The sequence below is a fragment of the Humulus lupulus genome, chromosome X (assembly GCF_963169125.1).
Source record: "Humulus lupulus chromosome X, drHumLupu1.1, whole genome shotgun sequence".
Lineage (NCBI taxonomy): Eukaryota > Viridiplantae > Streptophyta > Magnoliopsida > Rosales > Cannabaceae > Humulus > Humulus lupulus.
In genome coordinates this window covers 254,443,469-254,587,647 of record NC_084802.1, presented here as the reverse complement: position 1 = coordinate 254,587,647, position 144,179 = coordinate 254,443,469, and positions in this window count along the sequence as shown.

The window sequence follows — 144,179 nt, the reverse complement described above, 5'->3', positions numbered from 1 at the left end:
GGGCTTCCTGTAGTTGACCATATTACAGGTCGCCCGATAGACATTCTCTCGCGAGTCTATTAAACTGGTATATTCCGTGAACTTGGGCTCATAATCCTTTCGGGGTTTCTTTGAATGGTCTCCCCGGTTGGAGTTTTTTCCGCTTCGTTTGCTCCGCGATTGGCTCAAACTTCGTTCCGGGGCTTCCGCTTGCGGCTGCGGCATGCTAGGAGCGATACTACATCCGGTTTGTACCGCTCCATACCCAGAGAAATGTGTTTGACCCGGCGTCTGAACAGACGCGGAAGTCCCATACACACTCGGAGTGAATCGGGCTCCTGGAAGCGTGAGGACTGGTGCGGGAGCTTGCGAAGCAAAGCTCGGCGCAGTCACGGAAGGGGTTGGAGCCGGGGGAACTCCAAAGGCTTGCTGGTAGGCATCCTCAAGGTTGATGATTCCCTGAGCTTTTGACATGAATTCGGACAGGGTTTCTGCCCGTCTCCTTTGCATTTCCCCCCATAGCAGGGAGCCGACAGTAAGGCCCGATTGAAGGGCGATCAGCTTCATGTCATCGCTGACCTTGGTTTTTGCAGCAGCTTCCATCATTCTCTGAATGAAAGCTTTGAGGTTCTCAGTGGGTTGCTGTTTGATGTTGGTTAAGGAACCAACCTCCATGTCGTGGTCGCGGGCAGCAATAAACTGCCTCCTAAACGCGGACTGTAGCTCCTTCCAACTGTGGATTGATCCGGGAGCTAATCTTTTCCACCAGTCCTCCGCAGACTTGGTAAGGGTGAGTGAGAAGCACATGCATTTGGCGTCCTCACTGACGCGCGCCACTTGCATCATTTTATTGTATTTAGCTAGGTGGGTACGCGGGTCTGTCCTCCCATCATATAATTCTATGTGAGGCATTTTGAAGATATCCGGGAGGGACGCTTCCGCGATCCTCCTAATACATGGTTCCGGGTCTTCCTCCTCAGAATCTGACAGGGCCCCACTTTGCTTCCGGACCAGCTTGGTCAAGGCAGCAATCTGTTCCTCGAGCCTCTTCGTATCACTTTCCGGGAGGTCACGTCCCCGGAGCTTGTCATTAATATGATTTCGGAGGTCATCTCCGCGAGGCCGGGCTTTTTCCCCTTTGGCCTTCTCATACTTGGCCTCCAACCTTCTTCTTAGGTCCACCGTGGACCAGCTATCTTCGGAGTGCGAGTTCGCAGCCCGACCGTCCTGATTGACGGAATCACTGGGGCGGTTGTTCCTTCCCCTAGGCCTGGGTGCCTTAGCACCGGGCCCTTTAGGCACAGAGTGCCCCCTTGGGGCTGAAGGGCGTCTGGGCTTAGGAGCGCCAGAGACCTTCTGCGCGCGGGGGGGGCAGTCGGCCTGGTGATTCACGCCTTTAGGAGGTGCAGGGGCGTCAGCGCGCACAGGCTCTCCCACTTTTTCTTTGCCCTTGTTAGGGGCGGCTTTGGATGGTCCAGCAGCGGCTGGATCCGGCATGGGGGCATCAGCACCACCTCGAACAGAGGTATCCTCGTCCGAGTCGCCTAGATCTCCGAACCTACTTTGGAGGCATTCCATCATGCGTTGCATTCTTTCGGAGACGCGCTCCTGCTCAGCAAGCTTGGCCTTAGTGGCCACCAGTTCTTCGGCTACTTGGACCAGTTCTGGGTCCTTCTCATAGTAGCAGCCGTCCTTGTAATAACCGTCTGTGACATACTCTTCTTCGTCTTCTAAGTATGTTGTATCTTCGGTACTGACCTGATCCTGGCGGGATGTCGGGTCTTCACCTTGGTAGTCTAAGGGTTCGCTTTGCACCACATCTTCCATCACGGTATCGGGGTTGACCGTAGCATTTTTGTCAACAGCGGATTTTCTCGTAGTCACCATCTCTTTAGCACGAAGTGAATACAAAAAACGTACACAGAAAAAGAGCTGACTAACAACTTCCTACCCCTCTCAATGAAAGCACCAAAATGTTTACCGAGTTTTTCGGAAACGAATAACTAACAGAATAATAAAAAGATAAGAACTGTAGAAATACTGAAATGTAACTAAACAAACAGTGTTTTTACGTGGTTCAGGCGTTAACAAGCCCTAGTCCACGAGTCGATGTTATTATACTTGGAAAAGATTACAGTAAGATGGCTGGTGCATAAGAACTTCACACGCTCACAATGTTTCTCTCGGGTTCTCTTGAAGAAGATGAAGCTAGAGAGATCTTAGTAGAGTTTTTGCTATATGATTTGTTTTTTCCTCCTCTTGTAAAATGAAGGGGTCTTTATAGCTAGGGTTTTGGATTAGGGTTTTTCTCTACGTACATGAGTTTTAATTACACCAGCCATAAATAGGGATACAATTACTGTAGTAGCATGGCTACAAGACTCTATGTGGGTATATTTACGTGAAAGTATGGGGAACACACAATGTCAGCCGTCTTTTCCAAGTTGTCAGCGTAACAGTAGGCGAAAAGGTACCCTTAGGCGTGCTGGGATGTGTGCGGCTTTGACCTGACGGGCGTGTCAGGCGGGATCCTGTGTCAGGCGGATATCATTCCAAATATGCCTCCTCCAGGACTCGACCATTTGGCTTTGTTCCGTGCGAGGCACGGAACTGCTTCCGCGGAGACCACTCGAAGAGCTTCTCCTGGAAGGAGCTTCCCCGATGGATACTCCTTCGGGAGCTCCGGGAGAGTTGACGAGTTTCCGTATGGTGTTTGCTTGGAAGAGTAATCCGGACACCAAGCGGGAGAGGTGAAGCCTTTCTGTATATCCGCGAGCTCTGGTCACCTATCGTGAAAGACATCGATAATTCTGTTTCCCCGAGGCCATCAATCTAAACGCTATCCGGAAATCTGGATAACAGTAGGATTTAAGTGGTAAATATTAGGAACACTTGAGGAATAAGTGGGAATTGGGAATAAATGACCATTACACCCCTAGATTAAGTTATATATTAGTTTTATTGTTGGATGGTAAAAAGGGAATTTCCTAAGCTAAGGATATATTCAGCTTGTCCTAAGATTAAAACAGAATGTTGTGGAATGACTGAAGAATGAAACTCACAGAAATACCCTCTCTTCCTCACTCTCACGATTTCCCCTTCTCTCTTTCTCATTTGGGGTACCTTGAAGCTAAGGGAAAAAGGGGCTGTGAACTTGGATGTTTGACTGTGTATTTGGGAGCTTAATTGAAAAGAAAGCTTAAGGAATTGAAGCTGATCAGTCAGGGAACTCAGCTGAGAATTGGACTATAATTTGAGGTAAAAACTTTGACCTTAGTCTCTGATTATTTCTGGGTTTTGTTGCTGAGTAGGATACGTTGAACTTGAGATTTAAGCATGGATTGAATGATGAATTTTGGCTGTAGGTTTGAGTAGGAAAATTCCAGGAGTTAGTACTGTGATTCTTGTGGCTGAATTAAGGTATTGCTTCTTGTTTTGTGGATGGGAATTATAGGATGAAAATATGTGTGATTAGGGGTCTAAGTTTGTAATTGGTTTAGTGTGGAGTTGGGGGGAAAAATTCTTGGTAATTGGTGAGTTTTTGGCTGGAAAAAGAAGGAGGAAAGCCCAGCTTTTTCCTGGGTTCGCAGGGCGCCGCGCAACCCAGCCTGGCGGTGCCGTAACACGTGTGGCCTCCTGGCCTTGGGAGCTCTCTAACTTGGGGCCGCGTCGCGACTTGCTTGGCCAAGTCGCGACCCGCCTCCCCTTTGGTGTGAGAGCTTGCTCTTTGACTTGGGGCAAGTTGCGACCCACCTGGAGGTCTTGAACTTTGAAGAGGTCTTAGTGTTGTTAAGGCTCGAGACAATTTCTACTATTTGGTTTAGTAGAAAATGAGGTATCGGAAGCTGGTTTTGCTACCTATGCATTTAATTTTTGATTGCAAGTTGATAGATACCGATAACTCATGTGATCGTGCTCAGACTCAGTTCACCTCCCCCGCTTTGAAACAAAGGTAAGAAAACTACACCTGGTTATGTGGTTATGTTGGGACTAAGAGTTCCCTATATGTATATGCAATGTCATATGATGGTATTATGCCATGTGGACATGAGAAAAACGCCCAAGAGTGTCGGAATTAATATTGGGGCACATGGACGCGGCTCGGCCATTGGTAGCTTAGGTTAATTATATAATCTCTGAGCTCGGCCTAAGCAAGCCGGAGTCAGTGGGATAAATAGAGGGTGCGGCCTAAGGGCGTCGACCCTGGATATGGAGTGATATGCTTACTGTTATTAATTTGATGATCATGGCATGTTTATTACCTGGATAATTTATTATTGGTTTGCAGATTGATATCACTGAATATGTGAACAATGTGGTCTGCTGAGTATCTAATTGATGATTTATGTATTATTTGACTATTGATTATTGTGTATGCTCTATTATATGGTTTTCTTGCTGGGCCTCGGTTCACTGGTGCTACGTGGTGAAGGTAAAGGCAAGGGTAAGCTTGACCAACCCTGATTTGGAGAGCTCTGGGGGCGGAATGTACATAGGCGGCTGCTCGGCTGCCATGGCAGAGGGATGATACAGGGACAGGAGACCCTAAAATGCCTATTTTTCCATTTGATTGGCTTATTGTTGTTTATAACCTTTGAGATTTTGTTGATTGTTCTTTAACCCTGTTTATGTTTGGGATCCTATGTAACAAACATTCATTTAAATGAAAATTTGTCTTTTGTGACCAAAATCTTTTAACCTAAGTTCAGTATTGGTTTAGGGACACATTTTCAACAAAGTGACTTGATTAGCAAGTCTTGCAGTTTTATTAATACATAGTGTAACGATCTTCGTTACCCAAGCCATTACATTGCTCACCAGCTCCCATCCTATTGTATGATTTTGATGGGTTGTTGTCCCTCCAAGTCTGAGCTTGGTTAGGTGGAACATTCCCATTGCCGCGTACGATAGATGGAACTCCGTCATGTCGAGTATAACTCATATCCTCGTTACAAGTTGGGTGCCTAGTTTGTGAATTAAAATAATCACAGAGGTCAGGTTGTGGATCGTACCGAGGACTTTGTGTTGAGCTAAGTTGATTCCTCAAATCGCTCTCAGACCTGCGTCCACACTGGCTCCCCGTCCACTAACTTCCATTTGAAAAGCTCACAACCCATGGCTGAGAACGAGGACCTGGATTCTCAGAACCTGCCTGTGGGGCGTAAGTATCTACCAATGCGGGAGGATTTCTCCTACTATTTCCATGAGTTGGAGCGTATCTTTGTGGACGCGATGGTATAGGATGTCTAATTGGTGATGGCAGATGTCTTATAGGTGAGGCTAGCCTCGTTCCATCAGAAGGAACAAAATTTTCTCGCCTTGGCTCTACCCCAATGTCACGAGTTCTTTCTGCCTGATGTTCCGCTCGCGGCACATGTGAATATTTTGGGGCGTTTAGTCTCCGTGAACATGTCCCAGCTCGCCCAAGCAGGTTGTTGTGAGCATTCTTGGGAATCTGTGCAGAGGGCACAAAACTGGGAGTCGCAGTTCTAATCGACCGACTAACATGCTAATAATGATTCCTATGATCACCAGTGGGCTGAGAACTTCGTTGGTTTCGCTCTAAAGGTACAGAGATCGGAGTGGTGGTCCTGACAGAAAGACTAGGTTTGGACTGGTTATTCCTGTGGGACTTATGAGACCCACTTTTCCTCTTTCTGACATTGATGTCAGTTGTAAGAAGGGTTAACCAAGCCAGGACCTCCTTGATTTCTTTGTTTGCCCTAGCGAGATGGCTCCTTAATTGGGCATTCTCCATCTCGACGGCATTTAAATTTCCTGGATTAGAATTTGGTGGGAGTGACGTCGAACTCCCAGCGTCATCTTGTCCCACTGGCTGTTTCCAAGGACGTTGTTGAACCTCTGGGCCCCTTTCAATGGGAACAGCGATATGATGGGCCTCCTGCCCACCAGGTTGCTCCATTTCATTGTCATGCATCAACCAAGTAAGCACCATGATGAATGTCGAACAAAACTTGTAAATCACTAATTTTCTCTTAACGAAAGTACCAAACTGTTGATGCATTTTTCCCCAACAACAGATTTAGAAATCTAAAAGGATATTAGTGCTGATTTGTAAACCGTAATGAAATAATAAAAAACCTTTTGTACACACACAATTTTACATGGTTCAATGGTTAAAATCCACCTAGTCCACGAGACAATGCAATTACTTTTCTCTCACAATTTCTACAGAGTTTCAGTAATACAAAAAGGTAGTTCCCTTCCCTGTCCATTATCCCTGATACTTATAGGGGAATTACCTAGACAGGTTTGGATAACCGCGTGAATAAATATGGTATACATTTAATAAAGATTATTCCCATTTACATTGGGATATGATTTGATAAAAAAATAGAATATACTCCTGCTATCCCAGATAATAAATGATAAATATGCAATACATATTGGACATTAATGAGCGTATAAAGAGCCTTCGAGTCTCTTGGGATCCTTCAGTATGTGTTCTGACAAGATTTCCACGAGTTGAATATCTTCATCGTGTTGGAGATCCAAGGTTATCCGAACCTTAGCTTGGCTTAACTTCAGTGCGCCTTTGGAAACCATAGGTCTCGAGCTGGATCATTATCCTAGAAGGCAGCTTGACAATAACCTAAATGTCGTACAGACAAGTCCCAACTCGAGCTGCTTGCATCATTATTAACTAGAGGTTCTACTTGGCTACTTTTTCACATATCCAACTTCCAACGGTAACCCTAGCTGATTGATTAAACTCGTGCTAATTTTTAGGGTACAATAGTAATTATGCGTGTGTTAAGATTGAAACCACGTTATTATGTGGGTATATTTGTGAAATTGGGCTCGAGGCTGTCCTAGTGAGCGGATTAGTGGAATAGTCACAACGGGATCAACTACCCGGCTCGGGGTGAGCCTAGGGGTATTTTGGGAACGTAGTGTGTATTTGAGTTTGATTAGGTAATGGAAGTTATTTAGCAGTTATTTGGGTATGCTGGGATTAGTTGGGGATTTATTGGACTACTCGAGGAATCAGCGGGAATGTGGCAAATGACAAGTTTTCCCTTGGAGGCATTAAAGGGCTAAGAGTTGGCCTAGGGGAATTTCAGTCATTTTTGTGCCAAGGGATAAACTTAGTTAGGCTATAGACTTCAGTAGAACCTTGAGGAAGCAAGGAAATAGAAGGAACTCAGCTCTCTCTCTTTCGTGTATCACTTTTTGTCTAAGGCTTGGGAGGTTTTAGGAATTTTTGAAGAAGAAGCTCCGAAATTTGAGGCTGGGAATTGTGGAATCAAAGCTAGGAGCAGGATTGGGGACAACTAATAATCAAAATTACTATTATGGTAAGGTTTAAGACTTTATTTCTCTGTGAAATTCTACTACAAAGTAAGTTATTGAGATGAGAATAGTTTCAACATGTTTTTCAGGTAATTTTAATGCTTATGTTGTGTGATTGGGAGTTATGGATGTAATTCTTGTTTAGATACTATTTTGGGTACACTCTGTTGGGTCTAGCTCGGGCAAAACACGGGGAAAATGTTGGAGTTTCTGTGTTCACAAGGTCGCGCTACTATGCTATTCTTGAGCGTTGTGAGCCGCATGAACTCAGAGGCCTAACGGGTTTTGCTGGATCGCCTTAGCTCTGCGTGCCTCTGAGTAGGGCGACTCAAATAGGGAATGTGGCCAATTAGAGTTTTTAGGATCGGTAACTCCAACTTAAGGGCTCGGGAAGGACTCTACTACCCGATTTAGTAGAATTCGAGGTCTCAGAGGCTAGTATTTTATTCCGAATCTTTTTTATTATTATGTTTGTTATCCCAAAAATCAGAAGTGAATGACATGGCAGGCACTAATTACATGTGGCTGGCACCTGGCAGAACCTGTGTTCGACTATCGACTAGGAAGATATTCGGTATCATGCGATCGGTCTCTTCATACGACCAGTCTGGTCATATGCACGTAATACGCGGAGGAAATCTTAGGCAATTATGATGGAATCCGAAATTATCTCCCATGATTTCCTCAGTATCCGATTATTTAGGAAATAATATCTATAGCAAATCAAGGAACATCTTCCCTGAGCTTATAAATAGAAGAAGAGGGCTCAGGGAAGAGGCCCTTTTTTTTTTCTTTTTCTAATTTCTAGACCACTGGAAATTCGAGTTATCAAATTAGTCACATTGTATTGTTCTTCAGAGGTTGGTGAAACTCATTGAACCCTAGTTCTTTGATCACTCCTTTGGATCTCACTTCAATAACAATCTAAGTGGACGTAGGTTATTACCAGATTCTGGGGCCGAACCACTATAAAATATTGTGCTCTTATTATTTTCGTCATCACGTTATTTTCAACACATTCATCCACGTCAAGCATATTTTGACTCCGTGTCAGTTGCCCAAAATCAAGGTCAACATTCTAGTGCTTTCATTGAGAGCTTGGTATATCACTGTTGAGAAAACCAATGACGAAAACTACAAGGAAAAGTGGACAGGCGGCCACCGCTGCACCATCAAACCCGCCTCCTCCTCCTCCTGCAAGTGTGGCTGAGAATGAGCCACATTTGGACTTTGAGGAGGAAGAAATGGATGACGCGACGCTAAAAAGGACTCTGGGGGCGTTGCACGAAGAGTTGGTCAACCTGAGAGCCAGTCAAGAAAGTGCTGCGGAAATCATGGCGCGGCAGCAGCAAGAGATTGAATGGCAGCGCGCGGAGTTAAGTGAGAGGCAGGCGGAGATGGACAGTCGCTAGAGCGAAGACATGGCAGCCCTCAAGGCAGCCTTACAATTGGCTAGGAATCAGGCTGCACCTGCCTCGCAGCCTGATCAGCATACAAATGGACCAACACCAAGGGGTCCTAATCCTAGCCCACCTATCCAACACTCGAGTCCGCAAAGGTCCGAACAGCCTCAGGTGCCCCATGACGATGTCCCACGGGACCCTGAGACACAGCCTCCATCCCAAGCTGGTTGCGTCAATCCCCCGCATCAGAGGCAGAATAGGACCGGGCATCAGCCTCGCAGTCCTAGACGCCATAGGGGCGACAAGTCGAACCTTCCGAACAGAGGATAGCATCCTCTTGGTAATAGGAGGAACTCAGAGTTAGGCCCTGCGGTCCGAGGCCCCCCACGGCATGATAATGCACGGGGACCTAACGAACAACGCAGGCCACCCTCTAACGCTCAGGACGTTTCAGCCCGGGAGGGAAATCGAGGGAACAGTCGATCCCGTCATAGGCAATCACGATTCAGAGATGGCAATGGTTATGATGAGGCCGATTCCGGCAAGGGAAATTTAGGTCAGAAGAATGACGAAAGAGGTGGAAACAGGAATCAACCACCTCAAGATGACCAACCCGGCAGACGGGACGCTGGGGGGAAATCCAGGCAAAATAACGTCTTTAACCAGCTCGGAGGTAGCGAGCAGCGGAGAAGAGAGGAGGGTTTGAGAGATGTGTTCAATGATCTCCGTGAGCGACATGGTGAGAACATCCTCCCAGCAACAGAGGTCACAGCGATTCCTGTCGCTGTACAGGCCCAGATAGATGCCCTCAACCAAGTGGTGCAACAGCTAGTAGGGGGAAGAACATCTTACATCGATCACGACAGGAGGAAAGGCACTCCTTTCGTCGAGAGGATAGCTATGGAAAAGACTCCTAGCAAGTTTAAAATGCCTACGCTTCCTAACTTTGATGGGTACGGTGACCCGGTATCTCACGTCAATAAGTTTGAGATACAAATGGACATTCAGAAAGTGTCTGAAGATGCTCGGTGCAAGATCTTCCCTGCAACACTTTCTGATGCCGCACAGGAGTGGTTTTTTAAGTTCCCTCCTGCGAGCATAGTTTCTTGGGAGATGTTCGTAAAGGAGTTTTACGGACAGTTCTACGCAGGTCGAGTGCATCCGACCGAGGCAAACCAGCTGGGGGAAATACGCCAGCAGGATGGAGAACCACTGAAGGACTACATCCAGCGCTCTATGCGAGCAGTAGCTGGAGCAAAAACAGTGGGGGACGAAGGAAAAATGAAGGCCATAACCGCAGGGGTTAGGCGTTGTACCCCTCTCTGGAAATGCCTCCGAATGGATGGGGTTAGGACTACCCAGGAATTCTTGGACCGAGCTGATCGTTACATCAAGCTCGAAGATGCCATTGCCGACGATGGAAAGCTGCCAGGCAAGGATAAGAAGGCTGCCGAGCCCGCCAATGGGTCTAAGCCTAACGGCAACAGCAAAGGCAACGGGAGTGGCAACGGCAATGGCAAGAATGGTGGAAAACGGCCACACAATGAGCCTTCCACCTCCGACAATAAACGAGCCAAGGGTAACCGTTATGAACCTCGGTTCACTAACTACACTGCCCTAGTTGAGTCTCGGGGAGAGGTTTATCAGGCCATGAATTCTAGTGTGCCTTATAAGAAGCCTGCCCCCATTGGAAAGGATATTTCGAAAAGAGACTACGGACATGACACCAACGAATGCAACCAGCTGAAGGATGAAATCGAGTTCCTTATTAGACAAGGACACTTGAGAAGATATGTATGGGCCTCGGGAAATTCCCAACGAGAAGCTCCAGGTGGCAACGAGCAAGCGCCCACACGCCAACGCGCGCCACCTTTGCAGCCTGCCCCCATGACTGGCACATTGTTAACCATTTGTGGAGGCCCGCACCTCGCGGGAAATAGCGGAAAGGCTAGGGAACGATACGCTCGAACTTTGCACCACGACCAGGACATCGAGATGATGACTGCGGAGGACCGCGCGCCAAAAAAGGCTCGATCAGAAAAGGGCGAGATAACCTTCTCTGATAGCGATGCCCAGCATGTCCGGTTCCCACATTCCGATCCGCTGGTCGTGGATATCCAAATGGCCAACATGATGGTGAAGAGAGTGCTGGTCGATACAGAAAGTTCGGTGAATATCCTGTATAAGTCTTCGCTGGAATGCATGAAGTTGTCCGTTAAGGACCTGGAGCCCTGCAACCAGACAATATACGACTTCTCTGGTGAGGGACTTGCCCCCATAGGATCAATCAGATTACCAGTAACGACAGGTACAACGCCTGCTACCAGGACATTACTCGCTACTTTTATAGTAGTTGATTGTCCCTCGGCGTACAATGCCATCATTGGGAGGCCCATACTGGTTGATCTATGGGCCGTCACCTCTATGTGGCACTTAGCCATGAAATTCCCGACAGACGCAGGGGTAGGACGCGTGTTGGGAAACCAGAGGGAGGCCAGAGAGTGCTACAACGCCTCAATCATGATGGTGAAAAAGGGAACATCAAAGAGCACTACCTCAGATAGGTTGCAGATGGCAAATCATACACAAGCCCAATCCAGTGATGAAGTCACCAAATAGGGTGTTGCCCTAAGTGAGGATAGAGATCTAGATCCTCGCTTTGGGGATTTTGAAGAGAGCGTTGGAACCATCGAGGACCTGGAAGAGGTCCAACTCGATGAAAAAGACCCGACCAGAGTCGTGAAGGTCGGGAAAAACCTATAACAAACCACAAAGCAGGCACTAGTGGAATTTTTGCGGAGGAACCAGGAAGCCTTTGTCTGGTCGCACAAACACATGGCTGGGATAGACCCTGCAGTTTTCAGCCATGTCTTGAACATAGATAACACTTTTCCACCCGTGCAGCAAAAAAGAAGGTTGCTTGATAAGGATCGATCGAGAGCCTTAAAAGAAGAAGTTGAAAGGTTAAAGGAGAATGGGTTCATTAGGGTGGCGTTTTATCCATCGTGGGTCTCCAATCCAGTACTGGTTCCCAAGCCTAATGGCAAATGGCGAATCTGTGTGGATTTTACAGACCTCAATAAAGCCTGCCCAAAGGACTGTTTCCCACTCCCAAGAATCGACCAGTTGGTTGATGCTACTGTACGACACGAGATCCTCTCCTTCATGGATGCATACTCGGGCTACAACCAAATTAGCATGCATTCCCCTGATGAGGATCACACCAGCTTTCGGACCGATACGGGCCTATACTGCTATAAAGTAATGCCCTTCGGAATAAAAAACGCAGGTGCGACTTACCAGCAGTTTGTTAACCACATGTTTAAAGAATTGATCGGAGTAAACATGGAGGTATACATGGACGACATGCTGGTAAAGTCTAAACAGGCAGAAGGACATGTGAAGGATTTACAAGAATGTTTTGATGTATTGAACAAGTTCCAAATGAAACTAAATCCTCTCAAATGCTCCTTCGGAGTTGGATCAGGGAAGTTTTTGGGGTTCATTGTAAATTCAAGAGGAATCGAGGCCAACCCCGACAAGATAAAAGCCCTGATCGACATGAAATCGCCAGAAAAGATCAAAGATGTACAAAGTTTAACTGGGAGGATTGCAGCCCTAAGTAGATTTATTTCGAAATCAACAGACAAATGCGTCCCTTTTTTCAATGTACTTAGGGGCAATAAGAGATTTGAATGGACAGGGGACTACGAGCAGGCTTTCCAGGCCTTGAAAGCCCATATGGGACAGCCTCCCATTTTATCAAAGCCAATTGAAGGAGAAACTTTGTTCATTTACTTGGCGATCACTGAAGTTGCTACTAGTGCAGTACTAGTACGCGAGGAAGAACGTGTACAAAAAGTAGTGTACTATGTAAGCAAGAGGCTGATCGGAGCAGAATTAAGGTATCCTCCCATCGAAAGGTTATCATACTGTTTAATCCTGGCCTCAAGGAAGCTACGTCCTTACTTTCAAGCCCATCCTATCACAGTATTAATCGACCAGCCCCTTCGGCAAGTCCTCCAAAAACCAGAGGCGGCTGGGCGCTTATTAAAATGGGCAGTCGAACTAGGGCAGTTTGACATTACATAGTCACCGCGAGCAGCACTGAAAGGGCAAGTCTTGGCTGATCTTATTGCATAGTTCACGGAACTCCCAGATAGCGAGCAGTGCGAAAGGCCTGGCGCGCCTGAACCTCAAGATGAAGTTCCTTCGTGGAAGTTATTCACGGACGGGTCGTCCAACGAATCCCACGCAGGAGCGGGAGTGATATTGATAACGCCGGAAGGGCATCGATTTCACTGTGCCATTAGGTTCGACTTCGCCGTGTCGAATAATGAAGCCAAGTACGAAGCACTCCTCGCTGGATTGAGAATGGCCAAAGACATGAGCATAAAGGCGCTTGATATTTACAGTGATTCACAGCTGGTAGTGAATCAAGTTCTTGGGGAATATCAGGCACAAGGCCTAAAAAGTGTGGCCTCATTGAATAAAGCAAAAGACCTGCTAGCCCAGTTCACGAAGTACCCTCCAGCAAATAACGCGGGATCAGAATTTGAATGCAGATGCCTTAGCCAAACTCGCGAGCGCAAAAGATGCTGACACTTTGAACATTGTGCCTGTAGAAAGATTGAGTGAGCTAAGCATACAAGCAATTGAAACCATTATGGAAATCCGAATGGAGGATACGTCGATGGCGCCTTACTTGGAGTATCTGACAAATGGTGTGCTACCAATAGATAGAAACAAAGCCAGAACTCTACAAAGGTAGGCTGCTAGGTACATACGGGTCGATGGTGTTATGTACAGGAGAGGATATTCCATGCCACTACTCAGATGCGTTACACCAGAAAAAGCTAAGGAACTAATGAAAGAGGTGCATGAAGGCTTCTGCGAAGATCACGCTGGGGGGCAGAGTTTGGCAAAAAAGATTCTAAGGCAAGGCTACTTCTGGCTGACTATGAACGAAGACTCAATGGAGTTTGTACAAAAATGCGATAAATGTCAAAGGTTCTCCAAAATTCCACGAGCAGCTCCGAACGAGTTGAAACAGATGCAGAGCCCGTGCCCTTTTGCAGTATGGCGGATAGATTTGATTGGATCCCTTTCCACGGGAAAAGGCGGAGTCAAGTACGCAGTTGTGGCAGTCGACTACTTCACCAAATGGGCCGAAGCTGAACCACTCGCTACCATAGCGACCAAGAAAGTTCTTGACTTTGTCATCAAGAAAATTGTTTGCCGGTATGGTTTGCCCCGAAGATTGTTTCAGACAACGGAACCCAATTTGACAGCGACTTATTCACCGACTTCTGCCAAAGGCATGGGATTATCAAAAGCTTTTCTTCAGTTGCGCATCCACAAGCAAACGGGCAAGTAGAGGCTGTGAATAAAACTCTTAAGGACACCCTGAAGAAGAGGCTTGAAGACGCTAAAGGAGCATGGCCAGAGCAGCTGCCTGAAGTCCTCTGGTCTTATAGAACTTCTCACCGAACGGCGACAGGTCATACCCCATTTTCCTTAGCCTACGGATATGAGGCCATGTTACTTGTCAAATTAGACCCCCCCCCCCCCCCTCACATCGACGCATAACATACGACCAGGGCCAGAACAACCAATTGATGATGGAGTCCCTAGACTCAATCAACAAAATACGAGAGAAAGCCCAACTCCGAGTGGCTGCATACTAGCAAAAGGTTGCCCGGTACTTTAACTCGAAAGTAAAAGAAAGAAAATTCAACGTTGGAGACTTGGTGCTACGACGAGTTTTCTTCAATACCCGCGACCCTACTGCTGGAGTACTTGTACCTAATTGGGAAGGACCTTACCAGATTGAAGAAGTCCTTCACCTGGGCATCTACAAACTTGCATGCCTAAACGGAGATCTCGTTCCACGCTATTGGAATGGAGAACACCTGCGCAAGTATTATCAATGAACAACCCTTTTTAAAGGACTGGCTTGTATTAAATTTTACTTTTTACAAGTTTCGGAAAAAGGGTTAGCCACGTTGTATGGCTAATCGTTTATAAGTGTAAGATCTTTTTTAAGATCACTCGTAAAGACATGATTAGTCCATTTTTAATACGAGATTATAAGGGACTGTGCGCAGCCAGTCATTCTTGCCAACCTTTGTACATTTATTTTTACAAGTATTTGTTCATTACGTGTGTTGTTTTGCTGTATTACAAGTGTTAAATTTTGCAACGAGCAGTAATGTTCGCACAGGTCGTAGTAAAGGCAAGTGACCAAGGACCTAAAGCTCCTCGATCACTTAGGGGGCATATAAGGTACATCGATAGCAAAGTGTACCAGGAGGTACGTAAACACATGAACAAAATAAGTGAAAGCATTCTTCGGTACTTAGAGCATTTTTCAAAATGTTTTGGAAAAAGCAAACCAAAGTACTATGCTAAGTTCGGTCATGCGAACATGTATTATAATAAAAGAAACATTATAATATCAAAAAGGCAAACGTTTACACCGCGAGCATTAGTGCTCGGATGTAAATAAGAAATTAAAAGAAAAAATACCTTTACACCACGAGCAGTACTACTCAGATGTAATTGTTCCAACATAAGCAAAAGAGCTGCCCTCGCAGCAATGAAAGAAAAAACAAAAATTGTCTTTACAAAAAGACCTGTGGGCCATAAAAGCTGGAAAAAATATATAAATATTAATGTTGCTGGGGGGCAGGAGGGTCTTCTGGATTAGGAGCACTCTGGTCAGCCGCAACATCTGTAGCAGGAGTTTGGGCCTTGGCTTTCTCTTCCGCATCCAACCAAGCAGCGCACTGCGCCATCAGCATCCTTTGCAGTCGCTCGGAGAGATAACTAATGTCGGCCTACCGATTGTGCTTCCAGAAGTCGTATAAGCAAAGGAAGGTGGCTTCCTTGTACTTCTTCAGAGTTTTAACTTTGTCTTCCTCGAGCTCGCGCACCCACTCCTCAAGCTTCTTTGCCTCATCCCTGCAGGCGGTCAGATCGAGTGTGAGCTACTTACACTCTTGGGTGTTGAGTATGGAATGATCCTTCCATTTGTGCCGCTCATCGATTGCTTTCTTCAGGGCCCCTTGACTTTCCTGAAGCTCCTGAGTGAGATTGGCTTGGTCCTCGCATAACTGCTCGTTCAGCTTGCATAGCTCCTTGTTCTCTTCGAGCAGCTTTTTCTTCTCATCCTCAAGTGCTTGCTTGGACTGAGCAAGCCTGGAGTCAAAGTTCTGCTCGCGAGAAACCAGCGCCCCAGTACGGCGCCAGCCAGCAGTTAGAGATAGCAGTCCCTGAAAACAAAAACAAAAAAATGAAAAAGTAAGGGATAGAAGTCAGAATAAATGATGAAGCAACAGAAATTGACTTACACTGGCTATTTCGTTCAACCCTCGGTTGATGATTTGGTCGGCTTCCATTGAGGCAGTTTCATTGATGGAGGCCTGGCTGCGTCTGTGCTTCGAGAGCTTGTAGATTCTCTCCCTGGCCGACCCAACCACGAGGCTGGACAGGGAGCCTTCGGACAAGTTGTCCAGAGTCTCTCTACCAGCGGCCCTAGAAGAGGGCTGTGGATTCCAGGCGCAGGCGATGACTGTTCGGTGGGAGGCAGAGGTGTCGTGTTCTCCTTAGAAGGGCCGGTGCCGGGAGTGTCCTCTGTTCGAGCCCTTTTGCTGCTTTCCCCTCGAGCCCTTTTGCTGTCCTTCGGGACAGAAGCAGGATCAGCGGTTTGGTAATGCTCGAAGAAGACATCAGAGTCTATACCTACGCAAAGGAAAACAATTCGAACAGTTAAATTAAAGGATTACGAGGATCAGAAATCAAAGTGAAAGGATTACAAGTAAAATACCCGAACTACACCTACTGGTCGTAACATTATCTACTGAACTACCTAGTCCCTGGAAGAAATCTGAGTTTAAAGAAGGGGCGCTTCTAAAGTTGCCGTCCCCATCAAATAGACGGGAAGGAATTGGCAGATTATTCAAAAATGAGAATGATATACCGTTTACTTCCGACGAGTCTTCAGATTGTTCAGTATGCTCAACAGCCTTTTGTTTCCCCTTGCCCTTGGGGACCGAAGGTTCTGCTGCTCAGAGGGGAACAAATGGTTCCCTGATTGTAACCCCAGTTGGCCTCCTCCTAGGAGGAGACGCCTGAGGGTGCTGCTCGGGTCCTTGCTCAGCTCCCACATCAGTGCGAGCACCACCCGCCGCGGGTTCGCTGGTTGCAGGTTGGGAGCCCTTAAGGCCAGCCAACCTAAGGTTAGCCTCATTGATCAAGTTCTTCACACTCTTAGCAGCATTAGACATACTGGCTAAGAGTGCTACCCTCGACTCCATTCCTGGAGTGAGGGTCGGGCACAACCATGGACCTGGAACACAGTGGAACAGTGAAATATTACGACAAGAAAGATTTAAAGGGCAAGAACTAGTTTAAGGCTCGTTATTTTCCTTACCTCCTCGGGTGAAGGCCAGGTTGTCCACGGCAATGTTAGGTGTAAGGAAGTACTCCATATGATACTTCCCCACGTTGGAGATGTGAGTGGTCTCAGACAGAGGTGCGTCCGTTCTCCTGGTGGCAAATGTGGAAAAATCCTGTACCATCTTGGTTGGGGTTGGACTTGAGATCAAACAGATAATTGACCTCGTGAGGAGAAGGAGCTGGCCATTTCTTGAGTTTATAAAGGATATAGAGCGCGGCCAGTATCCTATACCCGTTCAGGGTAATTTGAAAAGGGGCTACCCCAAAGTAGTTTACCACCCCTTGGAAAAATGTATGAAGAGGCAGGGTAGCACCCGCCTCGATGTGGTATCTTGACCAGGCACTATAAGCCCCCCCTGGCAGGTTGGCTGGCTGATCGATGGAAGGTCTGACTAGGGTTATCCCCGTCAGATTATACTTATTTAAATAGTTGCTGATCATGCGAATTTTCACCGTACTTGGGGGTAGCACATGCCACTCAACAGCTGGCTGGTCGGCATGACGAGGACGGGCACGCCTCTGGACTTCGGTTTCAGGAGGGAATTCACCTCGACCACTGGTTGAGGGAGCATCAGTAGGAGGCTGACTTGGAGAGTAAGGGTTACGTCTTTTTCTGGCCTTGGTTTTTATTCTAGCCATTTTCTGAGTAGGAGCCGGTGGAGGATTTGGGTTAGAACGTGAGAATGGAATTTCTGGAATCAACGTGGATGGATTCTCTTCGCCCTCGAGTAGTTGGGCCAAGAGTTCGTCTTTGATAGGTCTTTCTCCCACCCAAGGGTCTTGCATATGAACTGCAAACAGACAATGAAGGAGATAAGACACAATCCGCGAAGTAGTGGGAAAAGCTGGGATAACGTTGCTCGTGCCTAAATAACCAGCAGCATCCTAGTCATACACTAACTTCAACGTGGGTAGTTTAAAAGACGGATGAAAACAAAAGGGAAAGTAAACCGTTTTCTGAAAAGAGAACTTTTTCAACTCCTGAAGGGCGGAAAAAAATTTCGGTTTTTTCACCTGCCTTAAAGGTTGAATCTTTCGTCAACCTAACGCCCTAAATCAGAGATTCTATATATCAAGGTGTCGACCTAACCTACACAAGGCATAAAAATGCACTTCTACCTAGGAATGGATGGCTTATACCAAGAAATTTTTAAAACCCTATTCAAGAACGCAGATCACAGAGTACAAAAATGGCATGCATGGCGTAATAAAAAGCTTAAAGAACGAAGTTCTTACCTGAGCGAAAATGCGGATTCAGAGAAAGATAGAAACCTGAATCGGAAGACCTGCGGCAAGACGTTGAACGTTTTCGAAGCTCTGAACACTGGTGCAAGTTCTTGAAGATTTTGGCAAAGGTGATGGGTAAAAATTTCTTGAAAGAGACGAAAGACCTACTTATAAGGAGCGAAGGGACAGCCAAAAGGCAGTAATCATCACTTCCCACTTTCGAAATGCGGGGAAGTGGTTAAGCCGTCAGATTGCCTTTTTGGAAACCGAAAAGGCTTGATTAGACATAATTGTGTCACGGTTTTCGAAAATGCACGGAGACTCTGGCAGACGTGGGAAGGTGAACAGTTGTTCCCTTAAGTTTCTTTATTGCTGGTTGCACTAAACAAACTTGGGGGCAAATGTTATCCCAAAAATTAGAAGTGAATGACATGGCAGGCACTAATTACATGTGGCTGGCACCTGGCAGAACCTGTGTTCGACTATCGACCAGGAATATATTCGGTATCATGCGATCGGTCTCTTCATACGACCAGTCTGGTCGTATGCACGTAATACGCGGAGGAAATCTTAGGCAGTTATGATGGAATCCGAAATTATCTCCCATGATTTCCTGAGTATCCGATTATTTAGGAAATAATATCTGTAACAAATCAAGGTAAATCTTCCCTGAGCTTATAAATAGAAGAACAGGGCTCAGGGAAGAGGCCCTTGTTTTTTTCTTTTTCTGATTTCTAGACCACTGAAAATTCGAGTTATCAAATTAGTCACATTGTATTGTTCTTCAGAGGTTGGTGAAACTCATTGAACGCTATTTCTTTGATCACTCCTTTGGATCTCACATCAATAACAATCTAAGTGGACGTAGGTTATTACCAGATTCTGGGGCCGAACCACTATAAAATATCGTGTTCTTATTATTTTCGTCATCACGTTCTTTTCAACGCATTCATCCACGTCAAGCGTATTTTGACTCCGTGTCAGTTGTCCAAAATCAGGGTCAACAATGTTGTTACTAGGTTTCACTGCTAAGGCTTAGGATTAGGAATCGTGCTCGGGATCTCCGTCTATTGTCAACTCGGAGTCAAGGTAAGAATACATTTTGTGCCTTGTTGAGCGTGGAATGGCACGGTTATTTGTGCTTGTATTATGTTTAGGGTTATGTATAGATGGGTGCAACTACAATATTATTCATAGATGTGATTGATCGGCAAGGGCGGGATTCGGCAATAAGCATGCTAAATGCAAGCTGCCATGGCATGGCTGTCTAGGGTCCTGTATTCACTCGCTCGGTTAGGACCTTAAACCTAGTGGTTGGTAACGCACCTTGATCGGCTTAGGCCGCTGTTATGAGTTGACTGATGTGTTTATTTAGTTATGTGTTTACTAAAATGAATTATTATACGTTATGCTTGTGGAGTTTTCTTGCTGTGCCTTGGCTCACGGGTGCTCTATGGTGCTGGTAAGGGCAAGGGTAAGGCTGACCAAGCATGACTTGGAGGGCATGGAGCGGGGCATTCATGTTTGGCCTACAGGGCCGCCACGGAAGGGGTATTTTTAAGGAATGCTATGTAAATGTCAGATTTTGTTGGCTAGCTCGATTGTATAATACATTTTAAGTTGCAAATACATTTTAAACAATATTTTGGGATCCAAATGTAACACTTTCATGATTTTAATGAATTTCCAAACCTTTTATATTGAATTTTTATTAAATGAGTCCATACTTTAATTTAATCACAGTTTTGAGTCTAACACCTCGATTAGCGAGTCAAATGCACATTTTAAAAACCACATGGTAATTGTTATAGGATAGTAGGGCGTTACAACTTGGTATCAGAGCATGCCAAGGTTTATGGTTCTTGGAGATTGACCAAACATGTATGCTCGTTGCCAGAGACAATCTCGACTTATGGTTGATTGGTGTTCAGTGAAATATTTGTCTAATTTCTCTTCTGAATTGTTTATCTCCATGTTGATATATGTAGAGCATGATGAGTATATATAATGCTACGGCATGGCCCCTTTGATTGTTATATTATTATGTTGTGTGCATTGTGTTTTTTTCTTATTTGCGTTTAATTGGTTAAACTTGGGGGTGATTTCTTTGGATGTTGTTATCGTGCCTGATGTGCAGCGTCATTGATTGCAGGCATAATGAAGTTATGCCTTGGCGATCAAATCGGTTCCTCGACAATATGATCGAAGATAACAACCAGGTTCAGGACCCTCCACCTGCCCCACAGAACTGGCAAAAGATGTTTGCAAAAATGCTAGCTAGACTTCAGAATACTGAAGATGAACTTCGATAGCTAAGACAGCAGGCTTCCCCTCGGGATGTTGGATTACAAGCCCAGTGTCAGGCTAGCCTATGATGGAGAATAGATGGGAGCCTCTGTCCGAGAGGTTCAGAAAGCAGCACCCTCCCAACTTTGAGGGTGGTCCAGACCCACTGCGGGCAAAGTAGTGGATGGACATGATTTCATCTATATTAGATTTTATGTGGGTGGAATGAAACGAGAGGGTTGCTTGTGCTAGTTATATGTTGAGGGATGACGCCCGCATCTGCTGGGTAGTTGTGTCTCAAAGGAGAGATGTGACTAGTATGACTTGGGATGAGTTCAGGGATGTTTTCAATGAGAAGTACTACAGTATTGCAGTTCGTGCTGCAAAGGCCGATGAATTCACCAATTTAACTCAAAACATAGTGATTGTAATGGACTAAGCTCTGAAGTTCGATCGGTTGGCTAAGTTTGCATCGGATTTGGTGCATCCTGATATGACAATGAGAGATTGCTTTGTACAAAGGTTGAATGTATTGATAGCCCGGGATGTCAAGGACTACCACTTATGCTCAAGTAGTGGAAAAGGCCCTTACTGCGGAGGGTGTTGAAGGTCAGATATGGAAGGAAGGAACCGCAAGGCGTGATGCTCGGAGGGTGGTGCCTCCCTTCACTAGTTCTGGCCAAGGTATTGGCCCCAGTGAGCAAAATAGAAAGGTCCCAGATTATTTTGTTCCACCTTGTCCAAATAGGAGGGCACGGGGTGCCTTTGGTGGCCGTCAAGGCGAGCCAGAGAACTAGAGAAACTTTCCAGAGTCTAAACAATATATGCATCGCCATCTGGAAGAGTGCAGAGTCAAAGCTTGGTTCGTCTGTGGGAGTGTCAGCCAATTGAGGAAAGAATGTCCACAAGCCAAGAAAGAAAGCCAAAGAGGAGTGACAGCCTCACTCCTATTAGAGTGTAGACCTTCACCCAGACCAAAGCTGAGGCTAGTCCCTCGGTCGTAACAGGTTAGATTTCTAGTGCTTGTTCTTTGTTTACTACATTGATTGGCTTAGGATCTACTCATTCATTTGTATCTAGTAGAGTGATAGACCATCTGTTTAAACCTTGTGATGTGTATGCTAGGGGATTTAAAACTTTGTTGCCAACTAAGGATTTGGTAGTCTTAAGGAGGTGGGTTAGAGCGTTACCAGTGGAGATAGAAAGTAGGGAGTTGTTTGTGGATCTGATTGAACTAGTGATCGATGATTTTTATACGATCCTGGGATGGATTCGTTGGCAAAGCATGGGGTGACGATAGACTTCAAGGGAAGGTTGGTAACTTTTGAGCCAGAAGGAGAAGAACCCTTCTTGTATTGTGGAGACGGTGAGTGGCCCACTAGTACCTATGATCTCTACATTGAAAGCTAGAGACATGTTGCAAGAAGGTTGCATAGGATTTTGAGCAAACATAGTGGATACCTCTAGGTTCGTGTGTGAGTTTCCTGATGTGTTTCTAGCAAACGTGCTAGGATTGCCACCACACCGAGAGATCGAATTTTTCATAGAATTTGCATCAGAAGCAGAACAAGTATGGAGGACACCTTATAGAATGGCCCCAATAAAGTTAAATGAACTGAAGATTCAGTTGTAGAAATTACGGAATCTAGGATTCATTAGACCTAGCATATCACCGTGGGGTGCTCCTGTGTTGTTTGTGAAGAAGAAGGATGGGTCCTTAAGGATATGCATTGATTACTAAGAGCTAAATAACTTGACTATCAAGAATAAGTATTCACTGCCCAGGATTGATGAATTGTTTGATCAGTTACAAGGGAAGATAGTATTTTCTAAGATAGACCTTCGGTCTGACTACCATCAGCTCAGAATTAAGGAAGAAGATATACCAAAGACTGCGTTCTGTATAATATATGGACATTATGAATTCTTGGTCATGTCTTTTGGGTTAACCAATGCCTCAGGAGAGTTCATGGATTTGAGGAATAAGATATTTATGGACTATTTAGATAAGTTTATAATTGTGTTCATTGATGATATACTGGTGTAGTCCCAATCAGAAGCAGAACATGAGAAACAGCTTATTTTGGTACTACAATGGCTGAGGGAGCATAGGCTTTACGCTATGTTCAATAAATGTGAATTCTAGATACCCCAAGTAACATTTATCGGCCATATTGTGGGTAAGGTGGGGATTCTGGTGGTGTAACGCCCTACTACCTTAGAGCCATTACTAAGTGAGTTTAAGACGGAAATTTGTGCAACTAACTGACTCTCCGAGGTTTCTAAAACCAAAAGTGTGACTAAACCAAAATTTAAGGCTGTACTCTTTGAAAATGTTTAGTTTCATTGAAAACATTAAGTATCAAACATCCGGGATCCCAAAATAAGGTTTACAAAATATTTACAACTCAAAAATAGATTTACACTTGATCAACTATCAAAAGAATGGTAAATACAGCCATATACAAAAATGCCCCCAACCAAAGTAGTCGGGCAGGCCGAACATGTACGCGCCGCCCCCACGCTCTCCATACTCATGGCCGGTTGACAGACTCTTTGCTTTTACCTGCAACACGGAGCACCCGTGAGTCGAAGCCCAGCAAGAAAACCCAAATAGTACATAACATATGCAAATAATATAGCTGACATAATCCACTGATAAATAGGAAAACCATCAGACTAAACAAGCATGGCCATGCCGCCCCAGAGGCCTTACCAAAGCCTGGGGTCTCGGTCCTCACCGTAAGGATAACTCATGTATCCCTGGGGTCCCACCCTGGCTATAGCATCCCATGTGCTGAGTGTTACTTCCGGCCCCAAGGTCGTACCCGGCCTTCGCCGCTCTCGGCCTTAGCCGTTCATTTCATTATAATCGCACGTATAATACATTTTGAAATGACCATTCAAACATATAATAGTTCATCTAAGATTACACATTTGCACATAATACAATCTAGGGCCATGCCCTGCAATCACACTGTGGGCCCATGCCCTATTCTCGGTTGTTACGATTTTCTTACCTGTATCCTGAGCTTTCCGATGCACCAAGGTCACAAGCACGGTCCTCTAGCACGAGCCTCTCCGAAATCCTAGTCACAACACACATAAAACAATTTTAATACTAACCAAGCCCAAGACCACTTCCCGGGACCAATCCCGTACTCCCGGGACCTCTAAATCCATAAAACAAAACATCGGAACCATCCCTCGTGTCCCCGGGCAAAAGCCCTAAAAACTCAACTTTTTGGCTGCCAAAATGGCCTAGGGCTGCAGCACTCCCCTCAAGGGCCGCAACGCCCAGCGGCTAGGCCACCTCCTGAAGCATCCTCGCGCCGCGGCGCCGAAGAACAGGGCCGCGGCGCTCCTTCGCGAACCCAGATTTCTGGGTTTCCACTTGCGTTTTTCCCGAGCTACAACCTCCCCAAATCAACCCAAACAAATACCTAAACCCCAAGATCAAATCAAAACTTCATATGAACCATCTAACAACCTATAGACACTAGAATCCAGATCAAAACATCATCACACCCAAAATCCACCCCTTTGATTTCTAATTTCATCAACTCAAACCAAACTTTAAAATGCTTAACTTATGCTTTAGATTTCTCAAATCAAAAAAGAAACCCAACTTAAATGTGCATAAAAATCCTTACCTCAAGTGGAGAATCCACCCTATAAGCTTCCTTGATCTCCTCCTGAGCTCCCACTTCAGCCCCTTCTACACCTCTTCTTCTTTCTTCTTCTTGCCCTAGCCTTTCTTTCTTCTTCTTTTTCTTCTCTTCCAATTTTATCAAACCACCAAATGACCCAATGCCCAAAGCGTGTACCCCCATATCCCAGCTGAAAATTGTCTAATACTCTTGCCAAATGACCACTTTACCCCTTCCTAATAACCCTTCCTAACTAAACCTTCAAGGGCATTCTTGTCCTTAAACTTCTATTTCAATTCTACCATTTTCTACCTAAAATTTGTTACTCACAGCAGTTACAAACGGTTACACAGGTTACTCAATTGCCAATAACTATAACCCCTCATTCTCAACTCAACTTATAAGATTCCCAAAGTACCCCTAGGCCCCTCCCGAGCCGGGTACAAAATCCCGTTGTGACTTTTAGACTAAATAGCTCACTAGGACCGTCTCGCCGCGTGCATCACAATAAAAACTCCACACACACATGGTACAAATCACATAATACAATTATCACATTTATGCCCTCAACGGGCTAAAGTTACCAGTTTACCCCCAACATACAAACGGGGCCCACAAGCATAAATATACGACCTAATCATGCATTCTAATCACATAGTCAATCAAATTCATATAATATCATGTCAATTCATTTATTGCCCTCAAGGCACGCTAAACGAGGTCTTAAACCTTATTAGCAACTTGGGGTGTTACAGGTGGACCCAACCATGATAGAGGCAATGAGAGATTGGCCAAGACTGCGCAGTGTACCAGAGGTTAGAAGCCTCCTGGGATTAGTAGGTTACTATCTACGATTAATTGATGGATTCTCCAGAATAGCAACACCATTGACTGAGCTAACACACAAGAAGACAAAGTATGTCTTGACAGATAGATGTGAGAACAGTTTCAAGGAGTTGAAGCAGCGACTAATGACCGCTCCGGTATTGAGTCTTACATCTAATAAGGATAAGTTTTTGGTCTATTGTGATGCTACGAGGCATGGTTTTGGTTGTGTATTGATGCAAGCTGGAAAGGTGATAGCCTATGCATCTAGACAGCTGAAGGAGTATAAGCATAGTGTAACGACCCAAAATCGCTAATAAGGCTTAAGGGCCTTGATTAGTGTGCCAGGAGGGCATGTTGGGATTTATGTGTGATTTTATGAGTTAAATGCATGGTTATGATTTAAAGCGTGTTATGTGACTATTTGATTATTTGAGATGCATGACTATGTATATTAGTATGCATGTAGGCCCGGATTGTGTTAGAAGGGCATAATTGTAATTTTGGCCATGTTGGGCATAACTGTATTAATATGTGATGATTTTTGAGACCACAGTGGTATGTGGGTATATCCGTGATGTGTAACTTTCGGCACGAGGCGATCCTAGAGCTGGATAGCGGGGAAAAGTCACAACGGGGCATTATGTTTGACTTTGAGCGAGTCAAGGAGTATTTTTGATGTTGGGTTATGGAAATAAATAATTGGAGATATAGTTGAGGTTAGGATGTCTAGGCGGGAATACTGGGGGATTTTACCATTTTTTCCTCGGGGATATTTTGGTACCCCGAACCTTGAGGTAACCAGCTTAAGTTATAAAAACAAAACAAATAAACCATTTGGAGACTTAGAGAAACCGACCCAGCCTCCACCCTCTCCTCTTCTTCTTTCTTTCCTCTTTCTTTCATGAATCCACAGAAATCTTAGGAGAAATCAAGCTTGAATTTCTGAAAATTGATTGTGGGATTTGGAGGTTTAGCTCAAGAGTTAATCAAGAACAAATCAGGGTAAAGGTAAGCAATTAATTCTTTTTCTCAAGTTAAATTTCTGAGATTTTGTTGGGTTGTGAATGTTTATGGATTTTGATGTTCAAGGTGGAGTTTGAGGCTTGAAACTTTGAAGATAGGTCATGGGATCCTTTGGGAAATGATTCTACAACTGAGGTAAGGTTTAAATTAAAGTTTGATGGTTGAAATTGAGAATTTCCATGGTTGGTTTTGAGTTTTAGGTTTGAAATTTCAGAAATTTGGAATTGGGATCTTGTTGAGTGTTAGGTTGGATTTTTGGTGGAATTGTGTTGTTTAAACCATCCTAATGTTGTGATTATTAATTGGTTTTGATTTGGGAGCTTTGGGATGGCTTAAGGTGAGGTTTTAAGCTTGAAAATGGTGGGTTTTTCTGGGTTCGAAGGGTCGGGCCGCGGCATAGTTCTTGGAGGGCCGCGGCCCTTGAAGGCTAAGTTGTGCTGAGGATGGAGGGCGGGCCGCGGCATGGTCCTTGTAGGGCCGCGGCCCTTACCTGTTTCTGGGCGTTTTTGTGGCCCTGTTTGGGGGCCATGCCGCGGCATGGTTGGGCCATGCCGCGGCATGGTTGGGCCATGCCGCGGCGCTTAAGGAATTTTGGGATTTTGAGAATTTGGGCTTGGGAATTTAACCTAGGGTGCTCGGGGTTGAGTCTTTTACAATGTTTGGTGAATTTCAACGTTCCGAGTACTAGAACTTGGTTTAGAAACTCATTGGAGATTAATCTTATTGGTATCCATTATCTTGGTTGTGACTAGGTGTTAAGCTAGTGCTCGGGAAGTGGATCGTGCTCGGGGGCCGTCATTTTCTATTTAAAGCATTTGGAACTAAGGTAAGAAAACTATAACACCCGTAGGAGAGGGCGTGGGCCCATAGTGTGATTGCGGGGCACGGCCCTATATTGCATGTTGCATGATGAAATGATTGCCGGGCATGGCCCTCTATTGCATTACATGTTAGGGTGCAGATTTAAATGAATTGATATTTGTTTGAATGTGTTTGATTTATGCTATATATGATTATAGTGAATTGCACGGCTATGGCCGAGGGCGGCAAGGCCGAGAACGGCAGCGGGGCCGGAAGTAACACCTAGCACATGGGATGCTATGGTCAGGGCAGGGCCCGGGACCCACAGGATATGTGTGAGATCCTGCGGTGAAGACCGAGACCCCAGGCTTCGGTAAGGCTTCGGGGACGGCATGGCCGTGTTTGCTTAGTCTATGGTTGACTTGTTTATGTGTGGATTATCTGTTATGATAAATTGTATAATTTGCATATGTTATGTTCTGCATGAGTTTTCTTGCTGGGCTTCGGCTCACGGATGCTCCGTGTTGCAGGTAGGGCAAAGACTGAGTCAACCAACCATGAGTACGGAGAGCGTGAAGCGACGTGTACATGTTTGGCCTGCCCGACTGCTTTGGTTGGGGGTTTATTTGAAATTGGCTGTAATAATCTATGATTTTATAACTGATCAACTGTAAACTTACTTCAAGATGAAAATGGTTTTCAAACCTTATTTTTGGGATCCCAATTGTTTAAAACTAGAAGTTTTTATTGAGTCAACGCATTTTCAAGGATTACAGCCTTAACTTTTATTAGTCACACTTTTGCCTCAAAACCTCGGTTAGCGAGTTCATTGCACTGTTTTGTCTTAAAAATTCACTTAGTAACGGCTCTAAGGGAGTAGGGCGTTACACATAGGTATCCCACTCATGACATGGAACTTGTAGCGGTGATTTTTGCACAGAAGGTATGGAGGCACTATCTGTATGGGGAAAAGTGTGAAATATACACTGACCATAAAAGTTTGAAGTATTTCTTTACTCAAAAGGATTTGAATATGTGCCAAAGGAATTGGCTGGGGTTGGTAAAGGACTACGATTGTGAGATTTTCTATCATCCAGGAAAGGCCAATGTGGTAGCCAACGCATTGAGTTAGAGGGGTCTAGGGCAGCGTTTTAGTTTAAGACAGATATAAAAAAAAGCTAGCTGAAGAAATGACGAGAGGGGGAATTGAACTGGTAGTTGGTCAGCTATCTAACATTACTATTCAGTCCACATTCTGTGAGAGAATTGGAGGAGCGCAGAAGGAGGATCCTCAGTTGATGAAACACGGGGAGAATGTCTTAGCTGTATTGGCTAGAGACTTTTCTATTTCAGAGTGAGATCTGCTGAGATATACAAATCAGATTTGCATCTCGGTGGATGCTGTAATCAATCAAGAAATTTTGGATGAGTCTCATGCCACTCCTTATTCTCTACACCCGGGTACGACGAAGATGTACCAAGATCTAAAGGCTCTGTATTGGTGGCCAAGAATGAAGAAGAATGTGGTGAATTATGTGGCCAAGTGCTTAAACTGTTAGCAGGTGAAGGCTGAACATCAAAGGCCAACAAGGTTGCTGCAATCTTTAGGGATTCTAGAGTGAAAGTGGGAAGATATTACCATGGACTTTGTGGTTGGAATCCCAAGAACAGTGGGACAACATGATTCTATGTGGATGATTATGGATAGGTACACCAAATCAGCCAACTTTTTGCTTGTTAGAACGAATTTTACGATGGAGCAGTATGTTGAGTTGTATGTAAACAAGATCGTGCGTCTCCATGGGGCTCCAAAATCGATAGTGTCAAACAGGGAACCCACATTCACCTCTATGTTTTGGGGAAGCCTGCAGAAGGCTATGGGCACGCAGTTGAGGTTTAGTATAGCCTATCATCCTTAGACAGATGGACAATCTGAGAGGATGATTCAAATACTAGAAGACATGTTGCGGGCATGTGTGTTAGATTTTGGGGGATCTAGGAGTAAGTATCTCCCTTTGATTGAGTTTTCTTATAACAACAGTTATCAAACAACTATCGGAGTGGCTCCATATGAAATGTTGTATGGGAGGAAATGTAGATCGCCCATTCATTGGGATGATGGGTGAGAGAAAGTACTTAGGTCCCGAAGCAGTTCAAAGGACTAATGAGGCAACTGAGAAGATTAGAGCTCGTATGCTCGCCTCCCAGAGTCGACAGAAGAGTTACTCAAACTTTAAACGTAGAAGTGTAGAGTTTCAAGTAGGTAATTATGTGTTTCTCAGAGTTTCTTCTTTGATAGGATTGAAATGATTTGTAGTGAAAGGCAAATTAGGTATTCTGTTTGGTGGCCTCTTTGAGATTCTGGAACGAGTGAGAGAGGTGGTGTATAGATTAGATATGCACGTGTTAGGTGTATTAAATATGCATGTGGGCCCGTTTTGGTTAGCAAGGGGCATATTTATAATTTTTTCCTGTTAAGGGCATAAATGTAATTATGTGTGTGTTACGACTGATACCACATTATTATGTGGGTATATTTGTGATATTGGGCTCAAGGTAGCCCTAGTGAGTGGATTAGTGGAATAGTCACAACGAGGTCAAATACTTGGCATGGGGTGAGCCTAGGGTTATTTTGTGAAAGTAGTGTTTATTCAAGGTTGATCGGGTAACGGGTAGTTATTTAGTAGTTATTTGGATATGCCAGGATCAATTGGGGATTTATAGGACTACTCGAGGAAATAGGGGGAATGTGGCAAATGACAGGTTTGCCCTTGGAGGCATTAAAGGGCTAGGAGTTGACCTAGTGGTATTTTTATCGTTTTGGTGCCAAGGGATAAACTTAGTTAGGCTATAGACTTCCGTAGAACCTTGATGAATCAAGTAAACAGAAGGACCTCTGTAACGCCCTAATTCCTTAAAGCCGTTACCAAGTGTGTTTAAAATCGTGCTTTCAACTCTCTAATCGAGGTTTTACTTCGAACCGTGTAACTAAGCCATAATTAAAAGGAAAACATTAGAGAAAGTAGTTTTTCATAGCAAATCATAAAAGTTTACACCTGGGATCCCAAAACATAGTTTAGAAAATATTTACAACACAAAACTGATCTGAGTCGACTAAACGACAAAATCTAAGTTCATTTACAAGCATCTCCCAAAATCCCCTAGCTGTGGCAGCCAGGCTGGCCGGACAGGTACGCGCCACCCCACGCCAGCTGTACTCATGGTTGGTTGATCTTCTCTTTACCCTTACCTGCACCACAGAGCATCTGTGAGCCGAGGCCCAGCAAGAAAACCCATAACAGATAACATATGGAATACACAAGACAAGCATATAAACAGGCCACCAATGGCTAAACACATACGACCTAGCTGTCCCAGGTGCTTACCAAGCCCTGGATCCACGGACCACGCCGTAAGGATATCCTAGGTATCCTGATAGGGACTCGCCCTAGCAGCTCGCACCCCACGTGCTCAGCACTGCTCTCGGCCCTTTGCCGTTCTCGGCCTTGCACTCAATGTGCTTGATGCCGTTCCCGGCCTCACGCCGTTCTCGGTCTACACCGTTCCCGGCTCTCGCCGATCACACATATAATGTCTAACATGATATATCAACAAGTACAGAATTCAAGCATAAACAGTTAAAGAGCTACGCTCTGCAATTCTAGCATATAGGGCTCGGCCCTGCATATCATTTCCATTCAACACACTGGGCTCAGCCCTGCACACAAGCTCTATGGAAACAGGGGTTTTTCTTACCTGAGTTCCAAGCTTCCTGAGCACCGAGCCATAATCACAGTCCGCTAACGTGAGCCTCGCCGAAATCTTAGTCACAACACATAACAATATCCGACCATCAAATTCTAACCCAATAAATAACTCCGAGCCATAATCCCTAACCTCCGAGACCTTGAATTCTATCAATTCTGATGATAAAATCCATCCCGAGCCTCCCCCTTTGAGTTCCCAAGTCTAAATACCATTAAAACCCAATCAGACACTAAGGGCCACGGCCCCACCCACCAGAGCCGTGGCTAGCCTCAAAACAGAGGCTACCTCTTCACTGACCCCCACACGGGCCGCGGCGCGCCCAGCAGGCGCCGCGGCGCGCATGAATTTCTTGGCCTCCCATGGCCGCTCGCACACGCGGGCTGCGGTGCTATACAGCGAACCCAGATTTCTACACCAGTTTTCCATCCTTCCTTCAAGCCAATTCCCACCAAAACCAAGCTAACATTCCTAGATATCCAGCATAATTACTCCAGCACAGAAACAACATAAAAACCTCATTAAAATATGCTCCAAAACTTAGCTAAAACACCCAAAGATTAATCAAGCTTAGCTAACATGCAATCCCCTAAAACCAGCAGAAATTAAAGATTAAACCTTAGTGTTTAGAGCTTACCTTGCTGAGCTTAGTCCCAGAATTTTGATCCTCAATCCCAAAGCTTCAAGCTTCTAGAGTATCCCAGCTGAAATCCCTTCAATTCCTAAGCAATTTCTTTGAGTTTCTTCTTGAATTTTGTCTTAGAGGATGAGAGAGAGAGACCAAAAGCTATCTTCAGTTTCTAAAGGAAGTAAATATCGGTTTCCTCAAGTTTCTACACAATTCCCCCTTTTTTGTTTTATTTGACTTAAGTCTAAAGGGTTACCTCAAGGCTCGGGGTACCAAAACGTCCCCGAGGGAAAAATGGTAAATTTCTCAAATATTCCTGCCTAGACATTCTATCCTCAAATATATCTCCAAATAATTATTTCTATGTCCCGATTATCCCATAACTCATCTAATACCTGAATTACCCCTCGACTCGCCCCGAGTCCAAATCTCAACCCCGCTGTGACTCTCTAGCTAACCGACCCCCAGGACTGTCTCGGATCATGCTATACAAACATATCACACATATACAACATACATCTCATTTATCACATTTATGCCCCCAATATCCAGACGGAGCCCACATGCACATTTAACTCAATTAAACATGCCTCATAATCATATATACACATAAATTCACATATAAGCATATTAAACCACTTATTGCCCTCCAGGCACACTAATCAAGGCCCTAAGCCTGATTAGTAAATTTGGGTCGTTACAACTATCCCCTCCTTACAGAAATTTCGTCCTCGAAATTACTTGAACAACTCGGGGTACCGCTCCCTCATCTCTGACTCAAGTTCCCATGTCGCCTCCTCAACCTTGCTGTTTCTCCACATCACCTTCACTAAGGAGATGGTCTTGCTCCTCAAGACCTTATCTTTTCTTCATAAGATAAATCCTGATCAAGCTCCAAATTCTCAAAACTGAAGACATACGTTGAATCTGACATATACTTCCGGAGCATAGATATATGGAATACATCATGAACCCCCGATAAAGCTGGAGGCATCGCTAATCTGTAAGCTACCTCTCCAACTCGTTCCAGAATCTTGAAGGGGCCGACAAATCTAGGGCTCAACTTGCCCAGAACACCAAATCGTTTCACACCCCTCATGGGCGAAACCCTAAGGAACACATGATCACCCACCTGAAACTCCACGCTTCTACGTCTCAGGTCTGAATAACTTTTCTGTCGACTCTGGGAGGCGAGCATACGCGCTCTAATCTTCTCAACTGCCTCATTGGTCCTCTGAACCATCTCTGGACCCAAATATCTTCTCTCACCTGTCTCATCCCAATGAATAGGTGATCTACACTTCCTTCCATAAAGCATCTCATACGGAGCCACACCAATGGTCTCCTGATAACTGTTGTTGTATGAGAATTCGATTAAAGGAAGATACCTACTCCATGATCCCCCAAAGTCAAGCACACAGGCCCATCGCAGATCCTCCAATATCTGAATCGTCCTCTCAGACTGCCCATCCGTCTGAGGATGATAAGCGGTACTAAACCGTAACTGCGTGCCCATAGCATTCTGCAAACTCTCCCAGAACTTGGAAGTGAAGGTGGGGTCTCTGTCAGACACTATCGACCTCGGAGCCCCATGAAGTCGAACAATCTCCTTCACATACAACTCAGCGTACTGCTCCACATTATAAGTTGTCTTAACAGGCAAAAAGTGGGCGGACATGGTATACCTATCCACAATTAGCCACACAGAGTCATGCTGTCCCACAGTTCTCGGTAAACCAACCACAAAATCCATAGTAATATCTTCCCACTTCCATTCTGGGATCCCCAAAGGCTGCAGTAACCCCGCTGGCCTCTGGTGCTCAGCCTTAACTTGCTGACAAGTTAAGCACTTAGCCACATAATCCACCACATCCCTCTTTATGCCCAACCACAAATATAAAGCTTTCAAGTCCTGGTACATTTTTGTAATGACCCAAAATCGCTAATAATGCTTAAGGGCCTTGATTAGTGTGCCAGGAGGGCATGTTGGGATTTATGTGTGATTTTATGAGTTAAATGCATGGTTATGATTTAGAGCGTGTTATATGACTATTTGATTATTTGAGATGCATGGCTATGTATATTAGTATGCATGTAGGCCCGGATTGTGTTAGAAGGACATAACTGTAATTTTGGCCATTTTAGGCATAACTGTATTGATATGTGATGATTGTTGAGACCACAGTGGTATGTGGGTGTATCTGTGATCTGTGACTCGAGACGATCCTAGAATGAGCGGGTTAGCGGAAAAGTCAAAGCGGGAATTTATACCCGGCTTGGGTTAAGCCTGGGGAGTTTAAATGAGAATTTGGAAAATATATTGAGATTAATTTTGATGATGGGGAATATTATTTGGTGACTTTTCAGGTATTGGGAAGCAAGCGGGAAAATATTAGAGACACTTGAGGATTAGCGGGAATTGAGTAAAATGACTAAAATGGCCCTACTTGGACAAAAAGGGTTTAGAGTTAATAGGAAGGGCATTTTGGTCAATTGGCTTTTAGAGATTGATTTATGAGGCTTTATACACTTAGTGGGATTTATAGAGAAAGTGTGTTGGCTGTGGAGAGAAAGAAAGAAAAGAAAGAAAAAGGAAAGAAAGAAAAGAGAGAAAACAGAGGGGTTTTATCCAAAGGATCAGTTTGTGCATCCTTGCACCATTTCTCTCCATTTTTCTTGGGGAAAAGCTCAGTGGAGAGCAAGGATAGGCTGAGCATCAAGGATCTTAAAGCTAGGCTTGAATATTTGGCAAGGATTAGCAAGAACACATCAATGTTTGAGGTAAGTATTTTAGAGTTTTCAGTTTTAAGGGTTTGGCTGGTTTGAGCTGTGTTTTGACCTGAGATGATGGGAATTTTAGGGAATTTCTGGGCATGCTTGAGGTATAGCAAGCTATGGAGGTCTAGGAAATGAATCAAGGTCGAAATTGCATCAACGGTATGAATTCTAAGCCATTAACCTTGTTGTTTGACTGAATTTTTGGGTTTAGGGTTGATCATGGTGAATTTTGAGATTTGGGTTGAATGTGCTTGGGTTTTGAGTTCTTGGGATGCTTGGGATGAGTGTGAGGTGTTGATAAGTTTGTTTTTGGGTTTGGAAAAGGTTTGGACAAGTTTGGGGTTGAAATGGTTGAAGGAAAATCGCTGATGCGATTTTTGGGTTTGGTCTGGCTGCAACTAGCGCTACAGCGCTAGTCAGTGGGCGCTGTAGCGCTAGCCCCTGCTTCAGGGGGTGTGGTTCTGCTTGTAGCGCTACAGCGCCCTCTTTAGAGCATTGTAGCGCTGCACTGTTCACAGAAGGGGATTTTTGGGCTTTTGCTAAGGGATTTTGACCTAGGGTTCGGGGATCGATTCCACCACTTTGTTTGGGGGATCTAGGACTTCCCGGGGGCTCGGGAGTGGTCCCGAGGCTTGGTTTTGGACTTGAGATTTGGTAATGACTTTGACTTATGGATTTTTCCATAGGTGAGCGCTAGGGCTCGAGTAGGATCGTGCTCAAGGAGTCAGGTGATCAAGGCTATCGAATTGACAGGTAAGAAAACTATAGCAGCCGTAAGACAGGGCATGGGCCCATGATGTGATTGCAGGGCTCGGCCCTATATTGCATGCTGAGATGATTGCAGGGCACGACCCCATATTGCATTACATGTTAGGGTGCAGACTTGATTGAATTGATATATGTTCAAATGTTATTTGAGTTAGACTATCTGTGATTATAGTTGAATGATACGGCGAGGAGCCGAGAGCGGCAATGGAGCCGAGAAGGCAGTGGGGCCGGAAGTACCACATAGCACGTGGAGTGCTTGCAGTCAGGGTGGGACCCCATGGATACATGTGATATCCTTACGGTGAGGACCGAGACCCAAGGCTTTGGTAAGGCTTCTGGGGCGGCATGGCCGGGTTGCTTAAGTCAAATGGTTGACCTGTTTATATGTGGACTATCTGATATGATTAACTGTATAATTTTCATATGTTATGAACTGCTTGAGTTTTCTTGCTGGGCTTCGGCTCACGGGTGCTCTGTGTTTTAGGTAAGGGCATAGATTGGGTCAACCAGCCATGAGTACGGATAGCGTGAAGCGACGCGTACATGTTTGGTCTGCCCGACTGCTTTGGTTGGGTGTTTATATGAGAAATGGCTGTAATAATCTGTGATTTTAATAATTATCGACTGTAAACTTATTTTAAGTTGTAAATAGTTTTCAAACCTTATTTTGGGATCCCAAATGTTAAATACTTGAAGTTTTCAATAAAGTAAACATTTTCAAAAGATTACAGCCTCAACTTTTGCTTAGTCACACTTTTGTTTTAAAAACCTCGGTTAGTGAACGAATTGCACAAAGTTTTCTTTTAAAACTCACTTGGTAACGGCTCTAAGGTAGTAGGGCGTTACAATTTTCGTTGTACCCGGGTGCAAATAATAGGGAGTGGTATACGATTCATCCAAGATCTCTCGCTGGAGATCAGAATCCATCGGAACACAGATCCGACCATTATACCTCAGTAATCCCATCTCAGAAATGGAGAAGTCCTTTGTCACTCCGACTAAAGCACTCTGCCTATGACCTCGCAATAGAGAATCCTTCTCCTGTGCTTCCTTGATTCTCTCAAGGAGTGTAGACTGAAGAGTGATGTTGGCTAGCTGTCCAACCACCAACTCTATACCCGCTCTGGTCATCTCCTCAGCTAACTTATCAGATATCTGCCTCGAGCTAAACAACTGTCCTGGGCCCTTCTGACTCAATGCATCTGCCACAACATTAGCCTTCCAAGGATGGTAAAGGATATCACAATCATAATCCTTAACCAACTCCGGCCACCGACTCTGGCGCATATTCAAGTCCTTCTGGTTAAAGAAATACTTTAGGCTCTTATGGTCGGTGTATATCTCGCACTTCTCACCATAAAGATAATGCCTCCAAATCTTAAGTGAAAACGCCACTGCTGCCAACTCTAGGTCATGTGTAGGATACCTCTGCTCATACTCCTTTAACTGTCTCGATGCATAGGCTATCACCTTGCCATCTTGCATCAACACACACCCCAAACCCCGCCTGGATGCATCACAGTAGACCACAAACTTCTCATTCTTTGTCGGCAAGCTAAGTACTGGCGCAATAATCAATCGCCGCTTAAGTTCCCTAAAACTTTTCTCACATCTGTCCGTCCAGACATACCTGGTCTTCTTCTTTGTCAACTCTTTCAATGGCGTAGCTATTCTGGAGAACCCCTCAACAAATCGCCGATAGTACCCTGCCAAACCCAGAAAGCTTCTCACCTCAGGAACATTGCTCGGACTAGGCCAATCTCTGACCGCCTCAATCTTGCTTGGGTCAACCAGAATCCCCTCCTTACTGACGATGTGGCCCAGAAATGTAACTTGTGGCAACCAAAACTCACACTTACTGAACTTAGCATACAACTTATGCTCTCTCAACCGCTGTAGTACTAACTGCAGATGCTGCTCATGCTCCATCTCCGACTGCGAGTACACCAAGATCTCGTCAATGAATATGATCACAAACTTGTCCAGATAGTCCTTGAAAACCCTATTCATCATGTCCATAAAAGCTGTTGGGGCCTTGGTTAATCCAAAGGACATAACCATGAATTCATAATGTCCATACCTCGTTCGGAAAGCAGTCTTTGGTATGTCCTCCTCTTTAATCCTTAACTGATGGTATCCTGATCAGAGATTTATCTTGGAAAACACTTTTCTTCCCTATAGCTGATCAAACAAATCGTCAATCCTAGGCAATGGATACTTATTCTTAATGGTTAACTTGTTCAGCTCCCTGTAATCAATACACATCCTGAGGGATCCATCCTTCTTCTTAACAAACAACACTGGAGCACCCCATGGCGAGAAACTCGGTCTAATGAACCCCAAATCAAGTAACTCCTGCAACTGAATCTTCAACTCCTTTAACTCCGCTGGAGCCATTCTATAAGGTGTCCTAGATACTGGCTCAAATCCTGGTACCAACTCAATAACAAAGTCAATCTCCCTCTGAGGCGGCAACCCTGGCAAATTCGCTGGAAACAAATCCGGAAACTCACACACCAACCTTGTCTCACCCGATCCAACCGACACCACCTTAGAAGTATCCAAAACGCTTGCCAGGAATCCTATGCAACCTTCCTGCATCAGGTTTCTAGCCCTTAGAGCTGAAATCATTGGCACACGCAGTCCACTAACTGACCCCACAAACACAAAGTCATCAATCGTTGCCCCATACTTGGATAGCCAATCCACTCCCAAAATCATGTCAAACTCATCCATTTCTAACTCAAACAAATCAACAGACAACTCCCTACCATTTACCTCTACTGGCAATGCCCTAATCCACTTCCTAGAGACTACCAGTTCTCCTGTTGGCAGCATAGTCTGGAATCCCCTAGCATACACACCACTAGGTTTACAAAGCTGATCTATCACCCTAGCAGATACAAATGAATGGGTAGCCACTGAATCAAACAATGCAGTATACAAAGAACCAGCGCTAGAGATCTGACCTGTCACCACTGAGGGGCTAGCCTCCGCCTCAGTCTGTGTCAAAGTGAATACCCTGGCAGGAGGAAGACTGTCACTCTGCTTCTGCTCCTCCTTCTTAACTTGAGGGCAATCCCTCTTCAAATGACTGGCTCTCCCACAAACAAAGCAGGCCCTGATCCTGCACTCACCCTGGTGTCGACGCCTGCACCGTGGACACATAGGGAAGCTCCTCCAATTATCACTGCCACCCTGTCGGCCAGTGGTAGCACCTCGCACTCTCCTATCAGAACTAGGAGAAGTAAATGAATCTGAAACTCTTCTTTTCTGCTCACTGGGGCCACTGCCCCGACTGGACCCAACAAAAGGAGGCACCGTCCTCCTGGCATCGCGCCTAACATCGCTATCTTTCCATATCTGATCCTCAGCCCTCTCTGTAGTAAGGGCCTTATCCACCGCTTGGCCATAAGTGGTAGTTGCTGGATCCAAAGTAATATTCACATTGCGGGCAATCATAACATTCAACCCCCGCACAAACCTATCCCTCTTGGCCGCATCTATCGGCACTAGGTCTGGCGCAAACTTTGCCAATCTATCAAACTTTATATCATACTCTATTACTATCGATCGATTCTGAGTTAAGTTGATAAACTCATCAACCTTCACAGCTCGTACTGCCACACTGTAGTATTTCTCGTTAAAGACACCTTTAAACTCCTCCCATGTCATGACCGCAACATTCCTCCGCTGGCTCACCACATCCCACTAGATGCGAGCATCAGCCCTGAGCATATAGCTTGCACAAGCAACCCTTTCATGTCCTTCGACCCTCATAAAATCCAAGATCAAGGAAATAAGGTTCATCCACTGCTCCGCCAGCAATGGGTCCGAACCACCCTCAAAGGTAGGAGGTTGCTGCTTCCTAAACCTTTCATACAAAGGTTCCAACCTATTCTCCAAAGTAAACTGAACAGGCACTCCCACTGCAGCCTGCTGCATTGGCAACCCAGTAACCTAAGGCGGGGCCTGCTGCCTCATCTTTCGCAGCTCTTCCTCTGTTCTCTGTAGTCTGGCCTCCATTTCGGCCAATATCTGTTGCCAGTTCTATGGGGCAGGTGAAGGGTCCTGACCCTGATTGTCATCCTCGGCCCTACTGCTGTGGAGTCTAGCTGATTGACGAGGCATCTCAACAAATATTCCTGCAACCAACGACACCGCTCATTAGGCATGATAACAACATCCAAAACCACCTCCCAGGCACATCAATAATCCATACATAACAACTCATATAACATATAACACACAACAGGCCATGCCCTAACATCATGCATATGTTAACTAATTCATCACGCTCTATACAAAATAAACAGGCATACAGGGCATCTAAACACATATTCAAACATACCAACCAATCATACTAACCAACCTTGACTTAACCCTGTCACTGACTGCGTGTGTACATGTTCGGTCAATCTCCAGAACCAATAACCTTGGCTCACTCTGATACCAAGTTGTAACGCCCTACTTCCTTAGAGTCGTTACCAAGTGTGTTTAAAATCATACTTTCAACTCGCTAATCGAGGTTTTACTTCGAACTGTGAAACTAAGCCATAATTAAAAGGAAAACATTAGAGAAAGTAGTTTTTCATAGCAAATCATAAAATCCTATGATAAAATCTGGATGATAAAATCCATCCCGAGCATTCCCCTTTGAGTTATCAAGTCCAAAATACCATTAAAACCCAATCTGACACTAAGGGCCGCGACCCCACCCACCAGAGTCGCGGCTAGCCTCAAAACAAAGGCTAGCTCTTCACTGACCCCCACATGGGCCGCGGCGCGCATGAATTTCTCGGCCTCCCATGGCCGCGCGCGCACGCGGGCCGCAGCGCACCCCTCCTAGGGCCGCGGCGCTATACAGCGAACCCAAATTTCTACACCATTTTTCCATCCTTCCTTCAAGCCAATTCCCACCAAAACCAAGCTAACATTCCTAGATATCCAGCATAATTACTCCAGCACAGAAACAACTTCAAAACCTCATTAAAATATGCTCCAAAACTTAGCTAAAACACCCAAAGATTAATAAAGCTTAGCTAACATGCAATCCCCTAAAACCAGCAGAAATTGAAGACTAAACCTTAGTGTTTAGAGCTTACCTTGTTGAGCTTAGTCCCAGAATTTTGATCCTCAATCCCAAAGCTTCAAGCTTCTAGAGTATCCCAGATGAAATCCCTTCAATTCCTAAGCAATTCCTTTGAGTTTCTTCTTGAATTTTGTCTTAGAGGATGAGAGAGAGAGACCAAAAGCTATCTTCAGTTTCTAAAGGAAGTAAATATCGGTTTCCTCAAGTTTCTACACAATTCCCCCTTTTCTGTTTTATTTGACTTAAGTCTAAAGGGTTACCTCAAGGCTCGGGGTACCAAAACGTCCTTGAGGGCAAAATGGTAAATTTCCCAAATATTCCCGCCTAGACATTCTATCCTCAAATATATCTGAAAATATTTATTTTTATGTCCCGATAATCCCATAACTCATCTAATACCCGAATTACCCCTCGACTCACCCCGAGTCCAAATCTCAACCCCGCAGTGACTCTCTGGCTAACCGCTCCCTAGGACTATCTCAGATCGTGCTGTACAGACATATCACACATATACAACATACATCTCATTTATCACATTTATGCCCCCAATATCCAGACGGAGCCCACATGCACATTTAACTCAATTAAACATGCATCATAATCATATATACACATAAATTCAAATATAAGCATATTAAACCACTTATTGCCCTCCAGGCACACTAATCAAGGCCCTAAGCCTGATTAGCAAATTTGGGTCGTTACAACCTCGGCTCTCTTTCTTTCTCCCTCTCGTGTATCCCTCTCTCTCTATGGCTTGAGAGGTTTGGGGAATTTTTGAAGAAGAAGCTCTGAAATTTAAGGTTGGAAATTGGTGAATCAAAGCTAGGAGGAGGACTAGGGACAACTAAGGATCAAAATCACTATTGAGGTAAGGTTCAAGACGTGATTTCTCTATCCAAATTTTTCTGCTAAGTTAGGTTTAGACCTGAGATTAGTTTCAGCATATTTGTAGAGTTGGGATAGGATTATTGGTTAGCTTTTGGGGTAATTATAATGCTTATGTTGTGTGATTGGGAGTTCTAGATGTAGTTCTGGTTTAGGTGCTATTTTGGGTACATTTTGTTGGGTTTGGCTCGGGCAAAACGCATGGAAAATGCTGGCGTTTCTGGGTTCGCGGGGTCACGTCACAGCGCTGTTCTTGAGCTTCACAGCCCGCATGAACTCAGAGGCCTAAGGGGATTCGGTGAATTCCCTTAGCGTTGCATCGCTGGGCAAGGCGTGTCGTGGTGCATGTCTAGGGAAATGTCTAAGTTTGCTCTCTGGCTTGTAGAAGGTTGTGGCACCTCTCAGGAGAGTCATGAGTCAAATAGGGAATGTGCTGCTATTAGGGTTTTTAGGCTCGAGAACGTAAACTGAAGGGCTCGGGAAGGATTCTACTACCTGATTTAGTAGAATTCGAGAACCCGGAGGCTGGTATGTTATTCCAAAGCTTTTAATTTGTTTAGGTTGTGATGGTTATTCATTATTACACTGTGACTAGGTTTCACTGCTAAGGCACAGGATTGGAGACAGTGCTCGGGATCGCCTTGTACTGTAAACTCGAGACTCAAGGTAAGAAAATTGTTTGTGCCCATAGAGCACGGCATAGCCCGATTATTTGTGTGTGTATTATGCTTAGTGTTATGTATAAATTGTTGCAACTACTATGTTATGCATATGATGTGATTGATCGGCAAGGGCCTGAATCAGCAATAAGCATGTTGAATGCAGGCTACCATGGCATGGCCATCTAGGGTGTTGTATTAATCCGCTTGGTTAAGACCGTGAATCTGGTGCCTTGTAACACACCTTGATCGGCTTATGCCGCTGTTGTGAATTATCTATTGTGTTTGTTTAGTTATGCGTTTACTGAAATGAATTGTTATTTGTTATGTTTGTGGAGTTAGGCTCACAGATGCTCTATGGTGCAGGTAAGGGCAAGGGTAAGGCTTACCAAGCATGATTTGAAGGCCATGTAGTGGTGCGTACATGTTTGGCCTACTTGGTTGCAGGACTTTGGTTTTTTTGAGGACCGCTATGTAAATGTTTGATTTTGTCGCCTAGGTCAACTATATATTCTCTTTTGAGTTGTAAATATGTTTTAAACAATATTCTTGGATCCCAATGTAACATTTTTATGATCTTAATGAATGTCCAAACCTTTTATACTGAAATTTATTAAATGAGTCATTACTTTTATTTAATCACAGTTTTGTGTGTAACACCTTGATTAGCGAATCAAATGCACATTTTAAATACCACATGGTAACGACTCTAGGATAGTAGAGTGTTACAACTTCAGACCAGTCTTTCTGGTGTCCACAAACTTTACTGTATGTCCTCTAAGTCCTTTCATAAACTTCCACTTCTTGGCTCTTTCGGTACTTACTAAATTCGAAGCGTATCTAGCCAATTGATAAAATTTCCTCACATACTCCAATACACTGAGTGTAACGACCCCAAATTCACTATTAAGGCTTAAGGGCCTTGAGTAGTGTGCCTGGAGGGCGTAATGGGATTCTGTGTGTGACTTTAATGAGTTTAATGCATGATTATGGTTTAATGCACGTTATTTGACTATTTGATTATTTGAGATGCATGACTATGTGAACTAGTATGCATGTAGACCTGATTGAGCTTAATTGTAATCTGGCCATTTTGGGCATGTTTTGTGTTGATATCGGTGATCCATGACTCGAGACGATCCTAGAGTGAGCGGGTTAGCGGAAAGTCAAAGCGGGAATCTATACCCAGCTTGGGTTAAGCCTGGGGAGTTTTAATGAGAATTTGGAAATATATTGAGGTTAATCTTGATGATGAGGAATGTATATTTAATGATTAATCAGGTATTGGGTAGTGAGCGGGAATTATTAGGAACACTTGAGGAATTAGTGGGAATTTGGGTAATATGACTAAAATGCCCCTTTATGGGCATAAAGGTTTAGAATTATTAAGGGAGGGCATTTTGGTCTTTAGGCTTGGAAGAGATGAGTTAAGGAGGGCTTTATACTTAGTGGATTTAGTAGAGAAAAAGTTATAGGCTGAAAAGAAAGAAAGAAGGAAGAGAAAAGAAAAGAGGGAAAGCTGAAGGGTTTTGTCCAAAGAATCGGTTTGTGGCTCTCCCAACCATTTTCCTTCATTTTTCTTGGAGTCAAGCTCAGTGGAGAGCTAGGGTAGGCTGAGCATCAAGGATCCTAAGCTAGGCTTGAGGATTGGCAAGGGGTTAGCAAGATCACATCAAAAATTGAGGTAAGTTCTTGGGGATTTTCTGTTTTAGGGCTTGACTGGTTTGAACTGTGTTTTTGAGCTAAATGGATGGATTTTTTGGGGAAAACAAGTCAAGGTTGTGAAGGTGCAAGCCAAGGAGGTCTAGGGTTCAATTCAAGGTCGAAATTCCACCCACGGTATGATTTCTAAGACTTTATCCTTGATTGTTTGAGAGAATTTCTGGTTTTTGGGTTCATTGTGTTAGATTTTGAGTTTTGGGTTGCTTGAGCTTGGGATTGAGTTCATGGGATGCTTGGGATGAGTGTGAGGTGTGGTTATGTGTGTTTTTGGGTTTGGAAAAGGTTTGGGCAAGTTTGGAGTTGAAATGGGAGAAGAAAATCGCAAGATGCGATTTTGGGTTTGGTCTGGCTGCAACTAGCGCTACAGCGCTAGTCAGGGGGCGCTGAAGCGCTAGCCCCTGTTTCTGATGGGGTGGTTCTGCTTGTAGCGCTACAGCGCCCTCTTTTGAGCGCTGTAGCGCTGCGCTGTTCACAGAGGGGATTTTTGGGCTTTTGTGAAGGGATTTTGACCTAGGGTTCGGGGCTCAATTCCGCCACTTTGTTTTTGGGATCTAGGACTTCCCGGGGGCTCGGGATTAGTCCCGAGGCTAGGTTTGTGACTTGAGGTTGGTGATGACTTTGACTTGTGAATTTTGCTTAGGTAAGCGCTAGGGCTCGGGTAGGATCGTGCTCAAGGAGTCAGGTGATCAAGGCTACCGAATCTAAAGGTAAGAAAACCGTAACACCCGAGAATAGGGCATGGGCCCACTGTGTGATTGCAGGGCACGGCCCTAGATTGTATTGTGTGCAAATGTGTAATCTTAGATGAACTATTGTATGTTTGAATGGTTATTTCAGAATGTATTATATGTGTGATTATAATGGAATGAACGGCTAAGGCCGAGAGCGGCGAAGGCTGGGTACGGCAGTGGGGCCGGAAGTAATGCTCAGCACATGGGATGCTATAGCCAGGGTGGGACCCAAGGGATAAATGAGTTATCCTACGGTGAGGACCGAGACGCCAAGCTTTGGTAAGGCCTCTGGGGCGGCATGGCCGTGCTTGTTTAATCTGATGGTTTTCCTATTTATCAGTGATTATGCCAGCTATATTATTTGCATATGTTATGTTCTATTTGGGTTTTCTTGCTGGGCTTCGGCTCACGGGTGCTCCGTGTGGCAGGTAAAAGCAAGGAGTCAGTCAACCGGCCATGAGTATGGAGAGCGTGGGGGTGGCGCGTACATGTTCGGCCTGCCCGACTGCTTTGGTTGGGGGCATTTTGTATATGGCTGTATTAAACCATTCTTTTGATAGTTGATCAAGTGTAAATCTATTTTTGAGTTGTAAATATTTTGTAAACCTTATTTTGGGATCCCAGATGTTTTAAACTTAACGTTTTCAATGAAACTAAACATTTTCGAAGAGTACAGCCTTAAACTCTGGTTTATTCACACTTTTGGTTTTAGAAACCACTTAGAGTCAGTCAAAAGCACGATTTCTATTTTAAACTCACTAAGTAACGGCTCTAAGGTAGTAGGGCGTTACACTGAGGGATCCTTGCTTGAGATTAGAAAATTCACTTACTTTGTGTTCAATTACCGCTCTATTATAATACTTCGAATTGAACAAAGTTAAAAGTTTTGTCTACTACATCTCTGCCACCATGCAACTTTCCTTTACCGTGTCTCGCCACATTATAGTGTCTTGTCTAAGCATATTGTTGACGCGGTTTTTCGCCGATAGTGAATTATATGAATAACTAGGATGGATTAGTGCTTAATGATACACTGTAATAAGAAAATGATAATATTCAAGGATGTTGGAAGCCAACTACGAAGAGAAAAATGATCACTCCTTTTTATGTTGTTAAAATCCCCCTAGACCACGAGTCAATATTATTACTGTTTCTCTCTCTTACTATTTTTACAGAGTATTTGCATTACATAAAAAATGCAACCCCTTGCACTACCCATGATCCTAGTATTTATAAGAGAATGATCTCTGGGTAGCTATTGGGGTCATCCCGTGATCTCTTGATCCTTCAAATCATTTCTGCGACATTGATGATTAACATCTAAATTTTACACTAAGGTGCGGTCTAATCAATCAGATAAAAAAGGTAATGGGCCGCATGGCCTTAATCAGTTGCTTGATGTCTGATCACGCACATTTAAATTGTGTGTCTGGGAATTCGGGAATTAAACAGACACGTGATGTCTGTAATAGGCACGTTTATATTGCAAGGTTAACTTTACAAAGATCCTAGGGTATGTCAGACCTCTGATGTACCAAGAGCTTAATTTATAGCTAACTCGTGTCTTTTGGTGCCATGTTTATACAATGGTTGCAGGTGATAAGCTACTAAATGATTCATCAGCTCGAGCTATTTGATTAGGGGATTGTACAAAATTTCTCTGGATGAATGGTGAACAGATGGCGCATTGGTTATGGCTTTTTGTTAGTTCACTTTGCCTGAGCTGCCTCGACAAAGTACGTGCTAATATTCAGGGCGTACATTTTCCCCCCAAGCCCCTACTCATGATCTATGACGTCACTTTTTATCTTTCATGGTGGGGGCTTTTAAACTCCCTTTTAGATTATCCATCCCCTACCAACCATTTGAGAACTGGACGCATGGGATGCCATGATTGGCGCTTGCTCGGGCTTCGAGGATTGCATTAAATGACCTGGCCACCTTTTTGCCGCCGTCTCATCTTCCGAATCTTGACCCTCGTATCTCGTATTTGTTTGATCGGACAGTCCTCATTTCCTAATGTCTTTTACGTATAAATAGGGCTGGCCATTTTCAGAACTCATCACCTTTTATTTGAAATTTTTCTTCATTTCCTCTCATCCGAGTCTCAAAAACTCTTCTTATTTTGCTTAAAATCCTAGAAATCCCTATATTCTTGTCACAAAAACCCTTCGGAAGCCCAATCTTGAGGATTTCTCCAAGACTTCTACCTCTATGCTGCATGCAACCTTCGCTTGGAAAATATATTGTATGTTTCCTATTTTTCATGTGTTTCAATTTCCTTTTTCTTTGCCATGCAAATTTACACCCCATAGTCATAAATAGTAGGCTGTTTCTGAATAACTTTGGTGCATAGGTTTCGATTTTAGGTGTATTGAGTAGATCCTAAAACATGTATAGGATTGAGATATTTCTGGGTAAAATTCTGGGTAAATTTAGGAAAGTCCCACTCGGGTATGGAAGGCGAGAGGTTTTTAGGGTATAAAATCGGGTAGCTTAAGGGTCACGTTTCTTGGGCGGTTTTTCTTTAAAACCCTCTTCCCAAGGCAAGTAATGGCCTGACTCGCCTGACACGTGGATCCCTGAATATTATGGGTCTGTTGGAAAACCTAGGCGCGTGGCATCACGTGGGCTGATACTTGCGTCAGCTCGTGTATTAGGACACCTCGCCTTTGTTTTTTCTTTTGTTCAAAAGTTCTATGTCGCCCACTAAAAACTCCATCATTTTTATTCGATAAGCAATCTGATGGCACCAAAGAAAGTAGCATTTAAGAAGAACGCGACTGGCTCCTCATTTTAGCAGCTCCGCAAGGGGAAGGAGGTCGTCCCTGACTCCCCCCTTCTTGAGTTTGATCCCATGGTGGAGGTGGAGGTGGTGGTCGCGGTTGCTCCTGATGTCTTCTTCAAGGACGAGAGGATCATCTCCAAGATAATGACCCAAGGAAGGGTCAACAAAATCCTCATGTCCCACAACATTGAGGCTGGGAAAGGGCCTTAATCACTCGACCTCCCTACGAGGGGGAGCGGAGCTATTCACCACTCCAATACGACTTCGCGGCCTGGAGTGATGAACATTTGAAGGCGGGGCCATTCTCCCCCTTGACAAATATTTTGCGGACTTCCTCAATTATTTGAGGCTGGCGCCATTCCAGCTCCCCTGCAACTCGTACCGGCTACTGGCGGGGTCGAAATACCTGTTCCTGAAGCATGAGTGGGAGGTCCCCACTCCAGCAGACATCCTCTACTTCTTCTGCCACAAAGCCAGCCCAGACCAAAGGGGACGGGTTCTATTATTTGACCTGATTCCCTAACTCGCCTGCAGTCATCGAGCTACCCAGCCACCCCAACGACTTCAAAGATCAATTCTTCATGTCGAACGGGTTCCGCAACTCCGAACACCGATAATTCAACCATCCCCGTAAGTTTTCTTTTCTTAGATCGCATACAATTCCTTTCATACTTAGTCTTCCTGGTGCGTATATTGATTGGAATGTATTCGTGCAGCCATTTTTGCGAGGACAACCAGATCAGCGACCCTTTGGGGTCAGGACGAGACTTTGGCGGGGCTTCCGTCCAATGAAAAGGACTACCGCCAGCTCGTGTCTGATTACACGATGCTGGCATGCAAAGTGATTGTCGAATGTTAGACCTTGGCCTTGAGAAGGAAGCGGGCCGCTACTCCCATAATCTGCGAGCTCCCTCCCATTCCCGAAAGGAATGTTGAGGCTGGCGACGAGGAATCAGAGGAGGATGAGGTACCCCTCGTGCGAAAGAGGTGAGCTCATGAAGCCGCTGAGGATCCCATTGCTGAGCAAGCCACGTTAGGCGCAGCAGCTGGCCCCTCCGGCCAAGGTAACCCATATCCTTTTAGGGATTTAGATAGGGTTGTGGCTGACCTTAGGCTAGTTAGGTTCAACCCCAACCAGCTTGTACACAGTAACCCTGATAACCCAGATCGCAATATCACCTTGCTTTAGTGTGTGGACCACTTGGTTCTCCGGTATGATATGGGCCATCCTAAGAGGACCGTAGTGGTGGACAATACCTTGTCCTTTAGGTCGGCCTTCTTTGAAGAGTATGGAACCAACCTTAGGTCGTGGCCATCCCTTCTCCAAGGTGTTGTAGCCCCAGGACTTAGGCAATACGTAGAGGAGTCCAGCCCCGAGGTAGAGTCTGACCCAGAACCTCCCTTAATCAAAGAAGTGTTTGACTTAGACTCTCCTTCCCCCGTAGCAGCTCCGAGACCAGAGGTCGTGGAAATAGACTCCTCTAGCTCGGAGGGTAGGATTTTTTCATACTTTGTATGTACTTTCCTTGCAAATTGATGAGTATCCACGTATATCTAAAAAATTTTCCATTCTTTTTCAGTTGAGCAGATGGCACAACAAGGGGAACCCGACATCCGGTTGATGTTCCAGGAGGGGAGATCCAGTGGTGGCCCCCTGGTCAAGAAACTTTGACCCACGTCGAAGAAAACTCCTCCGGTCGCGGCTACTTCAAAATCCTCTGCCAAAGGGACAGGCACAGGCTTGGGAGCTGCGCTTGTTGCCCCTGCGGAGAAGAGGGGTTCGGCCACAGCCCTTCCATGCCTTCCCCCGCTTTTGCTCGGGACCAGGTAGAACCAACTGGTCCCCAAGCTCCAACGATCCCTTCCGCCTCCATCCGCATTCCTGTCAACCCCCAGGACTTGGAGCTAATCCCAGACACTTTTCGAGGGATGGTCTATGGGATGACGAACTACGCGGTGGATAATTTTTACAAGGCCAAGCCCATCAACCTGAGGGCGATCGAGGAGAGGAGCCCGGAGAACGTCATGGAGTCAGCCCTGGGCATGAACCTAACGGTAAGCAGTTTTTCTGACCTGAATTTTATTATTCTTCTTGGTATGCGCCTAACTGTTTCTTTGCTTTTTTGCAGGTGGTCTTGGCTCAACATCATAGCATATCTTGGGCAAGGGCTAGGAATATCAAACTTCAGGCCGAGCTAACTGCAGCCAAGCTGCTCTTGCCGCTTCTCAACAGAGCGAGCAGAGTGCCAAGGCTGCCTTGGTGGCAGCCCAGGCGAGTGAACAGGCGGTGAAGGCTGCCTTAACCACTGCTTAGGAAGTCGAGCAGGCGGTAAAGGCATTCTCGGTAGCCCTTCAAGCCGAGCTCAAGGGGGCCAAGGCCAAACAGCTGGAGGTCGAGGCAGCCCTTCTGGAAGAGAAAAAGGCATCGACATCCTCGATGGAGAGCATGATTTACCAATGTTGGGCCTTCAATCAGGACGACAACTTCTCCTTTATGGGCGATGCGTGGGGGCACTACCTCGAGAAGTTCAAGGTTCGGCTACAACAGGAGCTGCAGGCACTGACTGAGACCAGGGAGACTTCTGCTGCGGGCTAGCAGGAGACTGAGGAGGTGACGTCCTCAGAGTGACCTGGGGGGGCTTAGAAGTTTGCAGTTTTCTTTTTATTTGCTTTTATTTGTAAACGCTAAGCACAAGGTTATTTTCCTCCAGACAATTTGTACATTAACTTCAGTTATCCACGTTTTACTTGTTTTCCAATCTCTCATCCGTTATGATGTGCTAGGCAAAAGCTTAGTTCGCGTTAGCTTTATCGACACCACGTGTTTTTTAGAAAAAACCCTGGTTAATCAATTTAACCAACTTCTATGTTTTGGAACCTGGTCGCATCCAGGATATTTAATTTTTAAAAAAACTTAGTTCGCGTTAGTTTTATCGACACCTCGTGTATTTTAGAAAAAAAACCGAAGCAATTTAACCAACTTCTAAGTTTTGGAACCTGGTCGCATCCAGGATATTTAATTTTTAAAAACTTAGTTCGTGTTAGTTTTATCGACACCTCGTGTTTTTTCGAAAAAACACTAAATCTATTTACCAACTTCTACGTTTTGGAACCTGTTCGCGTCCAGGATATTTAATTTTTAATAACTTAGTTCACGTTAGTTTTATCAACACCTCGTGTTGTTTAGAAAAAATACTGAATCGATTTAACCAACTTCTAAGTTTTGGAACCTGGTCGTGTCCAGGATATTTAATTTTAAAACCTTAGTTTGCGTTAGTTTTATCGACACCGTGTGTTTTTTTAGGAAAAAAAACACTGCATAATCAATTTAACCAACTTCTAATTTTTGGAACCTGGTCGTGTTCAGGATATTTAATTTTAAAAACTTAGTTCGCGTTAGTTTTATCGACATCTTGTGTTTTATTAGGAAAAAAAACACTGGATAATCAATTTAACCAACTTCTAAGTTTTGGAACCTGGTCTTCGGATGATCTGCCCTCCAAGTAATCAGGAAGTGGACTTGCTGGGTTACTTTGAACTAACATACAAATGAATTTGTACAAAGACACAAATGAAACCATACACATCCTCATCTTTTTTTATAATTAATTGGCTTTTAAATGCAAACCTTACATAGACAAGAGGTTTGATTACTGATAATACTTTCTCAAATGTATAGCATTCCAGGTTCGTGGTACCATTTCTCCATTAAGTCGGGCCAATTTGAAAGTACCTTCCTATACGATTTCGATGATCTAATAGGGCCCTTCCCAAGCTCGGGCCTAAGGCACCATCTTTGGGGTCCTTGGCCGCTAGAAACACCCTTCGGAGTACCAAGTCTCCTAATCTAAAGACACGTTTCTTAACCTTTGAATTGAAGTAAAGAGTGATTTTCTGTTGATAATGCGCGAGCCATAGCTGTGAATTTTCTCACTTTTCATCAATTAAGTCGAGGGACACGCTGAGCAATTTGTCATTCTGTTCCTGGATGAAGGTCTGGATCCTGTGCGTGGCTATCTTTGTTTCGAAAGGAAGGACGCCCTTACTTCCGAACGTCAGGAAAAAAGGGGTGTGCCCCATCGAAGTTCAGTGTGAGGTCTGGTACGCCCATGGAACCTGCGGGAGCTGCTCGGGCCAAACTCCCTTGGCTTCGTCCAGCCTCTTCTTAAGGCTTTCCTTGACCATCTTGGTCACAGCTTCGACCTGCCCAGTAGCCTGAGGGTAGGCCACTGAGGAAAAACTCTTAATTATGCCGTGTCTTCCACAAAATTTGGTGAAGAGGTCGCTATCGAACTAGGATCCATTGTCTGACACGATCTTTTTTTGCAGTCCGAACCAGCAGACGATATTCCTAACCACAAAATCGAGGACTCTCTTTGACGTTATTGTTGCAAGGGGCTCTGCTTCTGCCCACTTTGTGAAATATTTAATGGCCACTACTGCATAGTGAACTCCTCCTTTTCCCGTGGGCAGGGCTCCAATTAAGTCAATTTCCTAGACCGTGAATGGCCATGGGGACGAGATCATCTTCAGCTCGACTGGTGGAGCTCGGGCGATCATGGCAAACCGTTGGCATTTGTCACATTTTCAGATGTAGGAAATTGAGTCCTTTGATAGAGTGGGCCAATAATATCCTTGCCACAATATCTTCAAGACCAGGTTTTGCCCCCCAGCGTGATCTCCACAAAAGCCTTCATGCACCTCCTGCAAAATAGTTTTAGCCTCCTCTAGTAGAACACATCGAAGAAGAGGCACAGAGAGGCCACGCTGGTACAACGTTCCGCCTATGACTGTATATCTCAGAGCTTGATAGAGTATCTTCCTTGCGTTATTTCGCTCGTCGGGTAACTTTCTTGTTGTAAGGTACTCGACTATGGGAGTCATCCAGGTTGGCCTGGCATCGATCATCTCGATCTCCCTTGTATCCTCTACCATGCTTGGTCTTTCCAAGAAATCCACTAGTATCAGGCTCAACGTCTCGGCTTCCCTGAAGGTGGAAAGTTTTGCTAGAGCGTCAGCATTGGCGTTCTGCTCACGTGGGATCTTCCCGATTAGGCTGTATTCAAATTCAGACAACTTCTTCTTCACCTTGGCCAGGTTGTTGGCCCTGGCTTTCAGTTCTTTGGCCATTCTAAGCCTAGCCAATAGAGCTTCGTACTCGGCCTCGTTGTTGGACGCCTCAAATCTGAACTGTAACGCGGAGTGGAAACGATGTCCCTCAGGGGATATCAAAATGATTCCAGCTCCAGACCCGTTCTCATTAGAAGAACCATCCACAAAGACTCTCTACAACGCCTGCACCAGTTCTTCCCCAGTTTCCTCTTGGAATCCAGTGCATTCAGCCATGAAATCAGCCAGGGCTTGGCTTTTGATTGCATTCCATGGTACGTACAGTATTTCGAATTAGCTGAGATCGATGGCCCATTTCAAAAGACATCCCGATGCCTCAGGTTTCTGTAGTACCTGCCTTAAAGGTTGATCGGTCATGATGTGGATTGAATAGGACTGGAAATACGGCCTAAGCTTTCTGGAGGCCGTGATAAGGAAGAAAGCCATTTTTTCCATCAACGGATATCGTGATTCATCTCTGAGAAGCCTTTTGCTAATGTAACAGATTGGCTTTTGAGCCCAGTCCTCTTCCCGGACCAGGACGACGCTATCCTCATCTTCCGTAACAACTAAGTAAAGAAAAAGAGGCTCTCCTGCCATTGGCTTAAACAACACTGGCGGCTCGGCTAAATGTGTTTTTAGGTCGAGGTGGGCCCGCTCACATTCTTCGCTTCATTCAAAGTTTTTATTCCCCTGGAGCAGGTTATAGAATGGCAAAGACTTGTTGGTAGACTTGGAAATGAACCGATTAAGGGCTGCCACCCTTCCTTTCAAACTCTGGACGTCTTTTCGCGACCGGGCCGATGGTATTTCGAGTAGTGATCTGATTTTGTCAGGGTTCACCTCTATCCCCCTAGTGTTGACTATGAAACCCAAAATATTTCCTGACGCCACCCCAAAGGTACATTTTTGGGGATTCAACCTCACACCATACTTCCTTAGGATCTCAAAACATTCCCTCAAATCAGGAACATGGTCATCGGCAGTTTTTGACTTGACCAACATGTCGTCAACATACACTTCCATGTTTTTCCCGATTTGATTAGCGAACATTTTGTTGACCAATCTCTGATATGTAGCTCCCGTGTTCGTCAGCCCGAGGGGCATGGCTTTGTGACAATACACGTTGGTTGGAGTCATAAAGCTAGTATGTTCCTTGTCCCCGGGATTCATAGCGATCTGGTTATAACCAGAGTACGCATCCATGAAGGACATAAATTCGTGCCCTGCTGTGGCGTCCATCAACTGGTTAGTTCTTGGTAAGGGGAAGCAATCCTTGGGACATGCTTTATTCATGTCAGAGAAGTCGATGCAAGTTCGCCATTTTCCGTTAGGTTTTGGGACCAGAACAAGATTGGCAACCTAGATCGGGTATTTTGCCTCACGGATAAAGTCGCATTTTAAAAGTCGAGCGACTTCCTCTTCCATGGCTGCAGCTCGGGTCGTGCCCAGACGACTCTATTTCTGCGACTTCGCAGGCATGATTTTTTCCAAGTTAAGGGTATGCATGATGATGCTCGGGCTGATCCCTACCATGTCTTCATGAGACCAGGCGAAAATGTCTAGATTTCCTTGCAGGAATTTCAGCAGCTTCGCCTTTATCTCATCACCAAAGTTTTTCCCGAGCCTAACCACCCTCGAAGGGTCTTTAGGATGGATGCTTACCTCTTCAAGCTCTTCAATAGCCTAGAGCTCAAACCTATCTTCACCAATTCTAGGGTCGATATCGTCACTCAGGGTGGTACCTATGCCATTGGCTGGCTGAGATTCCTTTATCCTAGGGTCAGTTCTCACTTCCTGGGGTTCCTTGCTTCCGCCCTGAATGGCCATCGTCTGCTGCCCGGGTTGTGATTTTCCCTTCATGGGAATGCTATAGCATTCCTTTGCAGCGAGCTGATTGCCTCGGACCGTACATATCCCCGTAGAGGAGGGGAATTTGACTGCGAGGTGGCAGTAGAAGTTATGGCTTCAAATGCCATCAACATAGGCCGACCCAAAATTGCATTGTACGCGGTGCGACACTCGATGACCACAAACTCGAGGAGCTTGGAGGCAATTTGGGGTCCCTCTCCCAAGGTTATTACCAACTCGATTGTTCCTATCGCAATCGACCCTTTGCCAGAAAACCCATACAACATGATGGAGGTGGCCTTCAGCTCGGTTACCGACAGCCCCATTTTTTCTAGCGTTGACCAAAACAACAAGTTCACTGAACTCCCATTATCAATTAGTATCCTGCTAACTCTCCGATTTGTGAGCTGGGCGGTTATGACTAGAGGATCATTATGCAGGAACTGGACATGAATAGCATCTTCTTTGGTAAAACTAATTGGCTGTCTCTCCAATCACTGCTCTTTAGGTATGTGCTGCTCTGGGACAAACTCGATTCCGTTGTGAGACCTCCATTCGTTGATGTATCTTTTCTAGGCACCTCTACTCAAGCCTGCCAGATGAGGGCTTCCATAAATGGTGGTTATCTCTCCTCTTATTATTGGAGGAGGGATGTCCTGACCCACCTGGGCTCCAGTCGGATTTGCTGGGATTTCCAGAGCTGATTGAGTGTTTGCCTGGTTGGTGGATTAGGAGTGACTCGATTCCGGGCATACTGAGCTAGGGGTCCGGCTCGGATGAGTGTCTCGATCTCATCCTTCAGATGCCTGCAATCATCGTTGTTGTGACCAATGTCGTTGTGGAATCGATAGAATTTGGAAGGGTCTCTCTTTTCCTTCTGATTCTTCAAGGGCTCTAGTTTTTTCCATGGAAGGCGGGTAGAATTCGCTAGGAAAATGCGCTCTCTAGTGTCTATGAGGTCGGTATAAACCGCGTAGACCAGTTTGAACTTCTCCATGGGCTTGTTCTTCTTTGGACCGTGCTGGCCACCCTCACCACTTCTCTTTCTCTTTCTTCCTCCCCCCTGGTTATTCTGGGGAATGGTTTGAGTCGTTGTTACGACGTCCGTTTTCGCTCCAGCGGGCTAGTCAGAGACTTGGCCGATTCCCGCGACTGATGCTCACACTTCTTCCAAGTTTATCCATCTCTGGGCATTGTTCAGGAATTCATCCACGGTGCTGACACCTTTCCTCTGGATTTCTTTCCATAGATCACCCCAACAAGGATTCCAGTTCTCATAGCCATGAGTCTATAACTTTCGTCTACGTCTCTACCTCAGGTCGCAACGTTGGAAAACCTGCTCAGATAAGCCTTTAAGGGTTCTCTGAGCTATCGCTTCACGTTTTCCAGGGAATCCGCCTTGACGCGAACTGCTTGAGAGGCTCGTAATGCCCTCTTGAAATCGGCAGAGAAACTCTTCCACGAGCTGATAGAATGTTTCTTATATTGCTTGAACCACTGCCTAGCTGGCCCGATCAAAGTCGAAGGGAATACTAGGCATCTCAACTCGGGTCCGATATTATGGCCCATCACCAGGGTGTTGAACATCCCCAAGTCATCCAACGGATCTCCGTCCCCATCGAATTTGGGTAAATGGGGTATCTTGAAACTTGGTGGGTACGCCATTAGTGCGATGTTGGGGGCAAAAAGCTCGAGCTCATCCCCCGAGTCATATTCATCTTTTCCCTTCTCTGATAGGATCCTCTTCATTAGTTCCTCCATCTGAGCTAACCTTTCGAGTGCTTGGTCTTTGATCCCTGGGTTGTTCTAGGGCTGTTCAATAGCTCTCGTCCCATTGTACGCGTTAGGTAGGTTATTGTCCCTCCAAGCTTGAGCTTCGTTTTGTGGGACATTCCTGTTGTCGCGTATTTCGGAAGGACCATCTTCTCGGTGAGCATGACTTTTGTTTCTGGTCGGCTCTCCCCTCTACGAGTTGAGGCGATCTCGAAGGTCGGTCTGCGGGGTGGCTCGAGGGCTTTGTGCCGAACTTAGATGATTTCTCAAGTCTCCACCAGATCTGCCACTTCGGTGGCTTTCGGTCCAATAGCTCCTATTGGAAAAGCTCGGCGCCGCTTGTCGAGGGTGAGGATCTGGGACATTTCCATGTGCTCGCGGTTGATGAGTAGGAGCGGCAGGAGGACTACAAGAAAAAATAGTATTCATAACACTTAAAAACTGCTAAACGGGAGTATTGATAACGCTTCTGAAAATGCTAACATAGCCCCTGTTGTTAAAAGTCCTGTCTTTTCTATAACAGTTTTCGAATGTTATGTTCGATGTTATCTTAAACTATTCAATAACACATTTTTAGTTGCTATTATATTCAAATTATAACATTTAGTTAGAGTATTTGGTTATAAATTTGAAATTTAATCTTATACTTTATGCATAACACTTTTTAACTGTTACATTTGATTATTTTGATAGCATTTTTAATTTGTTATATTATATAAATCATAACGATTAGTTACGCTTATAATATGTTTCGAAATCATAACATATTAAAAATCCAGTAATAAAATTTTGTTACTTTATTCAGGATAATATATTTTAAATTTTATTATAATAAGGATACTTATAAGGTTATTTTTTAATTAAAAGATTTTCATTATTTTATTTTGATAAAAAAATATCAAAATTAATCATAAAATGTAATTCTCAATAGATTGATAAACCATAAGTATTACATTAAACAATAACTAATTCAAACCATGAATGTGTCTACTTCATGAGATCTTAGTTCTAACTTAAGTTTGAAAACATAACATAATAAAATTTTATAATCTTGAACAATTTTTACTTCAAAAATGAAAAACAGAAACATTACAAGATACACAAATGTAAACCATGCATGAAACTTGCTCCATCCTTCAATTCATCATCCTTTGTGCACTTGCCTTTGTTGTGAGTCCATTTTCTTAGCTACAACAAAATTTAAATAATTAATGCTTCAACATAAAATTAATAGTAAACTAAAAGAGTACATAAAAAAAGTTAATTACCTAATTATGACTTTATCGGTCGGCCATGCAATGTTAGTTATGATATCTTGTATATTTGATAGAGTGAACCACAGGGAAACCAGTCGAAATATCTATAAGCACACTGGTTAGTTTCTTGAGGAATAACAATTACAACAATGACAATGTCATGTGTGATCCTTTCAACTAAAAATCATACAATTTCAGCAGTATATAACATACAAGATAGTAACAAGCAAAAGGTAACTGACTGACTTTGAGAGCCAGATATAAAAGACAATAACAAGCAAAAGGTTTCATTGATGGTAGAATTATACTGAAGTAAAACAGAAATCTTAACTCATCATTGTACATGTGCAGATTTTCATTGAAATGGCCACTTTTAGTTTTGCTCACTCTGTGAATTATCTCCCATGTAAAGCAAGGAAAAATTCCAGTTTCCAGCATGCCAAGCAGCCTCATATTGCAAAATAATTGATGACCAAAAAGACAGATGGTAAATACTACACTAGAGAGGTCAGCTGATAATGATATCACCCCTAAGAAAAAGAAAAATAAAAAGGGACAACCATGAATGCATGCTTATTTCATGAATTTATAACAAAAGGTTAATGACAGATGCAAGAAAGTTGAGCACAACAAACTTTCACTCCTCTTTCATAGATGTCCATCAGAATACAAGTGATAAGGTTTTAAATTTTCACATAACCTTGGCACATGGAACATACAAGGACAATGAAGGTAAAAGAAGTTAATTTTTTGGGAAGAGTGTGATAAATCACTAACAAATCAGTAAATCTTAAAACAACAATCTCTGAAAAAAAAAAAAGAAACCAATCTAGATGGTCAAAACTATTATAGCAAAGCTTGTTCAGTTGTATTACTTACCTTTAACTACAATTCAAAGCTAAGTATACATGTATTACTTACCTTGTTGGACAGAATGATCCCATATAAGCTGTCAGGTTCATTGATATGAGTGACTGCTGAGACAAGTATCTCAATATGTTGAGGTAACTGAAGCAAAAGACCAAATAATACACATTAGAGAAATGGTATCAAACCAAAGGTCAAAAGGCCACTAGAAGTACAAGAAGAAAATTTTAAGAAGAGTATGAAAGCATCGAAACTCACCACTGCGGACTTTGCAACTGCAAGATAATCAATAGAAATCCAAAACACCTGGGAACAAAAACTTGTCAGAAAATGAGAAATAAAGCAACAAAGTATCAAATATATTAATTTCAAAAGTAACAAATCAATTGTAGAAAAGCATTGTGCCAGATCCATATATATATAGTATTAAAAAAGAAAGATTCACTAATAATATTACTGAATGTGTTTTTATTAATTGTTGTACATAGTATTACTCACTATTGTAAATATGCCTTAGTTTTCTGATCTTGTACTAGTTACCTGTTGGTGTCTATAGCCCTTGTTCTATAAGAACCCATGTATACCTATATTTTCTGAGTAAAGACAACTAAAGTTTACAAGAAGTATGGTAAATGGTTAAAAATATAAAGAGAATAAAATCTACTACACGCTTCAAGTTAAGAAACTTCAAAATGAAATATATGCATTAGATAGTTACATATTAAAGATGGATGCATCGGAACAGAAAGAAAATAAGATAAAATGAATAGCACATTTGGTACAGATCAAAGATACATACATCACCATGAATATTGACTACACAAAAGTCAAGGGTTGGTTTGTTTGCTTTACTTCTCCCTAAGTTTTTCTCTCTGTTCTGTTTTATTCAAGTGACTGCAGCAATATTGTTTAGCTTTGTTGTGCAGAGAACTTATTGTCAAGAACACAAGCCTTTATCCAACACAAGATAAGAATTAAACAGAGAATCGAAAACAAAAACAGAACACCAAGATATATGTGGTTCGAACACAGTGACAAAGTATCTCTGGCCTACTCCACTGGCAGTCAATCTTATTACTTCTTCAATTTCTCTCTCTTACAACTTTCAAACTCTCTTTACAAGTTTCAGTCTGTATAAAATAGTAGAATGAATTTCTTAAGTCTCAAAACTTAAACAAGAGACTTATAATACAAAAAGAGATCATAACTGAAGAAAAAAAACTAAACTTAACAGAAAACGTTTAAGTCAACTAAGCTGACTGGAACCAATAACCAACAACAAGCTTATTACTTATTGTAATCTCTACACTAAAGATCAAATTACATGGATTATGATTTTGAACCTTTACATTCTGCTGGACTATATAGCCCTAAAAGCATCTATATTTATATGCTTATACATATACATAAATAGATTAAAAACAAGGTACGCAGTAACAATAGATTTTTTAAGTGTGGAAACAGTTGCTAACATACTCTGCATTGAAATAGAGTTCCGAACTAGTTTATCATGGAGTTATTTACTTATTTTTGGATTCCAAGTATTCATATCTAATTTTATTATTATTATTTACTTTATGCACATTTAGAACTTATTAATTCATATATATATATATATAAACTTACGAGCATATATTGCTGTAAGGTGTGGAATATGTCTTGGCCTTTTATCTTTACACTAAGGTTCTACACATATAAGTGTATTTATTTTAAACAACAAAACAAAAGTTATATATATTGTAATTGCTAAAGTTTTAGGGAATGACCACTATAAAATAAAGAATAAATTATGTAATTACTGAACTTATTATAGAAAGAAAATTTGATGTGAATGATAATTACTACAACAAATATAAGTTTTCATAATGCATGATTATGAGTTTTTTAAAGAGTATTATAATAAATAGGAATTTTCAGAAATTTGGCTGAAAATTAAGTCTTTTTAAAGCCCAGTATGCATGCTTTAGTATTATTATTCAACATTATTATAGTTTCAATACATGAAATGACAGAAAACAAAAAATAAACTAATGAAAAAAAAAAGAAAGAAGAAAAAAAAACCTGCAAGGATATCAATTGTTGAATATCAAAATCTAAGTCTCTCCTCCTGGCTAGATTTACAAGACTTGGGCAAGTTTATATCATTGCACGCTATGTATACTTAAACTAATTTAAACAGGAGAGAAAGTCTATGAAGGGAGTTAGGTAGACAAAAGAGTGGAGAGAGAGAAAATTCAAAACAGAGACAGATTATGCATAGAGAACAATTTAAACAATAAATATTTACAACAGGAGCAAAGATCAAGACTTCAAAGTCAATTTATACACTTTTTTGCATAACTCAATATGAAACAACCACTCCTTCATCGAAAATTAGACATATTAAATGACTTAAAAAGTTAAAGAAACAAACAAAAAAAATACTAACACTAATACATAACTATGGCTCAAAGCAAATGATTTACCCATATCAGATTATCAAATCAATTTCAAAAAACAAATAGCACCTTAGAAGCATCATGCAGGCTGTAACGCCCTACTACCTTAGAGTCGTTACTTAGTGAGTTTAAAACAGAAATCGTGCTTTTGACTGACTCTACGTGGTTTCTAAAACCAAAAGTGTGAATAAACCAGAATTTAAGGCTGTACTCTTTGAAAATGTTTAGTTTCATTGAAAACATTAAGTATCAAACATCTGGGATCCCAAAAATAAGGTTTACAAAATATTTACAACTCAAAAATAGATTTACACCAGGTTAACTATCAAAAGAATGAGTTAATACAGCCATATACAAAATGCCCCCAACCAAAGCAGTCGGGCAGGCCGAACATGTACGCGCCGCTCCCATGCTCTCCATACTCATGGCCGGTTGACTGACTCCTTGCTTTTACCTGCCACACAGAGCACCCGTGAGCCGAAGCCCAGCAAGAAAACCCATACAGTATATAACATATGCACTGAATATAACTGACATATAATCCATTGATAAATAGGAAAACCATCAGACTGATCAAGCACGGCCATGCCGCCCCAGAGGCCTTACCAAAGCCTAGGGTCTCGGTCCTCACCGTAAAGATAACTCATGTATCCATTGGGTCCCACCCTAGCTATAAGCACCCCATGTGCTGAGTGTTACTTCCGGCCCCAAGGCCGTACCCGGCCCTTGCCGCTCTCGGCCTTAGCCGTTCATTTCATTATAATCGCACGCATAATACATTTCGAAATAATCATTCAAACATATAATAATTCATCCAAGGTCATACATTTGCAAATAAAACAATCTAGGGCCATGCCCTGCAATAACACTGTGGGCCCATGCCCTGATCCCGAATGTTACGGTTTTCTTACCTTTAAATTTGATAGCCTTGATCACCTGACTCCTTGAGCACGATCCTACTCGAGCCCTAACGCTTACCTAAGCAAAATCCATAAGTCAAAGTCATTACCAAAACTCAAGTCCAAAAGCTAGCCTCGGGACCAATCCCGAGCCCCCGGGAAGTCCTAGATCCCCAAAACAAAGTGGTGGAATCGAGCCCCGAACCCTAGGACAAAATCCCTCAACAAAAACCCAAAAATCCCCTTATGTGAACAATGCAGCGCTCTAAAGAGGACGCTGTAGCGCTACAACCAGAACCACCCCCCCTGAAAACGGGGCTAGCGCTACAGCGCCCACTGACTAGCGCTGTAGCGCTAGTTGCAGACCAGCAAAACACAAAATCGCTTCTTGCGATTTCCTTCTACCATTTCAACCCCAAACTTTTCCAAATCTTTCCCAAGCCCAAAAACAAACTTATCAACACCTCACACTCATCCCAAGCATCCCAAGAACTCATACCCCAAGCTCAAGCAACCCAAAACACAAGATCTACCATAATGAACCCAAAAACCAGAAATTCACTCAAACAACAAAGATAAGGTCTTAGAAATCATACCGTGGATGGAAATTCGACCTTGAGTTGAACCCTAGACCTCGTTAGCTTGCTCCTTCACAACCTTGACCAGATTTCCCCAAAAATCCCATCTATTTAGCTCAAATACACAGCTCAAACCAGTCAAGCCCTAAAACTGAAATCTCCAAGAACTTACCTCAAATTTCTGATGTGATCTTGCTAATCCCTTGCCAATCCTCAAGTCTAGCTTAGGATCCTTGATGCTCAGCCTACCCTAGCTCTCCACTGAGCTTAACTCCAAGAAAAATGAAGTAAAATGGTTGGGAGAGCCACAAACCGATTCTTTGGAACAAAACCCTTCAGCTTTTCTCTCTTTTCCTTTCTCTTCCTTCTTTCCTTCTTTTTCAGCCTTACTCTTTTTCTACAAAATCCACTAAGTATAAAGCCCCCTTTAACTCATCTCTTACAAGCCTAATGACCAAAACGCCCTCCCTTAATAATTCTAAAGCTTTATGCCCATGTAGGGACATTTTAGTCATATTACCCAAATTCCCACTAATTCCTCAAGTGTTCCTAATAATTCCCGCTCGCTACCCAATACCTGATTAATCACCAAATATACATTCCTCATCATCAAGATTAACCTCAACATATTTTCCAAATTCTCAATTAAACTCCCCAGGCTTAACCCAAGCCGGGTATAGATTTCCGCTTTGAGTTTTCTGCTAACCCGCTCACTCTAGGATCGTCTCGAGTCACAGATCACAGATATTAACATAGTCATGCCCAAAATGGTCAAATTACAATTATGCTCTTTCTAAGATAATCAGGTCTACATGCATACTAATTCACATAGTCATGCATCTCAAAGAATCAAATAGTTATATAATGTGCATTAAATCATAATCATGCATTAAACTCATTAAAGTCACACACAAAGTCCCATTATGCCCTCCAGGCACACTAATCAAGGCCCTTAAGCCTTATTAGCGAATTTGGGTCGTTACAACTATCCCCTCCTCATGAAAATTTTGTCCCCGAAATTTACCTGAACAACTCGGGATACCGCTCCCGCATATCCGACTCCAGTTCCTATGTCGCCTCTTTAACCTTACTATTCCTCCACAATATCTTAACCAAGGCGATGGTCTTGCACCTCAAGACTTTGTCCTTTCTATCAAGGATTTGAACAGGCTTTTCTTCGAATGATAAATCCCGATCCAACTCCAAGTTCTCATAGCTCAACACATGAGTAGCATCCGATACATACTTCCGGAGCATGGATACATGAAACACGTCATGAACCCCTGATAGAGCTGGAGGCATTGCTAACCTGTAAGCCACCTCCTCGACTCGCTCTAGAAGCTCAAAGGGGCCAACAAACCTGGGACTCAGCTTGCCCCGAACGCCGAATCGTTTTACTCCTCTCAGGGGTGAAACCCTGAGGAATACATGATCACCAACCTGAAATTCCACGCTCCTGCGTCTCTGATCTGAATAACTCTTCTGGCGACTCTGGGAGGCGAGCATACGAGCTCTAATTTTCTCAAGTGCCTCATTGGTCCTCTGAACCATCTCAGGACCTAAATACCTCCTCTCACCTGCCTCATCCCAGTGAATCGGTGATCTGCAGTTTCTTCCATACAGCATCTCATACGGAGCCACTCCGATAGTCGCCTGATAACTATTATTGTACGAGAATTCAATTAGAGGGCGATACCTACTCCAAGATCCCCCAAAATCCAACACACATGCTCGTAACATGTCCTCCAGTATCTGTATTGTCCTCTCAGACTGTCCATCCGTCTGAGGATGATAAGCAGTACTAAACCGAAGCTGTGTGCCCATTGCCTTCTGTAGGCTCTTCCAAAACTTTGAAGTGAAAGTGGGGTCTCTGTCGGATACTATCGACCTCAGAGCCCCATGAAGTCGAACAATCTCCTTCACATACAGCTCTTCATACTACTCCACAGTATAAGTTGTCTTCACAGGTAAGAAGTGGACGGACTTAGTATACCTGTCCACAATCACCCACACCGAGTCATGCTGACCCACGGTCTTCGGCAATCCAACCACAAAGTCCATGGCAATATCTTCCCATTTCCACTCGGGAATTCCTAGAGGCTGTAATAGTCCTGCTGGCCTCTAATGTTCAGTCTTAATCTGCTGACAGGTTAAGCATCCAGCCACATAGTCCACCACGTCCCTCTTCATGCCTGACCACCAATACAAAACCTTCAAGTCATGGTACATCTTCGTAGAACCTGGGTGCAAAGAGTAGGGAGTGGTATGAGACTCATCCAGAATCTCTCGCCAAATGTCTGGATCAATCGGAACACAAATCCGTCCTTTGTACTTCAACAAACCCATCTCAGAAATAGAGAAGTCCTTAGTTGCTTCAGTTAGGACACTCTCTCTACGTTCAACTAACTGGGGGTCCCTTCCCTGTGCTTCCTTAATCCTCTCAAGGAGCGTTGACTGGAGAGTAATGTTGGCTAACCTACCAACCACTAACTCTATACCTACTCTGGCCATCTCTTCGGCTAGTCTGTCAGATATCTGCCTCGAACTATACAGTTGTCCTGGGCCCCTCCGGCTCAATGCATCAGCCACTACATTAGCCTTCCCAGGATGGTATAGGATATCACAATCGTAATCCTTTACTAGCTCTAGCCACCGTCTCTGACGCATATTCAAGTCCTTCTGGGTAAAGAAATACTTTAGACTTTTGTGATCAGTGTATATCTCGCATCTCTCTCCATACAGATAGTGTCTCCAAACCTTAAGTGCGAATACCACTGCAGCTAACTCCAGGTCATGCGTGGGATATCTCTGCTCGTACTACTTTAATTTCCTTGATGCATACGCTATCACTTTCCCAGCCTGCATCAGCACGCATCCCAGACCCTGTCTAGAAGCGTCACAGTAGACCACAAACTTCTCATCATCTGTTGGCAGGCTCAGCACTGGTGCATTAATCAACCGCCGCTTCAACTCCTTAAAGCTCTTCTCACATCGATCTGTCCACACATACTTGGTCTTCCTCCTTGTCAATTCTGTCCATGGGGTAGCAATTCTGGAGAACCCCTCTACAAACCGCCGGTAGTAACCCGCTAGTCCAAGGAAACTTCTAACTTCAGGAACATTGCTGGGTCTAGGCCAATCTCTTACTGCTTCTGTCTTGCTTGGGTCGACCAGTAACCCATCCTAACTAATAATATGGCCCAGAAATGAAACTTGTAGTAACCAGAACTCACATTTGCTAAACTTAGCATATAACTTATGCTCTCTTAACCGCTGCATCACCAGGCACAAATGATGCTCAGCTCTGTCTCTGACTGGGAGTACACTAGGATATCATCAATAAATACAATCACAAACTTATCCAGATAATCCTTGAAAATTCTGTTCATCAAATCCATAAATGTCGCTGGGGCATTGGTTAATCCAAAGGACATAACCAGAAATTCATAATGCCCATACCGTGTCCGAAAAGCAGTCTTTGGTACGTCCTCTTCTTTGATCCTCAACTGATAGTAGCCTGATCGGAGATCAATCTTCGAAAACACTGTACTCCCTTGAAGCTGATCAAATAAATCGTGGATCCTAGGCAATGGATACTTGTTCTTGATGGTCAACTTATTCAACTCCCTGTAGTCAATGCACATCCGGAGCGATCCATCCTTTTTCTTAACAAATAATACTGAAGCACCCCATGGCGAGAAACTCGGTCTGACAAACCCCAAATCCAGTAGTTCCTGCAACTGAATCTTCAATTCCTTTAATTCTGCCGGAGCCATTCTGTAGGGTGCCTTGGACACTGGCTCTGCTCCCGGAGCCAACTCTATGATGAACTCAATCTCCCGCTGTGGCGGCAATCCTGGCAGATCTGCTGGAAACAAGTCTGGAAACTCACAGACCACTCTGGTTTCATTCAGTCCCACTGCCACCACCTTGGAGGAATCGACAATACTCGCTAGGAATCCTATGCAACCCTCCTGCATCAGGTCTCTAGCCTTTAGTGCTGAGATCATAGGCACCCGCGGTCCATTCACCGTTCCCACAAACACAAAGGGTACCTCGCCATCTGGTTCAAAGGTCACCATTCGTCGCTTACAGTCAATTGTTGCTCCATACCGCGCTAACCAATCCATTCCTAGTATTATATCAAAATCGTCCATATCTAGTTCAACTAGGTCAACAAACAATTCTCTACCGTCTATTACTACTGGTAATGCTCTAACCCACTTCCTAGAGACTACCGGTTCCTCTGTTGGCAATAAAGTCTGAAAACCCCTAGCATACAAAATACTAGGTCTACAAAGCTAATCAATCTCCCTAGTAGATACAAATGAGTGAGTAGCACCCGAATCAATCAATGCAGTAAACAAGGAACCAGCGCTAAAAATCTGACCTGTCACGACTGAGGGACTGGCGTCTGCCTCAGTCTGAGTCAAAGTGAAAACCCTAGCAGGAGCGAGGCTGTCTCCCTGCCTTGGCTCCTCTTTCTTAGCCTGCGGGCAGTCTTTCTTCAAGTGGCTGGTGCTCCCACAAACAAAGCATGCCCTGGTCCGGCACTCGCCCTGATGCCATCGCCTGCATCGAGGACACATCGGAAAGTTCCTCCAGCTGTCATTTCCACCCTGACGGCCACCCATCAAACCGCGAACCCTCCTATCAGAACCATAAGGAGCAAATGAATCTGGTGCTCTTCTCTTCTGCTCACTGGGGTCGCTGCCCCGACTAGGCCCTGAAGAAGAAGGCACTGCCCTCCTGGTATCGCGCCTAACACCACTATCCTTCCAGATCTGATCCTCAGCCCTCTCCGCAGTAAGGGCCTTGTCCACCACTTGCGCATAGGTAGTCTCTGGAGCCAGTGTAATACTCACATCACGGGCGATCATTACATTCAATCCCCGTATAAACCTATCCCTCCTGGCCGCATCAGTCGGCACTAGCTCTGGCGCAAACTTCGCCAATCTGTCAAATACCAGGGCATACTCGGTGACGGATAACCTGCTCTGGGTCAGGTTAATAAACTCATCAGCTTTCGCAGGTCGAACTGCTACGCTGTAGTACTTCTCATTAAAAATGCTCTTGAATTCTTCCCAAGTCATAGCTGCAGTATCCCTTCGCTGCCTTACCACATCCCACCATATTCTTGCATCATTTCTAAGCATATAACTGGCACAATCAACCCTTTCCTTTCCTTCAACCCTCATGAAGTCCAAGATTACAGAAATCGTACTCATCCACTGCTCAGCTTGCAGTGGGTCTGCTCCGCCCTCAAAGGTAGGAGGTTGCTGTTTTCTGAATCTTTCATACAGAGGTTCCGACCTGTTCTCAGTCACAGGTTGAACCGAAGCAGGTGCTAGACTCGGCTGTAGTGGTAACCCAGTGGCTGGTGGAGGAGCTGGTTGCCTCAACTGACTAAGCTCTTCCTCTGTTCTCTTCAATCTAGCCTCCATTTCGGCTAAAATCTGTAGCCAGTTTTGAGGAGCAGGTGGAGGGTCCTGACCCTGGTTGTCATCCTCGGCCCGAATGCCGCGGAGTCTCGATGATTGGCGAGGCATTACAACTAAATGCCTGCAATCAGTGACACCGCTCATCAGGCATGATAACAAGGTCCAATTTCCACCTCTCAATCTCAACAACAACCAAAATCAATAATCCAACATAACATATAGATATCATACAGCACACAACGGGCCTTGCCCTGGCATCATGCATATGTTATTTCACTCATCAGGCTCATAACAACCTAAGTAGGCACATAAAGCATTAAACACATATTCAGATATATATTAATCGACCATACCAATCAACCCTGAGTCGAGCTTTTCAATGGCAGCGTGCGTACATGTTCGGTCAATCTCCAGAACAAATAAACCTTGGCTCGCTCTGATACCAAGTTGTAACCCACTACTACCTTAGAGCTGTTACTTAGTGAGTTTAAAATAGAAATCGTGCTTTTGACTGACTTTACGTGGTTTCTAAAACCAAAAGTGTGAATAAACAAGAATTTAAGGTTGTACTCTTTGAAAATGTTTAGTTTCATTGAAAACATTAAGTATCAAACATCTGGGATCCCAAAAATAAGGTTTACAAAATATTTACAACTCAAAAATAGATTTACACCAGGTTAACTATCAAAAGAATGAGTTAATACAGCCATATAAAAAATGCCCCCAACCAAAGTAGTCGAGCAGGCCGAACATGTACGCGGCGCTCCCACGCTCTCCATACTCATGGCCGGTTGACTGACTCCATGCTTTTACCTGCCACACAGAACACCCGTGAGTTAAGGCCCAGCAAGAAAACCCATACAGTATATAACATATGCACTGAATATAATTGACATATAATCCATTGATAAATAGGAAAACCATCAGACTGATCAAGCACGGCCATGCCGCCCCAGAGGCCTTACCAAAGCCAAGGGTCTCGGTCCTCACCGTAAAGATAACTCATGTATCCATTGGGTCCCACCCTAGCTATAAGCACCCCATGTGCTGAGTGTTACTTCCGGCCCCAAGGCCGTACTCGGCCCTTGCCGCTCTCGGCCTTAGCCGTTCATTTCATTATAATCGCACGCATAATACATTTCGAAATAATCATTCAAACATATAATAATTTATCCAAGGTCATACATTTGTAAATAAAACAATCTAGGGCCATGCCCTGCAATAACACTGTGGGCCCATGCCCTGATCCCGAATGTTACGGTTTTCTTACCATTAAATTCGATAGCCTTGATCACCTGACTCCTTGAGCACGATCCTACTCGAGCCCTAGCGCTTACCTAAGCAAAATCCATAAGTCAAACTCATTACCAAACCTCAAGTCCAAAACCTAGCCTCGGGACCAATCCCGAGCCCCTGGGAAGTCCTAGATCCCCAAAACAAAGTGGTGGAATCGAGCCCCGAACCCGAGGTCAAAATCCCTCAACAAAAACCGAAAAATCCCCTTCTGTGAACAGTGCAGCGCTACAGCACTCTAAAGAGGGCTCTGTAGCGCTACAAGCAGAACCACCCCCCTAGAAACAGGGGCTAGCGCTACAGCGCCCACTGACTAGCGCTGTAGCGCTAGTTGTAGAACAGCAAAACCCAAAATCGCTTCTTGCGATTTCCTTCTACCATTTCAACCCCAAACTTTTCCAAATCTTTCCCAAGCCCAAAAAAAAACTTATCAACACCTCACACTCACCCCAAGCATCCCAAGAAGTCATACCCCAAGCTCAAGCAACCCAAAACTCAAGATCTACCATAATGAACCCAAAAACCAAAAATTCACTCAAACAACAAAGATAAAGTCTTAGAAATCATACCGTGGATGGAAATTCAACCTTGAGTTGAACCCTAGACCTCCTTAGCTTGCTCCTTCACAACCTTGACCTGATTTCCCCAAAAATCCCATCTATTTAGCTCAAATACACAGCTCAAACCAGTCAAACCCTAAAACTGAAATCTCCAAGAACTTACCTCAAATTTCTGATGTGATCTTGCTAATCCCTTGCCAATCCTCAAGTCTAGCTTAGGATCCTTGATGCTCAGCCTACCCTAGCTCTCCACTGAGCTTAACTCCAAGAAAAATGAAGGAAAATGGTTGGGAGAGCCACAAACCAATTCTTTGGAACAAAACCCTTCAGCTTTTCTCTCTTTTCCTTTCTCTTCCTTCTTTCTTTCTTTTTCAGCCTTACTCTTTTTCTACAAAATCCACTAAGTATAAAGCCCCTTTTAACTCATCTCTTACAAGCCTAAGGACCAAAATGCCCTCCCTTAATAATTGTAAACCTTTATGCCCATATTACCCAAATTCCCACTAATTCCTCAAGTGTTCCTAATAATTCCCGCTCGCTACCCAATACCTGATTAATCACCAAATATACATTCCTCATCATCAAGATTAACCTCAACATATTTTCCAAATTCTCAATTAAACTCCCCAGGCTTAACCCAAGCCGGGTATAGATTTCCGCTTTGACTTTTCCATTAACCCGCTCACTCTAGGATCGTCTCGAGTCACAGATCACAGATATCAACAATGTCATGCCCAAAATGGCCAAATTACAATTATGCTCTTTCTAAGATAATCAGGTCTACTGCATACTAATTCACATAGTCATGCATCTCAAATAATCAAATAGTCATATAATGTGCATTAAATCATAATCATGCATTAAACTCATTAAAGTCACATACAAAATCCCATTATGCCCTCCAGGCACACTAATCAAGGCCCTTAAGCCTTATTAGCGAATTTGGGTCGTTACACAGGCTCTGGATCATAAGCTAACTCTGGAGGAATAAAAGGTTTCGTTTTCTTCCTGTGTAAGTGTAATAATTGCACGGGTGAAATTCAAAAATGAGAAGCATAAAAAATAAGAACCAAAAGTAGATGGCCTGCACTAAAACCCTGCCTATAAACATAGGAGGAACTCCCTCACCCCCTAAGATTCCCTAATTTAGTTACTTAAGTACTTGCAGATGAAGAAACTATATTTCAGACCAAACAAATTATTAGTACCAGTCTTGTAACATGCCAACAGGGCTTGTTCTTTACTGAGTTATTTGTTTAATTTCATTACAAGTAGCTACTTTAGAGAAATGGTTACTGCAGATTTTAACCTTACTATATAATCTTCAAGTCATTACAAATATCTCCCTTCATCAATGACATATTAGGTTTGCTTTATTAATTAATTAAATCATATACTTTTATTAACTAAGTAGCATGAGATCGTTATTAAGAGCTAGCTATAGATATATAGAACCAATAATAAAACCCTTATGCACTCAAACTAAGGAAAAATAATTAAACAAACAATTGGTATGCACAAAAACAAATTAAGAGGAACTCATCAAACAGATTCATCAATACTCAATCTATTTCGATAGTCAAAGTACAGTACGTTTATGTAAAAATGCAATGTATCATGATCGTTCAAAGCATATAAACATAAAATATCTCTTTATTAGAGAAAATGTTACTCAAGGGAAAATAAAGATTTGAGAAGGTTCCAACAGAAAAAAAAATCCATCAGATATGGGAACAAAGGTGTTACCTCTCAATAAGTTTAACTCTCACAACTTAGTTTCTTAGTAGTCATTGCCAATGAATCTTGTTCTTATGAGTTGCAGAAAAAGAACAAGTGATGAGAGAAATAATGGGTACCTATGTAAGCTACTAAGTTGAAATATCTACACTAGTAGCAATTTATTGTTTCAACAATTTACTAGTTGAAACAGTACATAAAAAAAATAAAATAGATAACAAACACACAAACTTTAGTGCTAAATCAACATGCCATTGTAAAGCTGGCAAAACAAACATTACTATACTTCTTCCTAGAAACTGAACGAAGAGAAAATCTTTGATAAAAAGCAAGAGGACACCTGAAGTGTGCACGCATCAACTCGTTGTTGCCAAGCATATTTAGAAAACACAGGAGAACCATACCTTCAACAATTCTAGATAAGCGAATTCATATACCAGCAAGTCCACAAATATACCAAACCATAAGATTTTTAAAACAAGTACTACTATAAATTTCAGCAATAAAATCTCACCTTATTACTCAAGTTTCACTTTTTTATTTTCTTGAAGGACTGTTATGTCAGAACCAGATCAAGACATGAGAAATCAAGATGAATAGTGTTTACCGAGTTTTTCGGAAACGAATATAAACAGAATAATAAAAAGATAAGAACTGTAGAAATGCTGAAATGTAACTAAACAAACAGTGTTTTTACGTGGTTCAGGCGTTAACAAGCCCTAGTCCACGAGTCGATGTTATTATACTTGGAAAAGGTTACAGTACAATGGCTGGTGCACAAGAACTTCACACACTCACAGTGTTTCTCTCGGGTTCTCTTGAAGAAGATGAAGCTAGAGAGATTTTAGTAGAGTTTTTGCTATGTGATTTTTTTGGTCCTCCCCCTTCTTGTAAAATGAAGGGGTCTTTATAGCTAGGGTTTCGGATTAGGGTTTTTCTCTACGTACCTGAGTCTTAATTACACCAGCCATAAATAGGGGATACAATTACTGTAGTAGCATGGCTACAAGACTCTATGTGGGTATATTTACGTGAAAGTATGGGGAACACACAAAGTCAGCCGTCTTTTCCAAGTTGTCAGCGGAACAGTAGGCGAAAAGGTACCCTTAGGCGTGCTGGGATGTGTGCGGCTTTGACCTGACGGGCGTGTCAAGCGGGATCCTGTGTCAGACGGATATCGTTCCAAATATGCCTTCTCCCGGACTCGACCGTCCGGTTTTGTTCTGTGCGAGGCACGGAACTGTTTCCGCGGAGACCACTCGAAGAGCCTCTCCTGGAAGGGGCCTCCCCGAGGGGTATCTTTCGGGAGTCCGGGAGAGTCAACGAGTTTCCGTGTTGTGCTTGCTTGGAAGAGTAATCCGGATACTAGGAGAGTCAAAGCCTTTCTGTCCATCCGCGAGCTCTGGTCACCTACCGTGAAAGACATCGATAATTCTGCTTCCCCGAGGACATCAATCTAAACGCTATCCGGAAATCTGGATAACATTTACCCCCCAAGGTCACGGAGCTTTGAGAGATCTGGGAGCTTGTACAGTCCTCCGGGTATTTCGGTCTCTTAGATTAGGCGAGGGGCCACCTTCTATGTTCCCGGAAGAGTTCCTTTTTTCCGCCTGAGTGTTAGCATGAAAAAGAAAGGGAATTTCTTCTGTTTGAACTCAAGTACTCAAATGCGGCAAGAACCACGTGTCATTCTGGGAATGGTTCTGCGACCAAGATGTGTGCGTGAGGCGACTGGTTGAGTATGCGTGCGTCAGTCATCTGAGTAATGATTTGACGGTTTTTAATGGTACTCCAGGCCCGAGGTGGTGTAATGATGGGAAATAAATACTTTATTCCCATCCGAGGAGTCATAAATAGGATTGTCGCCTCATCTCCAGCCGTTGGATCCGATGCACACAGAATGGGAAGATCGGGACCGTCCATTCGAGGAATTCGAAACGACTTCTTCCCTGCTATAAAAACGAGGGAAACGACCTTTCTTCCTCTTTACGCTTTCAAATTCTCTATCTTTCGTATTTTCAGATTTCTAAACCTTCGAACTCTCAGGCTTCCCAGCTTCCGTTCCTCCGAACTTGCCACTTCTTTTGGTAAGGATCTGGAAACTTTTTCTTTTGATTTGGCAGTGGGTTTATTCGCCGAAGTTCCTGGTTTGAATCGTCGTTCGTCTTTGCAGCTTTTACTTCTCGCGATCGTGCTGGGCAGTGATCCAGTTACTCCTTCAACCTCCAACTACCCGAATATCAGTAAGTATTTCCACTTTGCTCTTTCCTCCCAGACCTTAGGTTGTTGGTAGTTGTTAGAGTAGAGGTTTCTGCCATTATCGCTTATGTGCATGCGTGAATAGGGCTTTGGTAGGCATGTGATTGATGTGAGTCGATAAGTAGCCTTTTCTGCACGCTTTGGCGACTTGCGTTTGGAAAGTCGTCCCTTGTTTTGCTGTTTTAGGGCATAAGCATGAACGCCTTTAGGGTGTCTTTCTCTGGAAAAGCACTTCTTTTGGTGGGCTTAGGCTCGGAGTCTGAGTCTGGTTCCTTGCTGCCCTTCGGGTGGCATGGTGCCAATCCCTCGGTATGCTCGGTGGGAGCCTCTCCAAGCAGTTTTCGGGGAGGGTCTCCCCGACGCCTTTGATACCACTAGGGTATGACAAGGGTGCTGACTGCTTAGAGTGTTTTCTTCTTTCTTTCTTTTGTCCAGTGACGAACATCTCAAAGGAACAACTCCTTGCTGTGGGGGAGGCTGATTCTACCCAAGAGAAGGGCTCTCCTGTCGCTGGTGGAAAGGGGAAAGGAAAGGCGAAAGTGGTCGCGGCTAGCCCACCGACCTCCAATAGTTCTATCTGGGAGATGGACCAAAAGCCGAACCTTTTCAGGAATTATGGCATGCTGGAGCTGTATTCCTCTGAGGCAGGCCTGAAGAACATCCCAGGTCTGATGTGGCACCGTCTGTCGGTGCTGGGCGAGTCAGCTAGCCAGAGTCACGAGGGCTTTGGTGCCTGGAGCTGGGCACACATAGTGTGTGGGGCGCACTTGCCTCTATGGAGTTACTTTGCCAATTTCTGTGTGAAGGCGGGGATTGCCCCCTTCCAGTTGATTCCTCCCAGCTACAAGCTCCTAGCGGGGTGGTTCATCTTTTGCAAGTCCCGGAGACTGGAAGCTCCTACCCCGGAGGAGGTGCTGTACTTTTACGGGTTGAAGTCTCAGCCTATGAGGGGTCATTCAGACAAGGTGGGGTTTTACAGGCTAGAAAGGCACCCGGACGTGATGTGCCCCACTTGTCATACCGCGAGGGTTCCGGACCTCCGGGAATACTGGTTCCTGACGACTGGCTTCCCGCTGAAGAGGGTGCCAGCCCTATCTTTGGACTTCAAAATCCCTGGTAAGTGCTCCTTCCTCTTCTTTTCAACTTTGTTTCTTTGCGTTTGATTTGCCTTTTGGGAGGATCTCTAACGCTTGTATTTGATTTTTGCAGAAGTCGTTCCGCGAACACCTCGCTGCGCGGAGATGATAAGGAGGTCCAAGTTCTACGAAGGGCTTTCTGAGGAAGAGTTGAAAGTGGAGGGACTTGTGACCTCCGAATCGTTGAGGGAGTATGGGTTACTTGCCTCCTTCCAAAACATCGAGCCAGTGAGTGGCAGGGGGCAAACTCAGGTGTCAGCTGACATCCGGGAGCAGATTGCCCTGGAGCTGTCTAAGGTGATCACCCAAGCAGCTCGGGACGAAAATGCTTTATCTCCTAGTTGGGCGGAGAGGTTCCCCGACCCCCAGCCGGAGGAAGAGGAGATCGAGGCTCGCCACGCCGCGGCTTACCCTAACGAAGGGGCTCCGGGGGCTAGTACCTCCGAGAGAGGTAAGACTAGTTTTCGATTGATCCACACCCCCAGCCTGTCTGAGGTTTCCCGGACCTCTCAGATGGGGTTTGATCCCCGTTTCCTTAGGCTAGATCCGCGTAGGATACCCTTCGACAGGTATTGCGATAGGGTAGATGAGCTCCTCTGGTGTCTGAGTGACGGTAGTCTGCCAGAAGGTGTCATCATGGTTGACCCTTCTTCCCTCAGCATGTCATTCCCGGACTTCAAGGAGTACGGGAGTTTCCTGGAGAAGGAAGCGATGTTTTGTTTTGCTCGGGGAAGGCCATCCACGCTTCTCGTGCATGGTCGTCCCTTTCAAACTTTTCTTTTTCTCGTTTCTTGTTCCCTGCTGGCGCGCTTGCTTGTGCTTTTTTGTTGATTGCCGCTTCTTACTTATTTTCTTTCTCATTGCTTGTTGGTTCGTTAACCTTGCTTTGTACGTTTCTTGCAGAGTATCCAGAAGCCAAGATGTTGGGGAGAGTGACTTTGCTCATTAAGAAGGCTGCCACTAGCCAAGATCCGTCCACGGGGAAAGGACGGAAGACCAAGGCTGGTAGGGGAGGTAAAACTGCCTCCCCCAAGAAGACGAGTGGCGAGGCGCAAGTGTCTCCGAGTGCAGAGAAGTCTCCTGCTGACGGGCCTTCCGAGACCATGATGGTCTCGAGTAGCAGCAGTGACGGGGAAGGGCTTGTGTTCCCCGTGAAGACAACTGGGGTGAGCAAGCGTCCCGGAGAAGATGCTGAGGGTGCTAAGAAGAAACGCCTTAGACACTCTTCTCCTGGTCGAAGGCAACAACAACAGCAACGACAGCAAGCAAAACTACAACAACAGCAGCAACAAGAACAACAGAGACAATCACCAACGTCACAGCTGCAGCAACCACAACATCCAAACCAGCAGCAACAACAAGGGCAATTACTTCTGTTGCCGCAGCAGCAAAAGCAACAGACCGGGGCCTTAATACCCCGTTTGCCTCCTCCCCCAGCTCAAAGGGTGCCCACTCTTCCGGGGTCTCCTTCCTCTCAGACAACCAACCTTCCTCTGCCTGGCCTGAAGTTCCACTTCCCACGGAAGCCAACCAGTTTCCCCGCTGCCCTCCTGGAGGGTGTAAGACGGGCCGATAGTTTTTTGAAGAGGCGGTTAGAGGCGGAGAAGGCTGTTACTCAGGGAAGGGCAGATAACTTGTCTGCCGTGAAGAGAGCTGAGCTGGTCGAGGGGGTGAGATCTCTTCACCCGGCCGGAGCGGTTCTGGATGGTCCAGCCTTGGAGAAGAGGCTGGTGCCTAGGCTCGGACGTGCACTGGCGCCGTTCGGAGCTGAGATGATGGAGGACATGGCCCTGAGCTTATGCGAGCTCAATTCTGAGAAATGGGCCATCAGTAGCAGCAAGGATCCGCTGTTGCTGACACACGCTGTGAAGCAGCAACTGTCCGGGGTAAGCCGTCAGTTGTTATTTTTTGGGATCACCTGTCTTTTGGTCCGGCTTTAGCTCATTCTGTTGTCTTTCCTTGCAGGCCTCTATGATCGCGGAATGCTCGTTCCAGGAGGTTGGTGCAGCTCTGGTTCAGCTGGAGGAGAGCCAACTGGCTCGCCAGGCCTTGGAGGCGGAGAAACAGAAACTGACCCAACAGGCCTTGGGGGTTTCGGAGAAGATTGACTAGGCCCGGCGCACGGCTGAAGAAGAGGCGGAGAAGAAATATCTTGCCAAATATCAAGAGTACCGGGCCAAGGCAGAGAATGAGTTTAGACAGCGGTCGGATGGGATGGAGGCCGAAAACTCCAAGCTCCGGGAAGAGCTGTCCCAAGCCAAGGTGGAGAAGGATACCCTGGAAGCTCGCTTGCAATCAAAAAATGATCTCCTCCTTAAGCGGCAAGAGGAATATTCCACTCTTCAGAGTAAGCTGCACGAGGAGGAGCAACTCCATAAAAGGAGCAGGGATCTCGTGTCTATGCTGCAGTTGGGGCTCGCCAAGAAGGATAAAGAGATCGGGGCCTTGCAATTCACTGCCAGGGGGCATGTGACCGAGAAGCAATCCGTGCTTAACCAAAATAGGGAGCAGCGCAAGGAGATTGATTCCCTTAAGGGGGAGCGGGATGCCTCCAAGGCCGAAATGGAAAAATTGAGGGCTCAACTAACTGTCGCGGAGGCACAGCTGGCAACCTCCGAGGCGGAGCACTTGAAGGAGAAGGAGGATGCTGAGGTGATACTGAACAGGACGATTAATATATCGCATGTGGTCCTCATGCATCAACTCTGGAAAGTGAACCCGGAGGTATTAGGCTATCTGGGAGATGATGCCGAAGCCATGAGGGATCAGGGCCCAGAGGCGTACGTCCAAACTTACAACATTGACGAACGTGCTGGAGCCCCTGAGGTGGGAGATCCCGGCGAGGCGGGGACCTCTGAACCTTCTCATGACATAGTTCTGCCTTCCAATGAGCCGACTCCGCCAGCCTCAGTTGAAACCGATGCCCCCGAAGCTGCGGTCGTGGAAGCTGTAGTTACCCCCAATGCTTGAAGGGGTTTTATCTTTAATTATTTTTCATTTTGAGTTTTTCATTGCGGACCTTTTTTGCCATAATCATAGCATTCTCCTTTCTTTTCTGCCGAGTTCTTTATTTATCTTTGCGCTTAGGGTAGACATTTATACGGTAGAAACTATTGTAGGGGCGTATGGGGTTTTGGTTCCAACGGCCAAAACCTATGCACTTCCCACTTGAAGCTTTAACGGATGACGTCTTTTCCCACGTATTTTCTAGGTTACGAAGGTTTCCTGGTTCCAACGGCCAGGCTCCTTTCACCGTATTTTAGCTTTCATGAGGCAAATAGCCAATCCCGGGACTTGTAGTTATACTGTTCGCTGGGATTGCTAAGGTGAGTCGTTCCATTGCTTGGAACGGGAGTTCTTCTGGTGAGCGTCGCTAGACTTAAGGTTAGATCTTTGCGAAGCAAAACTAACTGTTGTTGGGAACCTCATGGTGGCTGTAACGATCCAAATTCGCTAATAAGGCTTAAGGGCCTTGATTAGCGTGCCAGGAGGGCACGATGGGAATTATGTGTGATTTTATGAGTTAAATGCATGGTTATGATTTAAAGCATGTTATTTGACTATTTATTTATCTTAGACGCATGTATATGTGTATTAGTATGCATGTAGGCCCTGATTGTGTTTGAAGGGCATAATTGTAATTTTAGCCCGCCGAGGGCATATTTGTGATAATTGTATTTCGTGATTTGTACCACGTGAGTGTGGTGTTATTTTGTGATGCACGTGCCGAGACGGTCCTAGAGAGCAATTTAACTTAAGAGTCACAACGGGATTTCTATACCCGGCTCGGGAGGAGCCTAGGGGTACCTCGGGAATTTTATGGTTAAGTTAAGATTTAGAGGGTAATGGTTATTGGAGATTTAGTAACCTGGGTAACCATTAGTTACTGCTGAGAGTAACAAGTTCTAGGTAGAAAATGGTAGAAATGAAATAGAAGTGAAAGGACTTAAGTGCCCTTGAGGTTTAGTTGGGAAAGGATAGGCAAGGAGGGGTAAAATAGTCATTTGGCTGGGAAATTGATTTATGGCAGCTGGGTTATAGGAGGTACACGGTTTGGGGCTTGGCATTGATTGGTTTTGATAAAAACCAAAGAGAAGAAAAACCAAAGAGAAGAAAAGTTAGGGCAATGAGAAGAAGAAGAAGAAGAAGAGAAGTGAAGGAGCTGAAATTTGGAGACTTAGGAGATGAATCCAGGGAGCTTGGGAAGGGATTCTCTACTTGAGGTAAGGAGTTTATACACATTTAAGACTTGATTATGTTATGGGTTAAGAGATTTGAGCATGGTTTAAGTTTGAACTTTGAGTTTTTTTAATTTTCTGAAATTTAAATCAAGGATGTGGATTTTGGGGATTTGATTATGTGTTTGATTGCTTTGATGATGTTTATGGGTTGTTAGATGGGTCATATGAAGTTTGGATTTGATTTTGGGGTTTGGGTATTGGTTTGGTATGAATTGGGAAGGTTTTAGCTCGGAGAAAACGCAGGAGAAAACCCAGAATTCTAGGTCTGCGAAGGCGTGCCGCGACACAGCTTTTTCGTGCCGCGGCGAGGAGCCCCTGTCTGATGGGTGCCGCGGCACAACTTTCTTGTGCCGCGGCACAAGGCCAATTTCAGGGCACCAAAATTTGCATTTTTGAGCTTTTGCTCCGGGGGTTCGGGGGATGTTTCCGGTGAATTGTTTTAGGGATTTGGGAGTCCCGAGAGTGCGGGATTGGTCCCGGGAAGTGGTTTTGGGTTGATTAGTATTGAGGGATGTTTCTTGTGTGTTGTGACTAGGTTGTTGGTGAGGCTCGTGCTTGAGGACCGTGCTCGCGGCTTTAGTGCATCAGGAGGCTCGGAATTCAGGTAAGAAAACTATAACACCCGTAGGATAGGGCGTGGGCCCATAGTATGATTGCGGGGCGCGGCCCTATATTGCATCACATGTTAGGGTGCAGACTTAAATGAATTAATATTTGATTGCATGTTGTTGTGTTATATTATATGTGTGATTATGATGAAATGAACGGCAAGGGCCGAGTACGGCGTAGGCCGGGGCGGCCGTGGACCGAGTACGGCGTAGGCCGGGGCGGCCGTGGGCCGAAAGTAACACCTAGCACATGGGATGCTATATTCAGGGTGGGACCCAAGGGATACATGAGTTATCCTCGCGGTGAGAACCGATACCCCAGGGCTTTGGTAAGGTCTCTAGGGCGGCATGGCCGTGTTTGTTTAGTCTAATGGTTGACTTGTTTGTTTGAGGATTATCTGTTATGATAAACTGTATACATTGCATATGTTATGTTCTGCATGAGTTTTCTTGCTGGGCTTCGGCTCACGGGTGCTCTGTGTTGCAGGTAGGGCAATGACTGAGTCAACCAACCATGAGTACGGAGAGCGTGAAGCGACGCGTACATGTTTGGCCTGCCTGACTGCTTTGGTTGGGGGTTTATTTGAAAATGGCTGTAATAATCTATGATTTTATGATTTATCGACTGTAAACTTATTTCAAGATATAAATAGTTTTCAAACCTCATTTTGGGATCCCAAATGTTTAATACTAGCAGTTTTAAATGAAACGACGCATTTTCTAAGATTACAGCCTTAAATTTTAATTAATCACACTTTCGTTTCAAAACCTCGGTTAGCGAGTTCATTGCACACTGTTTTGTCTTAAAAACTCACTTAGTAACGGCTCTAAGGTAGTAAGGCGTTACAACTTGGTATCAGAGCGAGCCAAGGTTTATTGGTTCTGGAGATCGACCGAACATGTACGCTCGCTGTCAGTGACAAGCTCGACTCAGGGTTGGTTGGTGTGATTGATTGATATGCTGAACATATGTTTGAATGCCCTGTTTGCCTGTTTACTTATATGGAGCATGATAGATGAAATAACATATGCATGAGATACTGATAGGGCCTGGCCCTTGACTATTGCATGTTGAGATTAATGCATGCTGAATGACATTATGATGTATATGGATGAATATTGGCATATTGGTTCGCGTTTTGTGTATATGCGATTAATTTGCTGGATGAAATTCATATGTTATATCTGTATATTGGCTTGTATGAAGCATGGTGAGTATGGATATACTTAGTGATGATTGAATCTGGTAGCTAAATGTATATCATTGTGGATTTGACCTAGTATATGCTTGTGTGTGCATTATACCTGTAGATGTTCGGATCTAGTTGTGGTTTGGTTCAGGGTATGAACCTCTGAGTTCAGGAGTTTGGTTAGTTTCGACAGATGAACTCGTGTTTGTTGTTCCTAGTAGGGTTTTGTGGACCTGATATTGTGTTGAAAGGGGATTCTAGATATAAGTTGGAGTTGAGATCTCCAGTTATCCCTGAAAGCAGCAGCAGTGAGTCACTAGTGTGTGAGTAGGCTGTGGAGTTTGTTAGTTGAGATGGGATAGAAGAACAGCGGATTTCTCTGGGGAAATAGCTGATTTATATGCTTTAACAGTAAAGGTGACCAGCGTTGGTTTACTGTGAGGTATGGACAGATAAAGGTATTATATGAGAGGTTTTAGGGGTGTCATCCTCGGGTTTTGAGGAGAGCTCGAGTTGGCAAGGGACTTATCAGTAGACGAGCAGAGTTAATTCCACCCTTGGTTAAGAGGATAAGAGATCCTGATTTGAGGGTTGTGTTAAATGTTGAGGCAGAGGGATGCCTGGAATTGGTACTCGGGCTGAGGTACTGGCTTAATGGGTTGGAAAGAACCTAGATGATGAATGGTTAGAAGAGATTTTAAAGACATGATTAGAACCATGGAGACTGGTGGGCTTATAAGTTCGGTTCGGACTGTTAGGGTAGCAACTGCGTAATTCAATGGGTTTGGTAAAGCGGGTAGTCCATTTCAGGAAGTTATACAGATGGATGTATCTGGAATTGGTGGCGACCCATTTAAGGACATGAGATCTGGAATAGTCTAAGGCATTTGGGCTGCTTTGAGGAAAGATTTTTTGTCTGCATGTGGATGGCGGAGAGGGCCATATTGTTTGAGGAACTGATGGTTGATGTATAGAGCATGAGTGCTAGAGCCGCAAGGGCGGTGCTTCTTTGGATGGAATCAGTAAGGTTAGATTCGTGATAATCGAGTTAAAGGAATCCCGGATAGTTCTATGGCTTCTGGTTTGCCAAAAAGGGGGGAAAAGTCTGATTGATAAGATGGTGCTTGTGTTGATAGAACGCAGCGAGGTCGGATTCTCAATTTTGCGGTAGAAGGACCCTAGACAGTGCTTGGGCACCTAATTTGAGTTTGGAAAGAAACATGAGTGAGAAGCTAGTTACCAAGATGGCGATAGGAACCAGGGAGGTTATTGGTATGCGTGAGGGAGAGGATGCCACCTGAGAGGAGGTCAGGCGAGGGCATGACGTCTGCATGGGATGACTCAGTGCGATAGAATGGAATTCCCGTGGTGAGGGAACGGAGAACTTGAATGCCTCGCTACATTCGTAGTTCGAGGCTGATTCCTCGAGGATGAGTATTTTACGGAATGGTTTATGCTTTGGACATATAACGAACTGGAAGGACTCGGTGTTGTGAATGCTCCGAGAAGGTGATGGACATAGAGAGGTTGCCTCAATGGTGCCATATGAGAGGCTAAGGACAGTAATGCTTATTGAGAAGGAATTAGAAGCTCTGGCAGATGGATTGTTGTGGATATCATCTGGAGTACGTGAAGGAGACAGAGCTGACCAGTGGGAAAGCTATATGGTTATGCACAGAAAGATTTAGGTAATACTTCAAGGTCAGACTACAGATAGGATTGGTTTAAGGAATGTTGTAAAAGACGGTTTTGGCCGATAGAAAGCCTATTGAAACAATCGAAGGAATTTGAGCCTGGTGTAGCCACTGTGTTATACTACGGGGGTTGTTAGCATCGTCGGGGTAGGACGAAAAGTACGATGTTGGATACAAGGTAGGACGATGTCTCCAAGAGTGGATCTATGACCTGTTAATTTCCAGTTGGAAACCAAGGAAAGAGACATTTCAGGAATTTTGTTTTGAACTGAGTAAAGTGCGAGGAGTTGGTAACAAAGATTCTAGATTTGGTTCAAGCTACGGCAGCACAGGTAAGTTCTTTAAGTAGAGGATACAAGAATGGTTCAGGCAAGTTCCCTTCAAGTTCACGAGCAGTACATGTGGATTACTCCCAGACGGAAATGGTGAGCAAGTGACTATGCGAAAGACGTTTGCACCCAGAAGGCAGAGTCTCAGGTAAGGTTCTACGGATTGTTAGTTTGAGCGTCGTCAGGAATACTCAGATTAGAGCTACAAGGAGAAAGGACAGGTACGATAAGATTTGATCTGAAGCCACGAAGAAGCTAATGAAGAACGTCTGAAGAATAGAAAGCATAACAAGACTGGTAAGCGCGTCATCCATTGCACAAGCACCTCCGGAGACAACTACATCAGAGATGAGGAGATCAGTAAAACTCGAGGTTAGACGGACTGAGTGGTGTCAAATCAGAAAGAAATTCAGAAGATAAGGTAAGGTTGTTTAGTATCGGGTAATGATGGAATTTTCGTGTGTTTTGGTTAAGTAAAGAGTGATTTCATAAAGGACATGATCTATAGTAGGGTTATGGAAATGTGGGAGTGCATCACGAGTTGGGCACGCCCAGGAATAAATTGACGCGAGAATGGATTGAACCTTGCGGGGGGCGACAGAATGGATCATGGTTGATACACTTGGAACGTTAAGTCGACTGTTGTGTATGGCATAAGATACTTGAGTGTTGGGTATTAGTAAGAAGGTTAGGGCTGAGACCCAGATGTGGTGAAAAGTAACAGACGGACGATCAGTGTTTGAAATCCTCGATTGAGCGAGGGGAGATATAATTGGAGGTGGAACTCCTGGCTGTGAGGCGTGTGTCAGTCGGGGAAGAGCGCCATAGATTGTAATGGGGTGGTCAAAGCAACGACTGAGAGCGGCATAATGTTAATAGGTAAGGGTTAGCTGGTGAAAGTCACTGAGCTATGGAATCCGAAGTGTTGACTTGAGTTGAAACAGGGAAGGACCCTGTCATGGTGGTACAGTGGGATACCAGGATCGAGTGAAGGATCCAGGTGGGATATGGTTTTGAATGAGGATTCTGAATGGACATCATCCCACCTCCTAGGGTACGTCGTACCGGGAGGGTTGAGCGGGTGACAGAACCTAGTGATTTCCTTTGGACCCTGAAGGGTTAGGTGATGTGGTGGTGCATCGTGGGGATAGACCACAATAGACCTTAAGTAAGGTGTTTGGACATGAAAAGTTTTAACTCGGTTGTTTGAGTTAATGTTGTTGGGGAAAGTGAGCTGGTTTCGCGATAGAACGTCGATGACATTGAATTGAGGCCCTATGATATTTTAAATTGTGGGAATGGATTTAAAGAACGAAAAGAACAGAGTGGGAACCTGGAATTATCAGTTGATTGCAAGTGGAATGGTTGTCTGAAAGTTTATCAAAGATCTTAAAGAATTAAGCGCTGAGTAGGCGAAGACTTGAGGTATTAAGGGAAGTGTAATCCCTGGGAAGTAAGTCGTGATGGCAGTTGCTGGTGTCTTGTTGATGTAGCGCGACATAGGGCTTGATAAGAGGTGAAGGATGGTGAATACTACAGTTTGGCTTTAGTTCAGAGAGAAAGACAAGTAGGTCGTTGAACTTCTTAAGGCAGGAGTGTCTGCCTATTTGGAAGAATAAAGAGCTGCGTCTCCGCGTTTAACAGACCAGGATCGGTGAGGCGTTGAAAGAAAGAAGGGGGAGTTCTGACCCTTGATTCAACATAAAATTTAGAAGTTGTACTAGGTGTTAGGCGAGTGGGGCCTACAAGCTGATCCCACCTAGTAGAGGTGATGACGTTTGAGTATCTATGGAATCAGGAATAAGACAATGAGTTGGTCATTGTAATCTAGGCAGACCCTGGGCTTCTGAAGGGTTGCGGTGTTAATGAGGGGCTATCGAGAGTATGGCTATTAGACGAGATCTTGCGAGCCAAGATTGTTCTCCTGAAAGAGCGTTAGTGGGAACTAAAGTAAGGCAATGGACCTTGGAGATTATGGTCAGATTGCGGGTTGCTGACTGATGTGTTTGAGTAAATTTCGAGGACGAAATTTTTATGAGGAGGGGATAGTTGTAACGATCCAAATTCGCTAATAAGGCTTAAGGGCCTTGATTAGCGTGCCAGGAGTGCACGATGGGAATTATGTGTGATTTTATGAGTTAAATGCATGGTTATGATTTAAAGCATGTTATTTGACTATTTATTTATATTAGACGCATGTATATGTGTATTAGTATGCATGTAGGCCCTGATTGTGTTTGAAGGGCATAATTGTAATTTTAGCCCGCCGAGGGCATATTTGTGATATTGTATTCCGTGATTTGTACCACGTGAGTGTGGAGTTATTTTGTGATGCATGTGCCGAGACGGTCCTAGAGAGCAATTTAACTTAAGAGTCACAACGGGATTTCTATACCCGGCTCGGGAGGAGCCTAGGGGTACCTCGGGAATTTTATGGTTAAGTTAAGATTTAGCGGGTAATGGTTATTGGAGATTTAGTAACCTGGGTAACCATTAGTTACTGCTGAGAGTAACAAGTTCTAGGAAGAAAATGGTAGAAATGAAATAGAAGTGAAAGGACTTAAGTGCCCTTGAGGTTTAGTTGGGAAAGGATAGGCAAGGAGGGGTAAAATAGTCATTTGGCTGGGAAATTGATTTATGGCAGCTGGGTTATAGGAGGTACACGGTTTGGGGCTTGGCATTGATTGGTTTTGATAAAAACCAAAGAGAAGAAAAACCAAAGAGAAGAAAAGTTAGGGCAATGAGAAGAAGAAGAAGAAGAAGAGAAGTGAAGGAGCTGAAATTTGGAGACTTAGGAGATGAATCAAGGGAGCTTGGGAAGGGATTCTCTACTTGAGGTAAGGAGTTTATACACATTTAAGACTTGATTATGTTATGGGTTAAGAGATTTGAGCATGGTTTAAGTTTGAACTTTGAGTTTTTTTAATTTTCTGAAATTTAAATCAAGGATGTGGATTTTGGGGATTTGATTGTGTGTTTGATTGCTTTGATGATGTTTATGGGTTGTTAGATGGGTCATATGAAGTTTGGATTTGATTTTGGGGTTTGGGTATTGGTTTGGTATGAATTGGGAAGGTTTTAGCTCGGAGAAAACGCAGGAGAAAACCCAGAATTCTGGGTCTGCGAAGGAGTGCCGCGACACAGCTTTTTCGTGCCGCGGCGAGGAGCCCCTGTCTGATGGGTGCCGCGGCACAAGGCCATTTTCAGGGCACCAAAAGTTGCATTTTTGAGCTTTTGCTCCGGGGGTTCGGGGGATGTTTCCGGTGAATTGTTTTAGGGATTTGGGAGTCCCGAGAGTGCGGGATTGGTCCCGGGAAGTGGTTTTGGGTTGATTAGTATTGAGGGATGTTTCTTGTGTGTTGTGACTAGGTTGTTGGTGAGGCTCGTGCTTGAGGACCGTGCTCGCGGCTTTAATGCATCAGGAGGCTCGGAATTCAGGTAAGAAAACTATAACACCCGTAGGATAGGGCGTGGGCCCATAGTATGATTGCAGGGCGCGGCCCTATATTGCATCACATGTTAGGGTGCAGACTTAAATGAATTAATATTTGATTGCATGTTGTTGTGTTATATTATATGTGTGATTATGATGAAATGAACGGCAAGGGCCGAGTACGGCGTAGGCCGGTGTAACGCCCTACTTCCTTAGAGCCGTTACTAAGTGAGTTTTTAAGAAAAAACAGTGTGCAATGAACTCGCTAACCGAGGTTTTTGAAACAAAAGTGTGACCAATTAAAAGTTAAGGCTGTAATCTTTGAAAATGCATCGTTTCATCAAAACTTCTATTATTAAACAATTGGGATCCCAAAATAAGGTTTGAAAACTAATTAAATCTTGAAATAAGGTTACAGTTTGAGAAATTATAAAATTATAGATTATTACAGCCATTTTCGAATAAACCCCCAACCAAAGCAGTCGGGCAGGCCAAACATGTACACGTCGCTTCACGCTCTCCGTACTCATGGTTGGTTGACTCAGTCATTGCCCTTACCTGCAACACAGAGCACCCGTGAGCCGAAGCCCAGCAAGAAAACTCATGCAGGACATAACATATGCAATGTATACAGTTTATCATAACAGATAATCCACAATAAACAAGTCAATCATTAGACTAAGCAAACACGGCCAAGCCGCCCGAGAGCCTTACCGAAGCCTGGGGTATCAGTTCTCACCGCGAGGATAACTCATGTATCCCTTGGGTCCCACCCTGAATATAGCATCCCATGTGCTAGGTGTTACTTTCGGCCCACGGCCGCCCCGGCTTACGCCGTACTCGGCCCACGGCCGCCCCGGCCTACGCCGTACTTGGCCCACGGCCGCTCATTTCATCATAATCACACATATAGTACATTCAAAATAATCATTCACACACATCATGATTCATTTAAGTTTAAACATTTGCACATAATACAATCTGGGGCCATGCCCTAACCTCGGGTGTTATAGTTTTCTTACCTGAATTCCGAGACTCCTGATGCACTAAAGCCGCGAGCACGGTCCTCAAGCATGAGCCTCACCAACAACCTAGTCACAACACACAAGAAACATCCCTCAATACTAATCAACCCAAAACCACTTCCCGGGACCAATCCCGCACTCTCGGGACCTCTAAAACCTTAAAACAACACCCCGGAGACATCCCCCGAACCCCCGGAGCAAAGGCCTAAAATTACCTAAAAATGATGCCCTGAATTTAGCCTTGTGCCGTGGCACCACATCCTTGTGCCGCGGCACCCAACAGCCAGAGGCTCCCTCGCCGCGGCACGAAAAACCTGTGTCGCGGCACGCCTTCGCAGACCCAGAATTCTGGGTTTTCTCCTGCGTTTTCTCCGAGCTAAAACCTTCCAAATCACACCAAACCAATACCCAAACCCCAAAACCAATTTCAAACATCAAATAGACCATATAACAACCCATAACTCAAGATTCAAGCTCAAAACATCAATATACCCAAGATTCACACCCATTGATCTTAAAATTCAGCAACTATCCCAAAACCCAACAAAGCTTAGCTTAGGCATTTAATTTCCTCAAATCAAAACCAAAACCCAAACTTAAATATGTATAAAACACTTACCTCCAATGGAGAACCCACACAAAGTCCTTGATCTCATCCTAGACTCCCACTTCTCCTTTTCTTCTTCTTCTTCTTCTTGCTTGCCCTAGCTTTTTCCTCTCTTTTCTCTTCTCTTCAAACTCTATCAATGCCTCATAAAACCAATGCCCAAACCGAACCCCATATACCCAGCTGCGAATTTTCATAATCCCCAGCCAAAAGACCAAATTACCCCTTCCTACTAATCCTCCTTAGCTAAACCTCCAAGGGCACTTAAGTCTTTACACTTTCATTTCATTTCTACCATTTTCTTTCTAAAACTTGTTACTCTCAGCAGTAACTAATGGTTACCTAGGTTACTAAATCTCCAATAACCATTACCCGCTAAATCTCAACTTAACCATAAAATTCCCGAGGTACCCCTAGGCTCCTCCCGAGCCGGGTACAAAATCCCGTTGTGACATCTAAGTTAACTAGCTCTCTAGGACCGTCTCGGCACGTGCATCACAATAATAAAACCACACACACGTGGTACAATTCACGGAATACAATTATCACATACCAACACAGTTATGCCCAACATGGCCAAAATTACAGTTATGCCCTCCTAACACGATCCGGGCCTACATGCATACTAATATACATAGTCATGCATCTCAGATCAACAAATAGTCATATAACATGCTTTAAATCATAATCATGCATTTAATTCATAAAAATCACACATAATTCCCATCATGCCCTCCTGGCACGCTAATGAAGGCCCTTAAGCCTTATTAGCAAATTTGGGTCGTTACAGCCGGGGCGGCCGTGGGCCGAGTACGGCGTAGGCCGGGGCGGCCGTGGGCCGAAAGTAACACCTAGGACATGGGATGCTATATTCAGGGTGGGACCCAAGGGATACATGAGTTATCCTCGCGGTGAGAACCGATACCCCAGGGCTTTGGTAAGGTCTCTGGGGCGGCATGGCCGTGTTTGTTTAGTCTAATGGTTGACTTGTTTGTTTGAGGATTATCTGTTATGATAAACTGTATACATTGCATATGTTATGTTCTGCATGAGTTTTCTTGCTGGGCTTCGGCTCACGGGTGCTCTGTGTTGCAGGTAGGGCAATGACTGAGTCAACCAACCATGAGTACGGAGAGCGTGAAGCGACGCGTACATGTTTGGCCTGCCCGACTGCTTTGGTTGGGGGTTTATTTGAAAATGGCTGTAATAATCTATGATTTTATGATTTATCGACTGTAAACTTATTTCAAGATATAAATAGTTTTCAAACCTCATTTTGGGATCCCAAATGTTTAATACTAGCAGTTTTAAATGAAACGATGCATTTTCTAAGATTACAGCCTTAAATTTTAATTAATCACACTTTCGTTTCAAAACCTCGGTTAGCGAGTTCATTGCACACTGTTTTGTCTTAAAAACTCACTTAGTAACGGCTCTAAGGTAGTAGGGCGTTACAGTGGCTGACTTCAGGGACCTGGCGTGGAGCCCTGCGAGGCAAGGCTCATTGCTGTCGGGGAAATCGCCACGCCCACCAGGTGTGATCCTGGAGCAGGGGCTTTGCGAAGCAAGGCCGGCTGTGAGTGGGGGATCGAGCATGTCTGCGTCTGGAGCTGAAACTTGCAATGGCCATGGAGCTCGCCATGCATTATTTTGTGAGATCCGGAGTTGGAGCCTGCGAAGCAAGGCTTACAACCCTCGCGGATCTTGCCATCTTTCGCCTTGCGGGACCCGGAGCGGGAGCTTGCGAAGCGAAGCTCTACAGCGCTCGCGGATTTTGCCATCTTTCGCCTCGCGGGACCCGGAGCTGGAGCTTGCGAAGCAATGCTCTACAGCGCTCGCGGGTCTGGCCATCTTTCGCCTTGCGGGACCCGGAGCTGGAGCTTGCGAAGCAAAGCTCTACATCGCTCGCGGATCTTGCCATCTTTCACCTTCCGAGACCCGGAGCTGGAGCTTGCGAAGCAAAGCTCTACAGCGATCGCGGAGAATTCTGCAAAGGACTTGTCAGGGAGTTGGGGGTGTTTTGGCGTAGCTCTATGAACGTGCCTCAACCCCCAGTCCCGTCCATCGCTGGGCTACACAGGAGATAGTTTTCATGATACATAATGGCAGGCATTTCCATGGCAATTTTCACATAAGCACATAATGCACATATGACACGTAATGCAAGCATGTTCATGGCAACAAACAAACCTAAGCTTAACAATTTAAACATTTCAAATAATTTAAAAATTTCAAACACAATGCTAGCACATAAGTGGTGTTCTGTGTACGTTTTGTTCAAGGGGCGTATGGCTATGCCTTAGCCATGTATACCCCCCAAGTGAGCGTGGGGTCCGGACGTCTCCGGACCGCGTGGTCACTTGTTAAAACGCAGCTTTGAACACAGGGATAAAAAGTGCAGTAAAAGCGGAGTGAATCTCTCTGTGTTTCATTAAATTAGCCTGCTAGGCGTGAGTTTTACAACAGGGAGGATTATTTCCACATTTTTCACTTTTGCTAATTTCTCCAAGGACTTCCGACTGGATGGTCCGGGGCCTACTGGTAGTAACGACGGAGGTGCTTCGCGTTCCAGGCGCGCGGGACTTTAGATCCGTCGAGTCTCTTTAAGTGATACGTCCCATCGCCCACTTTTTCTTGGACTTCGTAGGGGCCTTCCCAGTTGGGTCCGAGGACTCCTACTCCCGGATCCTGCGTAGCAGGAAATACTCTCCGTAGGACAAGATCCCCAACTTCGAATGTGCGGCTCTGGACTCTCGTGTTAAAGTGTCGGGCTATCTTGCCTTGGTACATTTTTAGTTGGACCTGCGACTGCTCCCGGAGCTCTTCGATCATGTCCAAGGACTCCTGGAGAAGGGCATGGTTCCGGGTAGGATCGTAGGTATCTTGCCTGTGAGAGGGGATCATAGTTTCTACTGGGATGACGGCCTCGCAACCGAAGGTCATGGAATAAGGCGTGTGCCCCGTCGAAGTTCTCTCTGTTGTGCGATAGGCCCAAAGTACTCGCGGAAGTTCTTCCGGCCAGTGAGCCTTGCAGGCTTGGAGTTTTTTCTTCAACGTGGTCTTTAATATTTTGTTTACAGCTTCCACTTGCCCATTAGCCTGGGGTCTGGCGACTGCGGAAAAGCTTTTGATAATTCCATGCGAAGCACAGAAGTTCGTGAAGTGTTCACTGTCAAACTGCTTTCTGTTGTCGGACACAATTTTTCGTGGAAGCCCAAAACGACACACTATATTCCTGATGACAAAGTCCAGTGCATTTTTAGATGTGACCGTGTTCATAGGTTCAGCTTCAGCCCATTTGGTGAAGTAGTCTACCGCGACTATGGCGTACTTCACTCCACCCTTTCCAGTTGGGAGGGAACCTACTAGGTCAATGCCCCAAACTGCGAACGGCCAGGGGCTGGTCATTAGGGTAATTTCTGTAGGCGGCGCTCGCGGAACCTTGGCGTACCTCTGGCACTGCTCACATTTCCTGACATAATCCACACAATCCTTCTTCATGGAGGGCCAGAAGTATCCTTGTCGAAGGATCTTTTTGGAGAGGCTCAGCCCGGAGGTATGATCGCCACAGAAGCCTCCGTGAATCTCATGTATGATGGTGCTGACTTCGGTTCCGGCAACACACCTAAGGAAGGGTATGGACAACCCCCTGCGGTAAAGCTTTCCATCCATAACCACGCATCGGGGAGCTTGATATTGGAGCTTCCTTGCGTCAGCTTTATCAGTGGGGAGCTCTCCGGTGGTGAGAAATCTGAGGATGGGTCCTATCCAGGAGTGGGAATGGTCGATGATGGCGTTTATCCTTCGTGTCTCAGTACTGGGGGCTTCTAAGTGCCCGATGGGGACTAAGCCATACTGTTCAATCTCCGGGTCCGTTGCAAGCTTGGCCAGCGTGTCCGCGAGTGAGTTCTGGTCCCGGGGGACCTGGCGGATTTGGTAGCCTTTGAAATGCTGCAGTAGGTCGCGGGAGAGAGACACGTAGGCAGCCATCCTTTCGCCTTTCGTCTGGTATTCCCCGGATATTTGGTTTACCACAAGTAAGGAGTCGCTGTATACTTCGATTTTTTGGGCTCCGACTTTTCTGGCCAGTCGTAACCCAGCTAACATGGCTTCGTGTTCTGCCTCGTTGTTGGATGCTGGGAACGCGAAGCGGATGGCGCTCTGGAGCTGATGTCCTTGGGGAGAAATTAGGATGACCCCAGCTCCAGCTCCTTTTTCATTTGAGGCTCCGTCTACATAGACCTTCCAGGTGGGAAGTTCCGGGACAAGATCTTCCGGGAGGTCATTCATTCCTGAGCATTCCACAATAAAGTCCGCGAGAGCTTGACCTTTTATGGAAACACGTGGTTGGTAGTGGACGTCGAACTGGCTCAGTTCCATGGCCCACTTAAGCAATCTGCCAGAAGACTCGGGCTTCTACAGGACTTGTCGGAGAGGGTGGTTGGTGAGTACTTTGATGGTGTGCGCCTGGAAATATGGCCTCAGCTTCCGTGAAGCGATCAGCAAGCAGAGGGAGAGTTTCTCGATCATTGAATATCTGGACTCGGCGTCCAATAACCTCTTGCTTACGTAATACACAGGGAGCTGGATACGGCCATCTTCCCGGACGAGAGCGGCACTCACTGCGTGCTCAGTCACAGCTAAGTATAAGAACAACGCCTCTCCTTCGACAGGTTTGGACAGAATGGGAGCTTGGGTTAAATGTTCTTTGAGGTGTTGGAAGGCTGCTTCGCATTCGGGGGTCCACTCGAACTTCTTGTTTCCTCACAACACATTGAAGAAGGGGATACACTTGTCAGTGGCCTTGGATACGAAGCGGCTGAGAGCAGCTATCCTTCCGGTAACGCTCTGGACATCCTTATGCTTCCGGGGGGAAGGCATATCTATGAACGCCTTTATTTTCTAAGGGTTGGCTTCCACTCCGCGGGAGCTGACAATGAAACCGAGGAACTTCCCAGACGAGACCCCGAAAGTACATTTCTTTGGATTTAGTTTCATCCCGTACTTTCGGATCACGGCGAAAGCTTCCTCAAGGTCGTCACTGTGGTCCCCGGAGGTCTTGGACTTTACCAAAATGTCGTCCACGTACACCTCCATGTTCCTCCCCAGTTGGTCCTTGAACATTCTGTTTACCAGACGCTGGAACGTCGCCCTAGCGTTCTTCAAACCGAAAGGCATGACCACGTAACAGTAGACACCCTTGTCCGTGAGGAAGCTGGTGTGTTCCTGGTCCGCGACATGCATCTTGATCTGGTTGTATCCGGAGTACGCATCCATGAAGGATAGGAGTTCGTACCCGGAAGTAGCGTCTACCATCTGATCGATTCGCGGAAGAGGGAAACAATCTTTCGGGCAGGCCTTATTTAGGTCCGTGAAGTCAATGCACATTCTCCAGGACCCATCGGGTTTCGGGACCAGAACTGGGTTGGCCAACCACACGGGATAGTGCGACTCCCGGAGAAAGCCTATGGACATCAATTTGTCCACTTCAGCTTTGACGGCTTCGGCTCTCACTGGGTCCAGCGGCCTCCTCTTTTGGCGAATTGGAGTTGCAGATGGGTCTATGTTGAGAGCGTGGCACGCAACATTGGGATTAATCCCCGTCATATCAGTGTGGCACCATGCCAGGATATCCTGATTATCCTTCACAGTGGCCACGATTTTATCTCGAATGGCAGACGGCAGGTTTTTCCCCACCTGAATGACTTTGGTGGGTTCTCCCGGGTTGAGGATCACCTCTTCGACTTCCTCCATCGGCTCTATTGCTTTCTCGATTCCCACTCTTGGGTCAAGTTCGTCAAAGTATGCTTCCTGAGCACCCCCAGTTTCCGGTAATTCTTCCGCCAAAGGAATGGCTGCAAACGTCTCCTGGACCGTGCAGACGGATCGGACGGAGACTTTATAACAGCTCCGTGCACTTCGTTGGTCTCCTCGGAGGGTGCCAATACGCCCATCGTCGCATGGAAACTTCAAACATAAGTGGCGTATCGAGGTTATGGCATCACAATCGATCAGGACCGGTCGGCCTAAGATGGCATTATACGCCGTGGGGCAGTCGACCACCACGAATGTGCTATGCTTGAAGGCACAAGCGTCGCTTTCTCCTCTGAGGGTGATCGGAAGTTGAATTTTGCCTAATGGCATGAGTGCGTCCCCATTGAAACCTTGAAGCTGGATGGGGAAAGGGGCCAGGTCCGTCTCGGTCAATCCGATCGCGTGGAAGGCCGCTTTGAAGAGGATGTTCACGGAGCTTCCGTTATCGACCAAGATCCGTGAGACCTTCTTATTGGCAATCTGGGCTTCCACCACGAGGGGATCGTTGTGGGGGAAGTGCACATGTCGAGCATCGTCCTCCGTGAAGGTGATGGGAAGACCCATCATTCGGGGACGTTGAGCAGGTGATTGAACCAAGGCGCACATCTCCTCGGCGTGCTCTAACTCCCTCAAGTACCTCTTCTGGGAGTTGCGGGTACTTCCGGCAAGGTGCGGTCCTCCGGAAATGGTGGCGACGTGTCCGTCAACGGGTGGCGGAGCAAGGCCGGGCGGATATGGGTTGCCTGGTCCTGGAGCCAACAAGGCAATGGGCGCCGGAGCGGGTGGAGCAGGAAGTGCTGGGAACTGAGACCCGGGAGCTTGGGGGTGACTGGCTCCAGGAGTGCTTGCGGCCCCCCTCTGTCCCGGGGAATATGCAGCTCTGTGAACTACCCCCTGTCCGGGATAGATAATGGGTATCCTCACCCACTGACCGAGGTGTCCCGCTCTTGCCAGGGACTCGATCTCATCCTTCAGCTGAAGGCACTCATTCGTGGTGTGCCCCACGTCTCCGTGGAACTCACACCTCTTATTGGAGTCTCGCGGACGCCTTCCTCCGTGAGACACTTTCGGGGGCTTCCTGTAGTTGACCATATTACAGGTCGCCCGATAGACATTCTCTCGCGAGTCTATCAAACTGGTATATTCCGTGAACTTGGGCTCATAGTCCTTCCGGGGTTTCTTTGAATGGTCTCCCCGGTTGGAGTTTCTTCCGCTTCGTTTGCTCCGCGATTGGCTCAAATTTCGTTCTGGGGCTTCCGCTTGCGGCTGCGGCATGCCAGGAGCGATACTACATCCGGTTTGTACTGCTCCGTAGCCAGAGAAATGGGTTTGACTCGGCGTCTGAGCAGACGCGGAAGGCCCATACACACTTGGAGTGAATCTGGCTCCTGGAAGCGTGAGGGCTGGTGCGGGAGCTTGCGAAGCAAAGCTCGGCGCAGTCACGGAAGGCGTTGGAGCCGGGGGAACTCAAAAGGCCTGCTGGTAGGCATCCTCAAGGTTGATGATTCCCTGAGCTTTTGACATGAATTCGGACAGCGTTTCTGCCCGCCTCCTTTGCATTTCCCCCCATAGCAGGGAGCCGACAGTAAGGCCCGATTGAAGGGCGATCAGCTTCATGTCATCGCTGACCTTGGTTTTTGCAGCAGCTTCCATCATTCTCTGAATGAAAGCTTTGAGGTTCTCAGTGGGTTGCTGCTTGATGTTGGTTAAGGAACCAACCTCCATGTCGTGGTCACGGGCAGCAATAAACTGCCTCCTAAACGCGGACTGTTGCTCCTTCCAACTGTGGATCGATCCGGGGGCTAATCTTTTCCACCAGTCCTCAGCGGACTTGGTAAGGGTGAGTTTGAAGCACATGCATTTGGCGTGTAACGCCCTACTTCCTTAGAGCCGTTACTTAGTGAGTTTTAAGACAAATCAGTGTGCAAAGATCCCGCTAACCGAGGTTTTGAAACGAAAGTGTGACTAATTAAAAGTTAAGGCTGTAATATTAGAAAAATGCGTTGTTTCAATAAAACTCATAATATTAAACATTGGGATCCCAAAATAAGGTTTGAAAACTATTTACATCAAAAAAATGAGTTCACAGTTGATAAATCATAAAAATCATAGATTATTACAGCCATTTTCAAATAAACCCCCAACCAAAGCAGTCGGGCAGGCCAAACATGTACGCGTCGCTTCACGCTCTCCGTACTCATGGTTGGTTGACTCAGTCATTGCCCTTACCTGCAACACAGAGCACCCGTGAGCCGAAGCCCAGCAAGAAAACTCATGCAGAACATAACATATGCAATGTATACAGTTTATCATAACAGATAATCCACAATAAACAAGTCAATCATTAGACTAAGCAAACACGGCCATGCCGCCCCAGGACCCTTACCAAAGCCCTGGGGTATCGGTTCTCACCGCGAGGATAACTCATGTATCCCTTGGGTCCCACCCTGAATATAGCATCCCATGTGCTAGGTGTTACTTTCGGCCCACGGCCGCCCCGGCCTACGCCGTACTCGGCCCACGGCCGCCCCGGCTTACGCCGTACTCGGCCCACGGCCGCCCCGGCTTACGCCGTACTCGGCCCACGGCCGCCCCGGCTTACGCCGTACATTTCATCATAATCACATATATAGTACATTCGAAATAAACATTCACACACATCACGGTTCATTTCAGGTTAAACATTTACACATAATACAATCCGGGGCCACGCCCTACAATCATCTCATCATGCAACATGCAATAAAGGGCCATGCCCGACCATCACACTACGGGCCCACGCCCTATCCTACGGGTGTTATAGTTTTCTTACCTGTATTCCGAGCCTCCTGATGCACTAAAGCTGCGAGCACGGTCCTCTAGCACGAGCCTCACCAACAACCTAGTCACAACACACAAGAAACATCCCTCAATACTAATCAACCCAAAACCACTTCCCGGGACCAATCCCGCACTCTCGGGACCTCTAAAACCTTAAAACAACACCCCGGAGACATCCCCCGAACTCCCGGAGCAAAGGCCTAAAATTGCCAAAAATGTGAACCTGAAATTTGCCTTGTGCCGCGGCACAACTTTCTTGTGCCGCGGCACACATCAGTCAGGGACTCCCTCGCCGCGGCACGAAAAACCCGTGTCGCGGCACGCCTTCGCAGACCCAGAATTCTGGGTTTTTCCCCTGCATTTTCTCCGAGCTAAAACCTCCCAAATCGTCCCAAACTCACACCCAAGCTCCAAAACCAACTCAAAACTCCAAATAGACCATACATCAACCCATAAACATCATAACCCAACTCAATAACACAATCACACTCAAAATCACCCATTTGATTCCAAATTTCAGAAAACTCAAACCCAAAGGCCAAAAACACAACCCAAGCTTGACAAACCTAAACCATGGCTTCAAAATCTTAAACCACAACAGAAAAGAAAACCCAAGGATGTTTAAAACTCTTACCTCAATCAAGAATCCAACCTTAAGCTTCCTTGGTTCATCCCCTTAGTCTTCAAGTTTCAGCTCCCTTCTTCTTCTTCATGCCCTAGCTTTTTCCCTCTCCTTCTTCTTCTCTTCAAATTATCAAAGCATCAAATGACCAAGCCCCAAACCGTGTACCCCTTAATACCCAGCTGCCATATATCCAATTCCCAGCCAAATGACCATTTTACCCCTCCTTGCCTATCCTTTCCCAACTAACCTCAAGGGCACTTAAGTCCTTTTACTTCTATTTCATTTCTACCATTTTCTATCTAGAACTTGTTACTCTAAGTAGTAACTAATGGTTACCCAGGTTACTCAATCACCAATAACCATTACCCGCTAAATCTCAATCTTAGCCATAAAATTCCCGAAGTACCCCTAGGCTCCTCCCGAGCCGGGTATAGAAATCCCGTTGTGACTCTTAAGTTAATTTGCTCTCTAGGACCGTCTCGGCACGTGCATCAAAATAATACCACCACACTCACGTGGTACAAATCACGGAATACAATTATCACATATATGCCCTCAGCGGCTAAAATTATAATTATGCCCTTCAAACACAATCAGGGCCTACATGCATACTAATACACATAGTCATGCATCTCAGATAAACAATTAGTCAAATAACATGCTTTAAATCATAACCATGCATTTAACTCATAAAATCACACATAAATCCCAACATGCCCTCCTGGCACACTAATCAAGGCCCTTAAGCCTTAATAGCGATTTTGGGTCGTTACAACTATCCCCTCCTCATAAAAATTTCGTCCTCGAAATTTATCCAAACACATCAGTCAGTAAACCCGCAACTCTGACCATAATTTCCAAGGCCCACCGCCTTTACTTTACTTTTCAACAACACTCTCACAAGAGTAACAATCTTGCCCCTCAAGATTTCGTCTAATAGCCATACTCTCAATAGCTTCTTGTTTACACCGCAACCCTGCAGAAACCTCAGGGTCTGCCTAGATTACAATGACCAATTCATCGTCTTATTCCTGATTCCAGAGATACTCAAAATTCGTCACCTCTACTAGGTGGGATCAATTGGTAGGCCCCATTGGCCTAATCCTTGGTAAAACTTCAGAATCTTATGCTGAATTAAGAGTCAGAACTCTCCCTTCTTTCTCTGAACACCTTACAGATCCTCGTCTGTTAAAATGCAGAGACGCAACTCTTTCCTTCCGGAACTTTATTTCCTCAACACTTATCAATTTACAAGCTGTTAATCCTTTCAAATAGGCAGACGCTCCTGCCTTAAGAGTTCCAACAACCACTTGGCTTCTCTCTGAACCGATGCCAAATCGTAGTATTCACTACCCTTTGCCTCCTACCATGTCATATGTCGTGTTACTTTAACAAGACACCAGCAACCGCCACCACGACTAACTCATCAGGGATTACACTTCCCTTAATACTTCAAGTATTCGCCTACTCGGCGCTCAGTTCTTTAAGATATCCGATAAACTTTCAGACTGCCACCCCACTTGCAATCAACTGATAATTCCAGGTTCCCACTCTGTTCTTTTCGTTCTCTAAATCCATTCCAATAATTTAAAATATTATAGGGCCTCAATTCAATGTCATCGACGTTCTATCCTGAAACCAGTTCACTTGCCCCAACAACATTAACTCCCTCAACTGAGTTAAAACTCTTCATGTCCAAACAATTTACTCAGGGTCTAAAGTGGTCTATTCCCATGATACACTACCACATCACCTAACCCCTCAGGGTCCAAAGGAAAACGCTATTTTCCGGCACCCGCTCGACCCTCCCGGTACGACGTACCCTAGGAGGTGGAATGATATCCATTCAGAATTCTCGTTCATAAACCAAATCTAATTGGATCCTTCATCCATTCCTGGTATCCTACTGTACCACCATGACAGGGTCCTTCCCTGTTTCAACTCAAGTCAACACTTCGGATTCCATAGCTCAGTGACACTCACCAGCTAACCCTTACCTATTAACATCATGCCGATCTCAGTCGTTGCTTTGACCACCCCAATATAATCTATGGCGCTATTCCCCGACTGACACGCGCCTTACCGCTAGGAGTTCCGCCTCCAATTAAATTTCCCCTCGTCCAATCGAGACTCAAACACTGATCATCAGTCTGTTACTTTTCACCACAACTGGGCCTCAACGTTAACCTTCTTACTAATACCCAAAACTCAAGTACCTTATGCCATACACAACAGTCGACTTAACGTTCCAAGTGTATCAACCATGATCCATTCTGTCGCCTCCCGCAAGGTTCGATCCACCCTCGCGCCAACTGCGCCTGGGCGTGCACAATCCGTGATGCACTCCCACATTTCCATAACCCTACCATGGATCAGGTCTTTTATGAAATCGCTCTTTACTTAACCAAATCACACGCATACTCCCGCATTAGCAGATACTAAACAATCACACCTTGTCTTCTGAATTTCTTTCTGATTTGATACCAGTCAGTCCGTCTAACCTCGAGTTTACTGTTCCCCTCGCCTCTGATGTAGTTGTCTCCCGGAGATGCTCGTGCAGTAGATGACGCGCTTACCAGTCTTGTTATGCCTTCAATTCTTCGAACGTTCTTCATTAGCTTCTTTGCGGCTTCAGATCAATTCTTCTCTTACCTGTCCTTCCTCCTTGTAGCTCTAATCTTAGTACTCCTGACGACTCTCAACCAACAATCCGTAGAACCTTACCTGAGACTCTGCCTTCTGGGTACAAACTTCTTTCGCATAATCATTGCTCACCATTTCCGTCTGGGAGTAATCCACATGTACTGCTCGTGAGCTTGAAGGGACTTACCCATACCGTTCACGCATTCTCAGCCTAAAGAGCTTACATGTGCTGATGTAGCTTGAACCATTCTAGAATCTTTGTTACCAACTCATCACTCCCAACCCGGTGCAGAATAGAAAATTTTCCGAAATGTCTCTATCCTTGGTTTCCAACTGGCAATAACCAGGTCGTAGATCAACTCTTGGAGACATCGTCCCCACTGGTACCCAACATTGTACTTTTCGTTCAAACCCGACGATGCCAACAATCCCCGTAGTATAACACACTGGCTACACCACGCTCAGATTCCTTCAATTGCTTCGATAGACTTTCTGTCGTCCAAAACCGTCTTTTACAACATTCCCTATACCAATCCTATCCGTAGTCTGACCTTGAAGTATTCCCTAAATCTTCCTTTGCATACCCACATAATTTTCCCACTGATCAGCTCCGTCTCCTTTACGTACTCCGGATGACATCCTCAACAATCCATCTGCCAGAGTTTCTAATTCCTTCTCAATAAGTATCACTGTCCTCAGCCTCTCGAATGGCACCATAGAGGCACCCTCTCTATGTCCATCACCCTCTCGGAGCATTCGAAACACCGAATCCTTCCAGTTCGCTACATGACCAAAGCATAAGCTCGTCAGATACATACTCACCCTTGAGGACTCGGCCTCGAACTTTGAATGTATCGCTGCACTCTGGTTCTCCGTTCCCTCACCATGGGAAATCCATCCCAACATCTCGAGTCATTCTACGTAGAAGTCATGCCCTCACCTGACCTCCTCTCAGGTGGCATCCTCTTCCTCATATGCATACCAATTAACCTCCTGGTTCCTGTCGCCATCTCGATATCTACCTTTTCAATCAGGCTTCTTTCAAATCTCAAATTAGGTGCCCAAGCACTGTCTGGGGTCCTTCTATCTCAACAATCGAGAATCCAACCTCGCTGCGTTCTATCAACAAAAGTACCGTCTTATCAGTCAGACTTTTCCCCTTTTTCTTGGCAATCCAAAAGCCACAACATTATCCGGGGTTCTTTCAACTTGATTATCACGAATCTATCTTCACTAATTCCATCAAAGGAAGCACCGCCCTTGCGGCTCTAGCACTCATGCTCTATACATCAACCATCAGTTCCTCAAACAATATGGCCCTCTCCGCCATCCACATGCAGACAAAAACTCTTTCCTCAAAGCAGCCCAAATGCCTTAGGCTATTTCAGATCTCATGCCCTTAAATGGGTCGCCACCAATCCCAGATACATCCATCTGTATAAATTTCCGAAATGAACTATCCAAATCACCAAACCCATTGATCTACGCTGTTGTTACCCCTAACAGTCCAAACCAGACTCACACATTTGCCCGTCTCCATGGTTCTAATCATGTCTTTAAAATCTCTTCTAACCATTCATCAACTAGGTTCTTTCCAACCCATTAAGCCAGTACCTCCGCCCGAGTACCAAATCCAGGCATCTCCCTGCCTCAATGTTTAACACAACCCTCTAATCAGGATCTCTCATCCTCTTAACCAAGGGTGGAATTAACTCTGCTCATCTATTGATAAATTCCTTGTCAACTCGAACTCTCCTCAAAACCCGAGGTTAACACCCTTTAAGCCTTTCATGTAATACCCTTATCTGTCCATACCTCACAGTAGACCAACACTGGCCACCTTACTGTTAAAACATCGAAATCAGCTATTTCCCCAGAGAAATCTGCTGCTCTTCTATCCCGTCTCAACTAACAACTCCACAGCTACCCACACACTAGTGACCCTCTGCTGCTACACTCAGGGGTAACTGGAGATTTCAACTCCAACTTATATCTAAAACCCCCTTTTCAACACAATATCAGGTCCCCAAACCCTTCTAGGAACCAACAACACAATTCCACCTGTCAAAACTGACCCAACACCTGAACTCTGGGGTTCCTACTCTGAACCAAACCACCACTAGGTCCAAATATCCACAGGTATAATGCACACACAAGCATATACTAGGTCAAGTCCACAATGATATACATATGAATTTAATTCAGAAAACTAACCACATACGCTCAATATGCGAACCATTATGCCAATTTTCATCCACATGCATAATAATGTTATTCAGCACACATTGATCTCAACATGAAACAGTCAAGGGCCAGGCCCTATCAGTATCTCATGCATATGTCATCTCATTCCTCATGCTCCATATAAATAAGCAGGCAAACAGGGCATTCAAACATATATTCAAACATGTCAATCATTCATACCAACCAACCCTGAGTCGAGCTTGTCACTGACAGCGAGCGTACATGTTCGGTCGATCTCCAGAACCAATAAACCTTGGCTCGCTCTGATACCAAGTTGTAACGCCCTACTTCCTTAGAGCCGTTACTTAGTGAGTTTTAAGACAAATCAGTGTGCAAAGATCCCGCTAACCGAGGTTTTGAAACGAAAGTGTGACTAATTAAAAGTTAAGGCTGTAATATTAGAAAAATGCGTTGTTTCAATAAAACTCATAATATTAAACATTGGGATCCCAAAATAAGGTTTGAAAACTATTTACATCAAAAAAATGAGTTCACAGTTGATAAATCATAAAAATCATAGATTATTACAGCCATTTTCAAATAAACCCCCAACCAAAGCAGTCGGGCAGGCCAAACATGTACGCGTCGCTTCACGCTCTCCGTACTCATGGTTGGTTGACTCAGTCATTGCCCTTACCTGCAACACAGAGCACCCGTGAGCCGAAGCCCAGCAAGAAAACTCATGCAGAACATAACATATGCAATGTATACAGTTTATCATAACAGATAATCCACAATAAACAAGTCAATCATTAGACTAAGCAAACACGGCCATGCCGCCCCAGGACCCTTACCAAAGCCCTGGGGTATCGGTTCTCACCGCGAGGATAACTCATGTATCCCTTGGGTCCCACCCTGAATATAGCATCCCATGTGCTAGGTGTTACTTTCGGCCCACGGCCGCCCCGGCCTACGCCGTACTCGGCCCACGGCCGCCCCGGCTTACGCCGTACTCGGCCCACGGCCGCCCCGGCTTACGCCGTACTCGGCCCACGGCCGCCCCGGCTTACGCCGTACATTTCATCATAATCACATATATAGTACATTCGAAATAAACATTCACACACATCACGGTTCATTTCAGGTTAAACATTTACACATAATACAATCCGGGGCCACGCCCTACAATCATCTCATCATGCAACATGCAATAAAGGGCCATGCCCGACCATCACACTACGGGCCCACGCCCTATCCTACGGGTGTTATAGTTTTCTTACCTGTATTCCGAGCCTCCTGATGCACTAAAGCTGCGAGCACGGTCCTCTAGCACGAGCCTCACCAACAACCTAGTCACAACACACAAGAAACATCCCTCAATACTAATCAACCCAAAACCACTTCCCGGGACCAATCCCGCACTCTCGGGACCTCTAAAACCTTAAAACAACACCCCGGAGACATCCCCCGAACTCCCGGAGCAAAGGCCTAAAATTGCCAAAAATGTGAACCTGAAATTTGCCTTGTGCCGCGGCACAACTTTCTTGTGCCGCGGCACACATCAGTCAGGGACTCCCTCGCCGCGGCACGAAAAACCCGTGTCGCGGCACGCCTTCGCAGACCCAGAATTCTGGGTTTTTCCCCTGCATTTTCTCCGAGCTAAAACCTCCCAAATCGTCCCAAACTCACACCCAAGCTCCAAAACCAACTCAAAACTCCAAATAGACCATACATCAACCCATAAACATCATAACCCAACTCAATAACACAATCACACTCAAAATCACCCATTTGATTCCAAATTTCAGAAAACTCAAACCCAAAGGCCAAAAACACAACCCAAGCTTGACAAACCTAAACCATGGCTTCAAAATCTTAAACCACAACAGAAAAGAAAACCCAAGGATGTTTAAAACTCTTACCTCAATCAAGAATCCAACCTTAAGCTTCCTTGGTTCATCCCCTTAGTCTTCAAGTTTCAGCTCCCTTCTTCTTCTTCATGCCCTAGCTTTTTCCCTCTCCTTCTTCTTCTCTTCAAATTATCAAAGCATCAAATGACCAAGCCCCAAACCGTGTACCCCTTAATACCCAGCTGCCATATATCCAATTCCCAGCCAAATGACCATTTTACCCCTCCTTGCCTATCCTTTCCCAACTAACCTCAAGGGCACTTAAGTCCTTTTACTTCTATTTCATTTCTACCATTTTCTATCTAGAACTTGTTACTCTAAGTAGTAACTAATGGTTACCCAGGTTACTCAATCACCAATAACCATTACCCGCTAAATCTCAATCTTAGCCATAAAATTCCCGAAGTACCCCTAGGCTCCTCCCGAGCCGGGTATAGAAATCCCGTTGTGACTCTTAAGTTAATTTGCTCTCTAGGACCGTCTCGGCACGTGCATCAAAATAATACCACCACACTCACGTGGTACAAATCACGGAATACAATTATCACATATATGCCCTCAGCGGCTAAAATTATAATTATGCCCTTCAAACACAATCAGGGCCTACATGCATACTAATACACATAGTCATGCATCTCAGATAAACAATTAGTCAAATAACATGCTTTAAATCATAACCATGCATTTAACTCATAAAATCACACATAAATCCCAACATGCCCTCCTGGCACACTAATCAAGGCCCTTAAGCCTTAATAGCGATTTTGGGTCGTTACATGGCGTCCTCACTGACACGCGCCACTTGCATCATTTTATTGTATTTAGCTAGGTGGGTACGCGGGTCTGTCCTTCCATCATATAATTCTATGTGAGGCATTTTGAAGTTATCCGGGAGGGACGTTTCCGCGATCCTCCGAATACATGGTTCCGGGTCTTCATCCTCAGAGTCTGACAGGGCCCCACTTTGCTTTCGGACCAGCTTGGTCAAGGCCGCAATCTTCTCCTCGAGCCTCTTCGTATCACTCTCCGGGAGGTCACGTCCCCGGAGCTTGTCATTAATATGATTTCGGAGGTCATCTCCGCGAGGCCGGGCCTTTTCTCCTTTGGCCTTTTCATACTTGGCCTCCAACCTTCTTCTTAGGTCCACCGTGGACCAGCTATCCTCGGAGTGCGAGTTCGCAGCCCGACCGTCCTGGTTGACGGAATCACTGGGGCGGTTGTTCCTTCCCCTAGGCCTGGGTGCCTTAGCACCGGGCCCTTTAGGCACAGAGTGCCCCCTTGGCGCTGAAGGACGTCTGGGCTTAGGAGCGCCAGAGACCTTCTGCGCGCGGGGGGGGGGGGCAGTTGGCCTGGTGATTCACGCCTTTAGGAGGTGCAGGGGCGTCAGCGCGCACAAGCTCTCCAACTTTTTCTTTGCCCTTGTTAGGGGCGGCTTTGGATGGTCCAGCAGCGGCTGGATCCGGCATGGGGGCATCAGCACCACCTAAAACAGAGGCATCCTCGTCCGAGTCGCCTAGGTCTCCGAACTTACTTTGGAGGCGCTCCATCATGCGTTGCATTCTTTCGGAGACGCGCTCCTGCTCAGCAAGCTTGGCCTTGGTGGCCACCAGTTCTTCGGCTACTTGGACCAGTTCTGGGTCCTTCTCATAGTAGCAGCCGTCCTTGTAATAACCGTCTTGGACATACTCTTCTTCGTCTTCTAAGTATGTTGTATCTTCGGTACTGACCCGATCCTGGCGGGATGTCGGGTCTTCACCTTGGTAGTCCAAGGGTTCGCTTTGCACCACATCTTCCATCACGGTATCGGGGTTGACCGTAGCATTTTTGTCAACAGCGGATTTTCTCGTAGTCACCATTTCTTTAGCACGAAGTGAATACAAAAAACGTACACAGAAAAAGAGCTGACTAACAACTTCCTACAGCTCTCAATGAAAGCACCAAAATGTTTACCGAGTTTTTCGGAAACGAATATAAACAGAATAATAAAAAGATAAGAACTGTAGAAATGCTGAAATGTAACTAAACAAACAGTGTTTTTACGTGGTTCAGGCGTTAACAAGCCCTAGTCCACGAGTTGATGTTATTATACTTGGAAAAGGTTACAGTACAATGGCTGGTGCACAGGAACTTCACACACTCACAGTGTTTCTCTCGGGTTCTCTTGAAGAAGATGAAGCTAGAGAGATTTTAGTAGAGTTTTTGCTATGTGATTTTTTTGGTCCTCCCCCTTCTTGTAAAATGAAGGGGTCTTTATAGCTAGGGTTTCGGATTAGGGTTTTTCTCTACGTACCTGAGTCTTAATTACACCAGCCATAAATAGGGGATACAATTTGTAACGACCCAATTTCGCTAATATGGCTTAAGGGCCTTGATTAGCGTGCCAGGAGGGCATAATGGAAATTATGTGTGATTTTATGAGTTTAATGCATGGTTATGATTTAAAGCATGTTATATGACTAATTGAACATTGAGGTGCATGACTACGTGGTTAGTATGCATGTTAGGTGAAATAATTATGCATGTGGACCCCGTTTGCATGATAGGGGTAAATTGGTAATTTTAGCCCGCTGAGGGCATATATGTGATAATTGTATTATGTGATTTGTACCACGTGAGTGTGGTGTTATTGTTGTGATGCATGTGCCGAGACGGTCCTAGAGAGCAAATTAACTTAAAAGTCACAATGGGATTTTATACCCGGCTCGGGAGGAGCCTAGGGGTACCTTGGGAATTTAACCTAGGGTGCTCGGGGTTGAGTCTTTTACCATGTTTGGTGAATTTCAACGTTCCGAGTACTAGAACTTGGCCTAGAAGCTCATTTAAGGTTGTTAAAAGTGTCTTTTGTGTGTTGTGACTAGGATTTCGGGGAGGCTCGTCCTAGTGGACCGTGCTCGTGACTGTAGTGCTTCGGAATGCAAGGGATACGGGTAAGAAAACTATAACACCCGTAGGATAGGGCGTGGGCCCATAGTGTGATTGCCGGGCTTGGCCCTATATTGCATGTTGCATGATGAGATGATTGCAGGGCATGGCCCCAGATTGTGTTGTGTGCAAATGTTTAACCTTAAATGAATCATGATGTGTGTGAATGATTATTTTGAATGTACTATATGTGTGATTACGATGAAATGAACGGCAAGGGCCGAGTACGGCGTAGGCCGGGGCGGCCGTGGGCCGAAAGTAACACCTAGCACATGGGATGCTATATTCAGGGTGGGACCCAAGGGATACATGAGTTATCCTCGCGGTGAGAACCGATACCCCAGGCTTCGGTAAGGCTCTGGGGCGGCATGGCCGTGTTTGCTTAGTCTAATGGTTGACTTGTTTATTTGTGGATTATCTGATATGATTAACCATATATATTTGCATATGTTATGTTCTGCATGAGTTTTCTTGCTGGGCTTCGGCTCACGGGTGCTCCGTGTTGCAGGTAGGGCAAAGACTGAGTCAACCAACCATGAGTACGGAGAGCGTGAAGCGACGCGTACATGTTTGGCCTGCCCGACTGCTTTGGTTGGGGGTTTATTTGAAAATGGCTGTAATAATCTATGATTTTTATGATTTATCAACTGTGAACTCATTTTTAAGATGTAAATAGTTTTCAAACCTTATTTTGGGATCCCAATGTTTAATATTAGGAGTTTTATTGAAACAACGCATTTTTTTAGATTACAGCCTTAACTTTTAATTAGTCACACTTTCGTTTCAAAACCTCGGTTAGCGAGATCTTTGCACACTGTTTTGTCTTAAAACTCACTAAGTAATGGCTCTAAGGAAGTAGGGCGTTACAACTTGGTATCAGAGCGAGCCAAGGTTTATTGGTTCTGGAGATCGACCGAACATGTACGCTCGCTGTCAGTGACAAGCTCGACTCAGGGTTGGTTGGTATGATTGATTGATATGCTGAACATATGTTTGAATGCCCTGTTTGCCTGCTTACTTATATGGAGCATGATAGATGAAATAACATATGCATGAGATACTGATAGGGCCTGGCCCTTGACTATTGCATGTTGAGATTAATGCATGCTGAATGACATTATGATGTATATGGATGAATATTGGCATATTGGTTCGCGTTTTGTGTATATGCGATTAATTTTCTGGATGAAATTCATATGTTATATCCGTTTATTTGCTTGTATGAAGCATGTTGAAACCTGGATATACTTAGTGATGTTAAATCTGGTAGCTAAATGTGTGACATTGTGGATTTGGCCTAATTATGCTTGTGTGTGCATGACATCTGTGGATATTTGGATCTGGATGCGGTTTGGTTCAGAGTAGGAACTACAGAGTTCAGGAGTTTGGTCAGCTTTGGCAGATGAACTCGAATTGTTGGTCCCTAGAAGGGTTGGGGATCTGATATTGTGTTAAAAAGGGGGTTCTAGATATAAGTTGGAGTGGAGATCTCCAGTTATCCCTGGATGCAGCAGCAGAGGGTCAGTAGTGTGTGGGTAAGCTGTGGAGTTTGTTAGTCGAGATGGGATAAGTGATCAGCGGATTTCTCTGGGGAAATAGCTAATTTCGAGGTTTTAACAGTAAGGTTACCGGTGTTGGTTTACTGTGAGGTATGGACAGATAAGGGTACTATATGAAAGGGGTATAGGGTGTTATCCTCTAGTGTTGAGGAAGGTTCGAGTTGACAAGGAATTTATCAATAGATGAGCAGAGTTAATTCCACCCATGGTTAAGAGGATGAGAGATCCTGATTAGAGGGTTATGTTAAATGTTGAGGCAGAGGGATGCCTGCAATTGGTACTCGGGCTGAGGTACTGGCTTAATGGGTTGGAAAGAACCTAGATGATGAATGGTTAGAAGAGATTTTAAAGACATGGTTAGAACCGTGGAGACGGGCAAATGTTTAAGTCTGGTTTGGACTGTTAGGGGTAACGACAGCGTAGATCAATGGGTTTGGTGAATTGGATAGTTCATTTCAGAAATTTATACAGATGGATGTATCCGGAATTGATGGCGACCCATTTAAGGATTCGAGATCGGGAATAGTCTAAGGTATTTGGGCTGTGCTGAGGTATGAGGTTAACGTCTGTATGTGGATGGCAGAGAGAGCCATGTTGTTAGAGGAACTGATGGTTGATGATTAGAGCATGAGTGCTAGAGCCGCAGGGGCAGTGTTTCCTTTGATGGAATTAGTGAAGAGAATTGTGATAATCGAGTTGAAGGGACAGGGACCCCGGATAGTGTTGTGGCCTCTGGATTCGCCAAGAAGGGCAGAAAGGTCTGATTGATAAGATGGTACTTTTATTGCTAGAGCGCAGCAAGGTTGGATTCTCAATTGTTGAAGTAGAAAGGACTCCAATCAGTGCTTGGGCACCTAGATTGAGATTGGAAAGAAGCCTGATCAAAAAGGTAGTTATCGAGATGTTAGGATGGATTTCCCATGGTGCGGGAAACAGAGAACTGGAATGCATCGATACATTCGAGGTTCGAGGCTGAGTCCTCAAGGATGAGTATTTAACTGGCGAGCTTATGCTTTGGGCATGTAACGAACTGGAAGGGCTCGGTGTTGAGAATGCTCCGAGAGGGAGATGGACATAGGGAGGTTGCCTCAAAGGTGCCATTTGAGAGGCCGAGGACAGTAATACTTATTGAGAAGGAATTAGAAACTCTGGCAGATGGATTGTTGAGGATATCATCTGGAGTACGTAAAGGAGACAGAGCTAACCAGTGGGAAAGTTATGTGGGTATGCAAAGAAAGATTTAGGGAATACTTCAAGGTCAGACTACAGATAGGATTGGTATAAGGGATGTTGTAGAAGACGGTTTTGGCCGACAGAAAGTCTATTGGAGCAATTGAAGGAATCTGAGCCTGGTGTAGCTAGTGTGTTATACTGCGGGGATTGCTAGTATCGTCGGGTTAGGACGAAAAGTACAGTGTTGGATACAAGAGGGGACGATGTCCCCAAGAGTTGATCTACGACCTGGTTATTGCCAGTTGGAAACCAAGGATAGAGACATTTCATGGATTGTCTAGTTTGCGCCGGCTAGAGGGTGAGGAGTTGGTAACAAAGATTCTGGAATGGTTCAAGCTACAGTAGCACAGGTAAGTTCTTTAGACAGAGAATGCATGAACGGTGTGGGCAAGTCCCCTTCAAGCTCACGAGCAGTGCATGTGGATTACTCCCAGACGGAAATGGTGAGCAACTGATTATTATGCTGAAGACGTTAGTACCCAGAAGGCAGAGTCTCAGGTAAGGTTCTACGGAGTGTTAGTTGGGTGTCGTCAGGAGTTCTTAGATTACAGCTGCAAGAAGAAAGGACAGGTAAGAGAAGAATTGATCTGAAGCCGCAAAGAAGCTAATGAAGAGCGTCTGAAGAATTGAAAGCATAACAAGACTGGTAAGCGCGTCATCTATTGCACAAGCACCTACAGAGACGACTACATCAGAGATGAGGAGAACAGTAAAACTTGAGGTTAGACGGACTGAGTGGTGTCACATCAGAAAGAAATTCAGAGGACAAGGTAAGATTTGACTGGTTACGGACGATGATGGAATTTGTGTGCGTGTTAAGGTTAAGTAAAGAGTGATTGCATGAAGGACCTGATCTACGGTAAGGATATGGAATTATTGGAGTGCAGCACGAGTTGGGCACGCCCAGGAATATATTGGCGCGAGAGTGGATTGAACCTTGAGGGAGACGAAAGAATGAATGTGGTTGATAACCTTGGAACGTTAAGTTGACCGTTATGCATATCATAAAGTGCTTGAGTACTGGGTATTAGTAAGAAGATAGCGCTGAGACACAGAGGTGGTGAAAAGTAACGGACAGATGATCAGTGTTTGAAATCCTCGATTGAGCGAGGGGAGCTATAATTGGAGGCGAAACTCCTAGCTGGGAGGCGTGTATCAGTCAAGGAAGAACGCTATAGGCTGTAATGGAGTGGACAAGGCAACGACTGAGATCGGCATGATGTTAGTAGGTAAAGGTTAGCTGGTGGGTGTCACTGAGCTATGGAATTCAAAGTGTTGGCTTGAGTTGAAACAGGGAAGGACCCTGTCATGGTGGTACAAGTAAGATACCAGGATCGAGTGAGGGATCCAGTTAGGATTTGGTTTTGAATGAGGGTTCTGAATGGACATCATTCCACCTCCTAGGGTACGTCGTACCAGGAGGGTCGAGCGGATGACAGAATCTAGTGTTTTCCTTTGGACCCTGAGGGGTTAGGTGATGTGGTGGTGTATCGTGGGAATAGACCACAATAGACCTTAAGTGAGGCATTTGGACATGAAAAGTTTTAACTCGGCTGCTTGAGTTAATGTTGTTGGGGCAAGTGAACTGGTTTCGTGATAGAACGTCGATGACATCGAATTGAGACCCTATAGTATTTTAAATTTTGGAATGGATTTAGAGAACGAAAAGAACAGAGTGGGAATCTGGGATTATCAGTTGATTGCAAGTGAAGTGGCAGTCTGAAAGCTTATCGGATATCTTAAGGAATTAAGCGTTGAGTAGGCGAATACTTGAGGTATTAAGGGAAGTGTAATCCCTGTTGAGTTGGCCGTGGTGGCAAATGCTGGCATCTTGTTAAAGTAACACGACATAGGACATGGTGAGAGGTGAAGGATAGTGAATACTACAGTTTGGCTTTAGTTCAGGGGAAAGCCAAGAAGGTCGTTGAAACTTCTTAAGGCAGGAGTGTTTGCCTATTTGAAAGAATAAAGAGCTGGTAAATTGCTAAGTTATGAGGAAATAAAGTTCCGGGAAGAGAGAGTTGCATCTCTGCGTGGTAACAGACGAGGATCTGTAAGGTGTTCAGAGAAAGGAGGGAGAGTTTTGACTCTTAATTCAGCATGAACTGAAGTTGTACTAAGGGTTAGGCCAGCGGGGCCTACAAGTTGATCCCACCTAGTAGAGGTGATGACTTTTGAGTATCTCTGGAATCAGGAATAAGGCAATGAATTGGTCATTGTACTCTAGGCAGACCCTGGGCTTCGGCAGGGTTGCAGGGTTAACAAGGGGCTATCGAGAGCACGGCTATTAGACAAGATCTGGTGGGGCAAGATTGTTGCTCTTGAAAGAGTGTTGTTAAAAAGTAAAGTTAAGGCGGTGGACCTTGGGATTCAGGTTCAGAGTTGCGAGTTTACTGATTAATGTGTTTGGATAATTTCGAGGACGAAATTCTTATGAGGAGGGGATAGTTGTAACGACCCAATTTCGCTAATAAGGCTTAAGGGCCTTGATTAGCGTGCCAGGAGGGCATAATGGAAATTATGTGTGATTTTATGAGTTTAATGCATGGTTATGATTTAAAGCATGTTATATGACTAATTGAACATTGAGGTGCATGACTACGTGGTTAGTATGCATGTTAGGTGAAATAATTATGCATGTGGACCCCGTTTGCATGATAGGGGTAAATTGGTAATTTTAGCCCGCTGAGGGCATATATGTGATAATTGTATTATGTGATTTGTACCACGTGAGTGTGGTGTTATTGTTGTGATGCATGTGCCGAGACGGTCCTAGAGAGCAAATTAACTTAAAAGTCACAATGGGATTTTATACCCGGCTCGGGAGGAGCCTAGGGGTACCTTGGGAATTTAACCTAGGGTGCTCGGGGTTGAGTCTTTTACCATGTTTGGTGAATTTCAACGTTCCGAGTACTAGAACTTGGCCTAGAAGCTCATTTAAGGTTGTTAAAAGTGTCTTTTGTGTGTTGTGACTAGGATTTCGGGGAGGCTCGTGCTAGTGGACCGTGCTCGTGACTGTAGTGCTTCGGAAAGCAAGGGATACGGGTAAGAAAACTATAACACCCGTAGGATAGGGCGTGGGCCCATAGTGTGATTGCCGGGCTTGGCCCTATATTGCATGTTGCATGATGAGATGATTGCAGGGCATGGCCCCAGATTGTGTTGTGTGCAAATGTTTAACCTTAAATGAATCATGATGTGTGTGAATGATTATTTTGAATGTACTATATGTGTGATTACGATGAAATGAACGGCAAGGACCGAGTACGGCGTAGGCCGGGGCGGCCGTGGGCCAAAAGTAACACCTAGCACATGGGATGCTATATTCAGGGTGGGACCCAAGGGATACATGAGTTATCCTCGCGGTGAGAACCGATACCCCAGGCTTCGGTAAGGCTCTGGGGCGGCATGGCCGTGTTTGCTTAGTCTAATGGTTGACTTGTTTATTTGTGGATTATCTGATATGATTAACCATATATATTTGCATATGTTATGTTCTGCATGAGTTTTCTTGCTGGGCTTCGGCTCACGGGTGCTCCGTGTTGCAGGTAGGGCAAAGACTGAGTCAACCAACCATGAGTACGGAGAGCGTGAAGCGACGCGTACATGCTTGGCCTGCCCGACTGCTTTGGTTGGGGGTTTATTTGAAAATGGCTGTAATAATCTATGATTTTTATGATTTATCAACTGTGAACTCATTTTTAAGATGTAAATAGTTTTCAAACCTTATTTTGGGATCCCAATGTTTAATATTAGGAGTTTTATTGAAACAACGCATTTTTTTAGATTACAGCCTTAACTTTTAATTAGTCACACTTTCGTTTCAAAACCTCGGTTAGCGAGATCTTTGCACACTGTTTTGTCTTAAAACTCACTAAGTAACGGCTCTAAGGAAGTAGGGCGTTACACAATTACTGTAGTAGCATGGCTACAAGACTCTATGTGGGTATATTTACGTGAAAGTATGGGGAACACACAAAGTCAGCCGTCTTTTCCAAGTTGTCAGCGGAACAGTAGGCGAAAAGGTACCCTTAGGCGTGCTGGGATGTGTGCGGCTTTGACCTGACGGGCGTGTCAGGCGGGATCCTGTGTCAGACGGATATCGTTCCAAATATGCCTTCTCCCGGACTTGACCGTCCGGTTTTGTTCTGTGCGAGGCACGGAACTGTTTCCGCGGAGACCACTCGAAGAGCCTCTCCTGGAAGGGGCCTCCCCGAGGGGTATCTTTCGGGAGTCCGGGAGAGTCAACGAGTTTCCGTGTTGTGCTTGCTTGGAAGAGTAATCCGGATACTAGGAGAGTCGAAGCCTTTCTGTCCATCCGCGAGCTCTGGTCACCTACCGTGAAAGACATCGATAATTCTGCTTCCCCGAGGACATCAATCTAAACGCTATCCGGAAATCTGGATAACAAATAGTATTAAAAACTAGAGCAGGAATTATATAAAATAAATAAACTCTAATTTAGATTAAAATGGCATTATTAATGTATCAATGATAATTCCTACAATAGCTTTCAGCTTCTGTATAGAACAGAAAAGAAAATTGTAAATAGCAAGAGTATATAAATTGGTTGACACCTTATTCAAACAAAAGAAAAACACAGATAAAATACATATTTGTTATTCAAAACCAAATAATAAAATAAACCATGACTAATTTAACATATGAAAGATCTATCTAACACTTTGATTTCACCATATATGGAATCATAAGAGAGCATTACTTTACTTAGGCACTCTTCATCATAAATTTTTTACGTCTTTTAATTACGAACTTTTAAATTTATCATCTAACATTAAAAATACCAAAAAAAATTAATATATCATTATATTCTAACAAATACTTAATTCCAACACCTATTATTCATGTCAAAAACAGAACTAAATATTAAGGAAATGCACCTAAAGAGAGCAAAAAATCAAAGATATATAAAATCTTGAAAAATAAATAAATAAACTATACCTTCAACAAACATGTGTTTTAAATCAAACCACCTCGGTAGTATATCCAGAACTTCAACTATTTCCTTGCCAATCGATGGGAGAGCCTGCAATAAAGTCAAAAATATACTGTAAAAAATGTGCACTAATAGAAAAAAGAAATGAACTAGTGATGCACTCAAGTTTTGCATCTATCCAAGCTGCTGCAAAAGAAGACGTACCAGGAAGCAGTGAAAGTGAAATTCTTGAAGGAGTGGCCATGGAAGCAATTTACCCAGCTGCAAAAACAAGAATCTCATAACTGATTATAACAGACTTAGTTAAAAGAATGGAAGCAAGTCACATATTTCAACATCTTCTCAACTATAGTAATAAAATAAAGGTGTTAACTAGTTAGTAAACCTGTAAAATAGATGTCTCTATAAAAGTAGATTCTAGTGTTTAATTTTTAATTTGATTGAAACACATGCTCTTCAAGATTTTCAAATGAAACTAATCATTCGCAAAATAAAACCAGTGTACAGAATAGTTTTCAAATTAGTCTCTATATTGATTTTTTTGTATAGCCAATGGGAGTAGCACAAGTGTATGGTTAGCAGTTTTTCCTCTATATATTACATGTACATGTATTATTCATTCACACAATAACAAAATATCCATACAACAATATCCTTCAATGTTCATTTTCAAAAAAAAAAAAAAACAATATGTAGTACCACCAACAGAAACTAGCAGCAGGTGATAAAGATGCCATTGATTTGCCATCTACCAGAGACAAGGGAAGATGATTTTGTATAACCAAACATAAAGCAAAAAATATATAATTGAAGTATATATCTTTGTCTCGGATAACCAAATAGTTTAAAGTGGAAACATATTTTATCCTAATCTTCCAACACAAATTAACTATAACCACCAACAGAAACTAGAGTTGGAAACAAGAGCAGAATTTCAACTTCATATCAAAACACATGAATTATGGATTTGTCCTATTATTAATAAAGAAATATCCATATATATATATCGAAATGTGCACATATTAAGCACATAATATTAGTAAAAATCAAAATTGAAAACCCATTCAAGAAGGTTTAGCATTGTTCCAATCAAAGATTGCCTCAATATACAACACTCAGATTTAAGAAATCCACAGATAATAACAAGATTAAAAAAGAACACATACCTAGATTCAAGAACAAACATATAATGTGGTAAACAACATATGAAAATTAAACACTGTAAAAAGATTGATACCCTCATACGAAGACTGTGTCCACCATGAATGGCAAGGTCAGCCACCAAAAGAGCACATATATATTACTCGGAGATCGTAAGCTCAAGCACCGTCGCATCCACGCCGTAGACCCACCGTCGCACCCACGAGCGAGCCACGCCGTAGACCCACGAGTCGAGCGTCCCTGTCATACGACCCAAGCCACGGGCCCCCATCACCTTGTTACACACCTGCAGCAAACAGAGAGAAAGAAAGAAAGATTGAATGAGAGAGTAGCTCAGAGAGAAAGATAGAGCAAGAGAGAGTAACTGAGTGTGAGAGAGAAACAGAGGAAGCTCTCACTGACATTGTGTGCTCCGGAGACTCGCGTGAGGCAGGGAATGACGAGACAAAACTAGAAATTATTGTAGATACGTGGTTGTGTAGACGAGAGTGAGTGGAAGAGAATAACGTGGCTGTGTAGAAGCTGAGTGTAAGAAAGAGAGGCAGAGAGGCGAAACCTGAAATTAGGTTTAGGGATTCAATGGAGGCTTAGGGGTTCGGAGGCTGAGACAAGATTTCCGTGTGTCTTACTTTCATTTGGCGCCTAGTTACATTTCATGTAGCGCCAAATACTTTTTCACGGGATCCGTGTTTTTTGTTAATGGCTTATTAATAACACTTTTAAATATATGTCATTTTTTAATGTAATATATATTAAAAATTGTTGTAGGAAGATTCCTCCTGTTGTTTCTGTATGCAGGAATGTCTCGAGCAGCATGAGGAGGATATGGATATCTTATCGGCGAAGGAGGATGTCTAATCAGTGATGCAATTCTAGTTCCATTAGGTCAGACCAAACTAGCCCGCGGTCTCTCTGCTCCAGTCCCTCCAGCCCTCTATGTCTGGCAATCCGATCGCTGTGCTGGGGGGCTAGCCGGAGCAGGTTGGCCACGCGAGCTCCCCCCAGATCTCCTCCTTGAACCATCGCGGTCTCTCCTGGGTGCATTCGATGGTGGAGTCGAACTTGGGGTTGAAGTTCTGACTGACCGGTTGACTCGTTGATGGGCCCTGGAAAAATCATCAAACATAGTTTCCTGGCGATGGTGCGACATGGGCGCAGAACTCGGGGTTGAGGTTCTAACCGATCGACTGGACCTAGGCTGACTATCCTGGCAGGACTTGTGAGTCCTGCTTTGCCTCTTTCCGACGTTAACGTCAGTTGCAAGAGGGGGTAGCCTGGCCAAGACTTCCTCGATTTGCTTATTTTCTTTGGCAAGATAACTCCTCAACTGCATGTTTTCCATTTCCACCGCCATCAAGTAACCTGGGTTCAGATTCGACAATAGGGGTGCTGAACTCCCGGTGTCGTCATGGCCCATCGGCTGTTTCCCCGATCGTTGCTAGATCTCCGGGTCTTGTTCGTTGGATACGGCAGTATGGTGAGCCTCCTGCCCACCATGTTGATCCGCCTCGTTACCATGTCTCGAATGAGTGACCACCATGGTAAATTTTTTGTGATAGCACTAATCTAAATCCTCTCAATGATAGCACCAAACTGCTGACGCGGTTTTTCGCCAACAATGAATTATATGAATAACTAGGATGGATTAGTACTTAATGATAAACAATAATAAGAAAATGATAATTGCAACGCCCTTTCCTTAGAACCGTTACTAAGTGAGTTTAAAACGTGCACTTAACTCGCTAATCGAGGTTTTAGGCCAAAAGTGTAACTAAATCATAAACAGTGAAATAAACTTTGAAAATAATTCCATTTACCATAAATCATCGAGTGTTTGACACTTGGGATGCCAAGATACTATTTAGAAATATTTACAACATATAATTACAAGTCAAGTCGACTAGATGACAAAATCTATGTTTTAACACAACCATCTCCCGAAACCACTGGCTGTGGCAGCCAGGCAGGCCAAACATGTACGCGCCGCTTCACACTCTCTGTACTAATGGTTGGTTGACTATCCCCTTGCCCTTACCTGCACCACAGAGCACCCGTGAGCTGAAGCCCAGGAAGAAAACCCTCACAAGCAGATAACATATGCATAACAAACACTTATTAGTTAAATAGGCCATCAACAGGCTAAACACATACAATCATGCTGTCCCAGGCGCTATACCATGCCCTGGGTTCGCGGCCCACATCATGAGGATATCCCAGGTATCCTTTAGTATCTTTCCCTGGCTGCTCGCACTCCACGTGCTCAACGCTGCTCCCGGCCCCTTGCCGCTCTCGGCCTTGCACTCCACGTGCCTAACGTCCTTTCCGGTCCCTTCCCGTTTCTGGCCTTGCCGACCTCGGCTTGCACCGTTCCCAGCTCTAGCCAAACATTTACACATATGCATACATATCATAATAATGCCAATACTAATTATGAAAAAATCAATCAAAGGGCTACGCCCTGCAACACAGACATATAGGGCTCAGCCCTGCATACAAGCTCTGTGGAAGACAGTGGTTTTCTTACCTGTGTCCCGAGCTCCTTAAGCACCGAAGTCATGGGCACGGTCCTCTATCCTGAGCCTGTTCAACAAAACCTAGTCACAACACATATAAAACACTCTTTAATACTAACCAATCCAAAACCATTTCCTAGGACCAATCCCGTACTCTCGGGACCTCCAATTTCCCAAAACAAAGTAGAGGAAACAACCCCCGAGCCCCCTGGGCAAAAACCCTAAAATGGAAATTTCCCCTGCCCAAAAATGGCCTAGCACCGCGGCGCCCTCCAATGAGGGCCGCAGCGCCCAGAATGGCCCACGCCCCTGCTGTAGCCTAGCGCCGCGGTGCAGAAGAACAGGGCCGCGGCGCCCTTTCGCGAATTACCTCCCTACGACCGTCCCGGAACGTGCATCACAATAATATCACCACTCACATGTGGTATTAATCATATAACATAATTATTACATTTATGCCCTCAGCGGGCTGAAATTACCAATTTACCCCTAACAACCAAATGGGGTCCACATGCATATTTATTTCATCTAAACATGCATTCTAACCACATATTCATTAAATTCACATAAATTAAAATAGTATAACAATTATTGCCCTCCTGGCACACTAATCAAGGCCCCAAGCCTTATTAGCAAATTTGGGTCGTTACAACTATCTCCTCCTATCAAAATATTTCGTCCTTGAAATTTTCCCAAGCGCATCAGACAGTAAACCTCGTACCACTGACTAGAATTTCCAAGGTCCACCGCTTTTACTTTACTCCTCGACAACACTCTAACAAAAGTATGGCTATTAGACAAGATCTTGTGGAACAAGACTGTTACTCTCGTAAGAGTGTTGTCGATGAGTAAAGTAACAGCGGTGGACCTTGGAAATTTTGGTCAGAGGTACAGGGTTTACTGTCTGATGCGCTTGGGTAAATTTCGAGGACGAAATTTTTTGTTAGGAGGAGATAGTCGTAACGACCCAAATTTGCTAATAAGGCTTGGGGCCTTGATTAGTGTGCCGAGAGGGCAATAACTGTTATACTGTATTAATTTATGTGAATTTAATGAATATGTGGTTAGAATGCATGCTTAGATGAAATTAATATGCATGTGGGCCCCATTTGGTTGTTAGGGGTAAATTGGTAATTTCAGCCCGCTGAGGGCATAAATGTAATAATTATGTTATATGATCAATACCACGTGTGAGTGGTGATATTGTTGTGATGCATGTGCTGGGACGGTCCTAGGGAGCTAATTAGTATAGAAGTCACAACGGGATTAAATACCTGGCTCGGGAGGAGCCTAGGGGTATTTTGGGAATTATATACTTTGAGTTTGTGAGCTAATGGTTAGTGGTGATTGAGTAACTTGAGTGACCATTAGTAACCATTAAGAGTAACAGGTTTTAAATGAGAAAGATGGTAGATTTGTAGGAAAGGTGAAATGGCAAAAGTGCCTTTGAGATTTAGTTAGGAAAGAAATTACTTGAATGGGTAAAATAGTGTTTTGGCAGGGGTTTAGATACCTTCAGCTGAGGGAAAAGGTGATTCACATTTTATGTTGAAATTGGAAGATAACCTAGAGCAGAAAAAGGAAAAAAAACTAAGGGAAGAAGGGAAAATCTCTTGGGATCAAGAAGGGGATTAAAGCTAGGAAACTTAGAGGAGTATTCAGCATATTCAGGTAAGGAAATTCTATGCATATGTTGTAAAATTCAGTTAAGAATATCATGGAATTGAGAATTGAGTTGTGTGTTTTGCTTTGTGAATTCTTTGGATGAATTGAGGATAGGTTCAGCTTGAGTTTGTGATTGAGCTTGGAATTTGATTGGGAAAGCAGCTCAAGGTTGAATTCTTGATTGAGGTAAGAGTTTTAAATATCTTTGAATTTTCGTATCTGATGTGGTTTAAGAATTTGGAAGGATGGTTTAAGTTTTTCAAGCTTTGGTTTAAGTTTTGGCCTACTGGTCTAAGTTTCTGAAGTTTGAAACCAAAGTGTGGATTTTGGGTGTGATTATGTGTTTGACCTTGTTGCTGGTGTTTATAGGTTGTTAAATGGTTTATTTGAGGTTTTGAATTGGTTTTGGGGTTTAGGTATGTGTTTGGGTTGGATTGGAGGTGTTTTGGCTCGAGGAAAATGCAGTGGAAAACCTAGAAATCTGGGTTCGTGAAGGGGCGCCGCGGCCCTGTTCCTTGGTGCCGTGGCGCAAGGCTGCATCAGGTAGCAGAGAATTTTCTGGGGGCCGCGGCCCTTGAAGGGTAGTGCCGCGGCGCTAGGCTATTTTCTGAGCAGGGAATTTTTGTATTTTAGGGCTTTTTTCCCGGGGGCTCGGGGGATGTTTCCGTTGTATTGTTTTGGGAAATTGGAGGTCCCGAGAGTACGGAATAGGTTACGGGAAGTGGTTTTGGATTGGTTAGTATTAAAGGGTGTTTTATATGTGTTGTGCCTAGGTTTTTGGAGAGGCTCGGGTTAGAGGACCGTGCTCGTGACTTTTGTGCAGTGTAAAGCTCGGGATACAGGTAAGAAAACTGTAGTACTCGTAGAGTAGGGCTTGGGCCCATAGTGTTGTTGCAGGGCACGACCCTAGATTGTACTATATGCTAGGACATAGCCCTTGATTGAACTGTTATATGTTTGAATGTTGTTTGAGTTAAGCTATATGTGGTCATAGTTGAATGAACGACAAAGGAGCCGAGAACGGCAAGGAGCCGGGAACGGCAAAGGGCCAAGAACGGCGAAGGCTGAGAACGGAAGTGGGGCCGAGAGTAACATTTGGCACGCGGAGTGCATACCACTAGGGTAAGAACCCAATGGATACATGGGATATCCTTACGGTGAGGACCGAGACCCCAGGACTTGGTAGTGCTTCTAGGACGGCATGGCCGTATATGTTTAGTCTGATCGACTATCTGTTTATCTGTGGATTATTTGATATATATAGTTATATAATATGCATATGTTATGTGCTATGTAAGTTTTCCTGCTGGGCTTCGGCTCACGGGTGCTCTGTGTTGCAGGTAAGGGAAAGGAAGAAGTCAACCAGCCATGAGTACGGAGAGCGTGGGCCAGCGCGTACATGTTTGGCCTGCCGACTGCCTTGGAAGGGGCATTTTGAGAAATGGCTGTATTAAACTGTGATTTTGATAGTTAGTTATCTGTAAACCTATTTGGAGTTGTAAATATTTTATAAACCTTATTTTGGGATCCGAAACGTTAGACACTTGAAATTTTCAATGAAGTAGGGTACTTTCAAAGATTACAGCCTTCACTTTTTGTTTAATCACACTTTTGTTCTTAAAACCTCGTTTAGCGAGTTAATTGCACATTTTAAACTCACTTAGTAACGACTCTAAGGTAGTAGGTGTAACGACCCAAAATCGCTAATAAGGCTCAAGGGCCTTGATTAGTGTGCCTAGAGGGCATGTTGGGATTTATGTGTGATTTTATGAGTTAAATGCATGGATATGATTTAAAGCATGTTATTTGACTATATGTTTATCTGAGATGCATGACTATGTGTATTAGTATGCATGTAGGCCCTGATTGTGTTTGAAGGGCATAATTGTAATTTTAGCCCGCTGAGGGCATATATGTGATAATTGTAATCCGTGATTTGTACCACGTGGGAGTGGTGTTATTGTTGTGGTGCACGTGCCGAGACTGTAACGACCCGAATTCACTAATAAGGCTTAAGGGCCTTGATTAGTGTGCCAGGATGGCATGGTTATAATTTAAAGCGTGTTATGTGACTATTTGATTATTTGAGATGCATGACTATGTATATTAGTATGCATGTAGGCCTGGATTGTGTTAGAAGGGCATAATTGTAATTTTGGCCATGTTGGGCATAACTGTATTAATATGTGATGATTGTTGAGACCACAGTGGTATGTGGGTATATCCGTGATTGGTAACTTTCGGCACGAGGCGATCCTAGAGCTGGATAGCGGGGAAAAGTCACAACGGGGCATTATTATTGACTTTGGACAAGTCAAGGAGTATTTTTGATATTGGGTTATGAAAATAAATAATTGGAGATATATTTGAGGTTAGGATGCCTAGGCGGGAATACTGGGGGATTTTACCATTTTTGGCCTCGGGGACATTCTGGTACCCCGAACCTTGAGGTAACCAGCTTAAGTTATAAAAACAAAACAAATAAACCATTTGGAGACTTAGAGAAACCGACCCAGCCTCCACCCTCTCCTCTTCTTCTTTCTTTCCTCTTTCTTTCATGAAATCCAGAGAAATCTTAGGAGAAATCAAGCTTGAATTTCTGAAAATTGATGATGGGATTTGGAGGTTTAGCTCAAGAGTTAATCAAGAACAAATCAGGGTAAAGGTAAGCAATTAATTCTTTTTCTCAAGTTAAATTCTGAGATTTTGTTGGGTTGTGAATGTTTATGGATTTTGATATTCAAGGTGGAGTTTGAGGCTTGAAACTTTGAAGATAGGTCATGGGATCCTTTGGGGAACGATTCTACAACTGAGGTAAGGTTTAAATTAAAGTTTGATGGTTGAAATTGAGAATTCCATGGTTGGTTTTGAGTTTTAGGTTTGAAATTTCAGAAAATTTGGAATTGGGATTTTGGTGAGTGTTAGGTTGGATTTTTGGTGGAATTGTGTTGTTTAAACCATCCTAATGTTGTGATTATTAATTGGTTTTGAATTGGGAGCTTTGGGATGGCTTAAGGTGAGGTTTTAAGCTTGAAAATGGTGGGTTTTCTGGGTTCGAAGGGTCGGGCCGCGGCATGGTTCTTGGAGGGCTGCGGCCCTTGAAGGCTAAGATGCGCTGAGGATGGAGGGCGGGCCGCGGCATGGTCCTTGTAGGGCCGCGGCCCTTACCTGTTTCTGGGCATTTTTTTGGCCCTGTTTGGGGGCCATGCCGCGGCATGGTTGGGCCATGCCGCGGCGCTTAAGGAATTTTGGGATTTTGAGAATTTAGGCTTGGGAATTTAACCACGGGTGCTCGGGATTGAATCTTTTTATATTTTTGGTGAAGTTCAATGTTCCGGGGACTAGAACTTGGTTTAGAAACTCATTTGAGATTTGTCTTATTGGTATCCATTATCTTGGTTGTGACTATAACACCCGTAGGATAGGGCATGGGCCCATAGTATGATTGCGGGGCACGGCCCTATGTTGCATGTTTCATGATGAGATGATTGCAGAGCACGGCCCTATATTGCATCACATGTTAGGGTGCAGACTTAAATGAATTAATACTTTATTGCATGTTGTTGTGTTATATTATATGTGTGATTATAATGGAATGAACGGCAAGGGCCGAGAGCGGCGTAGGCCGGGTACGGCAGCGGGGCCGGAAGTAACACCTAGCACATGGGATGCTATAGTCAGGGTGGGGCCCGGTGGATACATGTGTTATCCTTACGGTGAGAACCGATACCCCAGGCTTCGGTAAGGCTCTCGAGCGGCATGGCCGTGTTTGCTTAGTCTAATGGTTGACTTGTTTATCTGTGGGCTATCTGATATGATTAACTATATATATTTGCATATGTTATGTTCTGCATGAGTTTTCTTGCTGGGCTTCGGCTCACGGGTGCTCCTTGTTGCAGGTAGGGCAAAGACTGAGTCAACCAACCATGAGTACGGAGAGCGTGAAGCGACGCGTACATGTTTGGCCTGCCCGACTGCTTTGGTTGGGGGTTTATTCGAAAATGGCTGTAATAATCTATGATTTTTAGTACAGATCAACTGTAAACTTATTTCAAGATGTAAATAATTTTCAAACCCTATTTTGGGATCCCAATTGTTTAATACTTGAAGTTTTATTGAGTCAACGCATTTTCGAAGATTACAGCCTTAACTTTTTATTAGTCACACTTTTGTTTCAAAACCTCGGTTAGCGAGTTCATTGCATTGTTTTGTCTTAAAACTCACTTAGTAACGGCTCTAAGGAAGTAGGGCGTTACAGAGACGGTCCTAGAGAGCAATTTAACTTAAGAGTCACAACGGGAATTCTATAGCCGGCTCGGGAGGAGCCTGGGGGTACCTCGGGAATTGTATGGCTAAGTTGAGATTTAACGGGTAATGGTTATTGGTGATTAAGTAACCTGGGTAACCATTAGTTACTGCTCTGAGTAACAAGTTTAGATGGAAAATGGTAGAATTGAAATATTAGTGAAAGGACTAGAGTGCCCTTGAGGTCTTAGTTGGGAAAGGATTATTTGGAGGGGTAGAATGGTCATTTGGCAAGGGTAATATACAATTTTCAGCTGGGTTTTAGGGGTACACGGTTTGGGCATTTGGGGTCACTTGATGCTTTGATAGAAATTGAAGAGAAGAAAGAGGAGGAGAAAGAAGAGCTAGGGCATGAAGAAGAAGAAGGGAGCTGAAAACTTGAGGACTTAGGGGATGAACCAAGGAAGCTTAAGGTAGGATTCTTCACTTGAGGTATGGATTTTATACACACTTAAGTTTGTTTTCTGTGTTGATTTGAGGAATTTAAAGCTTGAGTTAAGTTTTTAAAGTTTTAGTTTGAAGTTGCTGAAATTTGAAATCTAAGGGTGGATTGATGGGTGTGTTTGTGTTTTGAGCTTGAATCTAGAGTTTATGGGTTGTTAGATGGTTTATTTGATGTTTTAAATTGATTTTGGGGCTTGGGTACCTGCTTGGGATGATTTGGAGTAGTGTTAGCTCGGGGAAAACGCAGGGGAAAAACCGAGAAATCTGGGTTTCGCGTAGGAGTGCCGCAGCCCTGTTCTTGGGCGCCGCGGCGCGAGGCTATTTCTGGGCAGGGGGAGGCTTCTGACTTGCTGGGCGCTGCGGCCCTATTGGGCAGGGCGCCGCGTCCCTCTTAGGTAGCGCCGCGGCACTAGGCCATTTTCAGGACTTGAGAGTTTACATTTTTGAGCTTTTGCTCCGGGGGTTCGGGGGATGTTTCCGATGATTTGTTTTAGGAATTTGGGAGTCCCGAGAGTGTGGGATTGGTCCCGGGAAGCGGTTTTTGATTTGATTAGTGTTGAGGGATATTTCTTGTGTGTTGTGACTAGGTTATTGGAGAGGCTCGTGCTAGAGGACCGTGCTCACGGCTTTAGTGCATCAGGAGGCTCGGAATACAGGTAAGAAAACTATAACACCCGTAGGATGGGGCATGGGCCCATAGTGTGATTGCGGGGCACGGCCCTATATTGCATGTTGCATGATAATATGATTGCCGGGCATGGCCCTATATTGCATCACATGTTAGGGTGCAGATTTAAATAAATTGGCATATGTTTGAATGTTGCTTGATTTATGCTATATATGTTTGTAATGAAATGAATGGCAAGGGCCGAGTGCGGCGTAGGCCGGGTACGGCAGCGGAGCCGGAAGTAACACTTAGCACATGGGATGCTTATAGTCAGGGTAGGGCCCGGGGGATACATGTGGTATCCCTACGGTGAGGACCGAAACCCCAGGCTTTGGTAAGGCTTCTGGGGCGGCATGGCCGTGTTTGCTTAGTCTAATGGTTGACTTATATATATGTGGATTATCTGTTATGTTAAATTGTATAAATGCATATGTTTGTTCTGCATGAGTTTTCTTGCTGGGCTTCGGCTCACGGGTGCTCTGTGTTGCAGGCAAGGGCAATGACTGAGTCAACCAACCATGAGTACGGAGAGCGTGAAGCGACGCGTACATGTTTGGCCTGCCCGACTGCTTTGGTTGGGGGTTTATTTGAAAATGGCTGTAATAATCTATGATTTTAGAACTGATCAACTGTAAACTTATTTCAAGATGTAAATAGCTTTCAAACTTTATTTTGGGATCCCAAATGTTTATTACTTGAAGTTTTTATTGAAACAACGCATTTTTAAAGATTACAACCTTAACTTTTAATTAGTCACACTTTCGTTTCAAAACCTCGGTTAGCGAGTTAATTGCACAAAGTTTTCTTTTAAAACTCACTTGGTAACGGCTCTAAGGAAGTAGGGCGTTACAACGTGCGAGTGGTGATATTATTGTGATGCACGTGCCGAGACGGTCCTAGAGAGCTAATTAGTTTAAAATTCACAACGGCATTAAATACCCGGCTCGGGAGGAGCCTAGGGGTATTTTGGGAATTTTGCAAGAGTGAGTTTGAGAATTAATGGTTAATGGTTAGTGGTAATTAAGTAACATAAGTGACCATTGGTGACCATTAAGAGTAACAGATTTTAGATGACGAAGTGGTAAATTTGTAGGAAAGGTGAAATGGCAAAATGCCCTTGAGGTTTAGTTTAAAAGGGAATTACATGGAGGGGTAAAGTGGTCTCTTGGTAGGTTATAGAAACCTTCAGCTGAGAGAAAAGGATCATTCACGTTTTATACTTGGTCATATACTACTCTTGCTGAAATTGGGAAGAAAAACCTAGAAGGAAAGGAAAGGAAGATGGGAGCTGAGATTTTAAAGACCTAGGAGGAGAATTAAGTGGTTTGAGGCAATTACACTTGATCATAAACCAAGGTTGTTCAGAGGTAAGGATTTGTCTTTGTTTTTGTTTAAGTTTAAGCTTGATTTCTAGTAAGTAAGTGTGGAAATTTGAAGATAGTTTTGGCTGGTTTTGAAAGGAATTCAGTTTGGGTAATGAAGAGGAATTGGTTCAAAGCTAGGATTGGAGAGAATTCAAGCTGAGTTATTGATTGAGGTAAGAGTTTTAAACATCTTTGAATTTTCGTATCTGATGTGGTTTAAGAATTTAGAAGCATGGTTTACATTTTTCAAGCTCTGGTTTAAGTTTTAAAGTTGTAACTCCCTACTGTGACAATCAGAATCCCGTGATCCGTAAGGGGAAAGACCGGGTAAGCTGTGCAATCCCACACCGCCTGGGGAAGGTCAAGTGTAATGATTCTAAGACTGTGTAGGTATGGGACTACACAGTCGAAGAGGGCTTAAATGTATTGATGGGTACTACCTATATCAGGAAGGTGCATCTTCTTTTCGGTAGCCCATCACTTGAGAACTCCATGGTTAAGCGTGCTTGGCCTGGAGTAATCTAGGGATGGGTGACCTCCTGGGAAGTTTTCCCAAGAAGTGTGCGAGTGAGGACAAATCACACTGGAAAGACTTGTCTTGGTTTGTAGGGCTAGTCGTCATTCCAGAAAGCAGCCATAGTGATGTGGGACGTCACATAATGGTATCAGAGCCTTAACCCAGCTGGAAGTGTGGTCGACGGGGACGTCGGGCCCGTAAGGGGGGGTGATTGTGACAGTCAGAATCCCGTGATCCGTAAGGGGAAAGACCGGGTAAGCTGTGCAATCCCACACCGCCTGGGGAAGGTCAAGTGTAATGATTCTAAGACTGTGTAGGTATGGGACTTCACAGTCGAAGAGGGCTTAAATGTATTGATGGGTACTACCTATATCAGGAAGGTGCATCTTCTTTTCGGTAGCCCATCACTTGAGAACTCCATGGTTAAGCGTGCTTGGCCTGGAGTAATCTAGGGATGGGTGACCTCCTGGGAAGTTTTCCCAAGAAGTGTGCGAGTGAGGACAAAGCACTCTGGAAGGACTTGTCTTGGTTTGTAGGGCTAGTCGTCATTCCAGAAAGCAGCCATAGTGATGTGGGGCGTCACATAATGGTATCAGAGCCTTGACCCAGCTGGAAGTGTGGTCGACGGGGACGTCGGGCCCGTAAGGGGGGGTGATTGTGACAGTCAGAATCCCGTGATCCGTAAGGGGAAAGACCGGGTAAGCTGTGCAATCCCACACCTCCTGGGGAAGGTCAAGTGTAATGATTCTAAGACTGTGTAGGTATGGGACTACACAGTCGAAGAGGGCTTAAATGTATTGATGGGTACTACCTATATCAGGAAGGTGCATCTTGTTTTCGGTAGCCCATCACTTGAGAACTCCATGGTTAAGCGTGCTTGGCCTGGAGTAATCTAGGAATGGGTGACCTCCTGGGAAGTTTTCCTAAGAAGTGTGCGAGTGAAGACAAAGCACGCTGGAAAGACTTGTCTTGGTTTGTAGGGCTAGTCGTCATTCCAGAAAGCAGCCATAGTGATGTGGGGCGTCACACACGTGGTTCTAATCATATAGTACAATTGTCACATTTTATGCCCTCAGCGGGCTAAAGTTACCATTTTACCCTTAACATACAAACGGGGCCCACATGCATATTTATTCCACCTAAACATGCATTCTAATCACATATTCATTTAAACTCATATATTGACACGTTAATTCACTTATTGCCCTCCAGGCACGCTAATCAAGGTCCTGAACCTTATTAGCAAATTGGGGTGTTACAATTATCCCCTCCTTACAGAAATTTCGCCCTCGAAATTACCTGAATAATTCGGGATGCCACTCCCGCATATCAGACTCAAGTTCCCATGTTGCCTCTTCAACCTTGTTGTTCTTCCACAGCACTTTAACCAAGGCGATGGTCTTGCTCCGCAAGACTTTGTCCTTTCTATCAAGGATCTGAATAGGCTTCTCCTCATACGATAAATCCTGATCCAGCTCCAAATTCTCATAGCTCAACACTTGAGTAGTATCTGACACATATTTCCAGAGCATGGATACGTGAAACACGTCATGAACCCCTGATAGAGCTGGAGGTATCGCTAATCTGTAAGCTACCTCTCCAATTCATTCTAGAACCTCGAAGGGGCCAACAAACCTGGGACTCAGCTTGCCCCGAGTACCAAATCGTTTCATTCCTCTTAGGGGCAAAACCCTAAGGAACACATGATCACCAACCTTCTGGCGACTCTGGGAGGCGAGCATACGCGCTCTAATCTTTTCAATTGCCTCATTAGTCCTCTGAACCATCTCTGGACTTAGAAATCTTCTCTCACCTATCTCATCCCAGTGTATCGGTGATCTGCACTTTCTCCCATACAACATCTCATACGGAGCCACTCCGATAGTCGCCTTATAACTATTGTTGTATGAGAACTCAATCAAAGGCAGATATTTACTCCAAGATCCCCCAAAATCCAACACACAGGCTCGTAACATATCCTCCAGTATTTGAATCGTCCTCTCAGATTGCCCATCTCTCTGAGGATGATAAGTGGTACTAAATCATAACTGTGTGCCCATTGCCTTCTGCAGTGTAACGCCCTGGCTACCCCAGAACAGTTATGGTGAACGGTGGACCGGAAATTTGACTCGTTACCTGAGTCCTTTGGTATAAAACGTGCTCTAAGTGTAATTAACAGGTTAAGGTATAAAACCAATAAAAAGGAAATGGAGATTTTATTACAAACTGCTCTGCAGAGCTAAACAAAACATTTACAAGTGGTTCTCAGTACAAAATGGTCACTATGGTTGTAAAGTTACAGTCCCGCCGACCTAAGTGGCAAAAATAGGGTAAACCCCCTAGTTCCTCTGAGAACTCCTTGGCCGTGGTGGTCAAGCGGCCGCATATGTACACATCACCACTTCAGCTCTCCACTCAAGGCTAGGTGAGCATTTCTTTCCCTTTACCTGCACCACACAACACCCATGAGCAATAGCCCAGCAAGAAAACATAATACTTTTCATAAACATTATCAAGTGATTATCATTATAATCACACTGAACATAAAACTTTCAAACAAGCAAATGAACAACACATGATTTTAGCGGGAGAGTGGCTGTTAAGTAAGCCACTAGCCTCCAAGCTCTCTTTTCTAGCGGGAGAGTGGCTGCTAGGTAAGCCACTAGCCTCCAAGCTCTCTTTTTAGCAGGAGAGTGGCTGCTAGGTAAGCCACTAGCCTCCAAGCTCTGTTTATTCATCGACCCTTAGGGTCGGTCTGGCATTAATGCTCCTTGAGTCATTCAATGCTAGTAGTCGATTAGATATAATCTCTGTTGGCTTGCGTGATTCACGCTAAGGCCGTTCTGACAAATAAATCAGCGTTACCTGACCTGTGTCCAGTATCACTGCCGAACCTGACAAATAAGTCACAGCTTCACAGCTGATACTAACACTTTTGTCGATTCTGTATTCAATCCATGTCCATATTTATACAATCAACATGCCTCACAAATATCCATGCATGTCACACTTTGGGTGCAGTTTTCTTACCTTTGTTTCGAGCTAGAATGAGCAAAAGAACAACCTTTGAGAACGGTTTAGCTTTTAGTCCTTTAGCGGTTACCTAATCACAACACATATAGGATACCATCAATAATCAAGATAATCAAGGGTTCTCAAACCATTATCTAGCCTCCAAGAGATCAATCCAAACTAATCCAAGTAGTAAGGACACTCTCGAGGCCTAAAACTAGGTTCCTGGGGTCAAAACGAGCAAACGGGGCAAAAACAGGGCAAGGGCTGCGGCCCTAGCACCTTGGGCCGCGGCCCCCAGGGTTCTCTGAGGCTAGGGCTGCGGCCTGGGCCGTGGCGCCCAGCAAGGCCAATTTCCTGACACCTGCTTCTTCGAACTAGGGCCGCGGCGCTCAAGAACAGGGCCACGGCCCCCAACCCTGGGCCATTCCCAAACGCGTTTCTAACACTCCAAAGCCTCCAAAAACACACCTAAACATCCCCCAATCATCAAGACAAAGTTCCCAAGCTTCCCCATGCATCAAAACCCTCAAAACCCAAGGCTCGAATGAACTGAAAACTCAACAATTCATAAAATCAATTCAGAGCTTAGAAACTAGGAAAAACTCAAAACTTAAACTTCGATTACCTTCAATTGGGTTATTTTCCATCAAATCCTTCGGTTAAGAAGCTTCTAATCTTTCCTAGGATCGCTATGCCTCGATCCTCACTCGATCCCGACTCCTAGAACTCAAGATTTCGTCAAATATGCTCCGGGTGGCGAAAACGAACTAACGAAGGGAAACGAAAGGTTTTCTATCGTATGTTCTATCTGATAAGCTATTTCAACCTTAAGTAACCTCAAATAAAACCTAATGCTCGGGGTCCCGAAAACACCCCCGGGGACATTATAGTCAAAACCTCTAGAATTTCACCCTGTTCTCAAATATTCCCAATTTATCATCAATTGAACATTTCTATTACCCCAAAATTGACCCCGTTATGGTAAAACCGCTAATCCACTAAAAATAACCGTCTCATGCCAATTAGCTCGAATATATCTCCATAACAATGGAATCTCATTCACAAATCATATCATGCACCCAAATACACAAATTACCCTCAACGGGCCAAATTATCATCACACCCCTGTAATTGTAAATATGGACTCATATGCATGCATTTCACATCATATCATAATATAATCAACATATACATGCATTTTATCAATTACTAACATAATTAAGCAAGTATGGCCCTCCCGGCCTACTATTCATGCCGTTAAACACATCGGAGAATTCAGGGCATTACAACTATCCCCTCCTTACTGAAATTTCGTCCTCAAAATTTACCTGAACAGCTCGGGATACTGACTCTGCATGTCTGACTCCAGCTCCCAGGTCGCCTCCTCGACCTTGCTGTTCCTCCACAATACCTTAACCAAAGGTATTGTCTTATTCCTGAGGACCTTGTCCTCTCTATCAAGTATCTGAACTGGCTGGTCCTCAAAGGAGAGATCTGGCTCAAGCTCTAGATCTTCATAACTCAGAATATGGCCCACATCAGATACATACCTCCGAAGATCTGATACATGAAATACGTTATGCACGGCAGACAACGCCGGAGGCAAAGCCAATCTGTAAGCCACCTGACCTATCCTCTCGAGGATCTAAGATGGACCTACAAATCTAGGACTCAACTTGCCTTTCTTCCCAAACCTTCTCACCCCTTTCCATGGTGAGACTCTGAGGAAAACATAGTCTCCTACCTGGAACTCCACGTTCCTGCGCTTGGGATCTGCATAGCTCTTCTGTCTACTCTGAGAAGCAAGCATTCTAGCTCTAATCTTCTCTATAGCCTCACTGGTCCTCTGAACTGCCTCAGGACATAAGTATCTCCTTTCTCCTTTCTCATCCCAATGGATGGGAGATCTGCACTTCCAACCATATAGCATCTCATAAGGTGCTACTCCAATGGTAGATTGGTAACTGTTGTTATAGGAGAATTCTATCAAAGGCAGATACTTACTCCAAGACCCACCGAAATCTAGTACACATGCTCTCAGCATGTCCTCCAGAATCTGGATCGTCCTCTCAGATTGCCCATCTGTCTGAGGATGATAAGCTGTAATGAATTTCAACTTTGTCCCCATGGCTTTCTGCAAACTCCCCCAGAACTTGGAAGTAAAAGTGGGGTCCCGATCTGACACGATCGACCTAGGGGCGCCATGGAGCCGCACGTTCTCTCTCACATAGAGATCTGCATACTGATCAACCATATATGTAGTCCTCACTGGCAGAAAGTGAGCTGACTCGGTGTAGCGATCCACTATCACCCAAATAGAATCATGCTGACCAGTAGTCCTGGGTAAGCCCACCACAAAATCCATTGTGATGTCTTCCCACTTCCACTCCGGGATATCCAGAGGCTGCAGTGTCCCTGCCGGCCTTTGATGCTCAGCCTTGACCTGTTGACGTGTCAAGCACTTATCCACATATTCTACTACATCTCTCTTCATCCCCGGCCACCAATATAACGATCTCACATCCTGGTACATCTTCGTGGTGCCTGGATGCAAAGAGTAAGGTGTAGTATGAGATTCATCCAGAATCTCTCGCCTCAATGCAGTGTTTAACGGAACACATATCCACCCCTTGTATCTCAACAAACCTACCTTAGATGTAACGCCCTACTTCCTTAGAGCCGTTACTAAGTGAGTTTTAAGACAAAACAGTGTGCAATGAACTCGCTAACCAAGGTTTTGAAACGAAAGTGTGACTAATTAAAAGTTAGGGCTGTAATCTTTGAAAATGCGACGTTTCATTAAAAAGCTTCTAGTATTAAACACTTGGGATCCCAAAATAAGGTTTGAAAACTATTACATATTGAAATAAGTTTACAGTTGATTAATCATAAAAATCATAGATTATTACAGCCATTTTCGAATAAACTCCCAACCAAAGCAGTCGGGTAGGCCAAACATGTACGCGTCGCTTCACGCTCTCCGTACTCATGGTTGGTTGACTCAGCCTTTGCCCTTACCTGAAACACGGAGCACCCGTGAGCCGAAGCCCAGCAAGAAAACTCAAGCATTTCATAACATATGCAAAATATACAGTTAATCATATCAGATAATCCACAGATAAACAAGTCAACCATTAGACTAAGCAAACACGGCCCTGCCGCCCCAGAACCCTTACCGCAGCCTAGGGTCTCGGTCCTCACCGCAAGGATCTCACACATATCCTCTGGGTCCCGGGCCTTGCCCTGACCATAAGCATCCCATGTGCTTAGTGTTACTTCCGGCTCCGCTGCCGTACCCGGCCTACGCCGCACTCGGCCCTTGCCGTTCATTTCATTATAATCATATATAGCATAAATCAAGCAACATTCAAACAAATGCCAATTTATTTAAATCTGCACCCTAACATGTAATGCAATATAGGGCCATGCCCGACAATCATCTCATCAGGCAACATGCAATATAGGGCCATGCCCCGCAATCACACTATGGGCCCACGCCCTATCCTACGGGTGTTATAGTTTTCTTACCTGTATTCCGAGCCTCCTGATGCACTGAAGCCGCGAGCACGGTCCTCTAGCACGAGCCTCACCAACAACCTAGTCACAACACACAAGAAACGTCCCTCAATACTAATCAACCCAAAACCACTTCCCGGGACCAATCCCGCACTCTCGGGACCTCTAAAACCTTAAAAAAACACCCCGGAGACATCCCCCAACCCCCGGAGCAAAGGCCTAAAATTGCCAAAAATGTCATCTTGAAATTGGCCTTGTGCCACGGCATAACTTTCTGGTGCCGCGGCACCCATCAGTCAGGGGCTCCCTCGCCGCGGCACGAAAAGCCTGTGCCGCGGCACGCCTTCGCAGACCCAGAATTCTGGGTTTTTCCTCTGCATTTTCTCCGAGCAAAAACCTTCCCAAATCATACCAAACCAATACCCAAACCCCAAAACCAATTCCAAACTTCAAATAGACCATACATCAACCCATAAACATCATCAAAGAAATCCAAACACACAATCAAATCCCCAAAATCCACATCCTTGATTTCAATTTCAGAAAAATAAAAAACTCAAAGTTCAAACTTAAACCATGCTCAAATTCCTTAACCCATAACAGAAACAAGCCTTAAATTACTTAGAATCCATACCTTGAATGAAGAATCCAACCCTATGCTTCCTTGATCCATCTCCTAAGTCTTCAAATTTCAGCTCCATCACTCCTCTTCTTCTCCTTCTCCTTCTTCTTGCCCTAGGTCTCCTTCTGGCTTTTCCTTTCTTAATTTTAAACAAAACCACCAAAATGACTAAGCCGCAAACCGTGTACCCCATATAACCCAGCTGCCATATATCAAATTCCCAGCCAAATAACCATTTTACCCCTCCTTGCCTATCCTTTCCCAACTAAACCTCAAGGGCACTTAAGTCCTTTTACTTCTATTTCATTTCTACCATTTTCTATCTAGAACTTGTTACTCTCAGCAGTAACTAATGGTTACCCAGGTTACTCAATCACCAATAACCATTACCCGCTAAATCTCAATCTTAACCATAAAATTCCCAAAGTACCCCTAGGCTCCTCCCGAGCCGGGTATAGAAATCCCGTTGTGACTCTTAAGTTAATTTTCTCTCTAGGACCGTCTCGGCACGTGCATCACAACAATAACACCACACTCGCGTGGTACAAATCACGGATTACAATTATCACATATATGCCCTCAGCGGGCTAAAATTACCAATTTACCCTTATCATGCAAACGGGGTCCACATGCATAATTATTTCACCTAACATGCATACTAACCACGTAGTCATGCATCTCAATGTTCAATTAGTTATATAACATGCTTTAAATCATAACCATGCATTAAACTCATAAAATCACACATAAATTCCATTATGCCCTCCAGGCACACTAATCAAGGCCCTTAAGCCTTATTAGCGATTTTGGGTCGTTACATTAGACACTGTATAATCCCTGGATGCTCCAGCCAGAACATCCTCTTAAATCTTGATCAGCTGTGGATCACTTAACTGACCTTCTTTGATCCTCTCTAACAACGTAGACTATAGCGTAATGTTAGCGAATTGACCCACCAGCAACTCTATACCAGCTCTGGTCATATCATCTGCTAACTCTCTGGCTATCAGCCTCATACCATGAATCTGCTCCGGACCCTTCCGGCTCAAAGCATCAGCCACCTGTAACGACCCCAAATTCGGTATTAAGGCTTAGGGCCTGAGATAGCGTGCCTGGAGGGCATAATGGAATTCTGTGTGGGTCTTTAATGGGTTTTATGCATGATTATGATTTAGTGCACGTTTTATGATTATGTGATTAATTGTGGTGCATGATTATGTGAATTAATATGCATGTAGACCTGATTGAGCATATTTGTAATTTGGCCATGTTGGGCATGACTATGTTGATACCTGTGATCTATGACTCGAGACGATCCTAGAACGAGCGGGTTAGCGGGAAGTCAAAGCGGGAACCTGTACCAGGCTTGGGTTAAGCCTGGGGAGTTAATCGAGAATTTGGGAATGTATTTGGTGATTTATTAGGCATTGGGTAGCGAACGGGAATTATTAGGAACACTTGAGGAATTAGTGGGAATTTGGGTATTATGACTAAAATGCCCTTTATGGACATAAAGGCTTAGAATTGATAAGAGAGGGTATTTTGGTCATTAGGCTTGCAAGAGATAAAATAAAGGAGGCCTTTATACTTAGTGGATTTAGTAGAGAAAATTTTAGGCTGAAAAGAAAGAAAGAAGAGAAAAGAAGAGAGGGAAAGCTGAAGGGTTGGCTTTGAAGATTTGGTTTGTGGTTCTCCCACCCTTTTTCTTTGATTTTTCTTGAGGTGAAGCTCAGTGGTAAGCTAGGTTTGTGGATTTGCAAGAGATTAGCAAGATCAAATCAGAGATTTGAGGTAAGTTCTTGAGGTTTTCGGTTTTAGGGTTTTGCTGGTTTTGAACTGTGTTTTTGAGCTAAATGGATGGGGTTTTTTGGGGAAAACAGGTCAAGGTTGTAAAGGTGCAAGCCAAGGAGGTCTAGGGTGCAGTTCAAGGTCGAAATTCCACCCACGGTATGATTTCTAGGACCCTATCCTTGTTGTTTGATTGATTTTTCTGGTTTTGGGGTTCATTGGGTTAGATTTTGAGTTGTGGGTTGCTTGAGCTTGGGATTGAGTTCTTGGGGTGCTTGGGATGAGTGTGTGGTGTATATATGTTTGTTTTTGGGCATGGGAAAGAGTTGGACAAGTTTGGGTTCGAAATGGGGGAAGAAAATCGCAAGATGCGATTTTTGGTTTTGCTGTGCTGCAACTAGCGCTACAGCGCTAGGCAGGGGGCGCTGTAGCGCTAGCCCCTGTCTGGTGAGGGTGGTTCTGCTTGTAGCGCTACAGTGCTACCTTTTGAGCGCTGTAGCGCTGCACTGTTCACAGAGGGGATTTTTGGGCTTTTGTGAAGGGATTTTGACCTAGGGTTCAGGGCTCGATTCCGCCACTTTGTTTTGGGGATTTAGGACTTCCCGGGGGCTCGGGATTAGTCCCGAGGCTAGGTTTTCGACTTGAGGATTGGTGATGACTTTGACTTGTGGATTTTGCTTAGGTAAGCGCTAGGGCTCGGGTAAGATCGTGCTCAAGGAGTCAGGTTGATCAAGGCTACTTAATCTAAAGGTAAGAAAACCGTAACACCCGAGTTTAGGGCATGGCCCCACTGTGTGATTGTAGGGCGTGGCCCCGGATTGTATTACGTGCAAATGCTTAACCTTAAATGAACCATGATGTGTGTGAATGTTTATTTTGAATGTACTATATGTGTTATTATGATGAAACGAGCGGCAGAGGCCGGGTACGGCATAGGCCGGGGCGGCCGTGGGCCGAAAGTAACACAGCACATGGGATGCTTATATTCAGGGTGGGACCCAAGGGATACATGAGTTATCCTCGCGGTGAGAACCAAAACTCCAGGCTTTGGTAAGGCCTTGGGAGCGGCATGGCCGTACTTGTTTATTATGGTGGTTTTCCTATGTATCAGTGAATTATTGCCAGCTATTTGTTTTGCATATGTTATGTGTTATTTGGGTTTTCTTGCTGGGCTTCGGCTCACGGGTGCTCCGTGTGGCAGGTAAAAGCAAGGAGTCAGTCAACCGGCCATGAGTATGGAGAGCGTGGGGGCAGCGCGTACATGTTCGGCCTGCCCGACTACTTTGGTTGGGGGCATTTTGTATATGGCTGTATTTAACCATTCTTTTGATAGATGATCAAGTGTAAATCTATTTTGGTGTTGTAAACATTTTGTAAACCTTATTTTGGGATCCCAGATGTTTTATATTTAACGTTTTCAATGAAGTTGACCATTTTAAAAGAATACAGCCTTAAACTCTGGTTTAATCACACTTTTGGTTTTAGAAACCACTTTGAGTCAATTAAACGCATAATTTCTGTTTTAAACTCACTTAGTAACGGCTCTAAGGTAGTAGGGCGTTACAACTTGGTATCAGAGCGAGCCAAGGTTTATTGGTTCTGGAGATTGACCGAACATGTACGCACGCTGCCATTGAAAAGCTCGACTCAGGGTGGTTTGGTATGGTCGATTGATATATTCATGAATATGTGTTTAATGCTTTGTGTGCCTGCCTTGATTGTTATGAGCATGATGATTCAAATAACATATGCATGATGCCAGGGCGAGGCCCGTTGTATGTTGCATGATATTTGTATGTCATTCTGGTCGATTGATCTTGGTTGTTGTTGAGATGGAGAGGTGGAAATTGGACCTTGTTATCATGCCTAATGAGCGGTGTCATTGATTGCAGGCATTTAGTTTCAATGCCTCGCCAATCATCGAGACTCCGCGGCATTCAGGCCGAGGATGATAACCAGGGGCAGGACCCTCCACCTGCTCCTCAGAACTGGCAGCAGATTTTAGCAGAGATGGAGGCTAGGTTGAAGAAAACAGAGGATGAGCTTAGTCAGTATAGGCAACCAGCTCCTCCACCGGCCACTGTGATACCACCACCGCCTAGTGTGGTACTGGCTCCGGTTCAACCTGTGACTGGGAACAGGTTGGAACCTCTATATGAAAGATTCAGAAAACAACAACCTCCTACCTTTGAGGGGGGAGCAGACCCACTGCAAGCTGAGCAGTGGATGAGTACAATGTCTGTAATCCTGGACTTCATGAGGGTTGAAGGAAGGGATAGGGTTGATTGTGCAAGTTATATGCTTAGACATGATGCACGAATATGGTGGGAGGTGGTAGGGCAACGAAGGGATACTGCTATTATGACCTGGGAGGAATTCAAGAGCCTTTTCAATGAGAAATACTACAGCGTAGCCGTTCGAGCGGCGAAGGCGGATGAGTTTAACAGTCTGACTCAGGGCAGGTTATCTGTCACTGAGTATGCCTTGGTATTTGATAGATTGGCGAAGTTTGCGCCAGAGCTTGTGCCGACTGATACGGCCAGAAGGGACAGATTTGTACGGGGATTAGGTGCAATGATCGCCCGTGACGTGAGTATTACAATGGCTCCAGAGACTACCTATGCGCAAGTTGTGGACAAGGCCCTCACTTCTGAGAGGGCTGAGGATCAGATCTGGAAGGATAACGCTGCTAGGCGTGATACCAGGAGGGTAGTGCCTTCTTCTTCTGGGCCTAGTCGGGGCAGCGGCCCCAGTGAGCAGAAGAGGAGAGTACCAGACTCCTTTACTCCCTATGGTTCTGACAGGAGGGTTCGCGGTTCTGTGGGTGGCCGCCAGGGCGGTAATGACAACTGGAGGAGTTATCCATGGTGTCCTCGATGCAGGCGACGGCATCAGGGCGAGTGCCGGTCCGCCTCTGGGGCGGGTACCGGCATCAGGGCCTGTTTTGTTTGTGGAAGCACCAGTCACTTGAAGAAAGATTGCCCACAGGCTAAAAAGGAGGAGCCTAGGCAGGGAGACAGCCTCGCACCTGCTAGGGTCTTCACCTTGACTCAGACTGAGGCAGAGGCCAGTCCATCAGTGGTTACAGGTCAGATTTTTAGCGCTGGATCCTTGTTTACTGCATTGATTGATTCTGGTGCTACGCACTCATTTGTTTCTGCTAGGGTGATTGATCAGCTGTGTAGACCTAGTATTTTGTATGCTAGGGGTTTTCAGACTATATTGCCTACAGGGGAGCTGGTAGTCTCTAGGAGGTGGGTTAGAGCCTTACCAGTAGTGGTAGACGGTAGAGAATTGTTTGTTGACCTGATTGAACTAGATATGGACGATTTTGACATAATACTAGGGATGGATTGGTTGACGCGGTATGGAGCAACAATTGATTGTAGGCGACGAATGGTGACCTTCGAACCGGAGGGCGAGGCACCCTTTGTGTTCGTGGGAACGGTGGATGGACCGCGGGTACCTGTGATCTCGGCACTAAAGGCTAGAGACCTGATGCAAGAGGGTTGCATAGGATTCCTAGCAAGTATAGTGGATTCCTCTAAGGTGGCGGCAGTGGGACCGAATGAAACCAGAGTCGTCTGCGAGTTTTCAGACCTGTTTCCAGCAGATCTACCGGGGTTGCCGCCACAGCGGGAGATTGAGTTCGTCATAGAGTTGGCTCCGGGAGCAGAGCCAGTTTCCAAGGCACCTTACAGAATGGCTCCAGTAGAATTAAAGGAATTGAAGATTCAGCTGCAGGAACTACTTGATTTAGGGTTTGTCAGACCGAGTTTCTCGCCGTGCGGTGCTCCAGTTTTATATGTTAAGAAAAAGGATGGATCGCTCAGGATGTGCATCGATTACAGGGAGTTGAATAAGTTGACCATCAAGAACAAATATCCATTGCCTAGGATCGACGATTTATTTGATCAGCTTCAAGGGAGTACAGTGTTTTCGAAGATTGATCTCCGATCAGGCTACTATCAGTTGAGGATCAGAGATGAGGACATACCAAAGACTGCATTTCGGACACGGTATGGGCATTATGAATTTCTGGTTATGTCCTTTGGATTAACCAATGCCCCAGCGGCATTTATGGATTTGATGAACATAATTTTCAAGGATTACTTGGATAAGTTCGTGATTGTGTTTATTGATGATATCCTAGTATACTCCCAGTCAGAGTCAGAACATGAGCATCATCTGCGCCTGGTGTTGCATCGGTTAAGAGAGCATAAGTTATATGCTAAGTTTAGCAAATGCGAGTTCTGGTTATCGCAAGTTTCATTTCTAGGCCACATTATCAGTAAGGATGGGTTACTAGTCGACCCAAGCAAGACGGAAGCAGTAAGAGATTGGCCTAGACCCAGCAATGTTCCTGAAGTTAGAAGTTTCCTTGGACTAGCAGGTTACTACCGGCGGTTTGTAGAGGGGTTCTCCAGAATTGCTACTCCGTTGACAGAATTGACAAGGAAGAAGACCAAGTTTGTGTGGGCAGATCGATGCGAGAATAGCTTCAAAGAGCTGAAGCGGCGGTTGATTACTGCACCAGTGCTGAGCCTGCCAACAGATAATGAGAAGTTTGTGGTCTACTGTGACGCTTCCAGACAGGGTCTGGGATGCGTGTTGATGCAGGCTAGGAAAGTGATAGCGTACGCATCAAGGCAATTAAAGGAGTACGAGCAGAGGTATCCCACGCATGACCTGGAATTAGCTGCAGTGGTATTCGCACTTAAGATTTGGAGACACTATCTGTATGGAGAGAGGTGCGAGATATACACTGATCACAAGAGTCTAAAGTATTTCTTTACCCAGATGGACTTGAACATGCGCCAGAGACGGTGGCTAGAGCTGGTAAAGGATTACGATTGTGATATCCTATACCATCCTGGGAAGGCTAATGTGGTGGCTGATGCATTGAGCCGGAGGGGCCCAGGACAGTTGTATAGTTCGAGGCAGATATCTGACAGACTAGCAGGAGAGATGACCAGAGCGGGTATAGAGCTAGTGGTTGGTAGGTTAGCCAACATTACTCTTCAGTCAACGCTCCTCGAGAGGATTAAGGATGCACAGGGAAAGGACCCTCAGTTAGTTGAACGTAGAGAGAATGTCCTATCGGGAGCAGCTAAGGACTTCTCTATTTCTGAGATGGGTTTGTTGAAGTACAAAGGACGGATTTGTGTTCCGATTGATCCAGAAATTCGGCGAGATATTCTGGACGAGTCTCATACCATTCCTTACTCCTTACACCCAGGTTCTACAAAGATGTACCATGACCTGAAGGTTTTGTATTGGTGGTCAGGCATGAAGAGGGACGTGGTGGATTATGTGGCTAGATGCCTAACCTGTCAGCAGATTAAGGCAGAACACCAGAGGCCAGCAGGATTATTACAGCCTCTTGGGATTCCCGAGTGGAAATGGGAAGATATTGCCATGGACTTTGTGGTAGGATTGCCAAAGACCGTGGGTCAGCATGACTCGGTATGGGTGATTGTGGACAGGTATACAAAGTCCGCCCACTTCTTACCTGTGAAGACGACTTATACTGTGGAGCAGTATGCAGAGCTTTATGTTAAGGAGATTGTTCGACTTCATGGGGCTCTGAGGTCGATAGTATCCGACAGAGACCCCACTTTCACTTCCAAGTTTTGGAAGAGCCTGCAGAAGGCTATGGGCACGCAGCTTCGGTTTAGTACCTCTTATCATCCTCAGACGGATGGACAGTCTGAGAGGACAATTCAGATACTGGAGGACATGTTACGAGCGTGTGTGTTGGATTTTGAGGGATCTTGGAGTAAGTATCTCCCTCTGATTGAGTTCTCGTACAATAATAGTTATCAGGCGACTATCGGAGTGGCTCCGTATGAGATGCTGTATGGAAGAAAGTGCAGATAACCGATTCACTGGGAGGAGGCAGGGGAGAGAAGGTATTTAGGTCCTGAGATGGTTCAGAGGACCAATGAGGCACTTGAGAAAATTAGAGCTCGTATGCTCGCCTCCCAGAGTCGCCAGAAGAGTTATTCAGATCTGAAACGCAGGAACATGGAATTTCAGGTTGGTGACCATGTATTCCTCAGGGTTTCACCCCTGAGAGGAGTAAAACGATTTGGCATTCGGGGCAAGCTGAGTCCCAGGTTTGTTGGTCCATTCGAAGTTCTAGAGCGAGTTGGGGAGGTGGCTTACAGGTTAGCAATGCCTCCAGCTCTATCAGGGGTTCATGACGTGTTTCATGTATCCATGCTCATGTGTTGAGCTATGAGAACTTGGAGTTGGATCGGGAATTATCGTACGAAGAAAAGCCTGTTCAGATCCTTGATAGGAAGGACAAGGTCTTGAGGAGCAAGACAATCGCCTTGGTTAAAGTAATGTGGAGGAATAGCAAGGTCGAAGAGGCGACGTGGGAACTGGAATCGGATATGCGGGAGCGGTATCCCGAGTTATTCAGGTAAATTTCGAGGACGAAATTTTCATGAGGAGGGGATAGTTGTAACGACCCCAAATTCAGTATTAAGGCTTAGGGCCTGAGATAGCGTGCCTGGAGGGCATAATGGAATTATGTGTGGGTCTTTAATGGGTTTTATGCATGATTATGATTTAGTGCACGTTTTATGATTATGTGATTAATTGTGGTGCATGATTATGTGAATTAATATGCATGTAGACCTGATTGAGCATATTTGTAATTTGTCCATGTTGGGCATGACTATGTTGATACCTGTGATCTATGACTCGAGACGATCCTAGAACGAGCGGGTTAGCGGGAAGTCAAAGCGGGAACCTGTACCAGGCTTGGGTTAAGCCTGGGGAGTTAATCGAGAATTTGGGAATGTATTTGGTGATTTATTAGGCATTGGGTAGCGAACGGGAATTATTAGGAACACTTGAGGAATTAGTGGGAATTTGGGTATTATGACTAAAATGCCCTTTATGGACATAAAGGCTTAGAATTGATAAGAGAGGGTATTTTGGTCATTAGGCTTGCAAGAGATAAAATAAAGGAGGCCTTTATACTTAGTGGATTTAGTAGAGAAAATTTTAGGCTGAAAAGAAAGAAAGAAGAGAAAAGAAGAGAGGGAAAGCTGAAGGGTTGGCTTTGAAGATTTGGTTTGTGGTTCTCCCACCCTTTTTCTTTGATTTTTCTTGAGGTGAAGCTCAGTGGTAAGCTAGGTTTGTGGATTTGCAAGAGATTAGCAAGATCAAATCAGAGATTTGAGGTAAGTTCTTGAGGTTTTCGGTTTTAGGGTTTTGCTGGTTTTGAACTGTGTTTTTGAGCTAAATGGATGGGGTTTTTTGGGGAAAACAGGTCAAGGTTGTAAAGGTGCAAGCCAAGGAGGTCTAGGGTGCAGTTCAAGGTCGAAATTCCACCCACGGTATGATTTCTAGGACCCTATCCTTGTTGTTTGATTGATTTTTCTGGTTTTTGGGTTCATTGGGTTAGATTTTGAGTTGTGGGTTGCTTGAGCTTGGGATTGAGTTCTTGGGGTGCTTGGGATGAGTGTGTGGTGTATATATGTTTGTTTTTGGGCATGGGAAAGAGTTGGACAAGTTTGGGTTCGAAATGGGGGAAGAAAATCGCAAGATGCGATTTTTGGTTTTGCTGTGCTGCAACTAGCGCTACAGCGCTAGGCAGGGGACGCTGTAGCGCTAGCCCCTGTCTGGTGAGGGTGGTTCTGCTTGTAGCGCTACAGCGCTACCTTTTGAGCGCTGTAGCGCTGCACTGTTCACAGAGGGGATTTTTGGGCTTTTGTGAATGGATTTTGACCTAGGGTTCGGGGCTCGATTCCGCCACTTTGTTTTGGGGATTTAGGACTTCCCGGGGGCTCGGGATTAGTCCCGAGGCTAGGTTTTGGACTTGAGGATTGGTGATGACTTTGACTTGTGGATTTTTCTTAGGTAAGCGCTAGGGCTCGGGTAAGATCGTGCTCAAGGAGTCAGGTTGATCAAGGCTACTTAATCTAAAGGTAAGAAAACCGTAACACCCGAGTTTAGGGCATGGCCCCACTGTGTGATTGTAGGGCGTGGCCCCGGATTGTATTACGTGCAAATGCTTAACCTTAAATGAACCATGATGTGTGTGAATGTTTATTTTGAATGTACTATATGTGTTATTATGATGAAACGAGCGACAGAGGCCGGGTACGGCATAGGCCGGGGCGGCCGTGGGCCGAAAGTAACACAGCACATGGGATGCTTATATTCAGGGTGGGACCCAAGGGATACATGAGTTATCCTCGCGGTGAGAACCGAAACTCCAGGCTTTGGTAAGGCCTTGGGAGCGGCATGGCCGTACTTGTTTATTATGGTGGTTTTCCTATGTATCAGTGAATTATTGCCAGCTATTTGTTTTGCATATGTTATGTGTTATTTGGGTTTTCTTGCTGGGCTTCGGCTCACGGGTGCTCCGTGTGGCAGGTAAAAGCAAGGAGTTAGTCAACCGGCCATGAGTATGGAGAGCGTGGGGGCGGCGCGTACATGTTCGGCCTGCCCGACTGCTTTGGTTGGGGGCATTTTGTATATGGCTGTATTTAACCATTCTTTTGATAGATGATCAAGTGTAAATCTATTTTGGTGTTGTAAACATTTTGTAAACCTTATTTTGGGATCCCAGATGTTTTATATTTAACGTTTTCAATGAAGTTGACCATTTTAAAAGAATACAGCCTTAAACTCTGGTTTAATCACACTTTTGGTTTTAGAAACCACTTTGAGTCAATTAAACGCACAATTTCTGTTTTAAACTCACTTAGTAACGGCTCTAAGGTAGTAGGGCGTTACACCACCACTGTAACGCCCTACATCCTTAGAGCCGTTACTAAGTGAGTTTTTAAGACGAAAC